Source organism: Hippichthys cyanospilos, chromosome 16, assembly GCF_059441005.1.
Source record: "Hippichthys cyanospilos isolate Australia breed blue-spotted pipefish chromosome 16, RoL_Hcya_1.0, whole genome shotgun sequence".
Lineage (NCBI taxonomy): Eukaryota > Metazoa > Chordata > Actinopteri > Syngnathiformes > Syngnathidae > Hippichthys > Hippichthys cyanospilos.
This window is the reverse complement of record NC_142384.1, coordinates 9,017,511-9,161,689: the sequence shown is the minus strand read 5'-3', so window position 1 is coordinate 9,161,689 and position 144,179 is coordinate 9,017,511. Positions and strand designations below refer to the sequence as shown.

The 144,179-nt window shown below is 38.9% G+C and overlaps 5 protein-coding genes and 1 long non-coding RNA gene across 6 annotated transcripts; 1 reads left to right on the top strand and 5 right to left on the bottom strand.

Moving 5' to 3' along the window:
- Positions 1-23,561: 23,561 nt before the first annotated feature.
- baiap3 (BAI1 associated protein 3) lies at positions 23,562-60,732 on the bottom strand. The gene is made up of 34 exons (XM_088437810.1): positions 60,566-60,732; positions 49,835-49,980; positions 42,446-42,533; positions 41,366-41,449; positions 41,176-41,283; positions 40,325-40,384; positions 40,152-40,218; positions 39,023-39,236; positions 38,893-38,937; positions 38,380-38,457; positions 37,385-37,490; positions 37,197-37,304; positions 37,039-37,131; positions 35,744-35,847; positions 35,552-35,669; positions 35,265-35,389; positions 33,749-33,839; positions 33,590-33,646; positions 33,400-33,497; positions 33,268-33,319; positions 32,639-32,790; positions 32,392-32,515; positions 31,830-31,970; positions 30,997-31,092; positions 30,523-30,738; positions 29,977-30,045; positions 29,804-29,883; positions 29,271-29,379; positions 29,115-29,180; positions 28,788-28,871; positions 27,590-27,710; positions 26,451-26,574; positions 25,151-25,356; positions 23,562-25,011 (listed from the first exon to the last, which is right to left on the bottom strand). The coding sequence occupies exons 2-34, from the start codon at positions 49,969-49,971 to the stop codon at positions 24,908-24,910; spliced, it is 3,525 nt and encodes a 1,174-aa protein (XP_088293936.1). The 5' UTR covers positions 49,972-49,980; positions 60,566-60,732; the 3' UTR covers positions 23,562-24,907.
- Positions 60,733-63,471: 2,739 nt separating this feature from the next.
- LOC148410446 (uncharacterized) lies at positions 63,472-91,651 on the bottom strand. The gene is made up of 4 exons (XR_015868223.1): positions 91,530-91,651; positions 90,051-90,127; positions 67,534-67,686; positions 63,472-64,673 (listed from the first exon to the last, which is right to left on the bottom strand). It is a non-coding gene; the product is annotated as an uncharacterized LOC148410446 (long non-coding RNA).
- usp31 (ubiquitin specific peptidase 31) lies at positions 63,703-77,637 on the top strand. The gene is made up of 16 exons (XM_088437559.1): positions 63,703-64,768; positions 65,283-65,405; positions 65,571-65,665; positions 65,741-65,833; positions 67,336-67,471; positions 67,555-67,702; positions 67,877-68,054; positions 68,167-68,278; positions 68,449-68,543; positions 68,920-68,997; positions 69,293-69,422; positions 69,901-70,020; positions 71,046-71,271; positions 71,348-71,506; positions 71,589-71,741; positions 72,884-77,637. The coding sequence occupies exons 1-16, from the start codon at positions 64,241-64,243 to the stop codon at positions 74,302-74,304; spliced, it is 3,795 nt and encodes a 1,264-aa protein (XP_088293685.1). The 5' UTR covers positions 63,703-64,240; the 3' UTR covers positions 74,305-77,637.
- Positions 91,652-96,767: 5,116 nt separating the features above from the next.
- On the bottom strand, positions 96,768-114,356 carry hs3st2 (heparan sulfate (glucosamine) 3-O-sulfotransferase 2). Its single transcript, XM_088437809.1, has 2 exons — positions 113,689-114,356; positions 96,768-98,401 (listed from the first exon to the last, which is right to left on the bottom strand). The coding sequence occupies exons 1-2, from the start codon at positions 114,156-114,158 to the stop codon at positions 97,783-97,785; spliced, it is 1,089 nt and encodes a 362-aa protein (XP_088293935.1). The 5' UTR covers positions 114,159-114,356; the 3' UTR covers positions 96,768-97,782.
- A 13,621-nt stretch (positions 114,357-127,977) lies between these two features.
- LOC148410444 (uncharacterized) lies at positions 127,978-139,900 on the bottom strand. The gene is made up of 14 exons (XM_088436863.1): positions 139,767-139,900; positions 138,514-138,596; positions 138,345-138,447; positions 137,073-137,194; positions 136,736-136,920; positions 136,392-136,468; positions 134,582-134,710; positions 133,261-133,343; positions 133,087-133,189; positions 130,242-130,430; positions 128,918-128,991; positions 128,559-128,661; positions 128,271-128,395; positions 127,978-128,166 (listed from the first exon to the last, which is right to left on the bottom strand). The coding sequence occupies exons 1-14, from the start codon at positions 139,888-139,890 to the stop codon at positions 127,978-127,980; spliced, it is 1,689 nt and encodes a 562-aa protein (XP_088292989.1). The 5' UTR covers positions 139,891-139,900.
- Positions 139,901-141,086: 1,186 nt separating this feature from the next.
- Positions 141,087-142,425, bottom strand: LOC148410443 (metalloproteinase inhibitor 3-like). The gene is made up of 5 exons (XM_088436965.1): positions 142,296-142,425; positions 142,110-142,192; positions 141,931-142,033; positions 141,574-141,695; positions 141,087-141,277 (listed from the first exon to the last, which is right to left on the bottom strand). The coding sequence occupies exons 1-5, from the start codon at positions 142,423-142,425 to the stop codon at positions 141,107-141,109; spliced, it is 609 nt and encodes a 202-aa protein (XP_088293091.1). The 3' UTR covers positions 141,087-141,106.
- Positions 142,426-144,179: the final 1,754 nt, after the last annotated feature.

The window sequence follows — 144,179 nt, the reverse complement described above, 5'->3', positions numbered from 1 at the left end:
TTTACAAATCAAAAAGCACGCTCCGTCTGCCCCAGATGCACGTCAGGTGTTTGCATAATTACTCGGGCACCAGATGGTCACCGACACGTAAAGCGAGTCTAATGACTTAGACTGACGTGTTTGTGGCCACAAAGCACTTGCGGTCAGTCTTGTCGGATTAGCACCTCAAAGTCATTTCCGGTAGAATGTTGCCAACAAGATCAGCAGCATGAATGTCGTCGTGACTTTTAATGACAAGGGTAGAGCAGATGCGGCAGTGTAAAAGACCACTGTGTTTGTGGACCGTATGTACCGCATGCGCATGGAAAGATTAGAGGTCTCCGTCCGATATGTCGAAATTTTACCATTCATTTCTTCAACTGGAAAACCAAAACATCGCCACACGGGCGATTTGGAAGTCATAAGCGCATCCTATGTATTCTATTTATCTATCTATTTATCTATCTATTTATCTATTTATCTATCTATGTATTTATCTATCTATGTATTTTGGTATTCAGATGAAAAAAAAATGGTGAAAAACAATTATAAACACAGAAGACCAAATAAAACATTTCCACTTAATAGTAAATGAGCTAATTTGACATATTTTTTTAATAATCAACTTTTTTTAACTTAAACTGTGAGGTTTTAAACAGCTCTCTTCCCATTTTTTTCCAGTCACAAGTGATATCAGACTTCATAAATCACATCTGTCTCAGCCTTGTATGTTTCATATTGATCAGTAGCAATGGCAACCTCGTTAGGATGTCATCATCAAAATGTGCAGTTTTTAGTTAGCGGCTGATTTAGCTAACCCTACTAAAAGCGTTCCGGGGCATACATGTCCATAGATTATTTGACAGGGTAAGATTTATTTTGAAGCGTGCCTGGCCTTCTCACAACATTTGACTGCGTGCTTTACTGTCATGCAGTGCATTCTGGAGTTACATTTTACGGAATGGTTTTGCTATGCAATAAGCTGCCGGATATCACGTGAACAAGCAGATGAACAAAAACAAGCTGTGTATACAGTAAAATGTTCGGCTTTGTCGGAAGGTTCCAAGAAAAAGGCTTTTCCATTAGGTAAAAATTGCGGTGAGCATCTGCACTGTTGATTGTGGTTTTTGTGGTCCAAATGTGAAATAAAAACTAGTTAGTGACATACAGTAAGCATGCTTTAACAATGCATACGTTTATGTCTTATCAACTTAACAACAAAAATTAATATTCCCCTTTCATCTGTCCCATTTCCATCACCCCCCCAAGCTCAATTAACCTTTATACTTCGACAGAGGATGCTATGACTAGTTGCACCAAATCTTTTGAGTCAAAAACCTTACCCTCAAATAAACAGAACAAGGCTACTTAAAAAAGCTGCAAGTGAATTCAAAATTAATTATTGATTGATAAAAGCTTCAAAATGGACTAAAACCAATTTCCTGGAGATTTCTCCTTGATCTCAGCCCTACTTTAACTTTACGACAAGTCATTTGCTCAAAATGTATGATAACAGCTATGAAACTTCACTGCTAGCTCAAAAAACATTTGGCTCTGAGAACTAGCCACATCATAGAGACTCATAATGCTCAAGAATCCCAAAGAAAAGTCAGTCAAATCCCAAGTTTTTCGTGGACGAGTCGAAGTTGAGTACTTAAACCTCTCACAAGTCCGAATACGAGTCGCGAATCTCCATCTCTGGTACACAGTACAGACATACCAGCAATTGTGTGAATGATCACCGTATCATCACTAAAAGACAATCAAACAGACAATCGGGCCTACTATCGTGAATAATAAACTAGTTTAATAAGTACATTTTTAAATCATTATGTGTGTAGCTTTTGCTTTTGGTATTAGAATAGAGTTTCAAAGTGGTATGCCTCAAAGGTCTTCTCTCTGCCCCATGCACTTTTCTTGCTTATATTGAATTGCAACATTGTCAAACCAAAAGTCAATAAATATGTACAGTATAGAAATAAATCACTTACTCCAATTCTTTGCAGAATATGAATGCTAGCCTGTTGTGTCTACCCAGAGATGCCTGCGTAGTTAAACTGAATTCCTGGAATAAGTGAACAGGACAAGATCAGCTGGTAGTGGGCAGTTAAAAAAATTAGATGCCACGTTTGCGAACAATATTTACACCCAAGAGAATATTTTTAGTGTAATCTGACAGGTGACGACGTCTTTTTACCCAAAGTAAAAGCTGCAGTCTTGGTCAGCTGTTTTCTTAGGTCAAAGCCGCCCAGGAGTCTGGGTCGGGGTCGGTTGGCAAATCCTCTTGTACATAATCCACTTATGAGGTTACTGCGTCGTTGGAAAAATACTGTATGGTATTTTCAGTAAAGTTGTGGTCACTGGTCAGTGTTTGCGGCCTTGTGGAATGCAGAGTGCGTACACAACAGCAGAAGCCTTATGAGCAATTACTGCGACCATCTCGAGCTTCTTGCAAAATCGTAAATTCTTTCCACGCTGGAGAGCTGAAAGTCTTTTTTTCAGATTTCCTCAAATATTTTCAATGGGAATTAGGTCAGGATGCATTGTTTCCATTTGTATGCGCCGCCGCTTGTGGGCTTTGAGTCACGGCGCTGGTCTTAAGAGCCAAAAACCTTGCCCCCCCTCCCTCCCCAAAATGTTGTTTGCTGAGCTGACACTGGGTAACGTTATTTTGCCTCCTGTGATTTCAGCAACCCTTTGATGCAGGAAAAGGCCTCCAGCGCCACAAAGCAGCTTCGCAGCATGGGAGCACCTCCATGTGTTACTCCTCAAAGACTGTTTGCTCGCCGCTACATAGCATTCGAAAGGTCATGCATGGATTTTTGTGTCCTTTGGGTTTCTTCAGAAGGTAGTTTCTCAAAGAACTTCCTGCCTGGTTTTGTTGTGGCTTTGTGCTGGTTGCAGCATATTCATTAATTTATCGTTAAAATGTCTTCACCAGACCTACCAATAAACCGGATAGAAGTGGGCATTATACCAAATTTTCGCTGGTCCGTCGTTCATTATTCCTCGGCGCCGTGGACCTTCTTCCATCATCGTCAATCAGCCATTTTTTTCCAGCCAAATTAAGCTGCGATTGTCAGTCGCTCCGCACATAATTTTATTTTACCGCAGTGTTTTTTCAAATTCAATTGTTGTCTTGTTCGTTGGCAAAAATGTTTCTCATCGTTCATCTATCGTTGGTGACCATCAGGGATTGGCTGATTGAATGCTTATGAGTTACGAATACGGAATGTCGGACCAACACTACCTTTCTGTTACTGCTTAATTGTTTTTTTTTTCAATGTTTTCGTCCCAAAATAGACATATATCGGTGATATGGAACGTTTGCCTCTGCCGCTGAGTGACAGCTATAATGATGGAAGAAAATATGTTGGTTACTGTTTAGTTAATCCGTTTTTTAATTTATTTATTTTGTCATCGTCAAAACAGGCTTCCGTCAGTGATGTAAGAAATTCAATGATGGATGAAAGACTTTCGGACACTTTTTTTGTTTGTTTGTTTTGCAGGAGAATGACAAAAACAATGATGGATGAAAACTGCTTTCCTGTCACTGCGTTCGTTTTGTTTTTTTTTTTTTTTTTAGGTTTTTTATCATTTGTCGCTTGTCAGTGAAGGACCAATAGAATGTCCACGTCGTCCATGTCGGATGAAAACTACCTAGTTTGTTATTTTTTTTTAATCTTTTAGCAAAAAGGGAATCTGTCAGTGACGAACTGATGGAACGTCCACTACTGCCGATGAGTGACAGTGTTGGACAAAAAAAACAGAAAAAAATTCTTTTCCGTCACACTTAGTTCATCTTTTTTTTTTTTCAAATGTTTCTCATCATTCATGGTTTGTCAGCAAACTTGGCATCCGTCAGCGACGGACAGCCGGAATGTCCACCTCTGTCAAGTGAGTGAAGAATACAATTATAAATTCCTTTATGTCACTGCTAAGTTAGTGGGAGGTTTCTCATCAATCGTCATCAAAACAAATGTCCATCAGTGACAGAATTCAAAGTGAGTGACAAAAACAACGAAGCATGAAAAACAGTTTTTCTGGCGGGCACCTGAAAAACCGCCAAGACTTTCCACCTCTGCCAGTGAATGATGACGACAATCCCGGACGAAAACTCCCGTTTTCACTGCTTACTTCGTCTTTTTTTTTAGATTTTCGTCATTCGTCGAAACGGGCTCCTATCAGCGTTGGACCCAAAGACTTCCCGTTTTCTGATAGGAGTAAGGTAACGCTATCAAGCGTCGACCTTCGCAAACTGCTGAAGCGGTGTGATTTTGAGGCCTAAGATCTCAAAGGCACTCGCGGGTTTGTTGTGATGAATGGGCTGGAACGGCGGGTGGCTGTCCATACACAGCTGTGTGCTGAGGCCTTTCATGATGCTCTGGCCTCTGCCCCCCCCCGCTTCGTCTTTGGCTCGAACCCCTCGGTCACCTTCCCCTCCCACTGACCTCACAGTTCTCAAAAAGCTGCGGACAGCAGGACGCGGGAACGTTTCTTTCGCCGCGTCGCGCCGGGCCTGGGGCGCAACTCCAGTCGAGAGTCGGGATGAAACGCACTTCGCACGCAACGTACGATTATATAACGTATCGAACCTGTCCGGTCTCGTTTTTTCTAACGGCAATGATTTTGATGGATCTCATGAGAGAGTTCATTTATAAACAATTTTGTGGTCTGTTAGTGTATATACTGTAACATGACATTGCACCATCAGACCTGTCTGGTCTAGTTTTTTGTTTTGTTTTTTTCTCGTCAGTTTGTATGTAGCCTTTCATTCTTAACCAACAGTGAATTTGATGGATCTAACCTAACGTTGCAGTTGGTGAAGAAAGCATAATTACATGCTGCTTCACCATATCAGACCTGTCTAGTCTTGTTATTTTTTGTCTTTCTGAAGTGACTTTTTGTACTAAGCTTTCATTCTTTATCAGCGATGAATGTGATGGACTGGATCAGATCTGCTCGCTTAGTCTTTTCACTTATCATTCGTTCTGTATCCCCAAATCATTTTTGATGGATCTTGCAACAATCTATTCTCATTTTCTTCTTTTTGAACATTACTACTGTGCGGCAATGAATTTTGATGGATATTTTATGTAAAGCGTGTCCCCATTCTGCAAATGAGACAACTAGTAGGGTTGTAATTAACGATTATTTTGGTAATCGGGCATTCTGTTCATTATTTTGATGACGAATCAGATTAAGAAAGTTTTAATTTCCTTTTGTTTACAGAAAAAAAAGAACATCGACAGTGCAGAAAATACAAAAAAATAAATTAAGATTCAGTTACTGGTTTGCTAAATTTACGAAAAATAGAACATTGTTCAATTAAATTAAGTCTCAAACTGGTTGACAAAAATGATTGCTGGTCAATTAATCGTTGCTATCAGCCTTAAACTGAACATGGACATCCGATCACTGAGAGATTTTGCCAACTCATTCCAAATAATTTAACAATAAAATTAGCTTACCATGTTTGAGAGAGTAGATTTTTGTTTATTTATTCTGTGCAAGCCTTTGTGTGGTCGTATATTTTTGGCGCGTTGTTTGTGGTTAGCGTATGACTGTTTTTTACGGGAAAACAACCCCCAGAGGACTGGTTAGGAATGTCTCAAGGTTTTATTTGTAAAATAAGCCTGGCAGCAGCCTGGTAGCACCACAGGCTTTATGAGAGTTGGAACGCGGCTTCATCCATCATCCACATTTGTCACATTTGTGGCCAAAGATGCGGAATTTTCTTGACGTTTTGGCTCCGTCGTCACTTTGCTTTTAAGCAAAACTGACACAACTTGTGGCTGATCACCTTCTGCTATGACCAAGTTAACAAAGAAGGTAGACAATTTGCTGTTCTTCTAAATCCGGATAGTTTAAATTTGTCTGAGGTTGACGCTCAACCAATGAGTTTTCGTGTACGATTTGACGCGAGAACAAAAAAATAACAATTAAGTGATCTTTGGCGCCAACTACTGTCTTAAAGTGTTACACACAAGTCATTCGAGAAATTTCTATTTGTTGGCCTATCTCAACCACAGCTAAAAAGCCTGGTTCAAAAATCGCGCCATAGGTTTAACATCCATCAGAAAAACGTGGATTATAATGAGTGTGGGTATGTCCAACCTGGTAACTGTGAACATATGTGTTGTAATTATTTACTATGCCAAGCTGCAACAGTTTAGAATTTGCAGCATGGTTGTGTTTTTAATATGATTATATAATTAGTGTGAAATTTCAACTCCCTAGTGTTTTTTTTTTCAATGCTTTCTCCTTTGATTTCACAAAGAAATAATCGAAAAGGTCCCGCATTGGTACCGTGTATACACGAGGGTTGTCCGAATGTATTTGAAAATGGATCCAAACCTATTTGAAGATACATTCAAACATAAACATGAATATGTAAGTACAGTGGGCCCCCGGTTTATGAACCCACTGTTTTACATGTTTTTCATCTTACGACGTGGACCGCGGCATTTTTTGTCCTCCTCTCACAAACCTTTCGTTTTACGAACCATCCAACATGCCGGTCAGTGTGTCCGCACAATTTTTTTCGCTTTGCTGCATCAACAAAAATAACTTTTCTCGCATCTCACAGAAATGCCGATATGCTATTGGTCGATAAAGGTCACAGTCACGGCCTCAGTCACGGAGATGCGGATATGCTATTTGCCGGAGTCACGTGAATCACAGAAATGCCGATATGCTATTGGCCGAACGCCCTCATCTAGCTTGATGGCACGAGCTCGTCGGTGTGTTGTGAAGACTTTGCAAACTTTCATCTGTTAGACATGGCTTCTAAAATTGCAAGTGGCGGTAAAGGAAGAAATAAGAGAATGATGAAAATAAAAACGAAGCAGTAGATAATAAATAAATACGAAGGAGGCACACGCATAGTTAACCTTGCTGGCCGTAGTATGGCCGTAACCGCTCGACAATCGGTACAATTCTCAAGAACAAGGAAGCTATTAAAGCAAGCAAGTCTTCTAAGGACAAGACTTTCCATGCCAGGGGACGGACCTCGGTCAATAACAAAATGGAGAGGCTTCTTCTATTATGGATTAAAGAGAAGGAAATCGCTGGTAATATGTTATCGTTTAAAAAAAAAAAAAAAATTCTGCGGGTTGGTCTCTGCTCCCCTCCGCCTCCACCCACCACCAGCTCAAGTCACGTCGCCCCAAAGGTAAATGTCATTTTTCCTTTGTATATGTTATTTAACTGTACAGTAGGTTATGTTACTCATTTTTAATATGTGTATAAAGTCGTGATGTTTTTACCTAAGGTTTTTGCACGCGTTGCACGCATTCACTAATTAACATAGGTTTGGATTGCCCGTCATACGAGCAATTCGAGTTGCGAGCGTAGCGCTGAACGGATTAAGTTCGTAACACGGGGGCCTACTGTATGTTCAAATGAGTACGCTAGTCACAAATGTTAACTCCACATTGGCAGCGCCACGCTTCCACCGGAAGCTAACGCTACGGTCGACGACCATGTATAAAATGCACGCCGTTCACCATTTCATAGCCGTCTCGTGTATTTCTTGACTTTGTTTTTCTACTTGGCTTTTCAATTGTGTACCGCCAGTAAATTTGACAGTTGGAAGAAAAGCGCAACCTTTCCAAACGCCTCATTGCACCTCACCCGCAGCACACCCACATTGGACAGAGTGTCTCTCCTTTTTTTACTGGCTGTTTGATGTTGCGGTGAGGCAGCCCTGTAAAAAAAGTGCTTGGCTGTCAGGGCAGCCTGCGCGTGTTTGTGTATGTACACGTCTGTGTATATGCCCTGCATTTCTATTGCAGCCTCCATATAAATGCTCTATCCTCTCAAACAAAAAAAGGAATTTGTTTAGTCTGGAAACAGAGGTGATCCGTAAAGGAAGAGAGCTGCCAACAAAGCACCTTCAGTCAGCTGATGTTTTCCAGCTCTACCATTTTATTTCTTTTTTTTTTTTTTTTTTAAAGTAAGCTCACGCGCTCGTTCAAGGACGGCCGGGTAGCGAACAAGCTCATTACTTTTTCATGACAGCCATCGTCTTTAATCAACGTCAGAGAGCTGTTTTCCACGGATATGCACTCTCTGCCCTATCCCAACTTGGAGCTTTATCTCGTTAAAAGTCTTCTTGCTTGCACTGTGTCAGATTAGCTATGCCTCTGCTGAACTTCCTCTACGTCTTCCAGGAACAAAAATAAAAAGTCAGCTATGCAAAACCCTCTGACACTAGCGCCTTTTTGAATGGATGTGAACGAGGAGGGAAAAACAATGACTATTTTCTGCACTGCTTGTTATGTGACGAAGCAAAACTGTTGATGGAAAAATGAAAGTTTTTGCAAGTTTCAGCGCACTCTACTGGATTCACTGGCAAGTCTACTGTTAAAATAAGGAGAATTGCACGTTTGCTAGTTGATTGCTACCGCCTAATAACAAAACCCTTTGACAAATATATTATACTGTTTGTGGTGGTGTTATAACCCTTTTAAGCAAAGGATATTTGAACACAACTGGTGCAGCAATGCATTTCGTAGAAAATAGAGGAATACTCACATGCATATATTCTTTATCCTCTATGAAGAAGGATAACTTTTACTTCTGATGAGTTGTGTCATCTATGTCTTCATGCAGTGCATTTCTGTACGGCACACCAAGGAGCAGCCTAATGACAAATAGGGTGTGTTTTTTGAATATTTTGTTGAGTAAAAAAATCATATTTTAGAGTGCTATTTTCCACTTTAAAATATACTTTATAAACATTTTATTAAAAGTGGGAACGGATTAATGCATTCCCATTCCTATGAATGACAAAATGTTTTGAGTGTTTTGAGTTAAGAGCATGGTCAGAGAACAAATTACACTTGTATCACAAGGCACCACAATATTCTATTATTTTTTTCTATTGATTTTTTTTTTTTGCATTTAACATGCATCTAAGACAAATGAAAAGAAAAAAAAAAGAACCCTTTGCACCCTTTGGATACATGGTACTGTATACTTATATTTTTTCAGTTCAATTAAAACATGTTATTCAATATCTTTTGGGCATGTCCTAATAGAACTTTTTCACTTGCACCAAAATACTTATATTGCAGCCCAGAGTTCTGTCCGATAAAAATAAATAAATAAATAAAAAAAAATCGATCCAATGCATTATCAGCAGGACTGATACATGTTTTTATTTATTCTTAGCATGAAATATGAGAAGAGACTTGATCAAGTGATACTATTCAACCAAAAATCACTAGTCAGGAAAAGAAGATATGAGAAAATATGCGTCATTTCATGAAAGCATCAAATTCCACCTCAAACATGAGAACGAACCGCTTCAATAAAATACAACACAAATAAACTGCTCTTCGAAAGAACCTGAATAAAGTCCGTTTAAAAAATAATCTGCGCAACTGTGCTACATTGTGCAGTGGTTCCAAATGTTGTGAGCAATGGATGTGTTCCTCAACAGAAAGGAAGCACGAGGAAGCCTTTGAACAAAAGAACAAAAAGCTCCCGGACTCCCTATGATGTGTGCGCTCAAAGTTTTTGCTGGGAAAGGTCTTCTGAGTGTGGACAATTGAATTGAAGAACCTGCGCTTGTTCAAGACAGCAGGAGGGGAAATGTTAACCCTTTTTACGGCCAATAAACAGGACATACATCTTGAGTCCAATGGATGATTGGTGACCTCTGGGCGTCGTTGGGTTTACAGCAAGGAAGGCTTCTTCTCTTTCTTCGGCTGACGTCAAGAGAAAAAAAAAAGCCAGGAGATGAAAGATGAAAAAGCACAGAACAGTCCTCAGGTGTCATGTCTTCAGATTGTTTTTTCCTTCCAGGAAACAGTCAAGCTCTGCCTTGTTTCATTCTGCTAAAAGCTCCTGACGTAAATGTGGAGTCTCATACAGAACATTTCAAAGGCCTCAAAATGAGGTGGCGTAATAGAGCCGGCTGAAAAAATAGTCATGGGAAAATGAAGCCTTATGAATCACCTGTTATAGATTTCTTTTTTTTTTTACTCTACTCGATCTGGGGTCCCCAACCACCGGTCCGTGATCCTCAGTACGCATCCATGAATCAACCGGTAATGGGTCGCACTCAAATTAATGAATTATTTCCGTTTCATATATGATCCGAGTCTGAAAGATATTTTATTTTGACCAACCTTTTATTTTCAAAACTGTCCAGATTCTCTTGGATTCCTTTCGGTCAATTGCGCGCCAAAATTTCACTCACAAAGAAGCAAGTCAAGAGACAGGAGACGAGCCTACAACTTCGAGCCTACAAGTCTTACTTGAAATTATGATTTCTCGAGGTAAGGACTTCAAGCGCTACTTCCCAGCCAGAACTTTGATACCAAACCAGGTGAATCTATATTATTAATGTTGTCAATAACTGACTAAAATTAAACTCAGATATGAGCCAAAAGGGATTTAGTTGAGCTCCATATGCTCTGCACATGTACTGCGATCAAAACTTTGCTTTTTATTTGTTGTGGCCGCGGTCCATGTTGTCGACGTGCCACCAGATCTGACTAAGAACCGCATTTTCTTGGAGATTTATCTTTCCACGCCCTTGCGGTGCACCCAACGCTTACCAGCGAGGCAAAATCCAGATGCCAAACCACAGAACAGGACCACATGTTTCACATATCGTGCAAGGTAACACGCCCGGTATGTTCAAGCCTGAATCAGGAATTTGCTAAGGACTGTATGTTACCTTTAGCTGAAGGCAGACAACCAATGACAAGTACTAAAAATGGGTTAGCTAGCTCCAATTAGTTACAGTTTAAATATGACAAATTATCCCGTGAACTGCATTCACATTATTATTGTTATGTGTGTGTGTGTGTGTGTGTGTGTGTGTGTGTATATATATATATATATATATATATATATATATATATATATATATATATATATATATATATATATATATATATATATATATATATATATATATATATATACATATATATATATATATATATATATATATATATATATATATATATATATATATATATATACACACACACACACATATACTCAGTATAATCAATAAAAGGAATATGGCAGCTATATTTAAGTCAGTCCCACATGTTTGAATTGCTCATTATATCGTTTCCACCTGGTCGTCTCTCCCTATAAACTTCCCTGCCCACCTGCACCCCCTCTGCATTCTCTCCTGCCCCCCCCCCCCCCCCCCCCCCCCACCACCTGTTTCCCGCCCGGTGACCTCGATTCAGGGTTTCCGTTCGATGTGGGATATGTTCAACATAGCACTTTCAACACAAGTTGGGATGATGCACAAACAAAAGAAGTGTTGTGCAATTTTCAGACTGGTGGAGTCAGCATGCACGCGGAGGTGTGCCTCCCACCCTGGCTTCACAGTGTGTGCCTTTCAGCCGCCCTTTTCGGGGCCCCTTTTTACCCTCCTGCTTTCTATTGTTCTTGTGCTCTCTTATCAGCTGCGCAGGCTCCAGCCTTCCTCGCCACAAACATCTTTCTGCCTTGCTCCCTGGAAATAAAAGCTTCAACAGCGCACAAGGGCCGAATGAAGATTTCATTTTCCGCCCATTTAGTTGACTTTGTGCCAGAATGTATGCATGTATTTTAGGGGTTGGAAAGTTATGAGTTTAAGCCAGGTTCACGCGTGTTACGAGGAATGGCGTGGTTTTACTGTGGCAAATAAATATAAAATAACAACAAAATAACTATGGCGCAGTGTGGTTTGACAATGCTACGTTAGCGTTTTTGTTGCTTTCGTTAGCTGTGGCCGAAGTTGCAGCTGGGTGCTTTGCATTTATGCGCTAGGCTAAACTAACTAATCAAAGTTGATGTTAAGTTGGTACTTTAAAGCGAAATTTACCATTCATCTAAAATGAAACCTCAAACATGCTCTTCCATTTAAAACAAAAAGTCTAAAGCAGCCGTTCTCAATTGGGGCTACTAATGAGTACCCCTAGGGCATTGTAAGGGCATTTCATAATTTTAACAGGATTTCTGGTATTATCAAATCTCATTGAGTTTTTTGAGAGCCGTAACATATGTAGTACAGTTATCCTTTCAAATTAGGAGCAAATGAATTGGAACATGAAGCAACTTTTATTACTACAATTAATTCTTTCAAAATGTTGGATGGCTTTATTTTAGTTTGAGATGAATGGACATTTTCATTAGTGATGTAATATATGTAATATATATTTACATGATCTATCTTCTGAATTTGCTGAGTAAAAACACCAGAAATACCACTACTAATGCTGTTCCAAAGTTAGGTCAAATAAACACTGGATTTCAATTGTTTTTTTTTCCATCCAAAAATGATTTGCAGTGGTTTAGGGGTACTTAGCTAAAAAATATTTTACAACTGGGAAATCACTGAAAAAAGGTCGAGAAGCACAATTCTAAATGACCCGTGCCCAAAATTGAACAGGAAGTCGTCTGTTTTGCTTGAAATAAACCCGAAGAAACGGATACAACAGTAATTACGCTTTCTAAAACCGTTTTATTTCTTTCCATTCCTTTTTTATGATGTTTTTATCCAGAATTGTTTTATTAAAACCACTTTGAGGTTCTGGAATGGATTCATGGCATTTCAATTAAATATCAACGGGGAGAATTGAGTTATGAGCTTGGTCACGGAGCAAAGTACTCTTTTAAGTCAAGGTACCCTTTAAATATGTCAACGTATTTCAACATATGATTTTTTTTTTTTTTTTTAAAAGACTGGATTTTCTCAAAAATCTCCCATGACCAAAGCTGAGTTGGAAAAGCAAAGCTTTAAGCATTTTTGTCCAAGAAAGACTGAATAAATGAAAAAGGGCTTCGCTTGGCCTTGGGGGGATCAGATAAGCGTTAAGTCCAGGGAGTGCGTATGAACTCCTTCAGAGGTGTTCTTGGGAAGCTTTTGTTTTCTCACCATATTTTTTTGGCCTCCATTCTGTATATTAGCCCCTCGCTGCCAGATTAATTACACGTAGCGCCGAGGGGATGAGAACCCGTAGCGCCAATCCTCCCCGTTCGATGTATATCATCACGAAACAAACAAAACAGACCACCCCTGTGACATAGGGGGCGCAACTGTGTTTACCTTTACGTAATCTTGCATTTTGATGTCAAGAGATTTGGCAGTGTGTGGCTCTGTAATAAAAGCAGGATGATTATCTCCACTGGGGCACATAGGAGGAAAAGCTGTCATTATATATACGCAACCCCCTGAAGGCAATGAATGCTATCTCCTCAAACAACTATGTGGTGCAATCAACTCTTTCAATTCCAAAGACATATTTTTACCTTTTTACGTCCAAAAATAAATAAATCCGATTATTTGACTTCAGTCTGAAGGCCCAGGTCGCATTAATCTGACTCGAACGTAACAAACAAGTGACAAATGTCACAAATGTGCACTCAAAAAGGTGCAAACATCTTGAAAAAAGTACGAAAAAAATAGTGGACCAGGCAAAAAAGTGTGAAAATATTCTTACGTCCAAACATAAATAAATCCGATAAATATCCGATCATTTGACTTCAGTCTGAACGTCCAGGTCGCATTAATCCGACTCGCAACGCAACAAAGAAGTGACAAATGTCAAAAATCTGCACTCAAAAAGGCGCAAGCATCTTGAAAAAAGAACTAAAAAAAATATGGAACCAGGCAAAAAAGTGTGAAAATACTCTGAGGGATATTTTCACACTTATAAAAGCATATTTTCAATTACAAAGTGTAATTTTTGTGTGTTTCTGCATGTCTTTCTCCTGTTGTTCGTTTCAAGCGAGCGAGGGAGACGTTGCTGTCACGGCACAAAATGCACTGGCCAAATACCGTCTCCTTCTCCCTCATTTTCAGTTTAATTGTAACAGGGTGAAAGTATTGTGGTTCAGGCCATTCGGCAATTCACTGTGGTCATTTCGTAAACATGAACATTAAGCACGTCGGCTTGTGTGTGATCTCACGGTGTGCATGCGGGACCGTTTTGGGCCATTTGGCATTCACACGCAGGTTCACACACATTCTTGTGATTGACTGTATATATGACATAGGTGTCAAACTCCAGTCCTTGAGGGCCGGTATCCTGCATGTTTTTGAACACTCTCTCTCAAACACACCTGATTCAAATAATTAGAATCGTGTTCAAGCTTCTTCAGAGCTTGCTGGTGAGTTAATCATTTGAATCAGGTGTGTTGGGGAAAGAAAGCCGAAAAACATGCAAGGCACCGGCCCTTGTGGACTGGAGTTGGACACCTATGGTATATAACATCAAAATATGTCTATTTGATTGAATACGTTCAAAAGAAGAGAAAGTACTTCTTCACGTAGTGGCTGAACACAATTCAATCAATCAATCAATCAATCAAATTTTATTTATATAGCCCTAAATCACCGAAGTCTCAAAGGGCTTCACAGAAGAAAAGAGGTCATGTGGAGACCTCTTTCAAGAAAAGAAGTCGTACAGAGACATCTTTTCAGTATAAGATACACAACAGCATCCCCTGTCAAAGCTCCCAGAAGGGGAAGGAAAAACTCAAAAACCCCAGTTTGGGGAAAATCAGAAACCTTCAGAAGGGACCACAGGTGGGAGGAGCCCCCTTCCAGGCCCTCAAATGGGAAATCTCCGCAAAAATCAGGAATTAAAACCAATAACAAACTGCGAACATCCCATTTTTGGCCATTTGAGGTGAGGCTACATTGAAATCTTGCTAAAGATACAGTACCTAACAAAAAAAAAAAAAATCACACAAGCACTCACACTTTACTCATAGAAGATTCATTTCCATTCACCAGAATAAAACCATCAAAAATACTTGATTATGCAGCTTGTTTACTGTTTTTGGCCTCCTCAAAGCAGGCGTGCTGTGATTCAACCGCAGGCTCTGAGATCCTTGCCAAGACGAATTTCACAAGTTTCAGATGTAAATATATCATCTGCATCTCCAGGCTGTGTTTTAGACGAGTGAAGGCAAAACACAGGCGTTTGATGAAATAACATGTGGCCTACTTAAACGCCAGTTGGCGCAAATGTTCGGTTGCCGATCTTCGCGTGCGTGGAACACGAGCCCGGCTTCAAAGTGAGGCTCGTTATTTTACGGGATGATGGGACGGATGAGTTTGAAGAAAGCGGCGGAAGTTATCATCCAATCATTGGACTGATTAATCGCAGCTTGAAGCAGTTGGGTTAAAATGGGAAGAGCGTCTTTGTTTCGTGACCGTGCTCGTAACTCTTGTAAAGACGCTCTTCGGCATATGAACATTCAATTTATGAACGTCTGCCGTATGTCGAGAATATTAGATTTGTCACTGACAACAATAAGAATTTTCAGCAAAGTCCATTTTTAGATTTCCACAGAAACAACCTCCTTAAGATCTCAACTTTCATTTCCCAGCAGACAAAAAGTTCAAATTGTAATCCAAGTACGACATGAAAATAAAAGATCAGAAGACCATTGAAAGATGAATGTGGCAAAACTTCAAATGCATTTTCACAAACTGGCAACATTTACATCGCTGTAACAACATCAATTTTCCAGCTACCGCCATGTATTATATATTATTTTAAAGGGAAATCCCGTATTTTCCGCACTATAAAGCGCACCTAAAACCCTAATTTAAAAAAAAATAAAAAAGCTGATGGTGCGCCTTATAATCAGATGCGCCTTATTTATGGATCAATATTGAGATTGGTATTCGTAGATGGGGAACGAACCGATAAAGTAAGCTTTACCTGTTTCTTTTGTGTGTTTACACTTGAACAAGGTTGTTCATATTGACATTGACTTATTATGCTATTGAGAGTTTAGAGTTATTATTGTTATTACTTTGTGTATTACTATATTGTGATTGAAAGAGGTTTAAAATATGTTATCTATTGAGGGTGCGCCTTATAATCCGGTGCGCCTTATACAGTATATGGAAAAAGTTTTAGAATATGTCATTAATTGAGGGTGCGCCTTATAATCCGGTGCGCCTTATAGTGCGGAAAGCACGGTAAGCTTAGAATTAGAATAGAAAAGCAAGAGGTTCCTCACTTCTTCAAAAGGTCTTCACTTGCCGGTTAAAAAAAAATAAAATAATATCACAACGGTCCTCACAATTATTACCGTACAAAAACACACCTTTGCTCCTCCGACTCCAATAATGCAGATGGATTTTCCCATGCCCTTGTCACATTATGAATGAAATACGGCGCCATTAACGTACACACGTCAGCAGTGGACGGAATCTGTCCACCTGATCCTGCTTCTAATTCATAAACCTGCGTTTACGCCACCTGCGTTGCGTTAACACCATCTGAGCCGCCAAATTGATCACCTTTTAGATAGGCTAAAATCTAGTCTGCTTTTGGAGAGCAAATAAGCAGTCACGTCAAGGGGCAAGTCCTGTCGCATTAACTGGAACGCCCAGTGAGACGTAGCCGGTCTACCAAATTCAAAAAAACGCGCTGAGAAACCCAGACCCTCCCCCGATTTGGACGCTGGTGGGTAGATGGTTCAACCTTTACGTTTCCTCAAATCCCAAAACGAAATCCTTGTAATTCACAATCCAGATGACTCAGTTTTGACAGAATCCCAACATGCGTCATACAGTATTTTTCAGGCTTCGCCCATGCGATCATCACTACGAGCGTCACGCGTTGTTGTTGCGCCGGAGGCCCCCAATGGGCGGACGCGGGACTGCCGGTGGATTCGCCGCTGCCAAAAAGCAAGCAGGCATCTGGATTGAGTTTGACTCCGCTGAGGCCAGGCCTTCGGCAGATGGCGTTAGCCAAACAAGCCACATAATGCTGATTAGAAGCAGAGGGGCGGAATCTCACACTTATACCAAGGCCGACTTTGCTCAGAGAAGTTCCACATTGTTGCGTAATCATTTTTTTTCCCCCATTATATCTTTTTTTTAAATGTTTGGCAAAAGGAAGTTCTGAAAATGCCTGGTACTATACGTAAAGTAATCCAAATTTGAAGTAAGTACTTCATCATTCCATCTCATTAGGTAATTGTACTACATTCATTACTTTAAGTAATTAAATTATAAAATAATTGATGACCTTAGGTATTAAAGTGCTCACGTACTTGATTACTTTAGGTACTAAAGTAATTCATGACTTAAGCTACCAAGCGATTGATTACTTTACATGATAAAAGATAAAAGACTAAAGTAATTGACTAATTAAGGCACTAAGTAATTGATTTCTTGAAATAATAAAGTTCTAAATTAATTGAGATCTAATTGACCACTTTAGTACTAAAGTAATTCATTACTTAAGGTAATAAAGTAACTGATTACATAAGGTACTTTAGTAATTGATTCCTTTAGATAGTAAAGTTCTAAATTAATTGAGATGTAATCGCATATTTTAGTACTAAAGTAATTGATTACTTAAGGTACTAAAGTAATTGATTACATGAGATATTAAAGTAAAAAGTAATTGATTACTTAAGGTCCTGACATAATTGATTATCTTAGATAATAAAGTATTAAAGTAATTGATTACTTCAGATACTGATGTTCTAAAATAATTAAGGACTTAATTTACTAAAATAACTGATTATTTTAGGTAAAGTACTAAAATAATCGCTGACTTAATGTACCGAAGGAACTGATTATTTAAGGTATTAAAGTAAATGACTATTTTAGATTATTGATTACTTAAGGTACTAAAGTAATTGATTATATTAGATATTACAGTACAAAAGTAAGTGATTACTTAAGATACTGAAGTAAGTGATTACTCTAGACAATAAACTATTAAAGTAATTACATTACTTAAGCTACGAAAGAGACTTGATTACTTAATGTAATACGTTATTGATTACTTTCATACTACAGCATATTTCTGAGGTGCTAAAATAATTGATTAGTTTTGGTACTAAAGTTCTATATTAATTAATTACTCTCAGTTACTAATGTAATCGATTGTTATGAGATTTAATTCAAGCTGTTTTCAGACACTCCTTTAGCTCAACACTTGAAAAATCTAGAAAAAAAAATACAAATGCTTGGGATTTAATGTCTTTAAAAAAAAAAAGAAAAAAAAAAGGAAAAATACATCTTTGGCATTGAATGAGTTAAACAATTCGCAGTGTAGTAAACAATACAGTATAACGTCTTCTCCACAGAGGCTCCCTTTATAGGCCTTTATACCCACTGTGAAAGATTCCTCGAACTCATTCCCAAGTCAGAAAAGTCAAAAGCCCCCCCCCCCCCCCCCCCCCCCCCCCCATACAGTATGTATGCACCACCCACCAGCGACCCGGCGCACTTTGGCTGAGACTTTGGGCCAGCATGTTCTCTCACATTCATTAAGCACGCATGAAGAGAAAGCACATTATGTTCTGTACAATGAACCACTTAACTGTCTCGTACTTAATGCACGGAATCAAAGGCGGGGGGCATGCGCGAGATACTCCGTGAAAAGTCTGGAAAGGCTCCAGCGCCAAGTTTGGCCCGGAAAGTCCGACATACAGTACTATACAGTCCAGAGTTGACTTTTTAATAGCTTTTAAACTCAAAGAAGAAGTAGCTGCCTACCCAGTTTGCACTATTTTTTTCAGACAGTAGTGAACTATGAAATGTATCAATTTTTATAATAAAACAAGTAATATAATATAATATAATATAATATAATATAATATAATATAATATAATATAATATAATATAATATAATATAATATAATATAATATAAATAACATTGTGCTGCTTCTTCTGAGGTGGAAACATAGACCACCTGGGGGCAGCATAAGCATGTAACTATACTGACCACGACGGCAATGTCCCATCTCAGTGCAGAGATACATAATATCTGTTTACATGTGCTGCTGCACCTTTGGTGTTCAAATATTTCTTGCTTACAGGATTATCAATTAGTCCATATGGAGTTTTCCAAAATGTGCCAGGATTAAATTAGCAGGCTTAGACAAAGTTTATGATTGAAATTATCCTCGCTGTACACTCTTAATACAGTTGGGTTAAAAATAACTCAATTACGGGTCAAAAAGGGCAGGTGCAATTTTTGGTCCATTTATTTGGTTGTTTTGTTTAAGACCTCAAAAATGGGTTGTTTAGTATCAAATAACACAGGAAGTTGGGTCAAATTGACCCAAATACTGTATTGGGTTGGTCCTTTTTGACCCATAAATGGATTATTTTTGACCAGGGAGCCATTACTTAAAAGGCTTTAGTACTGCAACATTAACGCTGTTTGTTAGTTTGTTTATAGAGATTCCCAAAATGTGGAAGCTTCAAACTAGCAACTTTATGCAAAGTTCAGCCATTGTCCTTTTTTTTTTATCCATAGCTGGGTTATTTTTGAACCCATCTGTCTTTAGAGTTTTTGTTTAGTTTGCCAGTAAATTTTAAAAGGGAGTACCGTGGATCTGGGATTGAAACTATGGTGGTCAATTTGCAGTAATGTAAAACATGGACTGACCTCAAAACGAACCCTGACAGCACAAATCCTCCCGGCGTCCATGACTACAGGTGTCTTTGTTTGGCTTCAAAAAAGGCGCCGGCGGGGACCACTCGGTAGCTCCTCCAACAAATGACCACTTGACCCTCTGAAGTTTGAGATGGGAAAATGACCGCTGTGGATTACTTCGGCCGCAATCATTCTGGGGGATCCATCAATTAGCTACAATGGGAGGAGAAGGCAATGACGGTGGTCCTTTTATTTCGCCACCGCTTCGACTTTGAAGGATTTTTGGCTGGGCCTTTCATTACCTTGGAAAAGGGCAATGCTGACAGAAAATAAACAACATGGCCGGGTCAAAATCTCACAGTTTTACTCAGTGGCTGTGTAGGCTTCGACGCCAAATGCCAATATGAAAATTGAACATGTAAAATAATACAGTAGTAGCACGATGGGCCGAGCTCCAGTTTTAAAATTGATGCATGGATATGGCCAAAAAAAATGTGTATTCAAAACAGCACATTTCAAGTAATGCAATCAGTAGCCTAAAAGCATAAATATTCATGTCATTTTGTACAATCTATCCCAACATAAAATAATAATTGCATTCTTTTCACGATTTTGAGTCTTTCAGGTCATTGTGAATCAAGGCAACTCCCCGTTTGTTGAATTTGTAGTGTTTCTGTTCTAATTTTCTGAAAACAAAAACGACTGGGGCAATCACCTTATCAGGCTAGCAAAAATGATCATTCATTCTGGTTTTTAATGTTTTTATGTATAATTTGAATAGAGTTAACTCACCAGTGGTATATCAAATCCCATTTAAAAAGTGAAATCAATTATTCACATCAAGCTAGCAGTGCTATGCTAGCGTTAGCGCTGATATTAGCTGTTTTTGGAGAGTGGTGTTGCTGTAATACAAAACAGTCTTCAGTTTTTTTCAAGATTGATTTCCTAGATCACAGCACTTGCTAGCTATAGCTGCTATATTTACTGTAACATCACTGCTAATTTCCATTAGCCTATTTATGACATTTCACATCATGTTAACAATTAGGCTAGCCTACTTCTCTATTAAACATTCAACAAGAAAAAGGCCTTCCTTCAGCGCGCCGCATGACTGAGCTTATCCTGGTGTGGCGTGATGACAGCGCACATTCCTGTCTTTTTGATCTTACATGAAAAGCCATTTTCAGGTTTTAAGCCCCCCTTATTTCACTTGAACTTCTTCTCGCTTGAGGAAACACACTGTACGCTTTAGCCAATTAGTTTGAGAATGTTCCAGGATCGGATGAATAGTCCATTCATCTGGCACATACTCGTTTGAATATCTGCTAGAATTGCCATGTTTGTTTGCAGAACCATTGTTGACATAAATTGTCATAAGACACACGTCAAGCTAGCAGTGCTATGCTAACGTTAGCTCTGATATTAGGTTGCTAGTTTGACTTTTTGTAGAGGAGTGTTGCCGTAATACAAAACGTGTTCATTCTTTAGTTTTTTTTAAGATGTATTGCCTAGATTTACAGCCACTTAATTAAGAGAAAACTCGTAAAACAGAAATGTTGCCAATTATGCGCTTATGCAGTAACGATGTATTTTTCATGACTACCGGTCACCACAGCACAAAAAGGTCAAGAGCAGTCAGAGAGTCGTGTGTCTATTTTCAACACAACTGATTGTTTGTCTAAGAACATGATAGCCTTTTCTATCTAATCAAGTAAAAACAAACAGGAGGCTGTTTTCATTTTAAGGACAATCAGAGCAGTGGCTAAAGGCGCCGCCGAGTCCTCTTGTTAGGCCGTACAGTGCGTACTGTGCACCCTTTCACTGTATTGATAAGAGTGGAGCGTCCTCGGGACGCTACAGGGACAAGCGGACGTGTTACAAGCTAGCGCTGGGAGGTTGGCGCGGGGCCATCATTCCAGTTTGCATTCCTCTGATGCACACAGTCCAATTTTGTCCGCTCACCCGGACACGCACGGGACACAAAGGATTTGCTCTGTCGGGGCTCCCGTTGAGGCCTCGTTGCAGGTGTTTGCACTGGTGGGCCCAAATATTTGGTGCACCTACACGTGAAGTCTTATATGTGAAAAGCATGAAGCAAATAAAATAATGCTCACTTTTGATTGATTATGCACTTTTATTTATTTATTTTATTTATTAAGATTATGGCTTGGGGCTAAGTTCGGCCCACAATGTCATTTTATGTGGCCTGCAAAGGTAAATCATGGCTTTATTTGCTATTTCCTGCAAATACTTTTTACTTTTAACAATAAATTAGTTGTTTGCAGGCTTGTTAAAAACTGTATATTTATGCAAGTTCATAGCCCTCAGAGGAAAACTATAACCACATGATGTGGCATGCGACAAAATGAGTTTGACACACACAATAGATGTTGTGTTAATTATAAAACGAAGATCAAATAAAAAAAAAAACATCACATACAATGCTTTTGTAAAAAATAAATAAAATCTAGTAGTGCTTGGTTTTGAGTATTGTAAATATACCATATGTCACTTAATGTTTTGCTTTCATCATTTAATTCTCACATATATGCTTCCAATAACTCAAGCCTTGCGAATTCAAAATTCAGTAGATAATTTCGATACTTACATTAACAATGTCATGAGTCAATACTTTTTACCGTATGTGCTTGCATTTTTGGGGTGGGATTAAATTGAGTTTACGAGGACATCTAGTGGTGAAAATCAGAAATACCCAAACAATGAGAATTGGTAATAGTGGAAGCGCTGATCGTTCATATACATACATATACATACATATACATACATATACATATATATATATATATATACATATATATATATATATATATACATATATATATATATATATATATATATATATATATATATATATATATATATATATATATATATACATATATATATATACATATATATACATATATATATATATATATATATATATATACATATATATATACATATATATATATATATATATATATATATATATATATATATATACATATACATATATATATATATATACACACACATATATATATATATATATATATATATATATATATATATATATATATATATATATATATATATACATATATATACATATATATATATATATAATTTTTTTTTTTTTTTTTAAAGTGCAGCAAGCTGCAAATGGCTCCCAGGTAGGACTTTGCTCATTGCTGGTCTCATGGATGCCAAGGTCCTCACAGAGCAACATGAAAGCTTCCTCAAAAATTCACATAGTGGCATCCAGGAGACGGCGGCGGCTCTCGCAAACACGCCGACCTGCCCTGAGGGTCCTTCTTTTGCATGTTGTCAAGTTTATGTGTGTGTCTCCCGTGGCTCTCGCTGTGACATTACAGCAAGCATTTGGAGAACATGGGTGGGGATGAGGTGTTATAATAAAGGTCAGTGGCTGGGGGGACAGATTTGCTGTCATAGTGCAAATTGATATTTAAATAGTGTAAAAAAAAAAAAAAAAAAAAAAACCTCAATATGTCTTCTTTAAATGATTTACTGCCATTGAACGGACAAGTTGTTGAAATGTAAACACCATTTATTTCAAGTCCATTGACAGTTCTCAAAGGTTTGGATCATCTAATAGACAGCAACACAGGCTTTTACACGTCCAAGGACAAATAATTAACTGCAACAATAACAAGGTGCTTAACTCACAAGACGCCTTCCACGCCAGCCGAACGCCACTTCACGTTATTTCTTGTACAAACAGCTTGAAAGAAAACAGTTCTTGTGTCGCGTTCAAACAAAGATGAACTAAAAGGTCCACCCTCCATCTCCATTATGACTCCTGAGGGTCGGGAAAAAAAAAAAATGATGGCATACACCACACGAGAAGCTACTGAAAGAATTTACAACACCATCAAAAATGCTGTCGGTGCCTTTTTTGTTTTACCTGCTACACTCGCTCCTCATCCTCATCGTTGCGCATCCTGTCAACTTGGAAGTGAGCCGTCCTTGTAAATGCTTTTAGAAATGCTGCCATGCTTTTCTTGGCTGTTTGTTTCTACTCGCGTAGAAACGGGATTAAAGTTGAGCAAGTGTGTTTCGAGTGCCTCTCAGATTGATGATTTGTTTGTGATCAAAGTTTGCACCTGCACCGATAAAAACACTGAATAGATTTTAGTAGGATGCTGTACAAAAAGTTATGCACCATCTGTCAGAATTTTTTTAAGATTAGCATTTATTTCTTATTAATTTGTACTATATGCATTTTATGCAATTCCATTTTGGTTTTTACTTATCCATGCCACGTTTACAGCAGCGTTGACCTAATAACGCTCCCACGCTCAGCCCTAACTTGAAGTCTGAAGCAGTCTAACAGCCTGTTAATACTCGGCCTTGTTCAGCCGCAAATAGAGACACTTTTGCCTTTAAAAACAAAGAGGCCCTCTGAGCTGGGACGTCCAGTCAAAGTGTTGGAATAAAATGGGAATTTTTTTTTTTTAAGTCGCACAACAATGTAGGAGTTGCACACTCTTTAAATTACAACGTTTTGTTTGAAACTAAAAACACTTTATAGTGATTTGGATTATAATTGGGCAGTGAATTATAAAATAATAATTACTTAGTAATGGCATAGAAAAAAACTTGCTATCATTTCAGTACATTGCTTTTGGTACAAAAATCCTACTAAATTCTTAATACATCCACAATATACATTTTTCTAATTTATTATATAATTTAACAAATCAGAGAATACGAATATCAAGATGTAAGATGTTGATGTGTTTAGTTCTTGAAATGGTTTCAAAATTATTTTTTTTTTCTTCTAAATACTGAACGGCAAAAATGTAATCGCGTCACTTGTAATTTTGTAGGAACTTGCACAAAATTGCAAATGGCCGACCGGCTACCTTTGAAAGGTTTTGAAGCAAAATGTATTTTTAAAGTGATTTGGATTATGGAAAAAAAAAAAAAAATCACATTTTTGAATAAAATCATAAATTCGCAGAACGGGCTAAACACTGGTTAGCTATTGACGTTCACGATAATATTTTTAATTTAAGTGTACCAATGAATATAACACCTACAAATAGGACTTCAAGTTGAAAAATGCTCCATGATTCTCCCCAAGTTTTGTACCCTGAGCTTCCTCCCACTTCCACCCTCCAAAACCACCCGAAAACACACGTGAGGTAAAGATTGGGACTTGGACTGAGTGCTACTTCCACAAAATATTTTGGAACTCTATCATATCAAATATACAACAAAGAGAACGCCCCACACCCCCCCCAAAAAAATAGTCACCTGTCGTTTTTCCTAAAATGGACTTGAACTGAGACTGCATCGGGGTTGCACAGTGACTCCCTCGGAATTCGTCCATTTGGTATAGATACGAAACAAACGATAACTTGGAATATTGTAAAAAAAGAAATAACCACGACGAGCAGAAAATTGTAAACATGGTACTGGTACAAGAGCACAGGTGGCGACACGTGGTCGGAGAACATCGATATGCGTTGGCCCAGGGTGTCTGTTTTGTGTGTGTGTGTGTGTGTTTTTCTACTCCTCCTCCATGGACTTCTCAATCTCCTTGAGCCTGCGGACAAACTCCTGAGCCTCTCTGTCACCAACCCGAGCCTCCAGCATTCGCATGATTGGCTTCTCTGCATGACGGGAAGAAAAAAGGGGAAGAAAACCAAAAAATCCCATCACGACATTTGACAGTAAGTTTATACAGTTGAAGATCACGAGTCAGAAAAAAAGTTTGGTTTGGATGAACGAAAAAGGTGTTTAGGCGAGTACCGCTGGGTTTGCTGCGAGACAGGTGGAGGATGAAGGGCTGCACGCTCTTGCCGGCCGCCGTGGCGTTGGGCCTCCCCGGCCAGCAGAAGTCGCTGAGCGGGGCCACGGCCTCGCCGGCAAAGTCGTTGGTGGACAGCCAGTCGTAGTCCATCACCGTGAAGGTCAAGCAGGCGAATCTGTGTCTGTACTGCTCGGGGCTCACGTGGCTGCGTGGCGTCGGTTAGGATTATTTAATCGTCAGCAATTTTTTATACGGAAGGACTCATGCCGGCTTGTATCAATACCAATTAGTCATTCCGTTGTTTGTTTCCATCGATATCCTTTTTAGCAGTTCTAATAACTATTTTATATTAAATATAGAGTAGTGATCATCTGCCTGTTTAGCAATCTAGCGAGCTATTCAGCTCTAAAGGCTGTGGGGTATTTTCATTTTTTAATTATGTTAAAGCTGCCTAACTTTCGAACTTACTATTTAACTAGCTAGGTCCCTGTTTAGGTTAACTACTGTATGTAGCTACCTAACTATTCAGTTACCAAATTAGCTTTCAATAGCAACCTTGAAATACTCTCTTTATGCATAACATTGCATCTATCATGCATCCATCCATCTTAAGATAGCTAGCATCTATCAAGCTATATAGCGATCTCTCGTCAATCCAACATCCCTCAATCTAGCCATCTGTCAAGCTAGCTCGCATATCTCCATCTGTCTATCCATCCATCCTTCTCAAGTTAGCTAGTCATCTATCAAGCTAGCTAGCATCACTCTCAATCCATCCACCCGCCTATCAGTACATCCAATCCATCCATCAATCCGTCAAACTAGCTAGCATGTCTCTCATCTATCCATCTATTTATCCATTATCCATCCATCCATCCATATGTCACCAAGCTAGCTAGCATCTACCAAGCCCGCTAGCAAGTCTCTCTCTCTCCATCCATCCATCTTGATAAGCAATAAAATAGCATGCACTGCAACAATAATTTGGATATTAAAACCTAGCAAAACCGAACTTGTTATTGATGCTTTTATAGCTAACAAAAGTGGATCTTAATAATGTGACAAGTGACTTCAATGCAGACTTTTTTTAAGTACTTTAAAAAATACTCCTCCCTAATTACTTTTTGTTTTAAACCCAACATAATCCCCTGACTGATGTAATGTTGCTAATAAAAGGTGGCGAGAAAGGTAGGCGACCTTTGCAAAGACGAAATGGAGTGGTGAAGCAATAACAGTCCTGAAGAACATAAGCCACCCTGGCATGACCTTTAAATGACACGAGCGGGAAAGAGCACTCACAAGTAGAAGAGCTCGTCGAACACGGGGTGCAGCGTCTTCAGCTTCACCTGCGTGCGCTGGCTCTTGGCTAGCGGGAAGAGGTGGTGGGGGCACAGCTCCACAATGACGAACGGGTCGCTCAGACCTGAAGGCCGGGAAAGACAGTCCATCAATACCGATAAATGTCTGTTTTGCCGACGGATCGCCGATGAAAACGTTTTATAATGAGTAGATTGGTAGATTTTGTCTATGATTGTAATAATCCCCTGAACCTGTCACCATCTCTGTTGCCTGATCCGATCTGTCATCATTTGTGTCATGCGCTGTTAAATGTTCTGAAGTTCAGATTTTTTTTTTAAAGTACCATATAGTTGGGAGCATGGAAGTATAAACGACTAAAAATGCAACAAGCATACATATAGGAACATGCACCCAGGAGTTATTTAGCTGAGTGCTAGAGCAGCTAAGAATGTGTCATTAAAGTATTGCACTGAGCAACACTTTCACCTCATTGAGATTGCAGAGCATGACTGGGTGGTGGATGTTTGTGCTGTGTTTCTAAGTCATTGTTCCATGAACTGAAATGCATACTGTACACAACCCTGCCCAACACATTCATCAAACAAGGCTAATCTAAAAAGCAATGTTTAGAATTAAGCATTGAAAGACTTGTGTTATTTTGCTTTATAAAAATGATTTGAATGAATAAATCGCTTGCACATAATTGAGCAAAGCATTTTTGGGGTGCCTTACTGCAAGCAAAGAGGTGACGTCATTCAAGTAATCAATGGGCACATCGCAATGTGACACTCACTCTGATTGGCTCTTAGCAGGGAGCTGAAGCTGTGCATGCTGTTGGCATGCATGCTAGGCATTGTGGTGTTTTTTTTTGTCTTGAGAGAGTTTATTTGGATGATAGAATGATTGAAGTGGAGACTGTAATGATTGGCTTCAGTTTTAAGATGCAGGAGTTTTATTGGGCAACATTAATTTGATGGATTTTGCCGACAGAAGTGATGACGGAAGTGCCGACTATATTTGCCTGACAGAGCGAGCTTGGGTAAGCTTCCAAAAAAGACAGGCTAATGATGACGGAAGGGAGCCCGTGTACCAACGGGACAGTAAATAACGGACCAGTACAAACAATATTTGGCTTTTACCGTTGGCATCCAGAGCCATGATGTCGGCGGCGTGCAGGATCTCCACGGTCAGCCTCTGCTCGGGAGCGTCGTAGTAACACTTGACGCTGATCCGACCGAAGCGTGTGTGTTTGAGGGTTTTCTGCAACGCACGCACACATACACACACACACACACACACAATATGATATGCGCTCCGGGGCCACTTATTTGTGAATATCCAATGAGATCCAATGCAAAAGATGTATCAAAGCTAGGAATGCATGATTATGGATGACTTGCAATTGCATCCCAGCGGATGCTCCCTGGATTTCCTTTTGCATGCATTTCAATATGCAAGTGAATAAGTGAAAACATCATTAGAATAGAGTTGTTCAGCTAGCATATTGGATCTCATTAGAGTACAACACAGTGAGCCGGTGTTAGAACAGCCGACAGGGTCAGTGTCAACATTTTTATGTTTTAAATTCATTTAGTTTTAATTCAATTTCAGAGCATGTTTGTTATTTTTAACTAGTTTTTATTTGATCTAAAAATGCCATGTTGGAGTTTTTTTAATTTTTTTTTTACTAGCTTCAGTTTTAATAGTATCATTGGCATTGGGCCAAAGCCTAGTAAGTCACATTCAAAGTGTATATTTTTTTCAAAATTTTTGAATACTGTTCTATAGTTAATACTATGCTAGAATAATTATTGACTAATCTAAAGTGTTTAAAAAAATGTGCTTGATGACTTTCAGGATGCAATTCTAATAGTTTAACAAACTTGGAAAACACACTTTTGAAGATTCTGCCATTGATCCATCCTTCCATTTTCTCTAGCCACTTATATCCTCTTGTTTTGAGGAAATTCACCCACTTTGTTATGAGAAGTTGTGCAATTTGCAATGTTTCTTTTGTAAAATAATCAAATGTTTATTTTGTCAAATTGAAAAACCTGGTGAACAAAAAGCGAACTTATGTTCGGCTTTTTTTGGCTGATTTTTTTTTTTTGTTTTGTTTCCGCAAACCTTTGCAATGGGGGTCTTAGGTAAATTTTCTTTCTGAAAAAAAGGCTTAAGAACCCCTGGAGTAGACCATGTATGGAATAAAACATTCAGCAAATTAAGCTCTTTCCAAGCTTTTTCTTCCATTTGACAGCAACATCACAGCCACAGTGGCATGCAACAAAAATAAGTGTGTCTGGCGTCCGAATCGATACCCGGCCAGGCGGAAAGTACCTGCAGGGAGATCTTTTCCAGGTAATATTGTTCGATCAGTTCAAAAGAGGAACACTTGTTCATCTTCAGCTCCTCTTCCAAAGCCTTAGGGCCGGGTGGACATGTTGGAAAGGAAGGACAAAGATGCTAAATGTCAGCTATTTACATCGACATGCAAAATTGCATCACTTCAACTTATCGTCAACGGAAATGTTTAAAGCATGTATTATAAATAAACTCATTAACCAGAGCAATGTGTATAAAATACCCCAGGTACCATACACATTAGACAACCATTAGCATAGCTTTCCCACAAGAGCAAAACAAAAAAAAAATGTCTGTGACAACCTTGTAGTCTCCACTCTTCATATCATCAATGGACAGACCATTTCCTTGAAGGAATTGCAATAAGGTCTACAAATGCACAAAAAAGTGGGAAATTAAGGGACACTTTTGCATAACACATTTTGTGGTAAGACATGTGTGAAAAGAAGCAGTGCTGACCTCTACAGTATACTGGAAGCGGTTGTAAAACTCCACCTGCACGCCTCTGTTCTCTGTGACTGAGTCTAGGATCATTCGTACCAGCAGCTCCCACAGGCTCTGCAGAACCCTGATACGTCCAAAACATTATATAATTCAGTCTTTAGAAGTTCTCCTATAATAGTACAAAAATGACACGATTTGTTGCTCTACGTTTGAAAACAAACAAAAACAAAGGGGAATATATTAGGCAGTGATGGTTTTCCTGCAATTCTTCATTCCTTGTATATTTTGAAGGATAAATGTCACTGGGCGTTTGTTAAGACACAGTAAAACTGTTTTAAATTGTGAAAAAATTTGCATAAAACGTCTCAAATATATCATTTAGACTTTGCATTATCACCGTGTGGCATTATGATTCTACGCTACCGCATTGGAGGAAAGCAATTAGGCAGAAAGCATAATTACAAATCATAATGGTTATGCTAATCACACATTGTGCCTGTTATAATAAAAATATTTAGAGGAAGGGGGAGGTAAGAGGCGGTAATTACCGGGTGAGGTTGTCCTTCACCAGTGTGTCCGTGAGGATCACCACGGTGTCCTGCAGGTACTTCATGAGGGGGGCCACGGCCTGGTCACGACAACGGGAGCACACACACATACTCACGCATGTCTGCTGTGCACATCCTATCATAAATTGCAACAAATGGATCTGAGAGATTACGTCATCGTTGTTGATGGAGTCGGGAGACAGGCTGATGTGCTGGATATAACGACGAAGCTCAGGCACCATCTACAGAAAATAAAAACGTGTCAGGCCAGTTGAGCATTCACTCTTTTACGACATAGCCACAATGTTGTAACAAGTGCAGAATGTGGTTTGGTATTTTTTTTTTACCTGACATAAAAGGGAACACCCATGAGAAAGACGTTCCTGGTGTGGGGCAGAAACCTCATACCTCCAAAATCATCACTTTTGACTCCAAAATGGCACATTTGTTCAACCATTGCATTGTGAAAGTCAGCAAGTGATTTTTTTAACACTTGAGAATAGTAACCAATTTGTAAAAATGACAGTCACATGTTTGGACTTACGAATAGTATATACCTATATAATGTCTTGGCATCACCCACTTGAAACATGGATTCATCAGACCACAGAACAAGGCCCAGAGAATATACGACTTTCGACTTGCATTGACCTTGTCTTTATACTGTAGACGGAAAATAGTTAACCATTTTCTATTCTGTTTGCAGTGTATAGCTGCACCTTGTCTGTAAGCAGCGTGATGAGGCGCTTAGCTTCTCTCTGCAGGTCTTGGTCCATGTTGAAGAGTTGACCATTGAGGGCCTTGAACACCTGCTCCTTGCCCTCGGCCCCGCACGACTCCTCCATGGCGCGCTCCACGCCCGGCCAATCCAAGTCCCGTGGCAGGTGGCCCAGGAAGACACGTACATGCTCCACGTCGTTGAGGGCAACGCACAGCTAAGCGGCAAGCGAGGAGGAGGAGCGCAGGAGGAAAAAAAGACAGAGAGATAGGGTGGAGGTGGAAAGAAGGCCGAAGGAAAAGAAGCAGGGCTACAAAGAGGGCAGGGTGCCGCTGTGAATGACCGATAGGCAACAACCGGCTTTTTTTTTAGTGTTCGCACAACGCCGCGCTCTCGTTGTCCTGCTGGGACGACGCACAAGGGGTCCTCGCCGCCATTTACCGCATACGTCAATGCGCCTAGCTACGGGCGTTACCTGAACTATGAAGCTCTTGTGGTCCCGGCCCAGCTGGCTCCTCTCAATCTTGCGTGTGAGTATCTCAGAGTAGTACACAGCCTCGCTGCAAAAGTTCTGAAACAAGCGGGGCTGCGATTAGTTAAAAGGTTGCAAAATTCAAAACTTTACATGTAAAAGGATAGACTTATTGGAACTCAAATGTACAGCCATACTAAACCACAAACTACATACATACTAAAAAATATGACTGCACAATGAATGCCAACAATGTTGGCAACAATTGTACATAAGCCTACAATAGTTTCAACAAACTATTGTAGGTCATGAGCCTTGCTATTAAAGGATTTACAAACTATTGATACTTATGATTGTAAAATGTATTAAATCTAAATGTATTAAAATAATCAAACAACTTGGTTTTGGTTTTTGTTAGTGATTCCATATCTATCCATACATTATCTAAAATAGATATTTATATTACCTATTTCATATACTATAGGTCCTAAATATGAGTTATTTAATACTTGATATTTATTTTATAGCTTTATTTATATATAAGAACTATTATATAGTTATTTATGATAACTATTTCATATACTATGTTTCCTATATTTGAGTTATTTAATCCTTGATATTTTCTTTTTTAATTTTTATTCATACAAAAAATAGCGATTGATCAATGACAATTAACCTTTTTCTTTATTTTAAATGTATTAGATCTAAAAACTAATTCCCTTAAAAAAAAAAACCAAACAAACAAAAACATGAACTTGCCTCTCTTGTGGATTCCTCCAACATTCTCCTTTTGAAAAGGTAATGGAGGTGCCCTTTGTGGAGCGCGCCATACTTACGTCGGTCAAGCGGGTGACGAAAATGAAGGCGCCCGCAGAGTCCGGCCAGGCCAGCTGGATCCAGATGTCCCGGACTTGCCGGAAACAGGACGTCACTTCTAGCGCCGAGGAGCTGTGCTTGGCCTGCTGTGCGGCTTCCATCTGAAACCAGCGTATATCGTCAACAAAAAACACTCTTTCATAATTACACAGAGTAAAAATGACGTTTCATTATTTTTAAGAAGAAAAAAGACCCGCTTTATTCAAAATTGTGACTGGCAGTGTGTAAAATTATTTAGATTTTTTTCTTTTAGCCTTTGACCCAATTCATCTCAAACACCGTATCTGAAGAAAAACAATGAGGATATTGCTTGGAGGTGAGGCAAGACCTCCTGATGTTTACAGAAGAATCAGACGAAAATTTCTTCCCGGAAGATCACTGAAAATGAAAATTCCGTCCGTTGCTTGGTCACAGAGACACAATCACTAAACGTGACCCCGGTGGAGTGGATGAGGCGGAGCTGTATCGCCATGGTTACCGCACTTGAGGACCGAGCGCCAAGTAAGGGGCAGGGCGTCTTACCTTGTCCGTCTCCACCGCTTTGCAAATCCTGTCACATGACCTGTCGTGAACAATCTGCAGGAACTTGTGAATCGACGACTTGAACCAATTGTGGAATCCGGTCAAGGCCAGCATCTTTGCATCCCTGCGGAGGCCGACGAGAAAGAACAACACCAACAAGCAATGTGAAGATGAGTCATCGAACGTGCATACAAAAGTATTGAGACACGGGCGTAATAAAAGTAAAAGAGTTGCAGCTAGGACAGACTTTAGTGGAAGAAACTCCCGGAATCCCTTGAGGCTCTTAAGGGACATGAAAAGCTCAAAGACGGTCTCGCCCATCGTCTGAGTCAGCTTGGAACTTTCTTGCTCCAAGGTTCCGCAAAGCCTCTCCATGGCCACATTGACATCATCGGCCACCTGAGAATAAATACATTAATTAATAAACCTCTTTAATAGTCTGTGTTAGATGTGAAACAGGTTCTTGAGTACCGTATTTTAGGCGCACCGGATTATAAGTCGCACCCTCAATTAATGACATATTTTAAAACTTTTTCAATCACAATATAGTAATACACAAAAATTAAGGCTTTTAGGTGCGCCATATAGTGCGGAAAATACAGTAATTTGAGTTGCCTGCTGGGAAAAATCATTAAATGGGTTGGTGTTGGTGTAAAGAGTTTTTTTTCCCAAAAAGAATATTAAAGGACAAAATATGCTAAAACAGTGTCATGTCCTGTTATTCCTTGCTAATATTTGTTGTCGTAAGCGTTAAAGGATAGGTGTCAAACTCCAGTCCTCGGGGGCCGGTATCCAACATGTTTTTGATGTTTCTCTCTCAAACACACCTGATTCAAATGCGCCTCCTTTAAAAGCGATGCAATTGTGGAAACCTACCAGCTTCTCCAGCAGCCTATAGGACACGCTAAAATAATCCACTTTGACCGCACTGCAAAAACAAAGAAACATCAGGAGGGGAACATGAACGTTCAATACATGTAAGCAAAAAAATTGCAACTTCGGACACACCTGTAGAAGAGTTTGTTGTAGATATTCTGAGCTCTCTGCATGTCTGCGCAGACTGCATCCACCACCACAACCAGTTTTTTCAGGTGCTCCTCCAGCGACTACATGGAAAACACACATAATATTTGTCCTTCTTGACATCTAATTATCGTACAAAATCACGCTGAGAAGTTGAACTCTCATGTGCACATACCCCATCCTCTGGCTTGTACTGCGCAATTAGACTCTCGTACCACTCAGAGGTTCCTTTCTGTTGAGGAGGCAAAGTCATTTCAAGTAGTTGGTCATTAAAATCAAACTCAAACTCATTAAAAGGACTCCAGAGCAAAGATCCCACTTTCACTGTAGTTACCTTCACGGCAGAAGTGATGTCCAAGTGCAGGTCGTTACGCAGGGGGCAAACGGTCTTAAAAGCCCGCATGTTCTGCATGTAGCCGATCCCCCTGGTGGTGGAGGAGGGCCACGGTTTTACAATGGCATTTATTGCATTATTACACTCGTGGAAGCATGCAAAAGATGCATGCACTTTCTCAGAAGCTGTGGATTTGGAACAGACTGGCGTACTTTTACCGCAAATTAATAATTATTATATATTAACCCATGTGCTGTAATTTGTCCAATTCTTTCATCCTTACATCACAGACATTTCACATTGTGGAAAAGGGTTATAAGAAGACACAAGGGAGCTGAAATTTCGCCCAAATGCCAAAGTTCAACATGGCAAAAGAACTTAGTTAGCACACAAGCAGGAGTGTGCCATCTCTTGGCTAAAATAAAGCAAGAATGATGTGGAAGAAAATACTTCAAAATCCTGCAATAATAACGCAGCTACTCAGTAGCTTTAACTCATCCGTATGGGTATTTTTTTTTTTTAATCTTTTTTACCCAATGCTGGATCGAAAACTTGTTTTGTTTCGAACTTCAAGGTTTGACGTCAGCTATACACTCTAAGAAGCGGTTGAATCAAAAATATCTGAATTTTGGCCAAAATTCAGAGCGACCCGTGACTTGGGTCAATCTGAATGGATGGATTGTCCATTTATTTATTAACTACCCTAAAAATAGGGTTATTTTGTTAAAAACAACCTAAAGTTGGGTAAAATTGACTCAAGTAGTGGGGCGGTCTAAATTTTGACTCAACAGCTTTAAGAATGTATAGTTTACGTCAAACCTTGAACTTCAAGATAAAAAACAAAAAGTTTTTGATCCAACATTGGGTATAAAATACCCATACAGATGAGCTAAGCTATCCAGGATTGTTACCTGGGTTATTAATGCAGTATTTTGACCATTTTTCTTCCACATTATTCTCACAGTATTTTACACACTCCTAGTCGTGTAATGAGTGGTCATGTCAAGTTGAACTTGAAAATATCATCGCCATCTAGGTGAAATTTCAGCTTCGGTCATCTTTTTAACCGTTTTGTTGTTTTTTTACACAACATCTTTGAGGATGTACCCGTTTTTACCTGTTTAACTATTTAACCTCAAAATGGATGGATAGTTATTTTCTCTAACCAACTCACTGGCAGCTGCAGCTTTTTATCAGGTTAGTTAGTTTTACCCAGACTAATTATTTTGGAGCAGCAGATTGAGTTGAATATTGGATTTAAACCAGCTGAAAAGTTAAAGCGGGTCATCATTTTTGGGTTCTGCACTGATGTTGAAGTAAATGGAATGTAGCATTCCTAGAAAATGTTGTTGGCGGCTGCATGGTTGGGCGGATAGGGGGCATGTTTCAATGCGGTCAAGCGGGCTGGTGGGTGGCAGTCTCTCTCAGTGAGAAAAGGTCAGACGTTTCCCGCCACGTCACGTGATTTGATGCGATGCGATGTAATGCGATGGCGGCGCAGCAGCAGGGACGTTACCTCAGCATGAGTTCGTAGCGCGTAATGGCGGCGGCGCTGGTGCAGGGGAAAACCTGCCGCATGTTCTTCATCAAGCATAGGCAGTGTTCTGTGTACAGCCTGAAGCTGTCAGACAGCTGCCTCTCCTGGACACAGGAAGCGCCCCTGAGTTATGCTGTGAGACATTTTTGGCTGAACCAAAAACCTGGATGAATGTCAGTGACGAGCTAATGAGGCGGACGTATCCCGATGATGACCCTTACCCCCTGCCACACGCCCCTTGAGGTGTCCCCAGGTGGAGAACCTACCAGGTCTCCTCTCACAGAGGGAGGGTCCCATTCTGCATCGATGGCCCTCAGGAGGCGCAGCAACAGGGAGTAGCACACCCGCTGGGTTCGATGGTGGCCGCTGTAGCACTGCCAGCGACTAAGCCGCGAAACGCAACCTTTTAGCATATTAGCTGCTATTTTGTTTTCACTCTCAGCACAATAGAAACTCACATAATGGCCTGTTGGAGACGGGTGAGGTCCGTCTGCACAGCGTGGTGAGTCAGCACGGTCCACGCCGGGGGGCTAACCTGCCCGTTCCAGTTATACGGCTCACGCTAGCAGAAAAAAAAAATAAGTCAGGGTCACGCTTCACATTACATTTAACAGGACAATTTATGGAGTGCCTGTACACAAGTCAAATGTGAACATCAACAATACATCATGTATGGGTAGGACGTTGGCAGATAGCAAGACTGCCGTACAAGCGGGGGTCATGGATTTGCTTCCGGCTTCGGTTTTCCTGTGTGGAGTTTGCATGTTGTCCCTGTGCCTGAGTGGGTTTTCTTTAGGTAATATGGTTTCCTCGCACATTCCCAGGGAGCAGGGTGTGCTCAAAATAATACTTTAATAAGAAGATGACAAGAAATAAACTAGATTGAACAACAGCATACAAAGTACAGTATAAAATAAATAAATAAATGAATGAAATAAATAATGACTTGACTATAGGCTCGGGAAAACTTAGGAATCGAACTCAAAAGGACAGCAAGGAACTGAAAGGAAACAGGGAATTAAATACACTCAAAACTGATAAGGCAAACAAGGAAAACCTGGGCATGACACAATAGGAGCAGGAAGCTGATTGGCAGACATAAGGGAAGCAGGTTAACAAGGAAAGGTGGATACAATCACACTAATGAGACACTGACAAAAACATGAAATTAAACACATGAACAGCAAACCCCGCAACTCAAAAAGACAACCAAAAAAGCCAGAAAAGAACAGAAAACCCCGACACCAACCTACATACAACAAACACCAACAGAACATAACACGTTGTGTCCTACGATTGGCTGATAACCAGTTGAGGGTGTACCCTTCTTGCTGCTTAAAGCTCGGATAGGTACCAGTAAGCCTGCTAGCCTTGTGAGGACAAGTGGTTAAGAAAATGTATGAATAACTCATGTAAATATGTTTCTCGAAATTGGTGTAGGGCAGGGATGCTCAATACCTTGATCATGTTTGACCGAGGATTGCAACGGTAGTATTTGTAGATGGCACTTATTCTGTGGAGTTTGCAAGTTCTCCCCGTGCCCATGTGGGTTTCCTCCCACAATCCAAAAAACATATGGCAGGCGTATTGGACACTCTAAATTGCCTTAGGCATGTTTGTGAGTGTGAGTGGTCGTTCGTCACAGCGTACCCTGTGATTGGTTGGCAACCAGTTCGGGTTGTAGCCCGCCTAGTGCCCGAAGACAGCTGGGATAGGCACCAGTAAGGTTGACAAAGAAAAGGAGAAAACTCACCTTGATGTGAGCGTGCTCATGCTCCACGATCTGACTCAGCAGTTTCTTGTGGATGGACACGTTGGATTCTTTCTTCGACAGCGTCGTATCCCTCTGCGTGCAAAAACGTAAGCGTGAAGAGTCTTCCTGGCAACCCCGCAGACGCTCGCTTGGCACACCTGGCTTGTGAACAGCTGCAGTATCAGGTGGCATTCTCCCTGCACCTTGGAGGCGCTTGAGCGAGGCTCCAGTTTGAACCAAGTGTCGAAGCCGCCGACGGGAATCTCCTACCGAGGCGGTAAATGTGAACCCGGTGAAAAGCCCTCCAAAGCAAATACATTTTTCTTCCTCAAACATCTTTTCTCACATTTAAAGAGATGTTGATGCAGCCCAAGAAGTCATCTGCATTCTCCTCGGAGCCGGATGATGACGATCCATTGGCACGCACCGATTTTGCGATCTGCTTAAAATATCTAACGCGGTAGAGTGATAATCAGTAAAGGTTCCCTGCATGATGGCCTACTGTATTAGTAGCAATCGTAGAGTTCGTTTGAACAGAATTCTCATTGCTGGAGGGGTTACAACACAGTACTAATACATATCATTATGCAGTAAAATTACAACCCTTAACATTAACCCTATCTTGTCTGTCTCCTTAAACTCAATTGGCCAAGGCAGATGGGCACCCCCCACTGTGTTTTATTTGTTTTGCTGCCAAAGTTAGTTTAAAGTGAAAAATCAACCAAGCCTGGAGAACTATACAAAGAAAAATACTAGGAGTGCATGTTACTCTAAAAAGACTACATGTGATGCGTTTTCACAAAAGCAGGTTTATGTCGCAGAGATTAGTTTGAGAACATTGACAAAAATACAAATTTTAGACAGATTTTGTCTATTTTGGGGCAAACTCCTGGTCTCGACTTCCATTTCCCTGGAGCCAAAAGGTTACAATTGTAATCAAAGTGTATGCAAATAAGGGATTAGTAGATGATGTGCACCATTGAAAGATGGCTGTTGCGCAACTTTAACACGTTTTTCTCAAAAGTAGGGATTTCAACTTTTCAAACTAATGTAACTACATCAATTCTTCAGATATCATTTAAAGGGAATCAATTGTGATAGAAGTAAATGTAATACAATTTCCAATTACCGAGATATAAGCCTGATTTTGTGAAAATGCATCACATACATGGTGACCATCTAAACGGAATTAAATTTACTCTTGAATTTTTTCTAATTATTTTAATCTCTTCCAAGCGTACATTTTACTTTAAAATTTTACTGTATTTGACCGGGACCAAATATAGTCTTTTGGGGGCAAAATGTAGTCTCCGAACTATACTGTGCATTACATTGTAATACCTTCCCATTCCTCTAAGTCCACTGACTTCATTGAGTTTTTTGCAGGCCTCGGCAACTGACACGTCATCATCGTGATCCCTAGTGAAAAAAAAAGTGCACAAAAGATTGCATTTTTTTTTTTTTTTGCTGTAACAAGAACAGGGATTAACACGTTCACTTCACCCTATGGGGTTTGAATATTTAGTGCCTGTGCAATTATAATATTTAACTTTCAATCAAATTGCTCACTAGCCAGTGATTTTCTTAAGGCAACATGTTGTACCTTTATCAGATTGTAGTGCATTTTACCTAATATTGTAGCTAATAGGAGATAAGAAAATTAGTTGATATTATCCCCTGTATTAAATACAAAAAATAAAAAAAAGCCACATTTTCAAGATGACTCATGCTTTTAACGTTAAGACACATTGTACTGTATGTAAGTGTACATCAAATGAACAGTCCATTATCACATTCTGAGGGGAAAAAGAATTTCATTAAAATGAATTAATTTCGTAAGCCCCCTAATCTTACCAAATGTCCAAATGTAACAAGTCACTGTGGACGTCATCCACTTCACTGCGGAGACAGAAACAGAAGAGCGCGCTCCTCTTGAATGTTTTAAGTGATATCATCACAAAAAGTCAAAAAATTTCCAACTTACAAAACGAAATGTTCGTCCCAGACCGGATTGAGGGTCTCAGGCTTGACCTCGGTCACCTGGATGCACCTGGCCGGCAGAGCCTCTTTGGTGCTGGAGCGTTTCTCCAGCTTGTCCTTTCTCTTCCTGAAGCTGAACTTCCTTTCCTTCTTCTCCTCGGGCTCTCGCGGGCTCTGGCCCTCCAGGATGCCCAACATGCAGTAGGGGTCGCTGTAACCTGAACCCAGAAATGATATCTGAGGAGGTTTGGCAAAAACTGCAGAAATATCCTGGTTTGCCATCGTGCTCCTGTTAACATTGATTTATTGTTCCCGTGTAGCAAACATTCATTACAACTCATGCAAACTGAGTGAATTCTTTCACAATCATTTAACCGCGCACATCTACGCAAATCAAAAGTTATTAATGAATAAAAAGTAAACAACTTGTCTATTTTGCGAAGTGCGCTTAACGCATTCAATCCCAAAGACGTGCTAAAACACATCTTTAAGGAGTTTAGACATTCAATCGCAGGTATTTATTTATCAGGTTTTAGAGTATAGGACAGTCACAAAATTGCTGGCATTGAAATTGGCATGTTGGCTGGCATGTTAATTAAGTCACTTGATTCCAAAAAATTATTTCAAGTGTTTGGCTAAAGGATAGTCTAACAATAGCTGATGCTAATATATTAAGTACTAAGTATAGTACTTTATTTATTACTTAATAATTGAATAATGTACTTGATTGAATAATTACTTAGAGTAATCAATTATTTTGTACTTAATTAAAACAATCACTGTGGCACTTTATTACTTCATTGCCTAAAGTAATCATTTACTTGAGTACTTAATTGCCTAAAATAATTGATAGTACTTATTTTTAGTTAGCACCAGCCAGTTTTAGACCTTCCTAAGTTTAACCAAACACTAGAAAAAAAATACAAAGTACCGTAATTCCCCAAATATAAGCTGCACCCTTAATTTTGGGGTCAAATTCTGGTATTTTCAACTTTACCATGTATACGACGGACCAACAATTCGGCCACAATGTAAAAACAGAATAAATCTCATCTTCCTAAACTCCTAAACTCTTCAGATTTTCTTGTGTTATGAACACAGACAAGAGTGTTTTAATACATAAAGTGTCTTACCGTTGGCATCCTTAGCCAGAAGATTCCTGGCTTTTAAGACAGAAACTCTCAAAGAAAAAGTGGCTCTCTGTAGAAAAATTGGAATAGATAGCTCAGCTGCAACACTTTTGTTATATGTTTTTTTTTTTTTCTAATCATTTGTGAGTTCCTTAATCAACACTGGCCAGACTCACCTTGGATTCCTGCACTTTCTGGAGTATGATGTCATGCTCCTCCTCACCCATATCAAACACCTTTTTCAAGTCGGAAATAAAAACAGAATGTTTTTCATGAGGTCCCGTCTGGCTGGCAGCTCCCGGGAACAGACTCCATACACTTCAGAATGAAAGCTGCTTACAAAAAAAGCCTATAAAAGCTGGCGTGACATGAAAACAGAAGTGATCTCACTACGTCTGCCTGTCTATCCATCCATCATCCATCTAGTTGTCTTCCTAGTCACTCATCATCCATCTAGTCTTCTATTTAGCTATTCCATCTAGCCATCTATCTATCAATTCTATAATATTTGATTAATCTGTCAAGTATCTTGTTGATATATAGAGATATTCTCTAAGCTAGCTCGCATCTATCTATCTATAGATATTCTCTATGTATCTGTTAGCTATTCATTTACCTACCATCCATTAATCTATCAATCCATCTTAAACTAGCCAGCATCTATCAAGCTAACTAGCATCCATCGATCTGTCTTAAACTAGCTAGGGTCAATCAAGCTAGTTAATATCCATCCATCCATTCAATCTAGCTAGCATTTATCAAGCTAGCGAGCATCTCTCCAACCATCCATCCATCCTTCTCAAGATACATTTATCTAGCTAGCTAGCATCTATCAAGCCAGCTAACATCTCTCATTCATCCATCCATCCATCTCTAAAGCTAGCTACCACTTATCTAGCTAACGAGCCGTCTATCAAGCTGCAGTAGCTAGTTATCTCGCTCTCCATCCATTCATCTATCCCTCTATCAATCTATGCATGTGGTTTTGTTGATACCCTGGGGAGGTAGGCAAGAAGCTCTTCGTTACCCTGAGCAGGTAGGCAAAAAGTTCTTCATCACTAGTCACATGTTCTGATGAGGGCACCCCCACTCGGTTGACGACTGTGTACACAACCTCCTCATAGAGCAAATCCAGCTGTATGGGAAAGAAAATGAACAGCGACATTTGTGTTTGCGTTCCTGATTGTAAGGTGAACTAATCAATGAAGCTAAGAAACCTCCGTCCTGCTTATTCGGTCCTGAATGAAGGCCTGGTCCACGTGCTCCTGTGGCGGCGGCACGGTGCAGGCTCCTCTTTGGCACTAACAGGAACAGTCAGAGGAAGGAAGGCCCTTATAAGGACATCATACGCTCTTCCTTTTACATGTTACAATACAAGCAACTATTGCCGTGAAGAAACTGCGCTCCAAGGCTCGCTAATCTGGTTATCCACTGCAGGCATGTTAATGTACTCAATAGAAATGTGCCTTTATTTTCACAAGGACACCTGTTGAATTACTGTAAGAGAGCTCGATGCTGTTCATTTTACAGACGATAAAACAGTCACGATCCAGATTGTGCAAAACATACTTTTTGGTTCGGAGGGCCGAACGTCAGGACCGTCAGGTGGATCACTTATGAAAGAAGGGCCACAACTAATGGTTATTTTAATATTCGATTCATTTGTCAATTACTTTGTAGGTTAATCAATGTAATGGATGCTTATGAATCATGATTTGAAAATAAATGATAATCAGTGTGTTTCATGACGGAAAAAAAGATTGTGGAAAAGTGAAAACTGAGGATTCAGACAATTTTAGGTCTCTAAATGATGAGTAGCTGTTCCAACTCCGCAGGAAGGACCTTGAACAGAAAAAGAGGTATAGAAAATGGATGCCTGCACTATGGAGTGAATGGGGATTTTTTTCCTGTGCTTAGTAACTGTATGCCAAAGAAGACATAAACTCTTTAAGCTACTACTGTACAGTGTACATCGTTGTTACACAACAAAAGGCGTTTGAAATTTCGCTTTTTGAATGAACTGCAGCAGTAGTGACGCCACGTTTGGGCGATGACAAACTCTTTGTCAACAAGCTAATAAATCATCACGGCGCTGTCAAGACTCGCAGGCGAAAGATAACCGCCGACAGCAGCTCATCACTGACCAACTTCCAAAACAAACGCTGGCCCCGTCTGTTCACAGACGTCAGCGCCGAGTGGGCGCAGGCTGCGGAGCTGCCCACTCGCTCCTTGCTTGCATGTGTGTGGTTGGTTAGCCTGCCAACAGATGGAAAGGTGCAAGTCGGGCAGGAGGTTACCTCAGTCTGGCCGGCCTGCTGCATGTTCTCCTGTTTTCGCAGAATGGTATTCATACGCTCAAAGAACTCCATGCTCTCCTCGGAGATCCTGCCAAGAAAAAAGTAAAAAAAAGAAATGAGAGAATTGATTTAATAAAAGCCGTACAGTATTTAGAATGATCCTACAGTCTGAAAACAGCTCGGTCAAACACAACCCAAATTCGGTCAAAAGAGGACCGGCTTTTGAAGTTATTCTAGCTACCCAAAAAGTTGGGTCCGTCCATTTTTGACTTACTGTGAATTTCAGACTATAATTTGCAAATTTTTTCTCACACTTTGAACCCTGAGTTGTATAGTTGGATGCGGCTTATCTGCACTAGTAAATGCATGCATGTTAGTGTTGTGTTGGTGCAGTATTCTAACGATCGGGGTGTGTCGGTGCTGAAGATATGTGGGTGCTGCTCTTATTTCCAAACGTGCAGGTGTATTCAATATGTTTCTAAATGTGCAGCCTTGTGTTGAAGACATAATGTTGCTCTAACCAGGCAGTTTAAAAAGATGAAAAGAAGAAAAAAATTATTTCTTTCTTTCTGTGTAAATTACTGTTGTTTCAACTTGTGTCTTATAGTCCGGTGCAGCCTTTACGAAAGTCAGTTTAGTTACATTTTTGTTGGAGCGTCTTATAATATGGTGCACATTATATCCAGAAAATACGGTAATTTGGTGAGGTTCTTTTAGGGGGTGTATTTTTCATTTTTCATTTTACACTTAAAACATTTAGGTAAAAAATAACCCAAATTGGGTCAAAAGGGGACCAACCCAAATTTTAAAGTTTGTCATTTAACCCAAAAAGCTGGGTCAATCCATTTTTTAACTGATTTGGGTTATTTTTGACCCAAATGTTCCAGAGTTCAATTTGTTTTTATAATATATTTTTATATATATTTATATATTTTTATATATATTTATAAGTCTATCGGGTCAAAACTCAACTTTTAAAGTTAGTCATTTAATCCGAAAAATTGGTTCAGTCCATTTAGGACCTTATTTGGATAATTTTTGGCACAACTGCTTTGGAGTGTCTTTTTTTTTTTTCACTAACTTTTTCTAAGTATAAAATCAGTTAACTAAAAACCCCCACATGAAGTCAAAAGGAGACCAACCCAACTTTGTATTTCACCCCAAATGTTAGTCCATTTTTGACCCAAATTGGGCTCTTTTTAATCCAACTGCTTTAGAGGGTATTTTTTTTTTTTTTACCTACAATTTTTACATTATAAAAACTAAATTGGGTCAGTCAATTTTTTTTGACCCAATCGGTTTTAGAATGTCATCTTTAACAGTAAAAAATGCTGGATTGTTTTCAGAGCCCACTTGCTGGGTAGCTGTAAATGTTGAGCAGATTGTATTTCTTTAACCCAACGTTGGGTTAATTTATTATGACCCAGCATAGTGAATTTGTTTGAAGATTGGATAGTGGCAGGCTGAACATTTTTTTTCCACAGGTCTTCATTGTTGATGTTTTCAACACCTCGGGTGTGTAGGATTCAACTCAGGCATCTGTCAAAAAAAAAAACGTTTGAAAAGTAGCTGTTTTCCCAGTACATCAGGTCTCCCGCTGTTTTGTGTTTAGCACTTCACAGGCATTGCCTGTGAAGTTCTAACAGCAAAACAACAGGCGCCTCTAATTGGGTTTTCCTTGATCTGTCCTGAAAACTAAGGTTTATTTATTTATTTATTTTTTAACCGATAGGCCGTGAGGTTTTGGCCTCTGGTCGATAGGCTGAAAGGGATCACAAACCCTGCCCAAAGAAAACTTCCCAAAAAGTTGGGTGGCTTGGAATCAGTCCTGAATTTGCTTAAATGATTCAACTCTGTTACATTCAGTCTAAAGAGTTTTAACTGTCTCATAAATATCCATTGGACTAATGAAGATGGAGAGGTCTTCCGAGTGCCATAATAGACTGAACTGGGACTGCTGATTTGCTCCATCATGGCTGCTCTCTGCTATCCGTTTTAATCAAATGAGCACAGCTGTGTGCAAAAATGCAAATCGTGTGTTCTTTTCCCGGCTTTATTTTTCCAGGTGTGAGAGAATTCCCGGATTCCCACCAGCCTGCTGTCGTCATGGCGATAGGCACTTGAGAGGGCAGGGGAGGCGGGAAACGGATAGCGGCCTCTAACACCTTGGGAAAACACTTTCCAAACATCTCTCGGTTTTCCCACCGCCCGTCGACCTGAATGGAAATCACCTCTGATGTGAGCGGCGGCCGAGCGGCGGGGATCAGCCTTTTTCTCCCCGAATCCCTCGCCGCCCACCCGTTTCCCATTCCTTGGCATATTACGCTGCGGTGGAGCCAATCTATGCGAGGCCCCCGTCACGCTCGCTTTTATTGGCGTCATCGCATCGCAGCGGGCGTGTGGCAGCCCATCCTCGCCGCCACCCATCGACTCTCGCCATGGCGGGGGGAGCAGATGGTAAACCCCTGAGGTATTGATGAAGACTAATGGTAGCCATGCTGGGAAAGCTGGTCGCGCTCCCAATGCTTGGGTTGAAAAAAAAAAAAAAAAAAAAGTGGATTTGTTGGTATAAAGCAGCTGAAATAATTGATTGCTCAAGCAGGTTACAGTTAAAATGCATGGAAATTGAAATACTCCCACAGGTGGAATTTGGTTCATTTGAGAGTAACTAGACTGAGTCTTAGAAAAGGATTGCTAGTGGTATTACATTTTTTGTGGGGTTTTGTGCTTGCGTAAACAATACAAATAAGCGCCACTCCATCGTCATCCTCGCGCTTTGAAAGGCTCAATTCCCTCCACATCCGTTCTTAATTGTCATCGGCATTGTAGTGAGCACAAATCTGTTCAGTCTTCTGTCAGTCTTACTGCCGGAGGGATTTGGCTAAACATTGTCGGATCTTTTGTTCCCAGCCATTGGAACACGACCCCCCCCCCCCCCCCCCCCCCTTAAATAATGCCTGATTTGACACAAGTAAATAAACACAACACACTCGACGATCAGTTCTTGCTCACGTCACCGGAAAAAGAAAATTGGCTTGATGTTGCTAGGAAACAGGTTCTTCTGTTGTTTTGACTCAAATATATTTTCCTGAATTCATTCCAATGCTTCAATTACATTTTTTTTTCCCCCCTTCCATCCTTCTGAGCGGGCGCGGACATGGGAAGCAAACATGAAGACGGCTTATTGAAAAATTGGAGGTGACAAGCGGCCGCTAGTTTTCAAACTTCAACATGATGTGGCAGCACGTATACAACAATTACTGGTGTACGCATCACAGTCAGCGACGAAAGACCATGTGATGCCTCCCAATCAAACACAATGTTTTTTTTTTTTTTAAAGAAATCTGATTGTCACACGCTTGTCATTTGCGTCGTATCAGCTCTGCAGCTTTTATCGCCGCTGGAGAATGTGCATGACAAGAACTAACAGCCTCCCCCCACCATTTTCTACACTTATGCGCTCTAATTACACAATTGATTAGGCAGGAAGGAGTCACTGATAAAGAAAGCTCACTCGGATATAGTGTAGACATATGAACAATGAGATTTACTCGGGCTTCATAAATACCACCGCATACCTGGTTCAGGTTCTAATATTTTTTTTTACATAAACAGCTTTGAATCACCAATGTGGAGATAATATTTTTGGTTGGTTAACTTGTGCAAAAAGACTTGCAAATACATTCAAATGAATTTTCAAATGCGTTTGAAAGTTTGGTTTTTTGGTGGGGGGCGGGGAGGGGGCGTGATTGTATTTTTTTCCCTCTATAACTGTTATCGTGAAGAAAATTCTTAATTAAAAAAAAGTTTGACCATATTTACAATGTATTATTTAAAAGTATTGATAAAATGGTTGCCAAATGCTAAAAAACATTTTTTCCCATAATGTCATGGATTATTGACTTGCGCATGCTCAAAAAAAATTGAATTTATGTAGATTAGTGCAGTAAAACCATTAATTAAAAAAAAACCCATCAATCTCAGTTTTCCATAAATAATCCACAATTACTCGCAATTTTCAACAACATTCTTTTTACAAAGCTTGTAACATGAACATCATTAAAATCTTCGATTTCCTAACAAACCATCAATAATAAATTTTATTTTAAGTTTCACAATTGTAATAGCTATCTCTGATTTGTTAATACAGTTCTTTTTGGGGAAAATGCAACTGTTGAAAAAAATCCTTTACATTTTTTCTTATAGTTTGGTCACAGAAATCATTTTCAAATCTTATCACTTACAGGTTTAGGTAAAATAAAAAAAAAAAAAAACATATCCACACACATATATATTGTACATCTCTCTCTCTCTCTCTCTCTCTCTCTCTCTCTCTCTCTCTCTCTCTCTCTCTCTCTCTCTCTCTCTCTCTCTCTCTCTCAGTGTTCATGATTTCTGTTCATATTTTTTCCAATGATGCCACTAGCTATGTGCATGCACAAGACAATACACTGGTATTGTGAAAAATGATTGTTTTCAGCGTTTATCTGACATTCAATCAATACATTCAAACATATCTGCAAACTCATTTGAAGATATTTAAAAATGTTACAAATGTTTACTCCACAGTTGCATTGCATAATTTGATTTAGTGCCCATTGGAGCAAAATTGTGGAAGCACGCAGTGGACATTTGCCAGTGCACAATACACCTAAAATAATGAGGAGTGACTGGCATTGAATTTGAAACTGCATTAGTGGGCCACTTCCTCCCCTCTATGGAGGTCAGCACTCCCAGTGTAGTGGCCCTTTGCGCGTTCTCTGATTATAGAAGCAGCGACACGGAGCTGGCAAACCTGCTAATGAGATCTCGGTAAAGCAGAAATGCAAAGTGTGAAGTCCGCCTCTGTTGACTGGAGACTGATTGTCACATCTCAATGCAATTAATGCGCACGCACACACACGCGCGCACAAAAAACAAAATTTGAAAAAGAGAAACGACGGATCGGTCCGGCCTCCATTGTCAATTAAAGCCTGTGTCCAGGTGTGTCGACAGCGGTTTGAACGGCTAACAAAGATCAACAGCGTGTCTCTAATGATGAGCCCTCAGCATACGTGCAAGGTGGGGGCTCAGTGGGGAGGCTTTAACGGCAGGGAGCCCGCATGGGAAATGAGGAATGACATGCACCGTAGTGACAGTTCAGACGACTATTTAAAGGACTGAGAAAAAAAACAAAAAAAAGAAAGGATCCTCTCGGAGCCGATTGGATTATGCATTTATTAAAATATCTCATCAGAATGATATGCGAGGAGATAAACAGGTTCCGCGCGCCACCCGAGGTCGTCCTGCGTGTTAAAAATAAACACTGCCGTCATTACAAGGGAAGTTCACGTCGAGGCAGCAAAGCCTGGGTTTAGGTTGCTATGGTAACCCCAGGTTCATACTATTAGTTGTTGTTTTTTTTTTTTTGCTGCAGATGAGGCTTCAAAACAAGACTGGGTTGGTGGCGGGGGAAAGGTGGGGGTTTGAGGGGGGATTTCACCTGTGACGCTTGATTTGTTGCTACGAGACAAGAGCATGGCAAACTTATGTCGAATCCAAACGGAAGACGAAGATAAACAAGAGCATTCGGCGACATGCTGTGGAAATTAAAAGACGAGAACCCATAAACAGTACACAGTCATTGTACTCTTGCGATAAGTTTTTTCAGATTTTGAAATTCACATTTGAATTTTTCCAGCACATTCACTATCATTGACGGCGATTCACGTCAAAGATCCATTTCCATTTTTATTCGGCTGGCCGAGCAAGTTAACTCATTTTGCTGGAAACAAATCAAAGATCAATTTTAACTGAGCTGCTATGTTTAGTGATGTTCAGATGTCAATCGCGTGAGCGGAAAAAGCGGCTCAAACACATGGTTTTCACCCGATTGGATTCTGGGGGGGGGGGCTGGTTCGGTTTAAAATATGTTCATCTTATATCAATATTTTTTCATTCATTTTTCCTTCAAAGTAAATAGATATTGCAAAAATAAAATACAGACAAAATACAGACGAAAAAATACGCACAACATGCAACATGGCGACAAAGTCGGACACAGTGAAAAGTAAAGGCAGTGTAATTTCAACATGCTGTAGTTTTGTTGAAAAAAACAAAAAAGATATTTGATTTTGGTACACTTGGGATAGATTTTTCCATCCTCAAATAAAGACGCTCCTCTAGTTACCTTTAGAGATATGAGCAGAGATGACTAAGTATTTAACGCATTTTCTGTGACTCCAATGTAGACGCTGTCATCGTAAACAAAGCTCCCGCCCAGTTTGTCTTTACCTCGCTAATAGTGTAGTGCAGGGGTGCTCAATAAAGCTCGGTTCTTTTGCAGTGATATTGCTACACGAGGAAATGACGCAGGCAGGACAGACACATTTACCTGGCAGCAACTAAAAGGGATGGGCCGGAAGTGCTTTTGGTTAAGCAGGAAATGTTTTGAGAGGCACATTTACTGCTTCAAAATAAACTAGTGCAAAAAGTGTATGACGTTTGGCCTTGGTATGCTTTTATTTTGAAGTTCTTTCCAGAAGGATGGTATAGTGACAATGGTCAACTTGATTATCTTTTCCTGCCAGAGCAGTTGATGAAAACGACATGTGTTCTTTTTCTGATTGGTTCTTTTTTTCCAGTTGATTTTTATTTCTAACAGCTTATGAAAAAAATCTAGCTAACAAACGCGTGCCCAGAATATAACTGGTTTGGATGTAGAGAAGTGTCTGTACATTACCATGCAATCAAAGCCGGTGTCTGCAAATCCTTATTTTTTCGGGTGCTAACAAACATATGATCGGAACAATTATGGTTATGTATAAAAGAGGCTGAGCGGTTTATGAGTTGAATTATTCCTCTTGAGGAATTCTGAGGACCGTATTTTCCGCACTATAAGGCACACCTAAAAGCCTTATTTTTTTTAAAAAGCTGATGGTGCGCCTTATAATCAGGTGCGCCTTATTTATGGATCAATACTGAGAATGGGATTCGTAGACGGGGAATAAAGTAAGCTTTACCTGTTTGTTTTGTGTGTTTACAGTTGAACAAGGTTGGTCATATTGACATTGAGTTATTATGCTATTGAGATTTTAGAGTTATTATTTGAGTTGTTATTACTTTGAGTATTACTATATTGTGATTGAAAAAGTTTTAAAATATATAATTAATTGAGGGTGTGCCTTATAATCCGGTGCGCATTATATATGGAAAAAGTTTTAAAATATGTCATTAATTGAGGGTGCAGAAAATACGGTAGATTCAAAATTAAATTGTACAGTTTTTTGACCCATGAGACAACTCATTGGTTTCTTCAGTGAGATATTCTATCTTGACCTTATCCAAAAAAAAAAAAAAAAAAAAAAAAGGAAAAAAAGTTGCGTTTTTGCGGATACACTCTTGACTCACCTTCGGGATAAGGGCTCCGGGCAGTGGGTGAGTGGGCTGCCGGGTGCAGCGGGGGGCGACTCTCTGCGGCTCCTCAAAGACTGGCTCCTTTGCACCTGGCGCAAGACGCTACTCTTCAGGTCCAGCAGCGTCGTCATGGCGCTATGCTATCAGCCCCCAAAATACAACAAGAGTGACAAGAGATTCAGAGTGTCTTGTGTCAGTTTTCTTTTCTTAAGTATCTAACTTTGCAATGATTCATTCTTGCATTGCGAGAATTCTGAGACTCCTTAAGAGGACACAAAGTGAGAAAATGAGAGATGATTTGAGGACTCCCACCTTTACCCACCATCACCTTACACGCACAATTGACGCATGTTAAAGCAACCCAAAATTGATAACATCCATTTTCCATACAAACTTGTGAAGAATTTGGAGGTGAGTTCTCACCAGCCATATTTATAAATGACCATTTTCACTCACACCTCATAACAATTCAGTCTTCAATAAACGTACCATGTTTTAGTTGGAATTTAGGAGCGTGTGAAAAGAACAAGAAAATGCCACGCAATAAGGGTACAACCAACATTCGAACCTAAAATCACAAAACTGTCGTGACAGGGTTAGAGTAAGTCTTGAATTTTTCATTCTAATTATGAAGAAATGCTCCACTATATATATATATATATATATATATATATATATATATATATATATATATATATATATATATATTTTTTTTTTTAAGTTTAACTTAAAAAGGTTCAATAACTATTATGTAATAAAGTAAGTAAAGTAAAGTAAATTTGAGTCATCAAAGGGGTTATTGCCTTTCCTTCTTCGGGATGCACGTACAGCAATTTCTAAATAAACACAATTAAAATTAAACAAAATAATTTATGCATTATACAGGACATTATAGCTATTTATATTTATAATAATAATAAAAAAAAGCCCCAACAAAATTTTACAAATTGTTCCAGTCAACATTCACAGGATTGCTCTAATGTTTTTCTTGTTTAGCATAAAAAAGTTCACTAATTTTTATTTAATAAAGTAATGTAAACTTGTCCTCAAAGTGGTTATTGATTTTCCTTCTCGACGCACGTACAGCAATCCCTAAATGAATGTAATAAAAATGAATGAAAAAATGAAACACGTAAAATTATGCATGACGAGGGACATTTTGGCTACAGTTAGTTTTATCAACGTAAAATGTAGTTTCGGTTAAGTAATTTATAAAAAGCGTTTGGGTTTTTTATTTGGATTTGCACACTTTTTTTTCCAGTTTTATCATGAGTTATTCTATTACTCTGCATACTCCACAAAGCTGGAGGCGCTGCAATTGAGTTCACACAACCAATGCAGCTGCACACAATTAATGCAAGAGCATGTCAGCACTCTGGGGACATTTGCTTCCAACACAAAGAGCCACGGGCAGCCACTGACTTGATGCCACCTTGGAATAGGGAAAATTTGGTTCACTTCAACTGCTTCGCCGCCAAACACGTCGGACGGCAAGGTGAGAAAAAGGCGCGAAAAGCCAGCTTCAATGGCCAGTGTGCCTCATTAGTCTTGTATCATCGTCATGGCAACCTCCAACTGCAGACGAACCCCTCCCCTCTTTGCCAGATCTCACATCAGGCCGTGGATGTCTGTCTGAGGTGTTGGCCAAGCGCTTGATTGACATTCATGCTCATTTAGGTTATTTCTGGGATAAATCATTTGGATGTTGAAATTAATTTCTCTAGGACACCTGGGGGAGCTATCGCTTTCATGGCACAGCTAGCGAGACTTCAAACAAAACAATACGAGTAACAAGGATGGATTTAACCATTTTTCCTTGATCAATTAGGAGCTTTGTCTCTAATGGTAACGTAATTTTTGTGTTTGATATTTTCATTTCTCTTGTGTTTTCCTCATTGCCATATTTCCAAATTGATTTTCCATCATCCGCGATTTTCTTGTAAAGCAAGTTGGCCCAAAACCATCGGCCATTTTGTTTTGTTTTTTTATTTACTTGTATACAAACAACTGGAGTGTCTGCCCACCGATCAAGTGTGAAAGTAAACAGCCCCAAAAACTGGCAGTACTGTCTCTAGTTGGTAATACAAACAAGAAAAAAAAAAAGCATAATCTATAATGGAGCAATAATAGAGCTAAAATTGTACAATCCATGACTAGCTTTAGTCCAACAAAGTCTTGTAATGTTATCTAAATATTAGAAATGTGACATTTATATAGGTTACATACAGTATAGTAGAATACTTGCAATATTTTTATAAAGTCACTTGTCACACCCTTCACTTTCATTTCCACCTCAAGGTTGTCGTTCAAGACTAACAGTGTTATGTAACCTTCATAACATGACAGCTCTCTGCAGAGAAGATTCAAATAAAGTCAGATGGATTTAATGAAGCCGAGCCGCGCAAGACGGCGAGCGCGGGGTGGGTTTTCCTTGCAATATGAACAAATGGTATTTCATAAATCGGCTCGGATTGGCCCAAGTAAAAACCTTTCCCCCCTATTTACTGTAAGTGATCATGTATAATCCCAGGGACTCTTGATGGGTTAAGTGAAGAATCTCATTTTAATAGCGTTTGATCTTTCATAGGTTTGAGCATCTGTAAACGCCTGCAAGGGAAATATCACATTTTGCAGCAGAGCAGATGAGTTACCGGAGGTATTTTGACTCATTTATGCTGGTCATCATTCATCCGTCATCGTCAGTCAGCTATTGTTTTTTTTAAAATCTGAATCAAAATAAAATTGTAAGTCTATTGGTTCATCGTTTTATTTTACTCGTGCTTCTTTCATCATTTTGCCACCACCATAGATGGGCATTTTACACATTTTTGCCGGTCCGTCATTTGTCATTCAGGGCATGGCAACGAGGCTAAAAAAAATCAACCCTTGATTTTCTAGTCACGATTTTAATCGACTTAACGACACCTCAGAAATAAAGCTTAAACAAAATTTCAGACAACAATAATGCATGATTTTATATTTATGTTAACATAAACTTGTCATTTATAACTTGTGTGAAAAAAAAAATCCTAACTTGCTTAAAGGGCACAATGAAGCCGTTAACAACTCCTATGTATACTATTTTAAACTATTTTAAACACCTATTTAGATTCTGCCACTTCTGCTAAACTTCAATTTCAGGATTCAGCACTTTTTCAAATTGGTGATTTTTAAATGATTAATTAGTCAAATCAATTTAATTTGCCTTTTTTTTTTGGTTGCTGTTTAAGGTATTTCGTCTTTTTCGATCATCAGCACAAATGGGCACCTGTCAATGACACACCGACAAATTGCCCACCTCTGTTTATTACTATTACCGTAATTAAATTTCAGACATGATTTGAGACCTGCATCTTATAGTCCAATGCTTATCAGGAGTATTTTTTTTTTTTTTTTACAAGTCACCATAGGGCAAATCACCGGTAAAGCAAATGTGTGTACAGTATCTGTTAAAGAACTAGTCTATGAACTATTAATGATGAACTGAGATCATGTGAATCAATTGCTGTGCTCCAAAAGACTTTTAAAAATATACAATTAAAAATGATGTATGAGTCGATTATGATCTTGTATAAAAATGTGTCAGGAGTAAATTTGATACATGAGCAGGAAGTTAAAAAGTTTAAAATAAAATAATAAAAAAAACAACTTCCATATTGCATCTTTCTGTGTAAATTCTGTTGTTACTATGTGCAGCTTACAGTCCGGTGTGGCTTAAAAAAAAAAAAAAAAAAATATATATATATATATATATATATATATATATATATATATATATATATATATATATATATATATATATTTGTTTTTTTTGGCCTTGTGGGGGGGGGGCAACAACAAAAGGGGACTTATTGAATCTCAATCACAATATTAAATGAGATTCCCCTGAAACGTGCGTGGAAATAGGCCTTCAGAATAAAAAAAAGGATAATAGGCATTGAACCAGAATTGCAGGAGAGGACCCGCAGCGAGAATCCACCCTACCCGCACGTCTGGCGAAGCCCTTTGTGTGAGGTTGCAAAACGAGAGAGGTGAGGGGGAGCCAGCTCACAAAGGACGGCTGACAAGATGCACAAGAGAGCCGCAGTGATTGATGGAGACGCCGTTCCACACAGTCAGCCCGACTCGGTCGAACACTCTTTTAAAAAGTTGACAGTTCACGTCTGTGAAAGCTTGGTGAGGCAGAGGGGCCTTGGGCGGGAGCACTTCAAGCAGAACAAAGGCGGCTGCTATTAGCCAACTGTAATGGAGGACAATTAAGAGAATGGGAGGCTGAGTGGACAGCGTTTTGAATTAATATCATTAAGCGGATCGCTTTGGTCTGAATCGGATTAAAAGGAAGTCAGTCACAGACTCAAAAGTCATAACATTAGCAGAGAGCCAGAGACAAATGCAATTTCAGTTTGCGGTGGCCGGAGGTGGGGGACTCGCACCGATTGAAGAGTCAAAATCCAGTCGAGATTTGACCCCAGTCAAAAGAGGCACGAGTCAAAATAAAGTCACGAGTTGACTCGACCCGGATTCAACCGTTTTTTTTTTTATATGCAACTTGCTTGGCTAAAAAAGATGGAAGACTTGTGAATCTATTTGTTATGAAGGATTTTGAGACATTAAAAGTGCTCGTTACATATTTTTCCAGACAATTCCACAAGGATGGCGGCCATTTGTCTTGATCTCATTAAATGTGCAGGTCTACCACAAACCTTGCACAGAAACTGTTAGTGCAAAAGTCAAATTCATCAGCCGACTGACCATCTTGGACCAAGTCTGATGTGAGGAAGCGTAAGCCGCATCTGTGGCCGCAGCCTCATCGATTCACGACGCTGACATCTGGCACCCTCGTGGGGCATTCACTCCATTAGCCTCAAGTGTCTTGTCTTCTCTGCCACATATCATCAGTGGGTCATTTCAAATGAATCCTGGTGAGAGAAAGTGTGGGAAATTTTCTCCGGTTCTGATAAAAGGTCCATTAGCGAAAATAACAAAAAAAACACAAAAAAGACCCAAGCTAAATATAAGTTGAGTGGTCAGAACTCATTTATGTCTTTCAACAGACAGCTGGTAAGAGTCCACAGTTTAATTCTGCATATCTTTCTGGGCAGGTGATGCTGTTTAGTTGAGCAACAGAGAGCTAATGGACAGCAATTTGTCAAGTATGTTTGAACGGTAAAATGCAAAATATGGCTTGTATGCATTAACTGGTTTTCAGTTAATTACCAGAGTGCTAAAATTTCTTTTTGATGTTTGTTTGCATCTTCCACAAACAATTCCAATTCCATCCTATTTGGGAGCTTAGCAAAAGCTCATTATGCTATTAGATCAGATACGTTGTAATGTCTATTTGGTATCTTAGTTTGGGTACACCCATAAAGACAATTTGTCTGTCTTTGCCCCTTTTATTGAACAAGCATGTCAAATTGAAGAATTTTCTTACAAAATTGTCCCATAGGTCAGCACAGCGGAAGACTAGTTAGCACGTCCGATTCACAGTTCAAGAGTCACTGGTTCAATGGTACATCCAGCCATCCAGTTTGGGGTTTGCGTGTTTTCCCCGTGCCTTGGTGGTCTTTCTCTGGGTACCACAGTTTATGTACATTGAACACCCAAAATTGCCCTCAGGTGTGTTTGTAAGTGTGAATGTTTGTTTGTCTTGGTGTACCCTACGATTGGTTGGCAACCAGTTCGAAGGTATAGCCCACCTAAGAGCCCAAAATGATCTTTTTTCTCTCTTTTCTCTCTTTCAGTGCGAAGGATGAGAATTCTTACCAAATGTTTTTTTTTTATGAATTTTTATGAAAGGGTAGCTGACACCCTTGACTTTATTTTAATATTAAACCAATTGAGTACTGTAGTAATAAACTGTGACCATTGGATGACAGTGTTGCTCGCGTTGGGAAAGAAAGCCATACATACTACATACGTATACCGTACATTACATACATGTAATTCAAATTAAAGAGTGGAAGTCAATCTTTCATATAATACCACCCTTGTTTACATTGACATCGCACGAAATATTCTGTTGGCCTTAAAAGATGAGTGAAAGTGCCCAAATCTGGCACTCTAAAGGTTGCTTTTTCCAATGATGCTTGGTACTGATTGAGTTAAAAAAAAAAAAAAATTAAGAGCAGAAATCTTCAGACAAAGCTGATGTCTCCTGAAGTCATTCGACAATGTGGAATGCGACATGAATGGATTTTTTATTTTTAACCCTCTTATTTTGTAGAAAATCACAGGTGATCAGAGAGAAATGATTTATGCAATGGAGAACTTTGTTTCTAGATCAATGGAGGGAGAGAATCTTGTTGTGTGTGTTGTGTATTGAGATACATTAATTTTTTCTGATAGTATTAGACTGGTGTATTTACGACATAAGTACAATGATTACGTATCATGAAATTCTGGCTTTTACGTTTGGTCCCCCTGTGGCCACCCCTACGAAATATTCTGAGGCGTCACTGCTTTTGCCTAAGCCAAATAAAATACAGTTTACACACACCAACAATTTCAACATCATTTCCAACCGTGAGCCCAGTTATTGAGTAACGCAGCATCCAAGTGCATGTCCATTTGCTGCCTCTCCAAGTGAAAAACGATTGGATGTTTTTAACGCTCCGCTGCGCGTACATCTTGATCGGCAGCTCACTTGACGGCATCTCCGAGAGACCTCCCGAAGCGCGGCGTCGAAAGTGAAAATGTTTTCTTCGCCGTGCTGAAGGTGGGGGTCACCCCTCCCCCCCTCCCTCCCGCGGGGAGCGGCTCATCATTTGCAGCGTGGCCCGTGCTGACGGGCAACAGCGCCAAGGGGCTGCCTCCCAGGTGAACACATTTCAATTACAGACGTGGACCTCTCCCAACAGGTTTTCGCTCTGTGGTGACAAACTGGGTCTCGATGGTAGCAATCAGGAAGTGGAGTTGGGGGGGGGGGGGTGTTTAAGCAGCTGCCAGACAAACGCAGTCAAGGCCAAGTAAATGCCTTTCTCCCTGACATGGGTGCCGACGGCATGCCAGGGAAACGCTCACCAGTGTACCCCCCGTGCGAGCCAATGAGCCCGGCAGCCAAAGGCGCCTCGCTGAGTGTCTCTATGGTAACAGTGGAGGGAAGGGAGCTGGTAAATACAGGTAAATGGAATTTCACAAAAGGCCGGCAGAGGAGCCTTGATGTCCTAATGGGCTTTCCTTAGAGCAGCTCAACGTAGACACAGTTGGACATGCGGCTGCCCTCTTGAGGGCTTGTAAGATGAAGGAGATACAAGGAGAAGACCAACTGAGGCAACTTCTTATGCCTGGCTGGTTTCAAACGGATGCTAAAAACCTCTGAAGGGGCCATCAATAGGGTTAGGGCTTACACCAGAAAAGTCTCGGTGGCAGACTTCTTCGCCTTAAAAGAAGTTGTTAGAGTTCGATCAAATTCCCCATTTTTTAGACTATAAGCCAATAACCTTTTTTCTCATGATTTGAGCCCTGCGTCTTATACTCTAGTGGCGCTTATCTGCAATATTTTTTTGCTGGCCAACATGAGACAATCCACTGGTAAAGCAAATGCGGGCATCTGTTCAAGGTGTCAATTTATGGAAGAACTATAAAATAGACCTAACAAGATGTGAATCAAGGGTATATGCTCAATAAGAGCTTTTGTAATATAGTATTAAAAATATAAAAATGACATACAAATTGAATAAGTTTGTGATGTGTAAATTTGATATATATGGGTGTATGTATGACTGTATTGATGAATTATGTACAATGTATTGATATGTTCACTAAAATAATCAATTAAACAAACGGAAACAGAAGAAGATGCTATGGAAGAATTGATTTTCAGTCTGAACTGCTATTTAACTGCAGTATTCTGTAGGTGTTATGATGAAAATATTCATCCATCCATTTTCTATAAATATGTTGGTGCTAAACATGCAGGCACGTTCAGTCTGTTGATGATGGGATGTTGCTGTAAGCAGGCAATTAAAAAAAATCATATACAGTCTTTCTGCATAAATATTTGGCATAACGACATTTCTACTTATTTATTTTTTGCTCAATTTTTGCTGCTGCGGCTTGTTTGCTGGTGCGGCTCATAGTCAGAAATTATTGGCTCTTCATTTTATTGACACACTGCAAATGTTGCCAAAATCTACTGAGAGTGGTAGCATCACATGCAGTCCCGTTATCCACCACAAGGACTACCAAAAGTGACATTATAATAGTAAAAAAAGCAGGCTAAATAATAAATACGACATGATTTCCCCATCCTCAAAATGGAATACTCAGCTGGCAAGCAATGATTTAAAATTCGAGGAGGAGGATATTTTGACACAAAGGAGGTAACAGAAGCCTCAATCAACGCTTCACCAACAGAGGGAGCTAACAAAATCAAACAGCCACACAATCCCTACTCACATGGAATTTGTGATGTCACAGCACCAGAAAATTTCAGCAAAACGCAGAGAACAGATTCAGGATTGTGTAAACTGCTGCGATTAGATAGTAATAATGACTTTTTAATGACACTTACGGTATTTAAAGGAATCTTAGAGATTTCAAAAAACACTTTTCAATCTTTGCTCTCTAGGCTTTAAGGGGCACAACTGTTTCCAAGCTTGACAACCATTGTGACTGTAAACCACCTCTGCCTCTTCTTAACCCTTTAGTGGGCACAGCGGACACTTTCAGACGATAGTCTAAACAGGCAAAAACGGCTTATATTAGGCACACGTTTTTCAATTTTTAAATCCTACACAGGATTTTGGAGAAATTTAGGGAAACGTGAGAATTTAAGCAATGGATGTTAGGGACGCTTTCGGACGTTTCGGCTGACTATCGGCCGAAAGCGGCCGCTGTGCCCAGTAAAAGGTTCAATGGACACTTTCAGACAATCGTTGGGCTAACCTTTTTTAAGGTTACCTAGCAGGATGACAAACCATCATATGAGTTCATCCTTGTGCCTCATGGGGTTTCTAAATCCGCAGAAGTTTAAAATTGGACCTGATGAATTCTCCTTCCATGCCAAGAGACAATGAACCATCCACTCAATTTAGAGAACTTGATGTGACAAGTAAATCAAAATGACAGCTCTGCATCATAAAATTCAGACACACAAAAGCTTGTGACTAGAGATAACGTGGTTATTCCGACAACTGTGATGATATTTCAAAAATGAGATATGTTAATCTGTTAACTATTTGGATTTTTTAAAATTTTCATCTGTTAAAAAAAATTGATTTTTTTTGCACACTTATGGAAGGAAATACATTAACAGGTTAAATTTATGACTAGTTTATTTGTTGGATTATCAGAATATTGGCTAAAATATTGAAAACAAAAGTGAAAACAGATGTTCGAAAATGTCTTATTTTCTTATAAGACAATGATGGTCAACTTTCATAGACGGAAAAAACACGCCGAGAATACATCACTCATACCACAACATCATTGTAAAACACTCAGGATAATCTTCGAGACAACTGACAATTGAGCCTTTGATCGGAATGGGCAGAAAATTTTCAATGCTTAGCCGATTTTCGGTATGCACATACCCCGCTTAAGATCTGAGAGCGAGGGAAAAAAAATAGAAATCCAGTCAGTCACTCTATTCCCAACAGCTCCTGGCGGCTGTTGTCAAAGCACCTGAAAGCAGATTTGGCTCGGCCATTGATCCGGCGCGGAAAATCCAGTGGAATTGAGAGCTTTTACACGCCGTGTCTGCACCTTCGCCGCGCAGGCAGACACCCTACCACTTTTGCCACAACAAGGCCTCACCTCGCCTCGCACACTCACCCCAAACACTTTAGAAAAAACTCTGCCTTTACAGTACAGGAATGAGAGACAAAGGCGCTCACCCATGCTGTAATTAAAGGCGTATGAGCAATATTGTTACGGTGCCTGAGTGCCAACGAGAACAAAACACTATCAACCACCATAAATAACACTGATGCACAATATGATAAAAAAGGTCGGCGGTGATTAATTCACAACTAATTGCTGTGTGGAGATGAGTCTAAAGCGGAGTCATGCAGCTTCTGAAGGAAAGAGGACAAAGTTACACATCGGTGGATATTTTTAGCTATGGAGATTTCAGACGTTTGCACATATGTTGCTCTGTATTGCAAAACGTTGCTTCCTCTAACTCTGAAGCTCTTTGTCAGCCTATCAGAAAATCAGACAATGGTCTGATCTGATTTTACCCTGTATATGTAATTATTGGCCTCACTTCTTTACAGTACAATTTGTCTGTGTGTGTGTGAGATATATATATATATATATATATATATATATATATATATATATATATATATATATATATATAGCTAGAGAGAGGGGAAAAATTAGCATCATGTTAATTTCATGGCAGCTTTTCCAAGAACGCCCCGTCGTAATTCGAATTAGACTTAACTTTTGGGGTAATTGCGGTAAGAAAAAACATTTGATAAAATGTGAAATATTCCTAATAATAATACATCCTAAACTTTAACTTGTCAAACATTAGCCATCACATTTCCACGACTTACACTCACCCTCCAAAACACACAAACGCGCACACGCTTAATAGATGAGTGTTAATTTTAATAGCGCAACAGGTGTCAATCGAGAAAAGCTTGCAAGTGACAGGAGTGTGGTTCAAAACAAAAGAAAAATGCACTAGAATACATTTTGACAAAAAAATGAAAACTAAAACAGTGTTTGTGGCGCTATTAATTAAACGACGAGACGTCCAGCAAGGCTTACCTGTGTGTCTCCTCTGGGCAGTTGTCCGCTCTCAAATGTTTTGTCGCCTCGGCTCAGAGTTGCTCTCCGCGGCACCAAGGCTCGGCTCGGGCGTGTGATCAACTTGCCACTGAAAATTTGGATGTTTTTCTTGTGACAGGCGACAGAGAAAAGCTCATTTTTAGACCTTCGAGAAGCTTTTCGAAGCTCACGTTTTACCCAGATGAGCGACCAAATATGGACATGGAAGTGCAATGGTGTGTTCAAGTCCCTATAACAGTGTGGGACATATAAGAACTCCAATCCATCCGAAAAATTAAGATTCGTGAAATCCATAGTAGCCTTGTTATTATGTCTTGACGACAAACATATATTGTAAAATACATTTAATACAAGTGTTGAAACGATTTTGTGTCTAAGCTGTTGTATTAGCTAGTGAACCAAAAATCAAAACGGAGCCACACTGTTTGCTGAATTAAAAGCCGAAATTACGCCATTCAAAACTAGCACGTGAACGCATCATTCGACTGTTGCTGAGGGATGGCTCAGAGGATTTTTCTACTCACAGATAACAGCAAGTGCAGGTCCTGCACATCACTCACAGTGACTTTCATGTACTTTAACTTTCTTCTGCCCTTAAACTAGTCAAAACTTCAATTCCATCACCAACTTAAGACATGAAAATACTTTTCTGTTAGAAGTCCAATTAGAACTAAAAAAAAAAGGAAGTCAGTTCTCTGTTCAGCCTTGAAGAGTCTGACGTTTGTCCTCTGTGAATCTGACTTGAAGTAATTATGATAGAACTGTCATGTTAACCTCTACACCCACATTCTGAACTTCATGCGCAATGGAAGATCAATTAACATTTAGCTAATAGCGATGAAATGTCACTTCCTGTGATGCTGACATTAAACTATTGTGTATATATATATATATATATATATATATATATATATATATATATATATATATATGCCAATCTGGAAAGCAGATGGCACCCACTCACAATCCAGTCCATATTTATCACCTTTTCACGTAAAAGAACTCACAAGCTTGTGCTAATGTGCTTTAAATAGACACGGGGACGTGATTACATGGCTGCAGGCAAGAGGTGCCGCTCTTCTTGCACAAAATATGATTTCTCACATGCTTCTTTTGTTGCAGACTCAAAAAACCGGAGTGATTTTATTCTAACTAGACACGCTTGCTAATAATACACCATACGTAGAACACAGAGATACTATGCACATTTGCTCATACAGTCTGACTGGTCTATAGGTTTGGGAATACAATATAAGGATGGTATATTTTAGAGATGGTATATTTTAGACTGCAAAAATTCATATTCGTTTTGTACCCCCCCTCAAGAATAAGAATCCGGTACGGTTCACTTTGTTGAAAGTAAACAATCATTTTACAATATAAATGAACTTGTCAGGACTGTAAATGCGGCATTTCAGTCAGATATTGATCTGTCAAAATTTGAGGTCAATCTCCTACTGTGAATTGAATTCAAAGGAACAAATTATCAACAACATAAAAGAGCTATACAAATGTATAGTATTTTTTTTAAGGTTCAAGCTGTATTGAGACCGATACAGTAGATTGTGTATCGATATACTTACATCTTGTCAATCAAAACCAAAGAGATGCAAACTAATGACTACAGTATATCTATATAACGAATTAAAAATGTAAAAAAAAATCTATCCTCCCAAAAAAAATTAATATCACTAACATCAGCATTGATGCACTGATTTCTGCATGTGAAGGTCAAAACAAAACAAGTGTTTAGCACGCATTCAAGAGGATAATAGTCCCCGTTTACAATTCCAAATTAATTCACCCTTCATCACCTCATTTAATGAAACCCAAAATCGAGTGTGTTGCCATTGGCTGCTTGTCTTGTTTAAGGACCTCCTCGACCGACCGTGCTGCACTTCCTCTACATGGCAAGGCCAGCCTGAGCTGTGATTGACAGGCGGCCCCATTGGGAAGAACCACCCCAGGACTCATTTGGTTAGAAAACAAAACGATTGACTTCTCTTTTTAATTTTGCCACATTTTGACATTATCCCAGGCAAACTAACATAAAGCACGCTGCCCCCCCCCCCCCCCCCCCCCCCCCCCCCCCATCTTGTTTCCATGGACACGTCATGAGAGAAGTTCCCCAGCTGGCTCCCTCTGCTTGAATACCAAGTGAAGAGGTTATTTATATGACCTGTTCTCATGTGCACACTCATTAATTGCTTGCAACTAATTATTTTATTTATCAGTCGCTATTTGATTGATTGCAACCGGATGAATGCTGCACCATCATGTGATCGTAAAATGACGCTGTGCCCTCTTTGCTATGGTGCAACTGTCCAATAATGTCGGTTCTACGGCACTTACCTTTACCTAGGTCAGAGCCTATCACAGGTGACTTTGGGCCAGCCAATCGCAGAGCATATTCAGACAACCAATGAAGCTATGAGGTGACCAGAGCCTCGGATGTAATACCTTTGCTATTTTAACCCAGAAACTTTGACCCTGCATAAAAAGGCGCTTAAAAGAAATACAAATACAGACGTACCATTTTGGAAATGCTATTTGCTCTGTGATTGGCTGACAACCAGTCAGCTGGGACGGGCTTCAGTCAACCTGTGTTCCTAGTGAGGGTAGGCCGTACAAAAAATGGATGGAGTATACAGTGCAGTAATTGCATATTTATTTGTTGAATTATTTCACCGAAAAAATGAATATTGCTAAATCACAGAAATACTCAGTATTTACAAAGTCAGAGAAGAAAAAAAACAATTATATAATTTCTCACAATAGGCTAGGCTACTGTGCTGAGGCTTGTTGGTAAACATGTGGGGTGGATGTGATTTTCGTTTTTGTTGACGAATAACCAGAAATAATGAAACACAAACGCTGCCTATCAGCAAAACTTTAGTCTTTGTAAAAGAGTTTTTTGGTTTTTTTATCTCAAACGATGTACCCAGTGGTTGATTTGTTTGCAACCTCATGCTTATTGCGCCACCCGCGGGCAGAAAAGAGAACGGAACACGAGTCACTTCAACTTTTCCGCTACTTTTGCTTTTCCCCGCCTGAAAGACAGGGGGCGGTCAATCAACATCCAACTCCTTACACTTGTCTGCCAAAATAAACAACGCGAAGAAGAAACAATGCATTCTCTGCTATTTGGCACCAGAGTACGAACGTGCCTTCAATTACACAAACAATGCTCAAATAACTGAGAATTTGACACGCTCTCTGCATGGAATGTCATCCCCCGCTCACCATGGGGGGCGTCCGCTGCAAGTTGGACCCGGATCTCTCGGCTGATCACGACCGGCGCCGTTTTTTCGGCCCGTGTTTGTTTAGCTAGCGTTAGCCACCTCGGCTAATACCAGAGCTACTCGACCGAAAAGCAACCCAGAGTTGGTTCGTCGCTATGCGGCAGTCGATCGCAAAGTGAGGCGACTCCTGTCGGAGCTCCCAGTCGTCACCCGGGAAGGATCATAACTCTAGCTGATCTAGTCGTACTCGGTATGTCGCTTTTAATGAACATGCGGGGCGAGAGACTGCAGTGACAATGTAATGACTGGCAAAGGGTTCGGCAGCTCGGCTCGGGGTAGTTTGAGCGATGGAGAGTCAGTGGACAGGGCGCCGCTGAAAATCTCCCTTGACTCGGGTTAAGGGGTAACAATCATGTCTTGTAAAGCGGCCACCAAGGACAAGAAGACGAGCTTCGGCAAGAAGCTGTTCAGGAGAGGCTCGGTGCGCTCCGTGGGCAGTTTTATGAGCAGAGTCCTAAGGACTCTGTCAGCTTTGTCACATTTTGGTTCTGAAGTGCAAACAGACGAAGACAAGGATGACGGAGGCTTCTCCGCGTTTCAGTCCGGACTTCGGGACGCACCCTTGGACGATCGGGACCTCGGGCAGTTCCTCTCCGGCGAGAGGATTCCTGGCGTGGCCGGGTTAAAGAACCACGGTAATACCTGCTTCATGAATGCGATTCTGCAGTGCCTCAGCAACACCGAGCTGTTTGCCGAGTACCTCGTGCTGGAGCACTACAGAGAAGGGGAGGCCAACGAGGAGGACAAACCAAAGACAAATGGTGTCCATCTGCAGAAGAAAGGTCCTATGGCCAAGGGAGAAGTGACAGAGCAATTGTCTGGACTCGTTCGGGCTTTATGGACTTTTGAGTACACCCCTCAGCACAGCAGAGACTTTAAGGTAAAGCTAAAGATTGTCACTTTTATTTCTATGCCTTTTCTAATCACAACAAACGTTCAAAAATCTTTCGATTTTGGATGAAATTTAAAGGAGACATTGTATTCTTTTTCAATTCAACAATTCAAAACAAGACTAAGACGTTAAAAATGTTGTAATAGTTCAAGTAACATGTCTTATTGTATACTTTACAACTCTTAGTTCTTGCCTTGCTGAAATTATCACATCAATGCTACTGTAGCACAAGTGCATATCGCCAAACACATCACCAACTGATGTCAACTTCATTGAGCCAAGAAGTAGTTTATGTGCTGCTTTCAGATGCTAACGCTAATATGTGCATCTGACAAAATTAAGTCCAGCTCTGCTTACCTTTATGCTATTTGTTAATTTACTAAATATCTGGTATAAACTGGACTAAAATCCAATCCTTTAGAGGTAGTCTCGCTCATTTTTTGCGGACGTTGAACAGTGCGAATCAGAACGTGATTAAACATAGCCCGAATGTCTGTTGCAGAATGCGGTGTCCAAGAACGCTACGCAGTTTAAAGGGAATGCTCAACACGACGCCCAAGAGTTCCTGCTGTGGCTGCTGGACCGGGTGCACGAGGACATCAACACTGGCAGGCCAACCGTGAGGGTGAGCTTTTGACATGGTGATATACTACATTTGGAATTATGTGATGTACAATAGCCAAAAATAAGATGTAAGAAAATGCCTGCGAGGCCTGTAAAAGCCGGCTCAACCTGCATTATTTATGACTTTGAGTTATGCCGTCGTAAAAACACGTTTGTGCTTGTTCAGCCACCTCTCGCTGAAGATGACCGAACCACGGAAGGGCCTTCTCCGCCCATCTCGGCTGGCTCGTTTGTACAGGAGCTCTTCCAGGCTCAGTACAGGTAAAATCCTGACATGTTCCTCACCATGTTTCTACAGTAGCTGTTGACTCATAATTTTTCTTCTTTTCTTTTAAGGTCTTCCCTCACTTGCCCCCATTGCCAAAAACAGAGCAATACGTTTGACCCCTTCCTGTGCATCTCCTTACCCATCCCACTGCCACACACACGGTGAGTGGACAAAGTGGGTTTCCACTATACAAATTCCTTAAATGCTTTATATGCAGTCTACTTGTTACATTTAATTAAATAATAAAGAGCACAAATGCAAACTACACCTCTGTGCTCTAATGAGCGTCGTTTTTACTTTTTCTATGCAAAAACTTTTTATGTCTACACTTTGGAATGTATAACATTTTAACTTTTATCTGTGGCTTTGCTGAAAGATTGTGGATCGATTGACAATGTGCTTAATTTAACAAGTTGCTTCATGTTCCAAATAACTCTTATTTTGAGAGGAACACACTTTTGTTATGCAATAAAAATGGCATTACATTCGATTTGATGATACGTGCAGAAACCTTGTTAAAATACCCCCATTTGAAAACCGCTGGTCTAGCAAATATGAAGAAAAAAAAACATTTTCACACATCTAAGTGTTGTGATAGAACCATCTCTCTTCTGTACTTTTTTTTTTTTTTAAATCTAAGATTATAATCTAATGTTAATGTTCTGCTATAGCAGTGCTTCTCAAATTATGGTGCGGCCCCCTCTGTGGAGGACGCAATTGACCCCAAAGGCTTTGTTTTTGTCATTTGAAGTGTAACAGCAATATATATATTTTTTTAAGTTTCAGGCACTTGGATGCACTTGGTTATTGTTTTTTTTGTTTTAGAATAAGATGTAACTCATATAAACGCTGTAAAAAGTAACATTTGTTGATAGTTGAATTATATTGTTTTTCTTATTTTGATAATGTTAAAAAGAATACAAATTTAGGTATACTTATACAATTTTTGTAGATAATCTTATTTATAGTCAGCACGTCGGGTGGGGGTGGGGGGGGGGGGGGGGGGGGTCTGTTTCCTGGGGGTTGCTTGGCAAAATATAATTGAGAAGCGCTTTACTTTAGTATCACATAAATCAGAGTCATCCAAACTATGGCACTGGGACCATTTGTGGCCCTCTGTCCATTTTTGAGTGGCCTACAGCATATCCTGAAAAAAAAGTTTGCAACTAGTACATTTTGTTAAAACTACTGTAAAACGTACAAAAAATACTGTACAACTACAACTGTAGTGACTTAGAAAAAAAATTATAAGCAAAATTGTTACCTCCACTGTCAAGGTACAAAATGTGAACATATCACATAAATGATTACAAAGTAACTACCTACAAATAATGGTGCACTTACGACAGACTGCTTTTGCTTTAGTTCTGATTGTAGCAAATGATTAATTTATCAAGCACACCGAAATCAATGTAAAATAAATTCAAAGTGGCCCTTGCAACCTTCCACATTTCTGAATGTATGTTTGGACACCTCTGACAAAGCACTGGTATGAATGTATTTAATACAGGTAATGTTTTAAAGTCAGAATTTTGGTATTTTGATAACACCGCTGCTGTATAAAGTACATTATAGTGAGTGATTCCAAACTTAGCCTTACTGTAATTATATCTTTAGTACTGCATGAGGTTAAGTGATGGACTAATGTGTGTTTCTTTGCCAGACCGCTATACGTCACTGTGGTGTACCAAGGCAAGTACTCCCACTGTTTGCGGATCGGGGTGGCAGTGCCCCTCAACAGCACCGTGTACCGCCTAAGAGATGCTGTGTCACGTGAGACCAAGATGCCAATGGACCAGGTGTTACTTCTGCTTCTCGATAGCTCAACTCAGCTGTAACTCATACACACATACACACTCACTTGCTTTTTTGTTTGTTTCAGTTCATCCTGACTGAAATGTACTACGACGGCTTCCATCGGTCTTTTTGCGATGACGACGACGACCTCGACATCATCCAAGAGAGCGACTCCATCTTTGCTTTCGAAACGCCGGAGAGTTTTAAACTGGAGAACCTACGCACAAAAAGAGGCAACTTCTTTGTACTACTTAGATTTCACGTAGATCAACATTGGATTCAAGTGACACACATTTGACTTTTTTATTCTTAGTTACACAATTGCAATATGTGTCACAACAGTGCTCAGATACAATCAGATACAGACTTGCAATGTAAAGTTAGGTAACTTTTTTTTTTTTGTACAGGCAGTCTTTTGGCCAACCTAAATCACAACAACTTGAAGTATGGCGTGGAAAACGGCCGCACGTCGTCTTTCATGCAGGGGGCCTTGACTCCTTTGGCGTCCCCAAATAAGAACCTGGCTCCGGAGAAAATGATCCTGCTGGTGTGCAACAGAGCGTGCACTGGCCACCAAGCAAAAAGGTACAACTAAAATGTTGTGACGCAACCCTGGCTTAATAATTGCATTTTGATGCTCCATTTCTGATGAAACATGTAAATGACTAAAATATGATGTGTGAATTCATTACTGTAGGTTTGGCTTGCCTTTTGTACTGTACATGGAGCGCACAGCCACCTGGGACACATTGCAGAAGGAGATTCTGGAGAAAATGAGGCACCTTTTGCGACCTGGGGTCTACATTCAGGTAGGATATATATTATATTATATATGTGTATATATATATATATATATGTGTATATATATATATATATATATGTGTATATATATATATATATATATATATATGTGTATATATATATATATATATATTATAGTATATAAAGTTTTATATAAAGTTTCGCAAACACCCAACAGGTGGGACCTTTCAGTCTCCGTGTGGTTGGCGTTGTTGGGATCACCTACCTCCTCCCTCAAGACGAGCGACCGCTTTGTCACCCCACGGTGGACAGGTCAGGTCTACTCTTCTCTAATTTAACATCAAGATAAACACTCTTATAATCAGTCACACCCGCAAGAAGCTCATTGTTTATCGTCTCACAGCAAGGTTTAGCGGCATGTCCTAGCATGTCTGTTAAAATGCCCGTATAACATGTTTTTTTTTTTTTTTTTTTCCTGGCCTACATAAAGCAAGCTGGAACACCACTCAAGCAAAAAGACACACAGTTAGAAGCTTAGTTAAATTTTTGTCCTTAGGGTAGCTGTCATTATAAAATCTGGTGAATTCATGCTCGTGTTAAGAGAAATAGCAGTTTTGATCGTTTAGCGGCAACTTTGCTTAAGTCACTTAACCTTCGCAAATTGTTTTTTTGTTTGTGGGGGTTTCAGAGCGTACAAATCCTGTGGACAGGGTGGACCGCCCCATGTGAAGATTGTCGTGGAGTGGGACAAAGAGACCAAAGATTAGTAAGTGGAGTCAATTTCAATTAAAATAACATTTAACACAGGAACGTCATATTTCTCAGAACTAATTTCATACAACCAGGCTTACAAATTACGGTCAAGGGGTTGAATATTTTGATTACTTTGTCGACATTTTAATATGTAATTCGCCAGCATAATGAAAGCCCATTTGTCATTGTCGAAAAGCTGCCTTGCAATAAAGCAAAAATAAATTGGCCTCTGCCTGATTTTGTCATGTATAAACTTAATTATCTGAACACAGGACACCACAAGTAAATGAACTTTATGTTAACCACAGTCTGTTTGGACACACGGAGGAGGAGTACATCCCTGACGCCGAGAGTGTGTATCTGCACAGACAACAGCACCACCAGCCGCAGGCATGCACACTGGCTCAGTGTTTCCAACTCTACACTAAAGAAGAACAGGTAAAACTGAAGGATAGGCACCATTAAACATTTGTTCACACTTGGATGAAGCAAAATCTGTTCATGATGGCACTGAGCTATACTTGTCGCAAGAATAAATTAGCTAATAATTGACCCAATCGTTCATTAAAAAGTTCCCAGAAGTCAATCACTATAAAGAAAAATGCTGTGTATCTCAGCCTGTTTTGCACAAAGCATGTCAGTAGGGATATTTTCTCCACGTTTATCTCACTGCTCAGTCCGACAGTAATAACAGTCTTAACTCTGTGGTTTTGCCGTGTATTTGACTCCTAATGTTACGTTAGAACTAACCTAGACACTGGAAACGAGGACCAACATAAACATTGCGGCTCCACTCGCCGCTGCTAGAAAAGAATGTAGCGGGGGTAGAAAGAGGAAAAAGCCAGAAGGTTTTTTTTTGTTTTTTTTTAAACCAGCTTGTCCTTGTAGCTGACTCTCTGGTTCTCGTGTGTTTTAGCTGGCCCCGGATGACGCCTGGCGCTGCCCCCATTGCAAACAGCTGCAACAGGGCCGCATCAAGCTCAGCCTATGGACGCTGCCAGATGTACTCATACTGCACCTCAAGAGGTTTAGACAGGTATTTTCAAGTTTGGGGACTATAAAGTGCAACTTTTAAACAATAAATGACTTATTTTGATCAACATTTTTGCATGAATTTTTAAAAATCAAATTTAGGATTGAAACAAATCTAGAGATTTGAGTGATGCGGTCAAAAAAAAAGTATGCTCAAAGCATTTTTTTTTTTCCTCAGACACCCGTTTATTCAGTTTTCAAAAAGTCAAGCTAAAGGCATCAACAGGTGTTGATGCTTTTCTTGGCAGTAGCACGTCACCAACATGGAAATATACTGAACATTCACAAATACTTTTATTTTGAAGTAGAGTCCCGCAGCATGCTGCTGCATAATTGCACTGACTTGACTCATCAATGTCAACAATACAACTTTGTACTAAAATCAAGTTCAATTTCCAAACATGGAAATTAAGAATACTTAAAAAACACTTATTGAATGCCTTCTTTTGACTGATTATTGGTGGGTCCAATGTTCACGTCCAGCTGCAGTGGGCAACACTAGATGCTAGCAGCGTTAGCAACTAGCAGCACTCAACAGACTCATATAGGCTGGTGAGAGTTGTTGGGATTATAGTACTTTTCTAAGGCAGGTTAATAAAAGGAATTGAAATCTGACATATTTGCCATTCTTACCAGTCACTTTTTAACAAACCATGCTTACTCAAATGTGCTATTTTGGCCAGCAAAATAGTTACTGTGGTTTTGATGTCACTTTCGTGAAGTAAATGGGGAGATATTGGCTAAAATCTAATGGTTTTTAATGGAACAAAATCTATTGCTAAACATTTTAAATTTAAGTAAAGAAAAGGTCTAAAAATTAAAAAAAAAAATTAAGTGAATTTAATTAATTGAATTTATTTGTCTTTTGTATTCATTATTGTGCTTTTAACACCCCAAAAATATATATTTTGTCTCTCAAACCGAATACCCAATGATGCCATGGAATTTTCAGTAGGATAAACAAATTCTAAAATATTCGATAGCTGCAGCCGCAATCAAATTCACACCCATTGATGCGTTTGGTCATAGGAGGGTGACCGCCGGGTGAAAATGCAAAACATGGTGCAATTCCCTCTCATGGGCATGGACATGGCACCTCATGTGGTGAAGAGAAGCCAGAGCAGCTGGAGCCTCCCCTCGCACTGGTCACCCTGGAGAAGACCCTACGGACTGGGGAGGAACCCCAACGACTTCCTGTATGACCTCTACGCCGTGTGCAACCATCACGGGAGCATGCACGGAGGCCACTATACGGGTAATGTTGACATCACAGCTAGTGTGTCATCTCCATGGCCGGTATTTTAAAAACGGCGATTCCTGTGTGCTCGCAGCCTACTGCAAGAACTCGGTTGATGGTCAGTGGTACTGCTTTGATGATAGCGAAGTCACGCCCGTGGCAGACGATGACGTGTGTCAACAGACTGCTTACATACTTTTCTACCAACGCAGGACCGCCATTCCCTCTTGGTCAGCCAACAGCTCTGTTGCAGGTCAATCTGCGGCTGATTAAATCCTTGTCAATGCTTCTTAGTACTTTGAAGTTCAAAAGTGACTCTTAAAAATTCATCTCAGGCTCTACCAGTTCTTCTTTGTGCGACCACTGGATCAACAGGCTTCCAGGGAGCAGACCAGCTAGTCTAGCGTCGGGCGCATCTTCTAGACGTACCTCACTGGCTTCGCTGGCGGAGTCGGTGGAGTTCACCGGAGAACGTAGCGAAGACGATGGTGAGGCCAAGCTCCATTTCTCTCCATTTAATCTCTCTTCACAAAGCCGCCAAGCATACAAAACTGTTTCATTTAAATGGGGATATATTTGTTAATGGCTTGTGTGCAAGTAGTAGGCTATCTCGAGTTCTGTCCACCAATCAAGTGTGCGTGTGGGGGGGGAGGGAGTGGGGTGGGTGGGCGCATGAACGTAAATGAATTCCAAAATGTAAGCAAAAAAAGAGATCTCTGCTTAAAATTGTGAAAACTAATATTGCCATAATACTTCTCCAATCGAGTGTTATTTTCTTAACATTTTGAAGTTCTCCTAGTCATTTCAAGTCTTTCTCAAGCTAATATCCAAACTATTAGTTTTCACTTCAATGAGTGTCAAGAAAAACTTTCCTTTTCTTTTTAACACATCATATTTCATGAAAGTCTTTTTTTTTACCATCGCTGTTAGAATCAAATGCAAGATAAACTCAACCGTTTCAACACTTTCTCCTCACATTGACTTCAAATTCTTCTCAATGTTTTTGTAAAGAGAAAAACAAGGAAAGTCAATGAAGGACAAGGCGAGGTGGTCCTCCACTCTGGCCGAACTCGCCTGCCGTGTGAAACAAACAGATGTGAGCCCAGCCTGCTGTTTGTGGCTCACATAATAAGGGGCTCACACTACAGAGTGCTGCCTCAGCAAATGTCCTCCTTGGGAGCATGTGGCTAGCACATACAATCTTATGTAGTTTACTATTCCCAGTGTTTGGCAATATGCTTCCTGCCTGTGTAGTGTTTGAAAGAGTTATATGAGCCGGAACATGAAGACAGTCAATTTAGTGCCATGCTCTAAGTGTTTATTATTGGCTCATTTATTTAAAGGAGGTAAAAGTATGTTTTGATTTTTTTTTTTTTTTTTTTTTTTACAGTTTATAACAGTTCCCAGGTGTTTGAATAACATGACAGAGACATAGTTTAATCAAAATACACCAATGTCAAGTGTGAATACTTTACACACCCTATTTTTTTACCTGCCCGTTATATTGCAGGTGAAAATGAACTTATACCCGATAAAAAGTGTGTTTTAGATTTGTTCCCTTAAAACTAAATTTAATTATGTGTTTTTCCTAATCAGAAAGTCACATTGTATGTCTTTCTGTGGTTTGAAGGTGGTTTCTCGGTCCGACCTTTTGTGAGGAGCATCCAGCGTCAGAGCCTGACCTCCAGGTCATCAATAGGCAGCCCGTTAGCTTTCAGCGACAGCGGCGTTAAACCATCATGGTCGCTCTCTGCCAAGCTGCAAATGCGCCCTAACTCGCCCTCACGCTTCTCCCTGGACTCGCGTTGCTCGCCGCCCCTTGAGAGAATCGGCGAGTCCTGCGACGATCGCGTGTCCACTTCCTGCTTTGGTAGCTACAGCCGGCACGAGCGCTATTTTGGCGGCAGGGCGCCGCAGTCTGCAGTAGAGAGTAACTACAGCGAGCAGGAAAACAACAAAAGATTCCTGGACATGATGTACTGCCGCGCCCCCACGCCAGTGGAGAAAACAACGGAAAACAATAATCAGATTACAGCAATAGACCAAAACATTCAAAGCACCGCCTCGAAAGATCAAAAGCGGAAGAGCGGCGCTGGCGGTTCTGTGTCCACGGCGGAAAGCGCCGGCGCCACCAAAACCACCAAAGCGGAGCCAGGAAAAACCTCCAAGAAGCGTCTTTGCTCAACTCACAAGCCCTCGCCTGCCGCGACGCCCGTCAGCACACCTGTCAAAGGGAAAAAGGCAACCGCCACTAAGGATAAAACTGACAAGAAAAGCACATCCACTCCCAGCGGGACACCTTCCAAGACCAAGGAGTCGGTCCCGCCCACAGCCTCCACGCCGCAACATCGCCTGTGCATGCGTTCCACGCCTCAGTCATCCGCGTCGCCTTCTCCCACCACCAAGACGAACCCCGTAACCCACGAGAAAAACCCAGAGGGCAGTCGCAAACGCCAAGTGGAAAGGAGCTACAGTCGGGATTCTGTGGTCAGCGCGCAGCGAGGAAGCGTGGTGGCGCGCTCTTCTGTCCCCAAGGCATCAGACAGCGGGCGGCTGGAGCGGAGGTCCGTCCGCAGCTCCAGCAGCAGCTCCTCCGTCACCAGCCTGCGCTCGCCCAGCGTGTCCACCAGGGACCTGCAGCGTGGCAGCAAGTCCGAGGAGAAAGGCCTGTCCTTCTTCAAGAGCGCCCTGCGACAACGCGAAAGCCGCCGGTCGGCCGACTTGGGCAAGAGCACGCTGCTCTTCAAAAAGGCCTCGGAGAGGACATGCAAGCAGAACGGACAGGTCAAGGAGGCCGGTGCCGAACCCACAAAAGCGGTGGACGCCGCCGCTTTGCCGCCGCCCGCAGAGGCTCCAAAATCCGAACCCATCAAGCCCGCGGGTTCAATCGGGCGTTCCCTGCTGCACGTTGGCAAGTCCAAATCTTCCGCCGCGGACGTGAGTCTCAAGTCTTCCGCTAACGGGAAGAAGCCCCTCGAACGGAAGACGTCTTCCCGGAAGCTGTCGTTGGGCACGCAGTCGCCCGCCCGTGCCACGCAGCGGCCGCAGTGACACAGCTAACGTACGTACTTCTCTCTCCTAATGCAGCTACTGTACATTCTTTGTGCCTACCTTCTACTCATAGCGATAAATATTTAAACATTCACGCACAATAAAAAAAACAAAAAAACATTTTGAAGAATTCAAATCACACCCAAGACTAGATTTACACTAAAGTTCCAATGTGCACAATTCCAGTTGAGAGTTCTCTGCATTTGTTATTTGCTAAAAAAAAAAATACAATAAAATAAAACTTACAAATTTGCTCAGGCCAAAGCAATAAAAATGTGGCAGAACTATGTAGAAGTTAAGTCAAGTCTGCACTGAGACAGTCCTCTTATGGAACTATGTCAAATTGAGCTGAGGAGCTTCATTTTGACAAAAGTAGTGTTTTGACATGTCTTGTAAATCTATAGGTAATTATAAATCTTTTGGGGTGAGGCATCGACTGTAAGTATTCAGATTTTCAGTATCAGTAGCAGGGCTTGGTCCCCCGGCTTTTTTCTGGGTTTATTTATTTTATTTACGCATATGTTTTAACAAACACTATCTACACACACTACTATATGCAATACTTATCAGATTTTGGCTACATTTGAAAATTTCTCGTTGATGCCGCATAGCCTAGTGGTGCCGATTATATACAGTATATTAAAACATGGAATTGTGGCACTTGAAACACGCAGTGTAAATCCAGACTTAGAGAACCACCAATTTGACTTTCTCATTAAAAAAAATATATATATAATAATTAAAAAGTAACAAATTAATTTGATCTAATACAAAAACAGCTGTGGAATTAATCTTTGAAAAAACATACAAAACAGTAGCCCAATTCACCCATGAATTTTCAGATATTGTACAAATAATTTTGTTGAAATTTTACGATAGAAACGTTTTTATATGAACATTTTTTTAAGATGAGTTTTGAATGACACCCTTTAAAATATACACGCACGCACACACACACACACATTATATTATATATATATATATATATATATATATATATATAAATTCGCAATTGATGCGTCTGTATAGAAAGTGCAGTATATAGTATGAGGTGTTTTTATGTCTTTTCAAAAAGGAAAACGATCTTAAGCGCCTTTTCAACACTAATAACGTAAACGGATACTAGTCTACTACTGTATGCATCACTGGGTAGGAATGTCGTCTTGTTCTGCACTTTGAGTAGATGACTAGTTTCCTCTCCTAGTAACTGACGTAGAGAGCTAACACTAGAAACTTTTAACGCCGTAATCTGTTTCGCGCGTATTCTCAGCATCATGTAGTTTCATGCCTTAGAATAAAAGGGTACTTTTATATCAAGGGACTTGACGCCACTCTCCACATGGTGCTGTCTAACTGATCGATTTAGAAGCAGAACTTGATGGAACCTAAATCGTCAGCGTCTATCCTATTCCGTGGTATCTCTTTCTGTCATTCATCCATGTCTGAAAATGCGTCTTGTTAACACACTTATCGTTACAAAAAAAAAGTAATGTCCACTTGACTCATTCAATTTTCTCTTGCCTAACTTTCGTTTAATAAAACAACTGATTATCGTGTAACAGCCCAACATGTACAAGCGTAAAGCAGGGTTCCCAAATACAATTTTTCTGTTTTAAAATGAACCCGCCCAAATGCCGTTCTTATCTTCGTTTTTGTAAGCGTGAACACTACCTGACAATCATGAATCCATTGTAGTAGCAAGGCTGACCTGAGAGGGGCAGCATTTTGCCACAGGGTATTTCAACAGCTGGAAAATCAATGATGCCACTGGTAATTGTGCATCAGGAAAGTTTTTTTTCAAAATTTGAAATTTACAGTGGAGTTGCAGTAGACCCTCTGGCACTGGTCTACTGTGAAAAATTTATGAGTGTACACGCTCAAACTTGGCCCGATTGTAACCCGAGAGCATATACAGCTTTGGGTTTAAGTGGACTGCTGGGAAAATCTTTAGACCTTCAACATATTTAAGCGAGTCCAAAAAACGTGTTTGTTTGTTTTTTTTTAAATACTAATTATAGAAAAAAAAAAGTTTCCATGCTAGTAGCCACCATTGACTTCCATGTTAACCTCAACACTGTGACATGTGTGCATATCATATCATGCATTCACATCAACTATTTACGTCACTTCCTCTTGCACACATGCACGCATCGCTCTTTGAAAATGGCAATAAATGTGTCTTCCGTCGTCTTCGAGTAGCAGCATCATGTCGCATTGGAGTAATAGTAATAATAGTTGCGTTTCGTGGGAATGTACAGAAGGGGCGCACGTACAGTAAATAAGCATGCTTGTCATGAACTATGCAAGTCTCTAGTGCTACAGCATGTCTACTAATATCACACCGCTTTATTTGCACACCTCATTCACAATCATTCTGTGTCATCCTCTGTTTACTTTGTGCTCTCGGGGTGCTCCGATATGCTTAGAATAAAAATAGGAAAAAAACAAGATTTACTGTTGTACACCAGCAGGGCGCAACACTACAGCTGTGATGTTTGTTTTTTAAAATAGTTCACCAACCCCCGAAAGAGCAAAGTGTGTTGTAATGCAAATAATAGTTCATTAGTAGTTTATGCAGCAAAATGCAATAACAGCGAGTAAATACGTTTCTAGTTTTGTACTATAGTATGACATTCGACTGTGAGGAAATGATGGAACTCGTCATATTTCACACACCAAATAATGACCTGCTGGTATTATATACATATATACATAAATTGAAAAACGTTTTTTTTTTAACTTGCAGTGCATATTATATATGGAAAGCCTTGGAAAAGTATCAAATATACTGAATGTTTTGAGAAGCCTTATTAGAGATAAAATAAGGAGCTGTAAAAGTAACTGAATGTCCTTTTGTTTCCATCAACTGGATTTTTTTTTCATTTTTTACATTCTTTGTTTTATTAATAAACTAATTTTTCATTAAGAACACTACAATGCTGAATGAAAGCACAGCCTGTCTGTAAGTTGTACTCAACTCTGTTAATAGACATGTACAATCCCGTTTTTAGCATGTTTTGTAATGTCATTTTTTTAGTACAGCCCTACAATCTGCAACAAATTCCCCTTCCCCTCATCTTTAATTTTTTCAAACCCTAGGGGAAAAAAAGAAATATCGGCAGATTTTATAAGGCTGTTTTTTGTTTATATTTTCTTATGTGTCAAGGGAAAATATTTTAAATATCACCCAAGTCTTCTGTATTAATTTATTTGTCTTTTTATTATCATGTATGCACTTTTTCTTTTTTTTATTATTTCTTCAAATGGACAATTGTGTACATACTGTATGTTGCTGGTTCACATATGTAAAAATAAAAGATGAAAATGACGTCACATATTTATTTCCTTGCATTCACACCAGAGGGTACTGTTTCCCTACACGTTGACAGCTAAATGAAGCCCACACTTCAATCGACTTAAACATTATTACTGAACTATTAATATACTTGTATTGCATTTCTGACAACATTTCTTTTCTTGCCTCCTACGGTTCTGCTTTGTGTGGAGATCGATGGTCATTGATGGTTGCAATGCAGGAAAAAGGAGCTGCTAAAGGTTATGCAAACGGAAGAAAAAGACGGATTCATCGATAAAAATAATCTTCAGTTGCTGCCCTAAACGTAACTGTTTTTACCGAATGTACTAGATTAAAATAAAATGATAAAAAAATAAAAAGTTTAAAATTTACTGTAACGGTATGCACAGTTTAAAAATGCAATCCTGTTATTTTTCTGCATTCAAAAATAAATGCCACAAATGGGCCTGTCGACTAATTATAAGCAGCTGGTCGTTGCCTGCTCTAATATGATTTATTTATAGTGGACTATTCACCCAGGATAAAAAGAGCTCGCACGTTTGTCACCCTTACGACGTGTCAACGGCGTAAGCGTAACAATTCATCATTCTGCCTTTATTTCCCGGTGAATCCTTAAAAAATAAAAGCGTTTGTGACAGGGGGCGCTCGTAAGTGCATAAATGTTTGCGTTATTACCTCCCGTTCTCCCGACGTTATGTAAAAAGAAGAATGAAAATTGGATGAGGGCTGTCAGAGCGTAAAGTGTTATTTATTGCGACGAAACAAGGACCTGGCTGGCTGTGCATGCTTTTACTGTGGTAACGTCTCTTAATGAGTGCCGTATACATACGCCGGCTCGTATTTACGTCAACACAAGCTCCATTTATCACAACTCTACTCTGCTGCAGCACTTAGGTAGATAGTATATGAAATATTCAACTAATTGGTGCTTCGCAATTTTTTACTTTATGTATTCAGCCAGCCATCCATCAATTACCTGTAAATACTCTAATTAAATAGTATTATACTGCAACAATATAGACTCAACAAAACTTTATTTACTTTGTTGTCCTGGAATTCAATAAAAACTATTATCTTGATGTTTTACTCTGTGAAATGATATGAAAATATTTTTTTTTCCCGATACTAGTACATGAGTCACTGATACCGATATCCCTTGTACTTTTGATGAGACAAAATTTCTATTCTAAAAACAATGAGATTGTTTTAAAGATCTACTGATTCAAATGGAGCATTTTTCTTACAATTCCAAGAAAATAATGACAATTTTCTGTTCTTTTAAATTGTCATTTCTAGTTTGCGTTTGTTAAAGTGCTGCAAGAGAGCTGACGTTACCAGTATCATCTGCCATTGAAAGTACTGATACCTTGAAATAAGGCCAGGTAAAGGTCTGATGAACGATATTGGTTTCAGTATCAGTATGCATCCACCCCTAACGAACAGTGCAAGACAAAGACAAGGAATTGTCCAATTTTCACACTGTCATTCATAATACCATATTTTTCGGACTATAAAACACCGGACACACGCAGTCACACCTAAGGACAATTCAGTATGTCCAATACACACGCCATGCATGTTTTTGGATTGTAGGAGGAAGCCGGAAAGCCTGGAGAGAACCCACACAGGCTCAGGGAGAACATGCAAACTCCACACAGGCGGCTGGAGCGAGGTAGATTTGACCTCTGGTCCCTTTAATTTTGAGGCGGACGTGCTATTCACTGCGCTACCAAGCCGCCAAATTTAAAATCAATACTTCAAAAGTGTCTTCTTCTCTCCCTCTGTTCACTGGGAGATTGCCCCTGGTGGTTAGTTTAAAAAACTGCAGATAGTACTAAGGATTCTAAGTTACAGGGATCAAAGCGTGATGGTATTATGGTCCAAAATTTACAGTACTTTATTGTTGTAGGCACTAAGTGACCCCCCCCCCCAAAAAAAAATGTCATTCCTTATACATTTGAAATATACAAATAAATAAAACATCAGCTGATTAATTAGTTATCAAAATGTTATCCTGCCTAACACTGGATACAGCTTAAAATGGGTCCTAATTATTACTAATTAATAAAATAAACTTGGGAAATGATGAATTCCCTTTGTTTTATTGCTTGATTGAATAATATATGTGTATAAGATCACATAAATGTACAAAATAACAACTTTATATCATTATAAAAAAAAAAAAATTACACTCAAGGGGACTGCTGTCTATATACATACATGAAAAGCCAAACTGTGCTTAAGCATGTGAAGCATGCCCCCTTTTACACACATGGGCACCGTTCCCATGACACCACGTGTCGTTAACTACTCATTTAATTCCATTTTTTTACCGGCAAATGACAGCGCTCGTCGCCACCTAATGGCCTTGTGTCATGCTCGCGGCTGACTGGGAAAAAAAAAAAAACCCTGAAAAAAATCCATCGTATCTGCTCAACTAATTAACAGGAAGGAGAGACCCCCGTCACATTCCCAGCATAACAACGAAGCCCGGCGGCATGAATTAGCAGTGAGAACCTCGCTCGAAGGGGCAAAACGACCACTTTAGAGGGCCAGTCGTCCATTTTAAAGAAACTTCTCAATGCCGGGAGAGAAAGCGACTAATGAGTCGTCTCCAGCTTGAAGAGTCCAACCCCTGCCAGCTTAGGTCAGGCCCGCTGGACCGGTCACTCCAACTATAGCGGGTAAAAACTATCTTGAGTTGTGTGAGGAGCGAGTCCCAACCGGGGTGCCAGGACACATTCATATGCAGTGAGAGATCATCAAGGATATCACAGAAGAATATCCAGTTTCACTTCAGTGCCATGGAAGAGAATTCTCTTCTTGTAAAGCACTTACGTTGTGGACCAATGACGCGAATTCTCGTCAAATACGTTTTGTTTGTTTTTTTTTTTTTTTGTTTTATAAAGGGGTAGCTGACACCCTTGACTAGTGTTTATTTTAATACAGTATTAAGCCAATTGAGTACTGTAGTGATAACTTCGATCATTAGATGGCAGTGTTGCTCATGTTGTGGAAGAAAGCCATACATATATGACCTACTTGTAATTCTAAGTAAGGAATGGAAATCAATCTTTCATATGATACCACCCATGTTTACACAGACATAGCACACAATATTTAGTCGGCCTTGAAAGATGAGTGAAAATGCTAAATATCGACTGGCACTCGGAGTTGTCTTTTCCGATGAGGGTTAGGGTTAATTTGTCCAAAATGTATTCTTTGCTCTTTGTTCATCTATTTATACCAGTGATACATAGTGACAATCAAGTGCTATACTTTGGGTTATTAATAAAATTATATTTAAAAAAAATTATATATATATATATATATATATATATATATATGTTAAATTAATTAAATTGTGAAAGCATTCATGACTCGTTTAATATATTTTAACAAAAATGTAATACTTTTGCTAATGAAGCAATGAAGCCAGCAAAGCGAATGCTGTTTTTGACTCAATAACTGGCATCAACCTTTTGGTGGGAAATTGGATTTTTTTCTTTTTTCCTGCAAACATTTGGATAAATGTTTGACTCCAAAAAGTTTGAGAACAGCTGCATTAGTTCACAGAAGATAGAATTAAGGTTAGCAAACACTCTGTGAATTAATCTATACTCTGACTGTTATTATTTTAATTATAAAAAGGGTGATTATGAAGAAAGAAACAAAAATAGGAGAATCAAGGTCAGTTGACAGTTTGAAAGTCTGTTGGCAGTAAGTGCCCGATTCACAGAGCATATCCATACATTCGAGACAGAGGCTCTCCATGCTTCGCTTTTTTAAGTACAATTAATATTATTAATAGAGGTTAAAATGACAGTACAACTACAATATGTATATACATAAGGTATATATACATATGTATACATATGGTTTTTTTTCTCGCGATTTTTCGGCGAGGATGCAGAATCTTCTGACCTAACGAGCGTTTTAAAAAGCTCATTTTAGCCTAGCTGTAAAAGAGAAGTAAAGAAGAAGAAGACCCCGAAGAAACGTTCCCGAGGGAAATGTCGGCTGTGACTCGAAGGCAAGCTGTTTAAGTCCACAGCTATAATTATGATGTAAGGAAACACGGCAATGAATAAAACATAGCATGGAGGGGCCTTGACTGTGTGAAGTTTGCAGAGGCCTTAAAAGTCTCTTTTCATGCATTTTTAATTAGCGGCTTAAAAAAAAAAAAAAAAAAAGGATGTAAAAGCAAAACAGAGTTCACGTGGCGTCCAATGCCAAAAGTAACCGGAATAAAATCAAAGAAGTACTTATATTTTATAATAAAGTCAGAATATTATGAGGAAAGAGATCTGTCATTTTGTAAATTTATTACAAGATGGTTAAAAACAAGATATTTTTTGTCAGAATTGTACAAGAAAAAAAGGAGTGAAGAAGAGTCTAATTTCATGAATACAGGTAGTTGTAAAACAGTTTTTCCTTGCCCACATGTTAGCGCATTATGGTAATTTAATTGCTCTTTTTTGTCAGTACTGTATAACAGATTGCATATACAATACATAAATAGCAATCTGCTACTAATTTTAACAGGTTCTTTCTCTATCCAAAATATCTTGACTAGATTTTAAAAACAAATTTATTTTACTTGAATGTGAAGGCAATTTGTAGCGAGGGAAGAGCAATGATGCTTCGGCGCCTCTTTTATTTTCATGTAAGCTCGTGTGTGTCCGTAATGAATCACAGTTAAGAGCAGGCTGTGGTGTAAGCTTGCACTTTATTAAACAGCCTCATTGCCAGCGCAAGAATATCATAAATTATCTCCATCTTTTTTTTCTTAAATCTTCCCTGTAGGAAGCACAGGAGAACAACAAGAATCAAGCAGAAACCAAAATGAAATAAAATATGAATGCGACGCTTTTACGCTTCTGTGTGTTAATTTTTTTGTGGCTAAAAGCAAAAATTCAATCATGTTTGAGGTTTAGACAACAATAAACATTTTATTCCATTTTATAAAGTCAGTTGAATCAGCTTGTTCCCAGCCTGACAACAAATTCAAGAACATACTGATGAATCCGATTAGTGCGTCAAATCTTCAACAAATTTGTTTTTGAACCGTGTTATAGTCAATTTTTTAATGGATAAAGTTCTAATGATAATAAAAGAACTTGTGATTTAATGTAAAACGATTAAATTCATGAAAACAGGCATAGTAATAAATAAATGTTATAATTTTTCAAGTATAAAGTCAATACAATGGGGGGAAAACATTATTTAATTAGCTAGCCAGCGGTTTAGTTTGTTAGCTACTTATCAAGACTAAGCCTTGTTTTCTTTTTCTGATAGATAATAGAATACCATGGAATACCTTCCTTAAAAATGAACAATAAATTAAATAATACAATGACAGAATGTCATGTATGTGCTGCCATTTATGGGTCGTGTGTTACTTTGCTATCTATATAGCAGGTTCATAAGCTAAGTCATTGCTAGCAGGACTACAAAATCACATTTTTAGATAATTCATCCTTTTTTGGAGAGGTTACGGCCCACGGTTAGTTAGGTCGACAGTTGTTAATAGGTTTGAGAACATGCAGAGATAATTTTGTTGTTGGCAGTTTGGCTAGCTTGTGTGTGAATTAGCTTTCGATCAGGCAGGCCTCGACATGAGTTAGTGGGTTTGTTAGCTATGTGGCTTGCAAGGATGACAGGGCAAAAGCACATTTAATTGAGCGTGAAGGCTGCATTTTTTTTTTCAATTATTATGCATGGGCCATTTGTTCAGTAGTTTAACACCATTTTTCCAACATTTGCGTTTTACACGGCTTGACCGCTCAGAACAAATTAGCATGTTTCACATTGTCGGGCGTGTGAAACCATTTGCTGCCACCAGCTGCCCGTCGCTGTTCACAACCGTGGTGCAAGCATGGAGGCAGTCCTTTATGCCACTATGCTTCACATATTACACACACAAAAAATGAAGCGTGTTTGTCACGGTTCTTGATTAAACAAGCTGACAGGTGGCACTCTCCGATGGTTGTGGATGGTCAAGACCAGCAAGGCCTTCACCGACTGCTTTACATTTCAGCATCTCCTGTATTGCCATCCCCAGGGAACACAATCATAAATATTTCAAGAAAAATATTAATTTTTAAAGGAACAAAGTTGGCACTTTTGGGAAATTTGTTGCAATAACACAAACAAAAAAGTTGGATTTTTTTCCCTCAAATAAAATCCCCATATCACCGTAGTCTTTAGGTTTCCAGAAATATGAAAGATGCCAAAGTAAGTGAGATGTAGCATCTTTGAGAACTTCCTGCGAGCGCATCATTTCCCGTCTCAACACACCGAACGGCTCTGTAATTAATCCCCATTTAGTCACAGGAGGCGGCTACGGGAAGGGGGGAACCGTAACTCAGCTGATGGATCTTCTGTCAGCTCGCACAGCCACCGTGTCGATTTAATAAAGAAGGAAAGAGTTGCGGCGGTCAACGTGGGCTTGTCACAGAGAGGCTTTACACATGATTTATAGTATTTTGGGAGATATTCAAAACCCTATGAATTTGGGAATACAAAGACACCATCCTCGCTCACACAGTGATTATAAAGGGCCCAAAATGGTCCACAGGACCACATAACCTATTGGTCCGGGTCACATTTGAAAAAATAACGGATCCGTGTCATTCACACTGCAATTAAAAAATGAAATACAGGAAAACAAAACAGACTTGGTTTCCACACTGCAAACAGTCCAATAAACCCGCTAATCAGCTGGATAACAATGAACTGATCATCCTGCCAGCTAACTACCTATTAACAAATAAAACTAACCAACCAACTAACTAATTAACTGTTTATGATACAACAAAATAACTAATAGACTAGCTAGACAGCTAAGTAGCTAGCCAACAAACTAACAAATAACCAAATTAGATTGTTCGCTAGCAGGCTAACTAAATTATAGACTACCTGATCAATAACAAACAGGTAATCATGGTGACATTCCTCCTTATTCCTTCTTGGAGTCATACTTATTTGTTAAAATGAATATTATATTCATTCTTTTGTTTGCGTGAGCTAATAAGCTGCTAATACTTGAACGACAAATCCAGAAGTGATTTTGTCAAACAAAATCCTAAACGAGGGTAATAGAAAATATGACTCAGGGGAGCCAAGCAGGCTAGTTCAAAGCGGTTAATGTTTAATTGCGGCTATTTATTTACACAAGTGTGTCAGGGAGAGCACAAAGGGCTAAAAGATTACCGTTAGCATGCTAATGAGCTCCCGAGCGCGAGGAGTGCAAATGAATGTTAATCAGGGCGTGACTATAAACGCTGTGAAATGACTTTAAACGATTTGCACATTTTAAATGTGGTTGCTGCAGCCCTACATAAATCTGGGGAAATTCAATAACTACAGGCTGCTTTTGGTATTCAGTACAATTTTAACCAGAAAAGGTCAAAAGAGCTAATGAAACAGCTTGCAAGAATCAGGCTTTAATTTGCATTAGTTAGCTTAAAATTCACAATCTACATAGTCTTAATTCAAATGTATGCAATATAAAACAAAACCCCAATTTTCTCACTTGCACACAGTAAGTAGTACCCCCCCCCCCTTGCAAAAAGCCCCATTTGTTAACCAAGTCAACTGAGCAAGTCCAAAGTCCTAAGGTTGGCGATTATAGTGTGACTCCAGTCAAGTCCTGTCACTCAAGATGTGTCATGTGACTGGACCCCCTGCCACCAGTCCAAGTCTTGACACTCAGCTTCCGTACATACAAAGATTAGCAGATTGTCAATCAAGCAAAGCTTATCATCTGTAGGAAAAAATGACAATGTCACTCTGCAGGCTATTGTGAACATCAAAAAGCTACTTCATGCTTTGTATTTAATTATTAATAAAACACGATGAAGATGATCCGCTTGGACACATCAGCTCAAAGGGATGAGCTGCTCTCTGCCAACTGCTCATGTCTTGTAATTAGACCGAAACTTTTGATGAAGCAAAAATCAATTAAAATATAAAGAGGGTCTGCTTTTATTAAAAACATGATAATAAAAAATAGTTATTAGTAAAGCTGGAACCACCCTGATGCCAGTTTTCCTCAGCAACATGTCATTTGATAATTCGCACACAGTGACTATGAAAAAAGATCATTATCACTAAAAATTTTATGAGTATACCCAAAATCTTATGCTTTTTTCACATTAACGAAATAAAACCTGCAATAAAAAAACAACTTTCAGCAAATGGTAGCTCTATTTGTTACAGGGTATATACTGCTTACAGATAAGACTTAAACTGAAAAAATGAACTTAAAGTGTGTCAAAGTGCCTGCAAAAAAATGTTAATCCTGATTTAAACTAGAAACATTTTTGACCAATCGAACTGTTTGATGCTGAAAATATTAAGTCAGTAGTAATAAATGTAAAAAGATCTGGAACATTAACACAGGCGCACCATATATTAAATATTTTAACGTGAAGAAAAAGATGTAAAACATAGTGCTAATTTTTTTCTAAATAACAATAATCATTAATTTGATTGAGAAAGTAATATTGACCGCAATTCCCGCACAGACTTTAACAATGAGAGTGCCATTGCACCACCTGGTGCCTTGGAAGTGCACAGCCAAAGAAAAGCTACCCCTGCTATTTGAGAAAGACAAGCTTAGAATGTTGTAGCACCACAACATTTTCATCACTGCATGTGGGCTCTATTCGGCATTTGTGTCCCTACCACATGAAACTCCAAAAAGTAAACTTGGCGAGGTCAGAGCTTGACCTAGGTCCTGATTTTTATTCGCTATGTAGAGTAATACACCAAATGCCATTGAGATGTGTCGAATAGGTGCCAATGGTGCAAAACCCTGAATCCGCTAAGATTATTGAAATCGTTTCGATCTCCGTCCTCAGAATCCACCGGATCGGCCTCATGTTCGTGCACTGCGGCGGTCACGCAACGTTTGAGGGAATCAGCAGTGTTTGAAAATGAACAGCTTTCAGCAGCAGCTCAAAAGCATAAGCGCCGTCGTTCCCCATCTCTGGAGACACGTTGATCTGCGGCGTTCAAAGAACATTCCGGCTTCGGGGAGCGCTCAGAAGCCTTTCAAACAACCTGCCCGACGTGTGCTTGTAATATCAATGCTGGGAAATAAAGTCACTTTTGGAGCGGACGATGCTCTTATCTAGCTCTTGTTTGCAGGTCAAAGACCTGGTCATGTCAGGGGTTAAACTGACCCATTTAAAAACTCGAAAAATTATCATAAATCTTGGTATATACACACATACACACACACACACACACACATATTATATATATATTATATATATATATACATATATATATATACACACACACACACACACACACACACACACACATACAGTACATATCAAATTTCATTCAATTTTCGCGTATATATATTTTTAGTATTATGTTTTTCAAACACTTTGAGCACAGCCATTGATTCACATCTTTTCAATTCTATTTCATAATTGTTTCATAAATTGACACCTTAGATACACATTTGTTTTACCGGTGGATTGCCCCCTAGTGACTAGAAAAAAAAAAAAATTGCAAATATGCCACACTGGACTATAAACCTCCGGGCTCAAATCATGAGAAAAAAAAATGTCACAGATGGTGGAACGATACAGCTGCCTGACTTTGGTGCAGGCAGCGTGGGTTCCGTTTCAAATGTGAAAGACCAACATTTGAGAGTATTTAATGGTTTTATAATTATTGAAGAAGCAGTGCAATCAATGAAAGGCGATGAGCATTGTAATGTAAATGACCGCCGGGGCCACACATAACATTAGTACAAAACGACTCACTGAAACCAATTAAAGTGCATTTTGCATGCACATGGAAAAAAAACTATTATCACAATCCCAATTATGTATGTGCTGTTCGGGTAATTATTGCTCATTATTGTGAGTGGCTGCTGCGGGCAAAGGGAGCGGTAAACTATAACACAGCTCATTAGGCGCAATGACAGCAAGGAGATTTACTGTTTACTAGCCTTTGCTCTTTGAGATGTCTCGCTACAATGTCTATTGTGTGGTAAATACCAGGGCACAATGCTCATTTTCAATATGTCATTTTTAAATGATTCTACTGTTCCTGGTGTAGGGCCATTTTGCATAATTCAGCCAGATCACCTTAACATCATCTCATCACGAGTAACCCAACCGATTACTGGATTTTAAAATCAACCAACAACTAATTAAACAAGTTGATTATTTTGGATACTTGATTAATCGTTGATTAACAGTTAACCATCCACACCCTCAGAATTTCACCTTCTCAATAGTAAATATTCTCAGATGTTTTTTTAATGTTTATTCCTTTATTAAAGCAGACCATCAGCATTGAATGGAGATGTTTACAAATGTCTGCTGTGACCAATAATCAAAATTTTAACTATACTTATGACAGTTTTTTGACCAAATTTAAAACAATGTCCCATGTTTGAATGCAGGGGTAGGAATTAAAACTTTTAATAATCTAATTCATTGTCTTCCTGAACAGCTCTTGTGTTAACAATGGCATAGCAAAAAATAACATTCATGATATACATAGTTTAGAAATATAATTATTGTATTTGGGGACTGCATGCAGTCAAAAAGTATTATTAAAATATTGCATCAACATGTGAGTAACATGCCTGCTTGAAAGCCTTCCAGGTTATTGGTGGAGCTTGCACCCTGGCGGCTAGTAAAAAAAAAAATGCAGCTATTCTGCGCTGGACTATAAACAGCAGGTTTCAAAGCATTAAAAAAAAAAAAATGAAAAAAATAGTGATTTATAGTCCTAAATTGATGGTATTTAATTATTGTTTTTTTTGACACATTATTTGTATTTTTTGAAGGGCGATAACACTGTCAAGAGCAAAGAGAATGCAAATTATTATTTTCTTAAGATGGATAATTGAAACTTTGTTTAGTTTGTTTGGAATAAAGGCCGGATTAACGTTATGTTTGTACCTCCCATAAAAGGTTATCTTACCAACATAACTCTGACTTGATACTTGAGACTCTTCAATATTTCACATTTTTTCCCCCCTTGATATTAATACAACAGAATCTAAATCAAACATCAAAACAAAGACCTTTTTGACCAAAGACAGCCTCCATAGTCAACGCTCTTTTCGGATGCCGCTCAGGTTTTTCCGTGCGAGTCTCTACGTGACCTTTGCCATGATGAACCACGCGGGGCTGAAATTCTGACATATCGTTCCGTCTCGGGAGCGTTGGTCGAAGATGCGGCACGGCGCAGGAACGCATGACAGAGTTTGGGGGGGTCTTGGGGGGGGGGATTGGAAAGGCCACTGTGGGTTTTCAGAACATTTAACAAGAACCGGTGTGTTGGCTGAGCCCCATGAATCATCTCCTTTCACCCCGATTGCGCACCTTTATTTTCTTTAATGTCTTCTTAGCTGGGAGGAAGAGTAACAGATTTTTTTTCTATCAACTTCTGGCTCGGATTTAATGTTTCTTGTCAGCGCTTAATGTGACAATGTTAAGGTCTGCTAGAGATTCACCTTTTTCCATCATGTTCACATTATTGTCAATATTCAAACCGCTGTATGCAAAATTCCAAAAGACTATTAAGATGTCTGCTACATTTGTATTGCAGAACCATTTCCCCCCATGGGAAATAACTATCTCTTCATGAGTTCCTGGTTCAAGACCATTTACCATATGAATGTTTAGCAAAACTTTTGTTTTTATACTTACAATTGTACTAGCGTACTGTTCCTTGGGAACAGTGAAAAAAAAAATCATGCACACCCACAAAGATTTTTATTGATAGCAATCCTTGAATTTTTTTGGCAAATAATAGAGATTAGGTTTCCCTCATTGTTGTGGTGTGAAAAATAACTATCCACAATGTAAGGGAAATACAAAACTAAAATAAAGTAAAACTACTAACCAGTTAATGACAACAGACTGTTACATGTTAAATGTGTTGAGAGGGAGTTTTTCCCAAGATGAATCAACATTGCATATTCTTAACTCTGCTTTTTTTCCAAGTATTTGACTAATGGAAGGTCTAAAAACAGCTGGTACGAAACTAATCACGTAATTAATTACTTTAGTACTTAAGTAAATGATTAATTCATTAATTAAGGTAATCGATTAGTTGAATCATCTATTACTTCATGTAATATTTATTTATTTATTACATCACGTAATTAAATACTTTTATTACTCAACGTAATCATTTGTTTACTCCAAAGTAATTTATTACTTTTGTACCTAAAGTAAACAATTACTTTAGTACGTAATTAAATAAACCCATTTTGTAAAACTCTCATTTAGCCAAAGTTGAAAAATAACAATTGTAAAAAATATAAATAAGCATCTTGGTTTGAATGTCTTGACTCTTAAAAAATAGTAAAAATATCTCTTTGGGATTCAATGAGGTAAAAATGGTGAAATAAATATAAATACAACGAAAAAAAAATACTCACCATGTGTTAGCAGTGATGGACGGTCAGCATTTTGGGAAGTGGCTTGTTGAAGGCAAATCAACTTTACAATTTGTTATCTGTTAAACAAATGTGAGAACATTTTAAAACCGCGACAACTTAAAAATACAACTACTCACCCTTTGATGAAAAAAAGCGTATACGTCTATTTGTGCTTGATAATTCAGTTTATATTTTAGTTGACTGTCCAGCACTTTTGTCAGTCCTTTGAGGTTGTTTTTTAAAATGTGCTTTATAAATAAACGTCGACTTGACATGACATGATGGACGGAAAGTTCAAAGTGAGTGTATAGAGTCCATTCTATCCAAAAAAGGCGCAGTAGTGAGCAAAGACTTGAAAAGAAGTTGAATTCCGAGTTCGATGCCACTGGCAAACTCCGTGTACCTACTATTATGTCGGGAACCACTCACCTTCGAAACTCATCGGCGAAAACCTTGAATTGACTTTATCAAAGCAAAGCGAATCCAGCAAGAAAACAAACTTCAGGCAGCTCTTCAAAAGCCCTCCAGAACTTTTCTCCAAGCGCAGCTTGATTTATCTTTCTTTCTCTGGAGTACTTTTAGCGATGAAAATGACGAGCTATAAAAGCCGAGCCGTTGGCCTGGCCCAATGAATTCTTTTCTTTCATCCCAATGAGTGGCAACAAATTCATACTTTGATTCATCCTTTTCAGTATTCACAGTACAATAGTGCTGATTGAAAACAAACATAAAGCTGGAAGCAGAAATGAACAGACCATGGTCTATTTGTCTTGTATATGTAGCAACTGTTTCAAAACAAACCAGGACACACTTGTAGCACATCCTTCCTGAGACCCAGCCTATTCATTTGCGTCCACTAGAATGGACATTTGTTTTTGGTCTATTTCTTTTGACTCATTCAAAGTGCTTAGTAGAGGACATACTGGCCTTTCCAATAATGTGTTTATATGCAATGAACTTCATCCTGAGACAAAATTGACACAGCAGTGGACACAAATGAATAGCGTGACTATCCTGAGGATACATTTTTGGCCAATAAGCTAGTAAACAGAACATATATGGCTCGTTCATGAAGAGACTGAACAGGAGTGTGAGACATACAGTATTTTTCATATTCATAAACATGTATATTTTTTTAGTATATTTTTTAAATCTCATTTCACTTTAAATTATGTGCACTCAATAAAAAACAAAATGATATTAGCAATATGATATTAGCGATATTATCCATAAATAAACCTGTGGACGAACAACATTTAAGCATTCAACAAGTGTCTTAATTGTTTGAATAAGCAGCTGAGATAACATACAAGGAGCTCCTTAAACATCGCACAGGGGAAGTAATATTGCAAAAGCAATTTGCTGTTCATATTATTTAAGTAATATGAACATTTTAACAGGCTTTTAAAAAAGCGGACGGGTGTCGCTAATCATGCTGAGGGAAAAGTTAGCTCACACCAGGACAAGCATTTTACTCACCCGTTGTCACGATGCAAGCTTCGAACAAACATGTTGCGTGGTAGTGGTAGAAAACTCCATCATTTAGAGATGGGTTGGTGAAGCCTTGTGAAACTTCATTGGTTTCAGCCATATTGGTTAGCGTCAACGCCTCAAATACTTATAAAATAACCTCACTAGTGACATCTAACGGTCACGTCGTGTCATAGCAGCTACAATTACCCACATGGTTCACTTCACGCTACGTTGGTCACGTGGGGGTCGTCAAACATGGTTGTTCAGGTGGGGTGTTTACACGCACTAATAAAAATATGTTTATAGGGCTTGATAAAGCCAAAATGTATGAAATGTAAAATTCATGAGCATTTAAAAAGTGTGTGTCCAAACGGGACCAACACAGTGTTTGAGTGTGTGTGTGTGTGTGTTTTATTTATTTTTTTTGCCACACAACGTGTCAAGTTAAGACGAAAATGTCAACCCAACTTTTTAAAAGAAATCAATATATAAATAAATTATATATATTGCATACTTTTTCTGCTTTTCAGTCACTTTTAGTATTACTGTATTAGGCATATTAACTTTTTTTTTATTTTTTTAGAAAGTAATGTCATGATTTTTTCTGGGCCTATATGTTCATGAAGCTATACACTCATATAAAAATGAAAAATTAAATATATTGTCGCGGACGTTGAAGCCCCCCAAAAGACTCTTGTTTTGTCAGAAGAAAAATAATTTAAAAAAAATCCTGAATGATTGAAGGCTGCGTTGGGATCCCTGAGTTGCTCCACCGCCAAAACTGCACTGTCTTTAAAATGTTATGAAATACTTTATTGTAATCATCCTTGACACCGCTGGAGCTCACTGGAAGTCCCAGCTATGTCAGCAGACATTAATAATCCGCTTACATTTCAAGCAAAGCGCTGCTCAGCTTGTCATGCGTTTCTCTCACATCCTTTTGTTGCTGTCGAGTCGTCTCTGCCGAGCGCATGACAGAACAGGACTTTTCTTTCTTGCTGTCTTTTCTTCTTTGGCTTGTTTTTTTGCTGCCGTTTGAAGTATGCCAAGTTGTCGGAAATGTAATGAGTTCAAACAAGGGGTGAGTTTGCTCTAATTCAGTAAGAACCATAGGAATCAGGGATAAGGCTCTCAGCATGTTTCATATGATATATAGCAGTTTTTTTTCCAACCTCCTTTGAGCCAAGGCACACTTTTTGCTTTGGAAAAAAATCTTGAGGCACAGCACCAGCTGAAATTTTTAAAATTTGACACTGTAGCCTATATTAACAAAAAAAAAAGGCATGCTATTCAACTGCAATCAAATAAACAATGTTTAACACCTCTTAAGCTCTTGTAGAATATTTATTACAATATTATGCTGCAACACACTACTCTCACAGCTGACAACGGCACATTATGTTTAAAATTTTTTTGATAATCTCCCATGGCACTCCTGATTATATCTCATGGAATACGATAGTCCCGACGTAGTGGTTGAAAAACACTGAAATAGCATTATCATTGCTGTTTTCATGGTTTAAAAAAGTGTCAGGGAGCAATCTGTACAATTTCTTGGCTACAGAACCTTTTTACCTCAGGAAAATATATATATTTTTTTTTAAAGTTATTTGTCAACAATTGGAACTAAGGCTAGCAAATAGAAGCAGCGATGGTAACACATGACATGAAGTTAGCAACATTTCCGCTCGCCAGGCATATTTATCATCTCTTTTAGATCTACAACTTTAACATTCTAAAAAATACATTTTAATGTTACAGTAAGACCCCATCACACAGGAGTCACGCTACTAATGAAGCAGCCGTGGCTAAAGCTAATGCTAGCTCAGTATTGCTATCATGGTTCATCGATTATTTATCATGGACATTCCAAGCATTGGATCTCATTTGTTTATATTTCATTGTGGCTTTCAAACATTAATAATTAGGGATGAGACGAGATTATGTACAACAAAATATCCCAACATTAAGACGCCATAAGATTTCTTGTCCCTGCAGGGGACTTGTTGGGCTAAAAGTGCAAGAAAATATGCAGCAGAATGATCCGCATGACAATAAAACACGACACCAAACTTCAAAATGAACAGTACTTTACCAAATAATGAATGCACACAAATGAGTCTGTTTAAAAACACTTGGAAGGATTTAAATCGCTTGAATCTAGTAAGATTCTCTAACTCTGTTATAGAGGAGTGTTGTTTGTATGCTGTAGTCCATTTACTGCCACCTATAGTACAGGAGAATATCATCTGACTGCGGGGGAAAGCTGCTCCGAGTATAAAGTGCTGCAAACCAAACTAGATTTTTGCTGCAGGCTTGTTTTGCAATGCAAATGTAGAAAAAAAACATTTGGGGAAGTAAGAAAGAGCGGAAGGCTTCAATTTGTGGATTTTTTTTTCACAGTGGGGTGTGTTTTAACACACGCAGGTTTCGTTGAAGATGAGCTTTACTGTATGTTTATATTTGCATGCTAAATTATTCATTTTCTTGCGGTGAAAACTGTGAACAAAAAAAAGTAAAATTTTGCCCAAATCTCATTTTTGCAGACTCAATTTCATGAGACATCTCATCCTGTGGGATTTGTGTCTCGTCCCATCCCGAGTAATAATATCACAAGGAAGTCGTAAAACATGAATATGCTAATTCTGAGGTCAACGCTGACAGACAGCGACACCGGCTGAATTGAGCCCATTTTCTCTGGAAGGAGAAGAAAAAGAAAAAATCATAATGGAAACGCTAAACCTGGGTGGGCGCCATGACAAGTTGGACTATCATCTCGCTGATCGCCTTTCCTTGGAGCCGCCATCTCACGGGCTCTGCATTTCTCATTGCTTTCACTTGGAATGTAGCGCACAGCTCTTACTTGTGCAGTTGCACGCAAATGCATGACAAACTGAGGCCCGCATTAATAAGCAAATGAACACGAGATAGGATATAAGAAGATTTCCTGGAAATTGTTGTGCCGAGCAGGTTTTTATCACTTGTCAAATGGAAAGTATCACATCACCCAAACTTTGTGAGTGTAATGTCATAAAGCCTCCAGCTTTCAGAGGTTGGCAGGGAGGGGGAAAAAAATATAATTAACCGAAGCGAGATAAAGTTGCCAAACGCGAGGCGTCTGCCGTTGACGGCTGGGCCAGATGCAGACGCCTAAACACGATTGACCTGTCAATCAAAATTTCAAAGGAGGAAAATCATAAACAGCAGTCCGAATGTGAGTTAAAGTTGATCACTTTTGACTTTGTGATTGATATGTTTAGTGGTAGTATGATTAAAATTCATAAAAACAAACAAGCCGGCCCATCATGTGTCAGATGCTTAAAATTAGTGGACACGAAACCCTGAGAGTCTGGCGAAAAAAATTAAATTTCTTCTTGCATTAAAGATGATCTCCAAGAGTGTAAAAATTAGATCAAAAGTAACAAGAACATGAATCGTTTTTGACTACGCGTCTGATCCATAGAGTTCCAAGCACGAGTCTCTAATTGTCTGCAAAAATTGCTTGCTTTTGTTGCAGGACTTCTTCTAAGGATGTGGACAAATTGAAAAGTGCAGGTGACAGGTATTGATCTGAACTTTGACATCAAATTCCTTATTCATCGTGTGTCAGACGCTTGAAATCAATCCTGTTCTTACACTGACATTGGACAATAAAGCCAGAGAGTGTGTGTGTGTGGGGGACAACATCTGGATTATTGCTTTGACAGTTGCCCAGAAGAGTCTGAAATGTATGGACTCTTTTTCACTACCGTGACCATCTGTCGTCAAATATCCAACATCAATAGATTTCGGAACCCTTTGACTGTTGAGATACCTCTAAGTTAAAAAAGTTGAAAAGTATATAGTTGAAAATATGTTGAAAACCGACAAAAAAGTATGTAATATACCAGGGGTGCTCGATGTGTCGCCAGCAGACAAAAATGAAAAAATGAACAGTTTGAACTTGATTTTGTTATGTCCTGTAGGGATTCTGTGGGTTGTTATCTGGGTTTTCTTTTCTTTTCTGTTTTGGGCTTTTGTTGTTGTTGTTGTTTTTTTTTTTTAATTGTCTTTCCGAGTTCATGTTTTGTTCCCCTTGTGTCAGTGTCTCATCAGTGTGATTGCGTCCACCTGTCCTCGTGAACCTGCTCCTATTGTGTCATGCCTAGGTGTTCCTTGTTTGGGTGTATTTCTTTTTTCCGTTCAGTCCTTATCAGGTCATTGTCGAAGCTAGTTTCTTTATCGAAGTGGAGGTGGTTTCTCGTCATCCTCCAGATTTCAATTACTGAGTTGTCCCAATTCCAGAGTCAAGTCTTTTGTACTCATTTTCTTTCTGTTTTTTAAGTTGTTGCTTTTTATACAGTTTTTGATCTGGTTTATTTTTTGTCATCTTCATATTAAGTTACAATTTCAAGCGCACCCCGCATTTTTTCATTTCGAAGCCTGCTCACTCTGGGAACCAAAGAACCAAGTTGGTTGGGCATTGACATGACTTCCAAGAGAAACTTCAAAATAAAAGCCTACCAAGTCCGTTATTGTCCAACGCTACTTGTGTCATAAGTACAGTTTATTTTGAAGGATTGGCAGGCATTGGCAAGGATTACAACATTTGGCTTTTACTAAGATACTGTGGCTTGATTGGCAGCACATTATCCCATATGTCGCGGAGGACATATCAAGTCACAGTAGTGACTGATGTGGGAGATTCATTGCTGGAAAGGTAGATCTTGGGGCAAAAAAGTGTGGGTACCCCTGTATTATACTGTATTAACTTTGACAGGAGCTACCTTGAGCAGGTCTTGTTTTTTTGCGTGTTTCTTCCATTGTTGCCATTTAGACCAATTTACTAAGCCACAAAGCTGTTTTTTATTGTGATTGAATGTCCATGTGGAGAGCTCCCCAACAAGAAAGCCACGGGTGCATTCCGAGCGCGTCGAAAAGCAATCGGAGCCTATGAATATTAAAGCGGCGCCATTCGCATGGGCGTGAGTCGCTAACACGATAGAGGCCTTGAAGAATTAATGCAGCTTGTCCGCTAATTTATTCATGTGATTTACAAGCGTTGAGGCAGCTACACTTGATTTGATTTTTTTTTTTTTAAGATAATCAGCACCCCAAGCCATTTTTTCACCAACACTTCCAGTTCAGTTCTACTTACTACGGTACTGAATGTTGTCAGTCAAAAGTGAGCATTCTCTGTCAACCAATGAATGAAATGCAGTGTATGTGGCTCCGCCCTTTTTTTTTTCCTAGTCTTTGGATTCGATCATTTTGTCAAGAATCTTTTTTAAATGTTTAAGGAATCTTCAGGGACAGTATTTGTATCGAAACATATCCAATGTGTTTGGTCTTAGTACTTTTATTTAAACACATCCAACTTGATCCTGTTTGTGTTTGACACCCTCAGTCCCAAAGCATAGTTTGTAAATGTTACTGTACATGAAGATTGATTTAAGCATGAGAACATATTCGTTTTCTCTCATTATTACACATACTTGCATGTATGTTTAGGCATATTTACAAGTATGTTCCAATGTATTTTCAAATACATTGGAACATAATTGTAGGCTAAATGCTAAAAACATAGCATTCGCTCCCATAATGCCACGGAGTGTTGAAGAGCATATCCCATAGTAGAGGTGGGAATCTGTGACTGTCTCACGATTCAGTTCCGATTTTTTGGTCTTTGATTCGATTTTTGATTCAAAATTATTTGATTCGATCAAATTAATAATGACTTCTGGTCCAATTCATAGCCGTGCAAAGGATCATCATACTGTGCTACTTTTGTCTACTTTGAAACACAGAACAAAAGGAGAAAAAAAAATAATAAGATGAAACATTTTGGGACATTTTGAATTCATTGTGAATCGTGGTAAATGAGAATCCTAGTTCTTATGCGAATCGATTTTGGCATACAGTAATATTATGGGGAACAATGCTATGTTTTTAGGATTTAGTTCAGAGCTATGTTCGAACGTATTTGCGAGTATGTTCCAATGGATTTAAATACGTTTGAATGTACTTGTGAATACTGTACAATTACATTGGCTCGTCAGCCATAAATGTTTATTCCATATTGGCAGCTCTACATTTCCGTAAATTAGCACTTTGAGGGCAATGCATTTGAAACTCTTCCCGCTTTGTCCGTGACACATTCCGGCTCTGGTTTGACTATCAGTTCTTTGGATGAGCTCATTTTATCAAGCAGATTTAATTAATCAAGCTTTAAGGGCTTTCAAGGCAAAGTATTGGTACTTGCCCAAGTAGAAGTTTCTGTTCAGTCCCACTTGAAATCCTGTCCAACCGTTTCAAAGAACTTGATGTTAAAGGGTTTATAAAACTCCTGCAGCTGCTCGATGACTTCCCGCTCGATCTGTACGTGAGTCCTCCCCTTGGACTTCCCCAAGCAGCGAGGCTGCCCGCTGCTCTCCGGCTTCTTCAGACACGGGAACCCCTTGGTCCTGTTGAAGTAGAAGTGCTTGTCCGAGATGATCCGCTTGAGTCCCAGGAAGTCCTGGATGCGCCCCATCTCGCCCGCCGGGTCTGTGATGAGCCGCTCGCCGCTAACAAAGTGCATCTGCGAGAGGCGGAAGTAGCGCAGCCAGTTCTCCAGGTGCAGAATGTACATGCCGATGCGGATGGCGTTCCATGAGGTGTCCACCACACCCAGAGTCCGGTTCTTAAAGGCCAGCTCCTCAAAGGTTGGGATGTCTGGCTTCTTAGATAGGGTCTGCGTGTAGTCCGAGATGGCCCGCGTGACAGGATTGCGCACAACCACGATCAGTTTGATCTGTTGGGACATGCTGGAGATGCGGCGGGGAGCTTCCCTCGTGACAAAGTAGCTGGGGGTCTTCTCCAGCGTGATCTGACTGTCCAGGGTTCGTGGCATGAGGCCCCTTGAGGGGAAAAAAACAGAGAAAAGCTGCTTACAGTCATGATATTGGGCACAGTATACACTGCATATCCAAGCCTTGGCATTTATGAATTTTGTTTTGAAAGCTTACAAAACGGAAAGAAAAAAAAAAAGGGAAAAATCGCACACTACAATAAATGGTCATACAGAAGAACTAGATCTATAGCCTTTTTGGCCTGATTTGTGATATGCACTGTATATCATATTTCCCATGTATAGCACGCATATTTTAAATTAAAAATACTCATTACATCAGTGGTGCATATTATACACGTGCACGACAATTGAACAAAATGTTCTTTTTTAAGTCATTACACCATTTATATCACCAGTTAGAAAACATGGAAAGGTGTTACATTTGACTTGTTTATTAATTGTAATATTTTGGTATATAAACACAGTCATAAACTGGGAGAAACACGGATGGTTGTCTATTTTTAGTAAAATGAACTCGAGCTGCGTCGCGAGGAAAAGGAAACGACTGCTTCAAGCGCATTCAACATTCCACGGTGAGGCGTTCACAATGCTCACAATGTGGGAAACCTGATACACACTTAAATAAATATCTTACGATATGAGCACAAGAAAATATGAAGGCTCTAGAAAGATTAGATTTATTCTGTTTTGCTATAGTTTTGACATTGTTGCCAAAGCGTCGGTGCGTCTTATACACGGTAATTTAGACAATACCAGAATTTGACCAGAAAATGAAGGGTGCACCCGATACATCGGTGTGCCTTATATTTGGGGTATTAAAATATCTTCTATTTTGTGTATCTGACCCTCGGAAGAATATACCATATCATGACGAATACTCGTAATGGCAACTGCGAACAACAACAGGTAGTAAACACTGTAAAAGTAATAGCTCCGCTTCACACACCGGAAAGTGTCAAATAATTGTTTTGCCGTTTCTCACGGCACCGCGCTTCAGCGTGCGGATGATTAAAGATGACATTTGTTCATTATGAGAGTGGGCAGGCTTCGATTAAAAGCTAACCTTTCAAACTCCAGTCACAGGTTACCTCTAAAGTCTCACCGCTATCGATCCGGTTTGCTTTATTCATCCCGAGTCGTCGGGGGCCCCGGAGCCTCGGGGGCCGGAGAGCAAACAATTAATCTTTCATGAGAATGCCGTCTTTTTCTCCGGCAAACGGAACCTTGAGCATTTTTCACAGGATTGGTGGTGATGATTGCAAGTGTGGTGTGGAAGGTGTCTGCTGCTAGCTGTCAAACTACATACAAAAGGGCTGACGGTGTGAAAGGTCACAGATGGCGCGTCTTTAAATAGTACAACACTGACAGGTTACTCGGAAACGCACTACTGTGTTGTACTGCACCGCTTGCATTCTTCTACGACATACTGTGGCCATGAGACAAATGAGGTCCATCCCAGGAATTGTGTTCAAATCGAAGAAGTTGGTAGTAAGACCTCTGCCAAGGCAAAATGATGTTAATGCTGTTTCCCTCGATTAATTAAAAAATAATTGGGGGGGGAAGTGATTTTTCAGTATTTTCAAAAAGATGTTTGGGGAATGGGATTAAGTCAAACCCGGTTTTGTGAAAAACTCATTGATCAGTGTTTAATATTGGGGTGTAATTTTTTATGACCAATTTTTTAACGTGTTTACCGTAATACCCCAAATATAAGACACACCAGTGTAAAAAAGATACGTCTTTAATTTTGGGGTCAAATTCTAGTATTTTCTGTTTGTATAAGATGCAACAACATTTTGTAAAAACTATAGCAAAACTGAAAAAATCTCATAATTCTAAACGCTTCATATTTTCCAGTGTTCATATCTATAAATTATATATTTGCTGCGTGTTACGTGTGTTCCAGATTTCCCACATTGTGAGCAGTCAGTGAATGCCTCGCCAGTGTAACTTTGAATGCGCTACAGCAGTTGTTTTTCCTTTTCCTCGGGACGCATTCATTTTACCTAAAACACCCGAAGTTGCACAGCATCCAAGTTTATGATTGTCTGTAGACCGCACTTTTACATGATCCCCACCATTTTAATAGCATTCCTGATGAACTGGAACGATGGTTCAGTCTGCTCGCTTCTTTTATCGTAAATAACACCGCGACAACCTCAACTAACACAAGCTGCTGTTAGCTGCAACAGGTACTTGCTGCTAACAGCCACCTGACATCCGCCTTCAAGATCATCCCGTTATGATAATAAGAAAACAAAATAAATGTGTGTGCATCAACACTCAGCTTATTTTGCTCACTATTTAACAGTCTCTCATTTTGTCCAAATCAAAATTCTTTCAAAATGGAATTACTTGCCATGCGATACGAGCCACAAACTGACTGAATGATTGACATACAACTATCCTCCAAACAAGATTTGCACTCCAGTAATACAAAGGAACAAAAACTCAAAGCCTACCAGAACTGCAGTGCTACTGCGAAGAAGAATCACATATTTTGTAAAAGCCCTACATCTTTATCTTCCTAATACACACACATACACACACATTAAGTTGGCGGTGAATTAAAGTTTAAGTCAAGATGCATTAGAAGGCTCGGCGGTGACATTTTAATGACTTGGAGAAAATGAACCCGAGTGAGGCGAGGACAATGCGTTCGATACTGTTAACACCGAGACTGCGCTGCTGCTCCAAAATGCTTGAACGCTGCTGTAATTGCATACTGTGTACTCACCTGCTTGACACTTTCAATTAGTGGTAAATTGTTAATGAGATATACAATTATACATCCAGCATTTTCAATAATTAACGCTGCCCAATGAGTGAGCCATTAGACAGGACGGTTGTTAATAGTGACATTATTATTTAATAATGCATTATCTAGTCATGATGCGCGTTGCATTTAATGAGCATTGGACAATCTGTTAGAAAAGACTTCATGTTTATCTTAAACCATACTGGACAGCTCATCAGGTGCACAATCTAATGACTACCTATAGGTTAATTCACTTCTTCTATTGGATTCTCAATAGACTGTGCAAGTGTACCTAATGTTGTGCCTTGTGAGTGTGACTTCACATTTTAGCGAGTCGCTCTCTTTGACCTTGACGGTTCTTGTTTACAAAAAAAACAAACTGACATTTTTGTCCTCGGAAAAAGTAAGGCTACATTAATCTCTCACTATTAGAATCTAAAGTCAGGGCAGCGTTTCATTTTAGGATACATCGTACAGGGTCTTAGATGGCGCTCACCGGAGCCAGAGTGGCGCCGAGTGGGTGGCGCATTGAAAACCAGCACGCATTCACTCCTACAGGAAATTTCTTGTCTCCGATTCACCTTACTTGAATGGTGTTTTGGGACTGTGGGAACAAAGACTAATCCTGTACATCTTTCGCTTCAAATGTGTTTTGAAATTTGACGGCTCACAACTATTACTTTCTTTTGCCAATTTATTATGTTTTAACTCAAGTTTTACCGCAAATTGGGAAGCTAGCTGTTAGCGGCCAAGCAGTAGCTAACATCCGCCACCACTATAAGCAATCAAGAACATTCTTGGCATTATCTTGAGAAGTTTACCATATTGCTTTGTAATCAAAGGAAGGGGAAATCATGTTTTTTTCCGAGGTGAATTTGAAATCTGACTGTTTATAGGAGCATTAAAGAATGTTGCAAGTTTCTTGCTAAACAATGACATCTTCTGGTCTTACATGGAAATGCAACTTTGATGGAGCACTTGTGCCTTGATAGCTATTCATTATGTGCAGCAGATGTATTTTATAAGTCACGTGTATTTCTGCTTTGGTTTTCCTTTCGAGTGAAAACGATGCCAACGGTGGGTCTGTTTTCAAACCGAGAGCTTTTCTGCCTTCTTCATTCGTCAATCGGTCACTCAAGTCATGTGCCGCATTTGAGGAAGGTAGGAAGTCAGGCATGTGTACTCGAATGCCTTTTTAAACTTTTAAGTCTGAGTTGTGAAAAAAAAACATCATTTTTAAGCCATCCATACATCAAAGGGCAAGCAAAGGGAAAGCATTGAAAGAAGGCACTAAGGAGTTGAAATTTCACCCAGATGGTGACAACATGGTAAAGTTTGACATGCATGACCATTTACACTTGGTTATCACACTCTGCCATCCCTTGGCTAAAATATTGTGAGAATGATGAAGAAGAAAATATCCAAAATAAATCATTGGTATAAGCTACTTTGGCTAGCACATTCTGAAGGTCTTGTGCAGATTAGATGGCAGCACATAGATGCTGAAATGTACTGAAATAAAAAAACACAGTGAAGCCAAGAAAAACGCTACAAATTGAAAAGAATATTCTTAACAAGTAAGCTAATACAGTTACATGGCACAAGCGTGAGGAAATTTAGACCAGCAAAGATGGCATTGCTCACCTTTGCCAATTTTTACCATCCGTGTTGTGTACCTAAGTAAAAGTCGCAACAAAAAGGAGCAAACACCAACTAGCGGGCTTGGAGAAGGCTCCTCGACAGGTACTTTGGGTCAAGAGCGGAACACGTATCGCCCGCTGCTCCCTCGCTTAATGAGCGCTCACTACTAAAGGCGACCTCTGAGAGCGCCCGGCGGCTGTGTCGCTCCACGATTTATCTTACTGCGGCAGCGCGCCAGGGAAGCGCGGGGTCTCGGGGTTCACGCCGGCTTCCCTTTGGGACACAGCTACATCGTTACGGTGGAAGACGACACCCATGTTTTTTTAATTCAAAGTAGCAAGAACTCCTTTTTACGTTGTGATACCCACACAGTGTGTATTTCCGCCGAGATAACAAGCGATTCACGCCACAACAACATGGTTGTATGCTTAATTAGTACACAAAAAATATGGACAAAACTATTATGAGCGCCTTTCGCGGCTGTGAGAAATGCGATTTGTGTGATGGTGGAGATTGCCTACATCTACAAATATGAAATCTTTTTATTTTACATTGAACACGCTCACATACTCACGTAAATTTAGCAAAATTTAGCAAAATTATATGATAGCTCTGCTAGTTTAATGCTAACAGCTATATTGAATCGAATACAGACGTTAGCTTTGCAAATGTATTTATTATTGTAAACTTTTGTTAGCTTTTGTAATTAATATTTATAGCTAAGACAGGTAGCTAGCTGAGCTATCTAGCTATCTTGGTGGCTAGTGCGCTAGTTAGCCAGCTAACTAGCTAGCCAGAAACTAATACTACATATGGTCATGAGGGCATTGCTAATTTTTTAGTCAGGGGCGTCAAACATAATCCAGCCTACAAGATGATTTTGTGATGCATTAAAAAACACAAATAAGACCATAATTAGTCAATAAAAAAACATTCTTAATTTTACGAGCAATGCTGGCATGAGCACTTTATTTACAGCTCCACACATCTGTTTTTAACGTGACATCCTGACCTTCAGGAACTTTCAACTTCTTCTGTCATGTATGCCATTAAATGGGAGCTTTACTTTTCTTTTTCATTTTCTTTGCACTTCACTGTATTCCTTGAAAAGAAGTTGTACAACCACATATTTCAATTGAGGTATTTTTATTTATTTTATTTACATTTATTTATTTCACAAAATATTTAATAATATTTATAAGTTGTAAATTAATGTAATTTTACTTTTTTTTTTTCAACATTATAGTTACAGTTGACCACAGCTGTTCACAAGAAACTGGGAGCATTCTAGCATGCATAGCAAAAATCTACATATAATTGACACTAATTGCTTTTGAATTATTTAACACGTTTGTACCAGGCCCTTTTGACAATAGATTTACCTCTAAGTGGCCCCTGAGCTATGATGAGTTTGACACCCCTGGTCTTAATTCAATCGCGACCCAAGACTATTGGCCAGCACTGTGCATTCATGTTGTTTGATGAGGTTTGTAAAGAGTAATAAAGAGGGGAAAAAAAACAGGCAGGATGTAGTCTATGGACCAGCACAAAGAGTAAAAGGTCATTTTTGACTCATCTCTTGGATGAACTCTGAATGGATGGTTGTCACTTCACTGGGCCTTGAACTTAAAAGTGCACAGAGTAGTCAGCTCACTTTATGTTTGTAGCGAGAGCACAGCTGAAGCGAATGAAGCGAGGAGAATTACAAAAGCAGACAGGAAACCAATCAAAAAGCTTTTTGGGGGAGTTCAGGTCAGAGCGCGACTGCTGCAAATGGTACCGTCAATGGATTGAGGAAAGATCACACACAAGATTCATGTTTTATTGTGAATCATCAAATGTGTGCTCACGAACAATAACAGAAACTAAAATGTTTGATTTACGGTTCCCCATCTGGGATCCATGACTCAAAATTGGGAACAATTAATGCGTGAAAATCTACGTTGCAAGTTGGTCATTGAAGATGAAGATAAAATGTCTACTTTGGAGGACCACCTGCGTCTTTATAATCATGAGTTATTAGACTTTTTTGTGGGTCTACTCGTGTAAGACACGCCAATCAATTTTCATGTTTCTAATTGAAAATATGGAGGGCAGAATCTTCAACGCGATATTGTGAAACTGTGAAAGTTGAGTCATCAAATTTTGTAACAAATTGGCAACAATCACTCAAAATCAATGGAAGACTTCCCATCTTTTATGAGTGACCATTTTCAGGCAGATTTACACATTTTCACGGATATTTGCATAATGGACATGCCTGCGAAATTTTACAATGCTAAATTAAAGTATCCTCAAGTGCTGAATTATTAATCGTCCTTGTGGATTGTATGTGTTTTACGGCAGGTTATTATGCTTTGCTGCCACACTCCGACCACACCCATACATCAGTAATTTAGCCATTTCAGGGCTTGGCAATATGGCCTAAAACTAACATCCCGATTTTTTTTCAAGCAGTCTTATAATGCTTTTTAATCAAAGTAATTAAACCCAACAAAAATGTAATTAAAGGTTTGGTTTTGAAAATGTTTCAAATTGTTTGCAAAATGTTCAAATAACAATAATGTATACTGGTTTAAGATGAGTTTTAACTTAATCTTAACATTCATAGCTTGTGCAAAAAATAGCAAATCAAATGCAAACATTAAATAGTTAACTATTATAAACTTTTGTGCAAAATCCTGATTTCACACTCAAATCAACATTTTTAAAGATGAATTAACCACATTAATTTGATTTATTGCCCAGCTCTATCTCTGTTTATAATGCATGTTTTTGTTTTTTTTTAATTCCAAAATGTCAAAGGAAAGTTGGCCGTTGGAAAAACCAACACACAACACATGTTTAGCCTTATTATTATTATCATCATCGCAAATGGTGATTTGGACCCTAATACTGATAAATGCTGGTTCAACTGGAAAGTGACTGATAATAGGACTGTCAACATTGGCAAATTGTCCCTAAAATGGTTTAGTGTTTAATCAAAATAGAAAGAACAGCCTTTGTCTCTTTAAGGACAACAACTATTTGTCTTTGTGAGTAATAATAAAGACGCCCATTAAACAATTTGTAGCCTGCAGCCTCCAAATCAAGGCTGTCCAGTCTCTCGAGATCTTCAACCAAAAAGTAAAATCTGGGGCAAGGTCTTCAGGGATGTCATTGGCTTTCTTTTTGTCCCGAATTCTTTCTTTAGTTCTGAGGCCGCCAAAAACTGCTGAAGACACAGGTGTCCACCGGGGAAGATACAGGTGTCACATTAGTATTTTAATTTACAGGCACTCCAAATATTCTATCCCCACTTAGGAGGGATGAATTAGGCTTCATTTGTCCCAAAATGCCCCGAGAAGCTGACACACCGTGAATGGAATAAAGCTAAGCTTCAACGCGGAGGGAAAATGTCCTCAACTTGACTGATTCTTATACAGTCTCAGTTGCTGCACCTCGTAAAAGGAAAAAAAAAAAAAAGACAAAAAAAAAAAGGCATCTTCCTCTTCTCCTTCTTTCGGATTTGACAGATAGAATGTTGAGAGCTGCTCCATTATTAAAGTATCCCTCTAAAATTAGAGCTGTAAAGACGTCCGGTCATGAATTAAATGCAAGACGTTCACAGTGTGAAGGATTCAGCTCAGATAAAAAGTGATACAAGCAAGTCCAAAGGAAAAGAAAACGTGTTCTGTAACACACTCAAAAAGCAGCATAACACATTTGACCTTGAAATGCTCATTTTCCAGCCGGAGGTCTTTACTTTGGACTAACAATTATTCATGGGTTGCAGTGCAGAGGGAAATGATTGACATTTGCTCTCCTTGAGCAATACGACAGTGAATGGAAGCCATTTTAGGGGCTGTCACATTAACAGCCGGCGCCAAAAAACAAATCTGCGAATGTCGTGACGATACTCTGATGGCTTGAACAGCATCAAATCAGCATCAAATCAGAACGGCATAACCACATCAGGATCATCACAATCACATTTGGTCAAGTATTAGTTTGAATTAATCTACATCCAAAACTTTCCTCAACAGTCTTCCAAACAATTTTTGGCACCTGATAACCCCAAGATGTATTGACATGATAAAATCAGCTTGACATCTGGAAATTTCCAAAATAACCCTAAAATGGTCCCTTCAATTCAACATTTTTTTAGAATGGCTTTGAGATGTATTTTTGAGGGTATACCTACAATAAATATGTCTACTCAATTTCATATTGATAATGAAAACTGTTTTTGAGGGCTGAATTCCCTAAAAGTCAGGAGAAATAACTTAATCTCAAAACAAAATGGCAGACTTCCTGTATCTTTAGTCCTTCCAAAAAAATCACATGTTGCGCAGTGAAACTGTACAGACAGAAATTACTAATTGAATTAAAAATGTTAGACTTCCTACGGCTTTGGAAACGTAGCTTTAGATACTTTTCTAAAGATCTTGTCATAATAAACATTCCTGCAAAATTTTATGCTAGCTGCTGGTCTGGTTTTTGACTAGCTTCCTTATATAGTGCCAAATGTAGAATAACAGGGGAAGACCTTTTGTAAATTTTCAAGTGAGCGGTCTATAAACTTTTTTGAGGGTCTACTTATAACAGTGAGGATGAGCGATTGAGAAAATGGATGGATGAATATTTATCATAGACGTGTCAACCAAATTTTGTGTGGCGAAGTGAAATTGTCTTTGGTGGCTGACTTAGCTAAAACATAGCAGAAATGATGAATTCAAATCAAAATGGCAGACTTCATGCGTGTTTTAAAGATATATCCTTTCGCTTTTTAAGTGTCTATTTATAATAGACTTGTCTACCATTTTGTGAAACTGTCTTTGGGGGTTGAATTTCCCTATAAGATAAATAATTAAAATCAGTAGCAGATTTGTGTCTTTTTTGGGAATGGCTTCTTGATCCTTTTTCATGAGTTTCATCATCATCAATATTCCAACCAAATTTCACGGGATTTGATTGTATAAAAAAAAAAAAAGAAGGAATACCTCGGAATAAAAAGGACTACTGAGCCAGGAATGATCACGTTTCCATAATTATCATTTCAATCCCAACCATCTCACGCCTTGAATTTCCTAAAGAGCATCAACTTTGGATGCAAAGGATCACCGCCGAATCGACTGCGCAGCCTTCAGCAACGAGGCGGTCAAGGGTATTTCGAAGGGGGCATCTTGCCTTGCTTCACTCATGCCTTGATGTGAGGACGCAGGGACACGGGAGGAAGAGTTCAGGCACGATTTGGTGGACGTCTCAGTTTACCAATGAGGGGGAAGAGGGGCTGTTTAAATTGCTGACTGCTTTGATGGCCTTATCTATTCGCTGCGGTGTGATATACGTGCATGAGCACATTCAAGCATACGTATGAACCATATATGATATGATACCGATTGTATCACACCGCAGTGATTGTGGGATGCCTCATTCACTGCCATTGACGGCTATGAACGTCAACGTCCATTTTTTACCAGGGCTGGTGTTGAATGAGATAACGGGTATACGGGAAGGAAATTTGATAAGGGTATGTAATTGTAATAAGAAGAATAGAGATGAAATTGTGTGAAAATGAAAATTTTGATGATAGCAAACAACAATATCCCCGTTATGTTATTCCCAAATATGTTGTTTATGTTTTTTAAGAGCCCAGACAGTCAATCCCAGGTACTGATTTTTACATTTTAATTTCAAGAGTTTGGCTAAAGGAGGGTCTAAAAATGGCTGGTACGAAATAGTCATAAAATAATCAATTACTTCTGGTAATGTAGTACAAAAGGAATCAAAGTAATCAAGTACTATAGTAATTGATTACCGAAGGTAATCAAGACCTAAAGTGAATACTTTAAGTACAAAAGTACACGCGTAGTAAATTACTGTGGTGTTAGTAATTGATTACATTAGGTACTTAACTCATTCAATCCCAAATATGTGATTTAACATTTTTATAAGTCCAAACATTTAGCCCCAGGTACTTATATTTATGTATTTTTTTATTTTCAAGTGTTAAGCTAAAGGAGCGTCTTAAAATAGCTGGTCCTAAAAGAGTTGAGCACTTAAATAATCTGTTATATGAACAACTAAAGTAATCAAATATTTTAGCACCTGAGTACATAATCTGTTACATTTTTGCTTGATTACCTAAATGAACGCTTTAGTACTTTTTACCCAAAGTAAGTCCCTTGACTTACTAAAGTACTAAAACAATTGCATACTTAAAGGGACAGTGTGCAAGATTAGACCATTTTTCATTAAAAAGGAATAAATAAAATGATTGTAAATTTCAAAAACCTGCAAAAAATGTGTTCTTAATGATCAAGAGTATGTTTTAAATATAATCATAGATCGAGTTATCATTAAATCATATTACATGGGGGGTGGGACTTCTCAGGAGGCGGCCATATTTGTTATTGCTTCGGACAATGGTAAATGCAGCGCCTGCAGCACCTCCTGCTGTCCGGAATGAAAAACACTCTTAGACACTTTCCCTTTATGTCTTTAATCTATTTATTGTCAGTCATCTTTCGACCTTTCTTTTTCTTTGACCGAACCCTTGTATCTTTTTTATTTATTTATTTATTTTAAGGTACATGGAATTTAATGTCTGAACTCTGATCAAATGTAAAAATGTCTTGGCATTGATGAGTTTAAAATTTTAGTTGTCAGCAGTTAAAGGTTTGACCAGCACGCCCCATTCAGTGGACTCTTGTCTGTTGTTCAGTAAAATCTGTTGAAGCCTGTTGCTTTATACCCGCAATGGCAAACTGCAAAAGCGTGTCTCCGTCACGCTTCTGCCTCCTCCACCTTAAAAAGATCAAACTACAACTCAGAGACTTTAAAGGGCATCTCTCTGTCAGCTCCATTGATTCTACTCGATTCAGATTCACTTCCTCTGGAAAAAAAAAAGCCTTCAAAGTTGTATGAGCCTGTACTGCGGCAACAAATACACACCGGATCTGCGTTAATTGGCTCGAGGAGTCTGCGAGCTCCGGCGAGGGACTCGTCAGAAAAAGCTTGACGAGGACAGAAAGTGAAATGATTCTCGTTTAAGTGAAGAGAAGTGCACATTACTCCGTGATTCTGCATTATTAACCAGAGCGCTGAGCAAAGGTGAAGTCGGTGTAATCAAAGACACGACACTCTCATTATATCGTAATTGGAGTGAATCACATCATATAAGTGGAGGGAATAATCATGAAATTTGAAACTATGGGACTGTATCATAAGTGAAGTGAATCTTATTGTATTTGGAGTGAATTGTGTCGAATCCTAATCGGTGTAAATCACTGGAGCGAATCGTGTTGTGATTAAATCGTGTCATAATTAAAGTGAACTTTATCGTATTTGCAGTGAATCTCGTCTTGTCATGAGTGAATCGTATCAAAATTGCAGGGGGCTAAATCTTAGAGTAAACCATATCATTGATTGATTGCAAGGAATCGTATCATGATTGATTTAATCGTAAGACAACCGAAGTGAACTGTAACACGATTGAAGGGAATCGTATCATTTTTTGGATGAATCATATCAATAGTGGGGTGACCTGCAACATAGTTGAAGGGAATCATTTTGTGAATGATGTAAATTGTGTCATCGAAATAAATCGTATCACTTTGTAATTGGAGTAACAGACACTGCATTAAAATGGCAATGGGTCAAATCGGAATTTTGATCATTGCATAGATGCAGTCAAATGTGTGACATTGTAATTGGAAAGAACCATATCATGATCGGACAATTTTTTCACATTGCACTTTAACCACATCATAATCGAAGTGAATCATATTGTATTTGGAGCGAATTGGGTGAAATTCCAATGGCGTCAATATTGTAATTGGACCAAACAGTGTTGTGAATGTAGCAAATCGTATCATAATTTAAGTGAACAATATCGTGTTTATAATGAGTCATATTTCTTATCATGAGTGAATCGTATCAAAATAGCAGTGAACCATATTGTGGGTTTAACCATATCATCGATTGGAAGGAATTGGTTGAAGGAAATCGTATCATTCTTAAAGTGAATCGTATAATTATAGGTGTGAACCATATCATTACTGGGGTGAACTATAATGTGATTACGACGTAATCTGTGGCATCAAATTAAATTGTATCACCCTGTAATTAGAGTAACACACACTGCATAAAATAGCAGTGAAGCAAATCGGAATTGGGACGAATCAATTTAAGCAGATAGAGTAGATAGTGATCCTGGTGAATCGGCTTCTATCGTAAGTGAGTGAATCGTATCAAACAATATCGTGACTGAATTCATCATGGAGTAAACCATATCACCGATTGCGATGAATCGTATCATGATTGGACTCAATCGTAATGCAACTGGAGTGCACAAGAATGTAATTGACTCATGTTGTTACTGATGTGAAATTTGTCATCAAATTCAATTTTATCACATTGTAATAGGAGTAATAGGTACTTCATAAAATGGCAATGAATCAAAAGGAAATTGAAGTGAATCAACTTAATTGAGTGGATTGTAACGTTGTTGGTGTCAATCGTATCAAACTGTAATTGGAGTGAACCAAATGAGTCGTTTCACATCCTTATCGAAGTACATCATGATTGCAGGGTTGCAGATCGAATCGATTGAATTGAATGCTTTGTATCGTAATTGCAGTGAATAGAATTTTGTCGTAAGTGGTATGAGCCACATCCTGATCAGAATTAATCTTATCACATTGTAACTTGAACCACATCATGACTGAAGTGAATCGGATCACAATTGGAGTGAATCGACTAAGAATGTCGTGTATAAAAATCATTGTTTCACATCATTAATGGTGTGAACCATACAAGGACCGGAGTGAATAGTTTTACCACGTCATGATTACAGTTAATTGTATATTGAATCATATTGTGATTCAAATAAATCATACCGCAATTGGAGTAAACCATATCAAAACTGGAGTGAACCACATTGTTATAGAAATGAGCTGTATCATAACTGGAGTGAATTCTAATGTGACTGTGATTTGTAATGCGCCAGTGCAACTGATCCTGAGGTCAAGAATTGAATTTTTAAAAATGCAGTTGAGAGAAAATCAATAAGTGACATTTTTGGTAATTGATTATGCGAGTCATTCATCAAACAGAGCGCCGTAAGGCTCTGAAATGAAAGTGTCAATTAAAGCGGATTTGTGTAAAGACGCCGCCGTCAAACCACAAAACCTCTACTTGCCAAACGATTCATTTCGAGTCTTGATGGCTGTCATGGAATCATTAATTTTTTTTTTTTTTGCATAAACATTCCCACTCCAGCCTTCAACACTTCACACGTTATGCTGCGTTTTCCAGAAGACTGGCTGGCGCGCACGCTTTCGAGCATCAGCCATAATAGAACATGACGCCGCGCAGAATGTTTGAGCGCCGTCGTTTGTAGTCTGCGTTAGTCCTTCGTTCCGACTTGTATACATGCTGGGCGAGTGACTACCAAAAAAAAAAAAAAACCATCAACAAAAACGCATATTGAATGCTGAGATGCTGTCATTAAGCCAAAGTCCCAAAGAAAAAGAGATGACAGTATAGAAAAACTATGAAAATGTCCCTAAACTCGTCTACTATATTTCACATTATTCAGCATGTTAGCATTAAGCTAGCTGTAGACTGGTTTTTACTTGAATATTTACTAGATTAAAACAAATACATGATTTGGCACCGGATTGTCCCCGCTCCCTTGCCTGCCCCACTTTGCATGCCCTCTGCTCTTAAGTGTCACTCCAATGTGTGTTTCTGATTTCCCAGTTTTCGCGAATGCAGCATTACACCTTAAAATGATAGTCGAACTTTTTAGCCATTTTCTGCCATAAAACGTGAATATTTTGTTAAGATTTGACAACTAAATTACTTTTCATGTGCAATTCATACTTTTTAAAACACATTTTCCACTTGCTGTTGACATCACCCACAACGAAGGCTTTGGTAACAACCAGCTCAACGTGTGAACATCACATGACCAAGAGGTGAGCTGTGATTGGCCAATAACTTAGCCGTCAACATGTGATTTAATTGATAATCGACAGAAAATGTCTAAATGTTTTTAAAAGTACTAATTTTACATTAGTAATAAATTATAAACAAAATAATTTCATACTGCTGAAAATTTCCAAGCTAAAACAACAGTTACACATATAGTCCATCTTCAGATGAGTTCAACAAGAAACAGCTCCGTGCTTAGAAATGTTAGACATTTGGTTTTTCAGTTTTATTGAACGCATCATTCGTGTTGTGGGAGTGGATAAAATGACACATTTCAAATGAACTCAACTGATACGAAACTGACTTGTCATTTTCATTAATTCAGCCTGAATAATCATGATCAGCATTCTCCTGCATATCCCCAATTTCTCAGTTTGATTGAAGTTGCTCTTGTACTGCAAAAAAGACGAATTTTGACTGATTTGACCTCGTACCGTTGGCATCACGTCAGATGTCAATGCATTAGCTTGTCAAAAAGAAATGGTAGTTTTACAATTTCCCACTTTTATCAAATGCAGCAGCAATTGCCAGGGCGTTGGTCCGAAAGTCCACAGTGGCGCACATAAGTAGCTGATGAAATTCTTTAATGCAACTTCATTCAAAATCACACTGCATAATTTAGTCTTGCCATCGTCTATTCCTTGCTATTGATGCCATTGACGACAATGAAAGTTGCATCCCAATTTAATGGCTGTGCTCTATTTCAGTGGTGTCGATTTCGCTCATTTCCATATTTATTGACGTTAGTGGGTGTATGATGTCAGACGCGACTCCGTTCCAATACATTGACTTCCCGAAAAGAAACAACGACTTCAAATGGCAATCATTTCCCAGGTTAAGCAAATGCAACATCAAGGTATGCCGACACGTTAATCTTGTATGCAAAGACGAGTTGGATAAAACGCGAAGCAAATGAAGGTCGAACGCTAAAAAGTTGGCTTTGCGTTGCCCACCTGTACCAGTCCAGCCCCCGGTCGTAGTTGCGGTCGAAAAAATGCGGCTCGGTTCCGAGCGCGCGCACATCTGGATGGATCCGAATGAACTCCAGCACCGCCCTGGTTCCTCCTTTCTTCACTCCCACTATCAAGACGCCCGGGAGTTTTTTATTGCCGTACCTTTGCGCCAAACTGGAGTTTCTCGCCCAGCGAGACAAAGGAGAGGGAGGAGGAGGAGATCCCACGGCACCGGGATGGGCCGCGGCTTCGGCGGCGGTTGCGGCGCGGACCCCCCGCAGCCGGGCACACTGTTCCGACTGGGTGAGAAGTTTCTTCCCGGCCGCGTTGGGGCTCGGCGGGCATCGGCTGCCCTCGTACGCCCGACCCGAGATGACGGTGGTGCGGCCGAAGATGATGGTGTAGCACAGGTAGGTGCACGATAGCGAGACGGTCAGCATGAAGGCGGACGAGAGGAACCGCTGTGCCATGGCTCCATGGGGGCTCAGGGTTCTGCATGGCGCTCCATTGGACCCGTCCTCCGACACCTCCTCTTCATCCTCCTCCTCCTCCTCGACTGTGCTGCGAACATGTGGTCCACTCGAGCGACTTGTTGAACCGGACTCTTCTTAAAAAGAATCCCAGTAAAACTGGACGCTAAAAGTCCGCAAAAGTCTATCTTCCTCCTCCATCTCGTGGACCCGGAGGTGGTTCTTCTGCTGATGATCAGCCACCTATGAATACTTCAAAAAGCCTCTGACGTCATCAGAGGCTCGGACGCTGAGAGTCAAGCGCGCATATTTTAGTGCAACGTGAGCATAAAAGTGCTTGACTGAAGCACTTTGCTTGCGATATTTGGCGGAAGGTTGCAAAAGTATTAAAACACTCTGGTTATTAAACACTGGGGTTGTATCATGCACGTGACTTGCGTTGTTTGATGAACCCTGCCCGGAGAAAGTTCCCCAAATTCAAAATGTTGCTATCACTATAAATTAGCTGGTTCATACACACGGGTCAATTTGACTTTTTTTTTTTTTTTGGGTCATGAGGACCATTGGTTAGGGCAAAATAAATAAATAAATACTTAATAAGTTGTAATTAATAAAGTCAGAGTAAAAAAAAAAAAAAAAATAGGGCTCCCTCCTCCAAGAAAAAAGCACTGGCTCAAATGTGCCCCTTCTTGGGTCAATTCGAAATTACAATTTTGGAATTTTATGCAAAACAAACACATACTAAACAATTAATGAAATGTTCAATTTGACATGTCATTTTTGGGGTTGTTTTGTGGGCAGGGAAAAAAAAATATGGGTTAAATCGATCACTGCTTGTTTGACATTTAAATTGTTGGAGGGTTTCGCGCACAATAAACAAATCCAACAGTTCACAGTTACTTGGGCTAGTATGACATTAATTTTTGATTGTTTTAGCAACATTCGGTTCCCTTTTGAACCATACGTTTTTTTGTTGTTTTTTTTTAAACCAACTGTTTAAATTTGTTTTTTTGGTTATTGTTGTTATCGAAACTTCATTCGGCTAAACAGTATAATTAGAGTTTACTTCTAAACGGATCAAAATATTGACCCTAAAAAACTCAATATTCTCTTAGTCCGTTTTAGCCATTTCACCTAGTTTGGGTACTTTTAAGAATGTATATGCATAGTTTAAAACAAACATTACAGCACTGTACTTCACTTGGGGAAGACAAAAAAAAAAATCCATCCAAGTTCAATTAAAATCTAGTCGACAGTAAAAAAAAAAAAAAAAAAAAAAAAAAAAAAAAAAAATTCAAACAAACTGTCCCAAAATGAAATCATTCAATGCCATGAACACATTTTCATGTTTTTAAAAGTCTGGACATTAAATTCCAGATGCTTAGGTATTAAATCGATACACAAGGACATTCATTTCCAGATACTTAAGTATTGAATAGATACTTGGGTATTTGCGATTGAAAGTCCGAACTCTTAAAAAAAAAAACAAAAAACAGGGAAATCCGCCCCTGGTATTGAATGAGTTAATTGCCAATGTTTTGTACTTCAAAGTTAAGTACAACTGAGCTGTGCTTCACAAATGTTCTGAACTAATTTAGTGATTTAGTCTAGACCTTTTATTTCTCCATGGGAACACATTGACTATTTCACTGTATGTAATGTACTTCAAAGTTAAATACAACTGAGCTGTGCTTCAAAAATGTACTGATTTAGTCTAAAAAAAAATTTTCTCCATGGGTACACGTTGACTATTCGCTCAACATCTGCTGAGATTTTTCATCGACGCCTGAAAATATTTGCCGTTAGGACGCACGTTTCATCATTTCCGAGCGTGTTCGTCAGAGTTGGTCAAGCTTAAAGTAAAACAAGTCATCTCGATAATAGAGCTGCACAAAACAATTAACAGCCGGGGGACTTGCCGAAGCTGAAGAGCAATTATGTGCATATTGATGAGCCGGAGAAACACTTTCAGCCCGTCTTCACACTTCCTGCCATTTCTCTTGGCATTCAAACGCATGCTAGCCTCTTTGTTCTGCTCTTATGCAAATCACTAAACGCCGGAGCGTACGTCCACTATACCCAAATCCGCCTTGTCGTGCTTGCGTGTGCACCATTTTTCGTTGCCACCTAATCGCTGTTAAACCCACGGCTGCTTCCAGAGAATACAGTCCCTGGGTGATTCACAACAAATCAGTCTTCTTTAAATTCAAATCAACCGCCGAGCATCAGCAACCTTGCCGGGCCCCTTGTGGAAACCAAACACCTTCAAGGATATCTCCAAACTTTCTTGCTATTGCGGAGATTATAGGATCTCATTTGGCCCGCGACACGGAGAGCTGACAGCGTTATTCTGCACGCTCGGCAAAAAAAAAAAAATCCAGTGACATTATGCAACTAAATTATGTTGCACCCGAGGCTGCACTCCTGTACGGTTTCTTTTACGCAGCTGACAGATGATGAGGCTCCAAAATGCCAGTTTACAGTCAAAACGTGTCAACAGAGACAAGTGTGCTGTCAGCAGAATCACACCTAGTGTTCATCTTCACTCTCCTAAATCTTCCATCTTAAATATCCAGCCCCAAAGAATAAAAGGCTATGGCTACCTACATACCGGTATGGTATATATAAAAAAAAAAAAAAAAAAATATATATATATATATATATATATATATATATATATATATATATATATATATATATATATATTTATTTATTTTTCCCCCTCATAGGGTGGTAGTGAATGTTTGATTTAAAGCATTAAGCTGCTTTCCTTTTGTTGGCCAATCAAATCCCTGTTCTAATTGTGTCTTGTCCAGGTTTACTTGGACATAGCAACACCAATTATAGTCATGATGTCATTAGAAAGACTTTTTTTTTAAGACATTCTATCTCAGGTACTCATTTCATTTCACCAAAGGAGGGTTTGATACTAAATATGAAAAAAAGTAATTCATCACTCGAGATAATTGATTACAAAAATAATTGATGACATCAGTAAAGACTAAAGTATTTGATTACTGTAGGTAATTAAGACATATTTTGTTATGTAATGAGGAATTACAGTAATTACCTAAAGTATGATTACTTTAACTCAGTTACTTTAGATAATTAATCACTAAAGTAAAAAAAAAAAAAAAGTTAGTACTTAATTATCAATAGTGATTGATTATTTTAGTGCTTAATCATTTAAGACTGAGTATAAAATAAATCAATTACTTTCGTACTTAATTACCTAAAGCGATGAATTACAGTAATGACCTGAGGTAATCCATTACTTTAGTGCTTGATTACTTAATGTAATAAATACGCTAAAGAAGTCAATTACCTTTGTACCTAATTCATTTAATATCAGTCATTTCTTTATTTAACCAGACACTTAAAAAAAAAAAGTATAAGTACAGTAACTGAGATTGAATGTCTGGACTCCTAAAAAACGTTTTAAAAAAGGCTTTGGGATTGAATGAGTTAATTGTATTGGCTGTACATGTTGGCAATATTGACAGCCGCCTGGAGGAAAAAAAAAACGTCTGTCTAATGACATCCTGACTATAATTGGTGTTGTTATGGGGAATTTGAATTCTGCACAGATGCTGACAAGGAAAACGTTGAATCAGTCACTTCTCATGTCTTATTTCTTTCATCTCCTGATATTGTAAGTGTATACATTTTAATTCAGTGCTTTTTAATACTGTGACAGGAACAGTAGATTTCTTTCAAATTACGAGCAAATCAATTGGAACATGAAGGAAGGTATTTCTAGATTGTGTTATAGTGATTTCTTTGCGAATTTTTTTCTACCTTTAACTTGTTAGATTTTATCAGCTCGTTTGAAACACCAGAAATCAAACAGTTACATTATGTTTCTTTTACAGTTGTTGCACAAAAGACGTCTAGCGATACCATTAAAAATGGTGTTCCAAAGACAAGGACGGTAGAAATGTGCCAATGAAGAGTTTTGATGTCCACAAATTGACCCTGAAACAAAGGATTTCCTCGCGGGAGAAATGTCTTTCAAACAAGAGTTCCTTCAAAGGGAAATTGCGGTTAAAAAGTGTTCCCGTAATGGCTAATAAGTCATTTATCTTGGACATCTTTTTTCTTAAATGCAGTATTGTGGACATTTATTACACTCCACTGACTCTAAAATTGCCTGATAGAGAAAGCCAATTCATCGAGTCCTGACAGAGTTATTTCTCCGTTGCGAAATGCGATGCAGTAGCTGAGGACATTATTTAATAAAGACACTTTTTTCCTATCCATCTTAAGCCTTGTGAAGAAAACATTGGATGATTTAATACGTTCATCTGCGTTTCTTCAGTCTAAACCTGTTTCCTCACGGGGCTTAAACGAAACACGGGACGGGTCGTCTCCAAACGACCAAATGATTTCATTAATGGCAGATTGCGGCCGTCTGACATTTACGTGACGAGAGAAGTCGCAAAGGGAGGCGCTCGGCAAGTGAACGGCGGCGTGACGGCTCGCTGGAGTAAATTAACTTTGAGCTTAGTCCTGCAGAGAACACCGCAATGGCGCTTTCCTGTAATCACGCAGCTCGCGGGATTAATTTGAAATTAAGCTTTTGTATAAGCCGCTGCTGCTGCTGCTTTGTTGCATGCGTAATCATGTCTGGATCCATTGTGTGGTTATTTCCTTGTTTTAAAAGACGCAAAAAGTGGTAGGTGCCAGGAAGAGTTACTTTGTTACTCTATTTAAAACACTTGTGCAGAATTGTGATCTTTTTTTTAATCTCTTCTGCAGTGTTGGGATCATTTTTGGGACATTTTCTTCCACATCTTCCACACTCCCGGTAGTGTGATAACTAAGTGGTCGCACCATGTTTATTTCTGATATGTTGTCACCATCTGGATGAAATTTCAGCTCCCTGGCATCTTCTTTCAATATTTTCCTTTTGGGGTGAAATTGGTTTGATTTAAAGCGTTAAACTGCTTTCCTTGTGTTGGCCAATCAAATCCCTGTTCTAATTGTGCCTTGTCCAGGTTTTCTTGTTGTCTCGTCAGTTTTGAGTGTATTTAGTTTCCCGTTTCCTTTCAGTTCTTGTGGGGTCCGGTGTCAATGTTGCGTCAATTGTAGCTGTCCCTTCGAGCTTGTTTGTTGTTTGGTCATTTTTATATTAAATTATTATTTTGTCTGAGTACAATCTGCCTCCTGCATTTTGGGTCCACAATCTTCCACCACCTCACCTTGGTTGCTGAGTCATGACAGTTTCTTGGGGAAGCAAAGAACACATAGCATCCATCACATATCAATTTTACTACTAAGAACTTCAAAATATTACTTCAGGTTCCTGTAGCCAAACTCTTGCAAATAAATAAATAGGTACCCGCAGTTGAATGTCTGGATTGTTAGAAAAAGAATAACGTAAAACTACGTCTGTGGGATGGAATGAAAGAGAATGTTCACTTTTTGTTTGTTTGTAAACTGACATTGTAAAAGGGGTTTATTTTATTGGTTGCTGGTCAGGTCCAAAACATGCCAGAAAATAGTCAAAAACAGATTCTTTCAAATGTGTTTTTTTTTATTCAACGCTATTAACCAATCTGCTTTTTCCAGAGAAGAACCTGAGAATATGTCCAGTCGAGAGACGAGTAATCGATCGACTCATTCGATAACTGATTGTCGATTAATAGATTCAACCACCGTCTTATTTCTCAAAATGTTTTCGTGAATAATTTGCTGTCCGCTTTGACGCCGATGTTAGCTAGTTTACAACATAGCCTCTCCCGAACCGCTAGTTCACCCTGCTACGTTTCAGGTTCCAATAAAAGGAAAAACATACAACATTAGCACACCATTATTAGTTCCCGCTACTTTCTTCATCTTCTTCTTGTGTACGCAACAAGTACAAAAAGTCAAGCCCCCCTCAAAGGCCACCGAAACAGCAGGCGACCTCGCTACCTCACTGTTAGCTAATTGCCGCTGACATTTAGCCCTAGCTGTTTAAATCAAAAGCGCTTCTTTTGCATCGCTTACTTTTGTCTTCTCGCAATAGGGGGGACATGGCGGGCAAATACCATCGCTCGACGCCGTTCGCTGAGCATCTCAATGTCTAGACCCCCCTGAAAAAAGCGCTGCAATTATCCCGCTGTTTGCCTTGACAGCACTTTTCAAATAGTCCCTACCGAGTGAAGGTTAAGGCCCCGCCCCCCATCCCAAATCTCCAGGTGAAAGGAGTTCTTTGCTCCAACCGCTCTGGATTTTTTAAGCAGCTGTCAAGCTCATTAGCAAGCCCTCAGAATGACACGAGCTTATCAGGTTATTGATCGCATGCTCGCATTGGCTGTGGCGCAGAGTAGATTCAAGAAATCAACTTTATCGTTGCTAGTGTTTACGTTGATTAGCTTCGCGCTAACTTTCAGAATGTATCATATACATGGAGCTGGCCTTAGCGCTTTAGTAAGCCAACGTGATTAGCTGCTCCTTACAGAGGAAAAAGAATATATGCGCGTGAATATTTTCAAATTTTTTGATTGGTTATAGGCCAATATGAGGGGACAACTTGGCAAAAACTCAAATTTTACAAGGGAGCGAGAAAAAGATGAAAACAAAATAAGCGATGTCAAAGACAGTGAAGCAGTCGTGTCTGTTCATTTTTCCTGCTATTTCCCATGAAAAGTGTGAAATACAGAATACAATTCAATATTTAGCTGCAAAAGTTTGTTTTGCGTCTCAATAGACTTCCAAGCACTACGGAGTTGAAGGTTCTTAAGGGAAAAAACTAAATGAGGTTTCAGCATCAGGTTTTTGGCACGATGTTTATGTTTGACAACAACAAAAAAAGCACCAAAAAAAACGAACATTTCTCCAACTTTTATTTTCAAATACGAGCTGTTTAAATGGTTATATCTAGTGAGGGGAAAACGAAGCCTCATGGATTGAAGCAAAATGGAATTAAGCCTCACTAATGAATTTCATAGAATATCCATTGCACTAGCTTTTATTTTTAATATCAAGAACACTACCTAGAAGGGTTAAAAAAATAAAAATCACGAACCTTTGATTTCCCATCACCAGTTATACTACCTCAATATCGATGCTATTTGCTAGCCCATCAATGACATTTCCCATTCTGTGTTAGCATTGATCTAGTAGACTCTCAGGCATTACGTGGTTACTTATGAATATATAGGAGCATTTTATTAGTATTTCTCTTTTGATCTTACTACAGCGACGGCACAAGTTTTAAAAAGTTTGCATGCTGAGCAGCGAAGAGCACAGGGACATATTTAGAAACATTCGTAATGAAGGTTCCTGAATAATTAACTCGCTAAGTATGCTGTTCAGATGGTGTGTGATGATGATGATGATGACGACGGTGATGATGGGAATCTGCACAGTGAGCTGGTTTCCACTCAAGGTTAATTACTGGGGAATGTATCCCTTTCTTTACCAGATTATTTTACAAAGAGCACTTGATAAATGCAAATTCTGCGGGCGAATTTATTATTAAAGCGTGCGAGGGAATTATTAAAATATTTTTTTAGGGTGTTTTGAATTTTTCCCGCATTCATAATTTACATTTAAATCCTTCCTAGTGACACAATATATTCTCATCTCATTTACTGTCACCCACACCGCCTTAATCCCGCAGGAATCGACCGTCAATGGATGTTCTTATCTGGGATATGATAGGAGGGATTTCTTGCCAGTGGCCATGGCAACACACAATCTGGAACTTTTTTTTTTTAAGATTAGTATCTCATCCTTTAGTTTTATTCTGACAAGATGATCGTTCAATTTGCTGTGTTTTGACACTTCCTGCGCACGAGTCAGGTTTGGGACCTTCCATGGTTCATCTCAATGCCCTCGCCAAAGGTACATTTCTACTCATTTGATTTTCTTACTGCAAGCTAAACATTCTTATTATACAGAAGTATCAAGTACAAGTGTTTTTAAATGCTGAAGACTGAAATGGAAATCAGTTCTCAGATCAAGGTCTGATATGCTAAAATGATTGAAAATGTGTAATTGAGTGGCCTAGTGATGAAGATTTTCTTTTTCTTATGGCAGTGCTGCTCAATTATATTTTGCCAAGCCCCTCCCCCCCGAAAGAGAAAACCAGCGCCACTATTTGAGAAGCACTGACTTATGGGTAGGCATGTGGTTTAACCCTTGTGCAGTATTTTGTCCAATTCCTTGAATTTTGCATGAAAGGAATTTTACAAAGGGAAAGAAATGAAAAAAGACTCTAGGGAGCTGAAATTTCACCTAGTTGGTGACATGTCAAATTTCAATATGGGATGATCACTTTGTTATCATATTACCAGAAGTGTGTCATTTCTTGGCTAGAATACAGTGAGAATTTTGAAGAAAATGACCCAAAAAGGGTCAAAATAACATTTTCTACTATCTTCTAACGTCATTGGAATTGGTACTGTAAAACGAATGTTACACAACACATCTTCTGGAGTTGCTGAAAAGAATACGTCTAGAGATATCACTACAAATGTTGTTCTAAAGTTGAATAAATCTCAGGTTTTAAGTCCCTTTTTGCATCTGAAAATGCTTTGATTAAGGGGTACTTGGCTGAAAAAACGGGCACACGGTAAACATCGCCAGATCTTAAAGGATTTCTTTGTTTTGTTTTGTTTTGTTTAAATAGTCTGGATTGCCAATATGTTTTGGAGATTTTGGGGTCACAATGTGAATCACCTTTTATCTTAAGAAAAAAGCCAATTAGATTCCTGTCAAGCGCTTAGGTTGTTTACGATGCCCCCAGCCAACATGGAGGAAGAACCACGGTGGAAGCTAAGTGGGAGCACGCTGCAGCAGGCACAGGTTAACCTGAGGATTCCTACCAGCACAGCTTTTGGGATTCATGCTGATTAAAATTTGCATAAGTGTGTCTGCCGGAGGAGGCGGGTAAATCTCACCTGGCAGCGCAGGGTGGCACATCTGTCTGTGTGGCTACAGAAAATAAAAACATTCAAACCTCATCTACGTGTGACTTTTCTTATATCCGTCACATTTGTATGCTGCTTTATCATACAGTGACCCATTTTTTCATAAGTTTATCGTAGTAGAATATATAGTAGAATAAGAACTCTTTTTTTTTTTAAGTTTCAGGCACTTTAATGCATTTTTTTTCTGTTTTAGACTAAGCTGTAACCTTGTAAAAACGGATACAGGTTTAGGCATACTTCTACAATTTTTATTAGTCAGCGCGTCGAGTGGGGGGGGCACGAGAAGTTTTCTCTTTCCTTGGGGGGCTTGGCAAAATATAAGCACTGCACTACACATACGTTACTAAACCTATTTAGCCATTTAAGCAGTAAAATGTAATTATTTTGTTCATAATTCAAGAATTACTTTTCATGTCCCATTAATCTTCAAATCACAGCTCAGCTTTTTAACGTCACATGACCAAACCAGAAGACATTTGTTGTTCTTCTGGGTCCCTCAAATGTGATATCTACTTTTCTGTTTTTTTTTTTAACCATTTATGCTGTATATTGATCCCTTTTGGATCATTTTTTTCCAAATCATTCTTGCGGTATTTTAGTCAATGGATGGCACTCTCCCGGTAGTGTGATAACTAAGTGGTCGAGTCATGTTGAACTTTGACATGTTGTTACTGTCTGGGTAAAATTTCAGCTCCCTAGCATCTTCTTTCAATGCTTTCCCTTTTATGTGATTCTTTTTTTTAATGTAAAGATCAAAGGGATGCACAAAATACTGCACAAGGGTTAAATTGATTGATTCATTGATTGTACATGAAATAATTGATCAAATTCTAGCAAAAACATTAACTTTTCATCGCTGAAAATGGCTACATTTGTCAGGAAATCCACAAGACAAAACATGATAAAATAGTACGGAATACATAGCACAGATACGACTCAAATGCAAAATGCGTAATGTCCACACTAAGGCAAATACAGTCTATTGATGGCTGAATTCATTCAGCTAGCAAAGCGCAACTTCCTGCCGCCGTGTCGAACGAAAGACGGCGTTTGAAGCCACTTGAAAGACGACGACTCGCCACGCTTCCTCAGCCGTGACCGAGTGCAGCGCTAATGAGGAATGCCGCTACTTTTCCTTTTCATTTGCTCCAAAAAAAAAAAACCCACAGGCATATGCTAATTGCTAATGTTTGCGGCACACTTGAAAAGCGCAGTATTTTAAATGAAGAGCGGAGCGTTTCTTTTTTGATTAACTTGACAAATGTCGAAGTCAAAAGTATTAATATGTATCGTCATCACATGCAATGCCTCCTGCTACTTTTCACATTCGTGACTGCACACATACTGTATGCAGCATACCATGTATAGTATTTTGTTTAAAAAGTACTCATGCAATATTGTCACTCCATGCAAATGAATTTCAACCCAAGACCGGCTGCAAAAACAGATCAAAGCAATGACGGGTTTTTATACCCAGCAATCCCGAAAAGACTATTCAATTTTTTTGTTTTGTTTGTCATAAAAACAAACGCTTTCAAATAGGTGGCAAAACCAGGTTCCATTTTTACAAGTATGCCAATTTGAGTGCTAGTATCTGCAAAATGTAGCTTATAAAAGTAACGTGTAATCAGTTATTTTTAGAGCAAGTAATCAGCAAAGTTAACTCACTAACGTTCAAAACCAGGTACTTGTCTTTCTTTTATGTTTGATTGAATGAAGCACTCAGAACAGCCAGTGTAAAATTCAATTACCTGAGTACTTAACTGAAGTACAGTAATTACTTTAGGTACTGATGGTAAATTAATAATCTATTCCTTTCATCAAAAATACTAAAATAGTTTATGTATGTTTTAATCTGATTTTCGTAGTTCAGTACTTCAAGGAAATAACTACAAACCTTAAAGTAATTCATTACTGGAGAACTTTAGTACCCAAAATAATAAACTTTGCATTCATTCCTAATTAATTATGCTAGAGATTCATTGCTTAAAGTAAATGATTACAAACGAAAAAAAAAATCAACTTCAAAACTAAAATAACAGATTTAGGAAGTCACAGTTGATTAGTTAAGTTACGAAAATTAATTTAAATCTAATCAATTACTTTAGGACTTGAAAAAAATTGACCAATGATCCAATATCTGTAATTGATGACTTCAGCTCTTTAGCACATAAGTCATTAACTTGGCACTGAAATTAATAGATTTTAATGCCTTAACTACCTAAGGACTTTAATACTCAAAGTAAATGAGTACTTTAGTACTTTAGCATCAAAGGAAATCAGTTTTGTATTTGATTCAAATAGCACCACCCATATTTAAATTGTTCTTTACAAAATCTGCAATATACTGTATGTATATATATACAGTATATATAAACGGTGATTGACAACAACCAGTAATTTTTGTAAAGTATTTTCATGCTAAAGTAATTCTTAATTACATTCAGTATTCTAATAATTGAGAGCTTACCTCATGTAATCAGTTACTTTGGTACCTTGTTACCTAAAATAATTCTTACGAAAGTACTTAATGTATTTAATACCACCTATGCTCATAATACCTCCTTTAGCCAAACCCTTGTTAAAAAAAAATAATAAATTTTATATATATATATATATATATATATATATCAATAAGTACCTGAATATCTGAATTGATTTTTTAAAAAGTAACAATGTCTGTGTTTGAACAGGTTGTTACTTTTTCAAGCAAGAAATCTAGAAAGTAATCAAGTTACTTTTCCAAGGTAGGTGTTGCAACACTTGGCCAGTGTACACTTGGGGATGTTATTTTTAGAAACTGTGTTGAAAATGACTTACATCCATGTTGTAATGCTAATGGTCAAACACATTTGTCACCTTTGGAGTCTCCTGAAAAGTAATCATTTTGGAGGTACAAGTATTCTGCACGATATGCAGCAGGAAAGTAGTGTAGTGTGCTTTTCATTTAAAGTTATCATGATAATTTGAGATATGAATAGTTTTACTTTTTCCCCATATTTACACCTGCATAGCGGTAAAATGACAATGGATGACAACCACTTTTCCATTGGGTATTCCTGTCTTCATTTTTTTTTTTTGCTATACAGCTGAATCATGAGAAAAGTCAAATGTGCAGCCACTTGTGCACCAGTGTGCGTGCGTTGGAGACAAATGGGCATCCAAATGCTCCCGAGCCCGGCCGAACCATCACGATGATAGCATGTAATGCCCAGCGCACATTGTCCAGTCTCTCGAGACGTTTCGGCAGAGCGGCGGAGGAAAGAATCTCATTGCGCCGACGGATTGCAGAGAGGCTCCAGCGGGCCTATAAATCATTGTTTAATCAGAGCCCTCGCCCAGAGAGAGCTTCCACACGTAGAGTTCGCATTAGCGCCGCCGTCGATGGCCCCGCCGCCAAGCTCATCGCTCCCAACTCCCACCTTTATGTTGCCATTTTTTTTTTTTTTTTTAAACTTCCTTAGCACACCCGCATGAGATGCAAACTCATGAGGTCTCAGTCCAGCAAGCAAAGGAATGACTTGGCGCTCACTTTGCCTTGTTGCAAAAGGTATTTTGAACTTAGTTTTTGCTATTGTTTTTTGCTGGTTTTGTTTTAATCGCTAGCATTGGTGCTGGCCTGTATCATATCAATAACAGAGATACTTCACATTTATTTAGGAATATCATGAACACATTTTCCAGCCTACCATGTTTTAGCTACAATTATTTTTTTATTTCCAGTATTGTTTAATCCTTGCCGAGCAGTTTTTTTAATTGTTTTTTTTTTTTTTCTGAAAGTTAATCATGCTTTAAATCAACTCCATGTCTGTCTCCCATATTCCTTGCACCCCCAACCCCCCCTCCCAAACAAGCTGTATAACTTCAAATATATGACTAGATTTACCGCAATTCCTCAAATATAGGACACAATTTTATGAACAGGGTCTGAGTCTGGATTGACGGGTGCTTCAGTCTGCCCTTTTTTTTTTTTTTTTTTTTTTTTAAATAGTGCTGCAACAATCTCCGCTAACACAAGCTGCAACAGGCACTGGCTGCGAATAGCGAAAGGACAGCAGTCCTCTAGCTTGTCCCATTACAATAATTATTGGAATACAGTTGATTTAGAAAATATATATTATATATACTGTATATGCATGTCTGTTAGTCAAAACCATTTGTGGCTGACAGATCAATCTTCTGTCTAAAATTACTGTTTATAGCATGCACCCAGACTTTTGGCTTTCATTTTTGGGGAAGAAAGGGGAGTCTTATTTGGGGAATTCTGGTAGGTCTCAAAAAAAAGGCAGTAATGAGCTGTTAATCTGATGACAATTGTCATACTATTTATAGTTTTACAGTTTGCCTACTGCTGACAAAGTCTGGTGAAGGCTCAGAAAACCAATCATAGCTCTGCTTGTGATCACATGACCATTAGGTGAACTGATTGGTTGTTCCTGAAGTTTTGAGCATGGGTGATATTGTCAGTTGACAGTGGAAACTAATGTTGATTAAAAAAAATATATATATTCCTCAAAATTATCTGTTTAAGGGAAATTTTGACTGACCATGCTTCTGGTAGGAACTTCAAAACAAAAAAAACAAAACAAAAAAACCACAACCACTGGTTTACTCTCGAATGCCTGGCAGTATGTCAAGTGTTCATTTAAAGCAGTTGAACCTGTTCAGGTTTTGGAAGGTGATTGCGATAAATGCTGCCTTTTATATAATTAGCATCACCTGTTCACAGAAAGATCATGCTAAGATAAATTACTGCCAGTAAATACTAAATCCTTTGTCAAGAGTGGAATATTTCAAAACATACCTGACAATCAAAAATATCTTGACAGTGATTTGTTCACGTTTGCAGTGTGCGTACACACTACAGAAGAAAGTCACAAAAACTTTTTTTTTTTTTTTTAGCTTTTTAATCCTTGAACCTTGAGTGTATTAATTCCCCTGTACCACGCACAATAGCCGTAGCTTCTCTTGAGACAAGCAAAGTTTCGAGTCTGCTCACTCTCAGCCAAATTCCCCTGCAGGAGATCCACCCACAAGCACTCCGCCGGGCTGTAAAGCGCGCATGGAATGACGGTACAGAGAGTGATCTGCCATCAAAAGATACTAAAAATTAGATCAACATTCACCTTAAGAGCTTTTATGATTAAGTTGACAAATGTGAGAAATAAAAATTCCCCCTTGGCGTTTTTACCTTGCAGTGGTCACAGCCCTTGGCGTAGTACCCCAACAATCGCTTTTGTGCGCGGCTCAAGACCGCCCACGGCTCATGCGAGTCACACAAGGTGATGTACAGAGAGCCGTTGGGCTGCAGGTTGGCTGCAACGGCAGAGGGAAATGAAAACTGATTTTGCAGTTCAAGAATTCGATTATTTCAGAGTCCCAATATCACTTGCATTTCATAATGTTCTAATAAATATCTAAAAACAGTGTGACCGCAGAACAGATTTTTTTTTTTTTTTTTTTAAAGTGAGCTTTTTACCCATGAGAAGATATATGGTGCCTTCAGTCAGAGTGACTCCACACGCTCCAGAGTTAGAAGCAGTGTAGACAGCATCAAAATTCTTTTTAGGGCCTTTGTAAACCTGAGGGTGGGGGGGTAAATTTATTGAATTGACACATTGATAAATATTCGCAATAGGACAAGAATTAGATGCTACAAGAGCCTTGTTCTGTCATATTTTAAAAGTAGACAACTTTTGAAAACCTGGAAAAAAATGTTAAGCATTATATCCCATTACAAATTTTGTAAATAGTCTCCTTGTGGACACGATCTCCTGAGACAGTCTCACGGGATTTGAGTCTCGTCCCACCCTTAATAATCACTAAAAAGTATTTTACCTTGGTTGGTTTGATGTCATATTTAATGAGTTTGTAGCTCCCTTCCGTCCTTCCAACAACCTTTGCCTTGATGACTGGAAAGAAGTTTTAGAAAGTTTATGTTTTAGCAAAGGTTGCAAGATTGAGGCATGCAAAACCATTGACTTAAAATGTACAAATGTAAAAAAAACAACTGTTTCATTGGTGTGAATTTAAAGTGATTAAAAGACAGCATTTACTGACTCTAATCAAAAAGTACGCTGAAAGTTAACCCATTAATATTCCAAAGGAAATGAGCTTGTATTTAAGTCAACTTCTTACGCTATGCGCGAGAAAAAAAATCTTGTCTAGCAACTACGCAGAAAATTGTACTGAACTGGCATCATACAATTTAATAATTAAAAACCTACTTTTCTTACTTACCCAAAGCAAAGGATGAGCTTTAGAAGGTGTCCAAACTTCATTTGAGAGTCACAAAAAAATTGAAGGATGCAAGGGCTTCTTTTGATGTGAATTTATCAAACACATTAAAAACTAAAATAAACAAATTGCATGTGCATACTTTCCATAATTCCTTTTAAGTGATTCATAACAGCTTCACATTTATGGGTGGCCTCGCCCCTGCATTCCACTAGACTAGATCCAGTGTTTTGATGAAAAAATGTGCTATTAACTGAATTGTAAACATTGTTTCTTTGCATAGCTATAAATAAAAGCCCCTCGTTTATGGGTTGTAAATTGAATTGCGGCCCACAAACTGCCCCCTTGCCATGGTTTGGTCAATTATGGTTTTGAAAATCTAAATTGAGCTGCATTATTTAAGTTTAATGGCCTGATTAAAGGCCCACCAACAGACACGCATTCAAATTCAGGTCATGGTCAGTCAGGACATGAGGTGCTTTCAAATGCATTTGGTCATTTCAAACTCATGCAGAATGTATTTTTGTATAAATCAGGATTTAGATTCATCCAATTAACTGCACACGGTCGAATTTACTTGGAAACAGTCAAAAATGGGAAGTACCTGCACTATTTTCGCTTGCTTAAAGATCTGATCCAAAAAAAAATGAAGTCGAGTGAAATTGCGATTCTTAAACTTGAGTTAAAATTCCTTGGAGCATTTAATCATTTTTTGCCAGACATCTTACAACAAGTAAGACCAGAAACTCACCCTGAATGCACGGTGTTAATTGAAAACACCCACTTCTCTAATTAACCAGAGCAAACTGTCAGCTTCAGAAAATCAAGTTAGCACTTTGATTAAAACCCTTGGCCCATGGAGAATCATTTTGCTACCATGTTTCCTCTGGTTGAACTAGATATCGACTTAAAATTAACAACTTACCAACATCCGCATGGCAATACACCTGCTGTGGATGTCTGGCTACACAGCTGCAGGCTTGCGCTCCCTGCTGCAGCCACCACAAGCACAGAAGTCCCAGGGAGAGCATGAAACTTCTCACCTGCCAAACCATCGTTGATCGTTGGCCCTGCTTGAATACGGGTTCAAATGAGGGCTTTTTATAGCTGCCATCTTCACACCACCGTCAATTCATTAAGTGACGTCATTTGCACTTACCAACGATTGCCACCTGTCTATCTATCTGTCTCTACCTTTTTATATTCTTTCGAGTCATTGTCTCTGTATTTTTCTTTGATTCGTTCTACAAATATTTGCTTGTTGTTCAGAGTCGCTGCTCATACATTTCGTACTTTGTATTGACGTGATTACTTTTTTTAATCGAGCACTTCCGGTGGCTGTGCCGACAGGGATTAAAAATGGCAGCTGAATCCATCTATCTATATATCCAACTATCCATCCATCCATCTAGCCATCTTTCTCATTTGTATTTCATTTTTTGGACCACAGAGCAAGTACGTACTGTATTTGACAGTCATTTGGAACAGTATTTTAGCAGCCTCTAGTGGCCAGCTGCCTCTACTGCAGCCCCCATCACTGAAGTTTTGTTGATCCCATAAAAGAGCCCAGTAAAAAAAAAAAAAAAAGAAAGAAAGAACACTAGAATAACTCAAAAAAAAATCTTCAATGTGAAAAATGTGAATGATAAGCAGGGAGGAGGGAAAGACAGAAAGAAAACTTAAGAATTGCGGCTTCTGTAGTGATGAGGTTTCATTTTGTACTGTTTTGGTTGTTTGTTTTTTCACAAGTCTGGAAGCATGGGCTCAATTTTTAGTGTGATGTGCGGGCTTTCTATTGTGTTACATGACAAAATCACATAATAAACAGAATTAAATATGCACAGTCCATGTAGTCCATATAAAAAAAAGATCAAATACAAACATTCATCCATCAGTTTATGGACTGTGTCTGTAGATTTAAGTGCATTTCGGGCACTTTTGAATGTTCTGTTGACGTAGGGGTATTTAGGTAGCCTCTAGGGAGTAATGTAGTACATTATGGTATACGTATTTAGTTTATTTGTGTGTGTGTGTGTGTGTGTGTGGGGGGGGGGGGGGGGGGGTATGATTAGGATATTTAAAAGTCTTCAGATAACTTTAAGGTGGCATTCCACAAGACTATTAAGGTAGAAGCAAGTATTTGAATGCACCCATGATGGTTTATATCATATTGCACATGAAAACTGGGGCCTGTTTTTTAGATGGAATTTGTGTAAAACGTTTGAGAACCACAGGTGAACTGGCCTAATTTTTTTCCGCTACCACAGCGTCATCTGGGGGCCTAAATTGATTAAAGTGATTTGAAACTTCATGGTCCCGTTTGCAATGAAAATTTAATTTTATTCAGGCAAAGGTACAATTGAATCAATACAAGTACTTAATTTGATAGGCAAAGAAAAAAAAAATATACCAAAAATATGTCAACCCGAAATACCTGTCAGGCAAATTAGCTTAAATTAGTCATTGGTTTTGCATGGATTAGCTATGCCATCAAAGAGGAAAATATTTCTATAAGAAGTGCTTTGGAAGTCAGAAAGTGCTCAGTTGTCACCATGAGGGAAAAAAAAAAAAACACTATTGTTTACAAGCAGCCTTTGGTGTTCTTGAAAAAGTAATTGGGCGGGTCCTTCCCCTTTTCCAGTCACACAGGTTTTTGGTTTTCCTGATACAAGCGTAGTTTCTGGCCAAGTCGTCTGCGGGGCTTAACCAAAAGCACTCATCTGGACTTCTGGTCTCGCATGGACTGAAGAAACAGGGTATGATCTGCAAGCAGCCATGAACAATCAATGAACACACAAGAGGCTTGGATGATAACTGCGATGACTGATTAACAGCATCTATTAGGTGAATTGGAAACTCCAGAACCTGTAAAAAGCAAACCCGTCAATCTTGAATTCAACCTACCATACAATCACATCCCAAACCGTAGCGCTGCAACAGTTTTTTTTGCATGCCGCTCAAAGTATTCCATCTTGGAAAGTAGTCGCAAAGGAAGATGATCAGCGAGCCATCGGACTGCAGTCTGGCTGTAATCATAGAGGCAATAAACGAGGAAATGAAGACAGGCAAAACTTTAAAAAATATATATTAAAAAAAGGGTTTTGTTTGTATGTTTTTTCTCCATTATATAACCAAGCAGTCTGATATTGTGTGCAAAAATTAGACCATATTTGTGTACAACAGCAGTTCTTAAATGGGGCTTCATTGTTTTGTTTTTTTAATGCCACAGTACATGTTTCTTTTCGAAATAAGAGTAAATGAACTCAAACATGACGGTCATGGCTAAATTGAATCATGGTCACTCAAAGGCAAACATACTGTATACCTTTATTTTGTTTAGTTTTGAAGAGATTATCATTTGTAACACAATTTTCCATCAGAGGAGCCAGAAATTTTGCGTTTGTATTTGCTGAAAAAAACGACACCTAGAAATACCACTACAAATGTAATTCTAAAACTCAGAAGGTCAACAACGGCTGGCAAAGCATTAGTTTGACTTTTATTTTCCTTCGTCCCAAAATGTTTTGCTCTGGTTCAAGGGTACCTGGCTGGAAAAAAAAAAAATCACAATGGGTTTATTTTTGGAAAAAGGCTGACAAAACAAAAATTTGACCAAAATTTGACAAGGTTCAGATATTACTTAAAATATTTATGGTCATTTTTACAAACATTGTCCATAACTTGACCCTAAAACAATAAATAAATTTATTAATAATAAATGTAATAATAATGAATACATTTAACTTTTTTGTCTGTTTGTTTTTTTTTACCCATGAGTAGATGCTCTGCACCAACGGTCAGAGTCGCAAGACATGATGCACCATTGGGTGGAGAGAAGATGGCATCAAATGTCATTTGAGGGCCCTTGAACATCTGGAAAACAAGTTGGATTCATTTCTTATTTACATAAGGCACATTCTTGACTATATATATATGTTTTTTACCTGAATCTGTGTGATGTCATATCTCGTGAGTGTAAAGGGATCTTGCTCGCCGGGCGTCACTCCAATAACCTTTGCTCTGATGACTACAAGAGAGAAATTTGTCAAGATTCATTGAAAATCATTACTATAAATTGATATAAATCAAAAATTGGTCCGCCATGATGTTTTTTAAGAGATTACTTGCCACATAACCACAACAATAAAAGAATAAATATGAACATATTTATTTGTAATTAATACATCTTTATTTCGTAACAGGATTCCACTTCAGCGTTCGCGTGTGCATCAAGACCAAATCAAAGCGGTTTTTCCTAATCAACTGCAGTGCTTGTTTCAGCCACTAGAGGTCACTAGCTTTAACAGATACGTCCCTATAGGACGCCACTTTCCAAATATTGGCCCTAACGGCCACAAATGGTCCACAAAAGCTTCATTTGATTATCACAAACAAATTACATACATTATACTTAAGACTGAAGCCCGATAAGCTATTGAAAGTGTCTGTTTGCCCTTCAGTTCGCGTTTAATTCTGCCATTTTTTCTGCTTTACAAATCGCAAGAGTCGTACTCATACGAATGGTGAAAACCGTATACGTTTTTTTTTTATGAATGTGGGATGGTACCCACACACAAGGAATTAAAAAAACTAGAAAACGAAATTAACTAAAATGAATAAAAATCGATCATAATAATATATAATTGGGTGTCAAGCAAAAAGTAAGCATTCATAAACCTTTTGCAGTATTGTGTCCATTTTTCTGGACAAATTCTTCCACATTCTACTCACAATTTGAGCCAAATGGATGGCAATTTAAGGGAAGTGTGATAACTAGGATGGTGGTGACATTTCAAACTTTGACATGGTGTCATCATAGGGTGAAATTTCAACTTCCTAGTGTCTTCTTTCTATGCTTTCCTTGTCAAATGTATTTGATATAAAGATAAAAGGACTGTCCAAAATACTGCATAAGGGTTTAACAATGCTAATTAAAATGTTTTTTCAGATGTGCAATTAACACTGAATGTCTTTTTAATAGGGCGGCAACCACAAAGCCAACAGATCTTTTGCAGAATAATTAACAATGATGGACTCTTTAATTGGGCGTAAACGAAAATTTGAGCATTGAGTCATTAGAAAAATGTCCTCCGGCCACTCCTCAATATGCGCGTCATACAAAAAAAAAGACAAGTTAGTTGTCATTGATGGAAAATAATCACAATAACATGTTATCATATGATCAGAGCAAAGTCCAACGACGTACACGCCCCAGTATATTCTGCGTAGCATCGGAACCTTAATGTGAAGTTTCCTTCAACTTACCGACGTCCGATTCGCAAAACACCTGCTGCGGATGCCTGGGGAAGCAGCTGCAGCCGTGTACTCCTTCCTGCAGCCGCCACAGGCACAGCATCACCACAGACAGCACGAAACTCTTCATTGACCTTCTAGCTAAAATGTAAAAACCCAAATAGACGAGAGACGGAGAATTTTAGACGGAGATTGACCGACGCTTCCAAGTGTCTGTCATGGAATGACCAGGGAGTTCCAGCAAAGATGTACAATAGTGGCTTCAATTAGGGGAGGAGCTTAGAAGGGAGCAGGTGGGTGTGGTTGCATGAAACCAACAGCTTCAGCCACTGGAGATTCTTTTGCAAAAATCATGTGTCTGTTTCTTAACTTGGAGGTTTAACGTTTTTACCCCACGATTATACCCCATGTGAACGTTTGGAAATATCACTCCAAGGGGCACAGAAGATTTTTGAAGTAGAAGGGAAAAAAAAGTGCAATGTCATGTCATTTATGAAACTTTTATGTGGTTTATGGAATGATTTGTATTCTATTATATTCATTCAAAAATATATTATTTCTTGTTCATACATAATATACTCCAATCGGAGCACTGATCCCAATTTCAACATGTACCAGTTATACAATGAGAGTTAAAGCAGTCTCGCCTCTCTTCTATTCCAGTGATTTTTCAAATCTGATATGCAAGTTTTCTCTTGTGGTACTTGACAAAATCACAGAATTCAATCTGAAATTTGTCCATGATAAAATACAAACATGTTTTCATAACATTTATCAACTATGTAAATAGATGTATATTTAGGGCACTTTTGAATGTTTTATATACGTTGGAGTATTTAGGTAGCTTGTAGGATGTAATTTAGTACATTTGAGGATTCTGATTTGAGTCAATATTTGATGCTTGTGCAGTATTGAGCATTTTTGTTTCATTTTCTTCCACATCATTTGCAGCATCTTAGTGCACACTTGGTAGTGTGATAACAAAGTGATCATGCCATGTTGGACTGACCTGTCACCACCTGGGTGAAATTTCAGCTCCCTGGTGTCCCTTTCAATGCATTCCCTTTGTGAAATGCCTTTGTAAAGATCTAAGGATTGCACTATAAAGTACATTAATTAGTACGACTAAGCACCGTATTTTCCGCACTATAAGGCACACCTAAAAGCCTTAATTTTTCTAAAAAGCTGATGGTGCGCCTTATAATCAGGTGCGCCTTATATATGGATCAATTTTGAGATTGGGATTTGTAGATGTGGTGAAGTGATAAAGTAACCTTTACCCGTTTCTTTTGTGTGTTTACAGTTGAACAAGGTTGGTCATATTGACATTGAGTTATTATCCTATTGAGAGTTCAGATTTATTATTGTTATTACTTTGAGTATTACTATATTGTGATTGAAAACGTTTTAAAATATGTCATTAACTTAGGGTGCGCCTTATAGTGCAGAAAATACGGTACTTGTATTTTAAGGTGTGTCCTTGTGGAAGCAACTCAAAAATATATGTTTTTAAGTGAAATGTTTGTAAAATGTTTGAGAACCACTGGCGTAGCTGCCTGAATCTCAGGATTAAGTTTTCCAAATGCTTTGATCCAGCTTCCGACAACAACAGAATCCAATAGATTTGTGTTTGTTTTTTTAGGCCACTTTTCTACATCAATTTAACACCCCAACCCCCCCAATTTTAAAATGTTTGCAGTGCAACTTCTTGCTAACAGCCCGAAGAAAGAAACACACTATGTTGACATACAGATTTTTATTTTAAAGTAGACTTGAGCCTGGTATTTGAGGGACCAGACAGCTGGCTTGGATCAGGAATAACAGTCCTTGCTCCTCTTGATGCAAGCAGAGTTCTGGGTCTGGTCGCCATTGCTCAGTTTCCCCTCCAAGAAGTCCTTCCTCAAGGAGATGCAGGACTTGATTTGTGGGTGACCCAGGACACGTTTTTAAAAACTTGAAGGCTAAATTGTTAGCACTTGTACATGTGCTAAATCTAGCATAAGGGGTTACTACAGAGCAATATTAACAAATCACTATAAATAGTTAGCTTACATTAGTTGTTGGCTTTGCATGGATTAGCTATGCCATCAAAGAGGAAAATATTTCTCTAAGAACTGCTTTGGAAGTCAGAAAGTGCTCAATTGTCACCATGAGACAATGTTTTACGGCCACGGGCAGCCCTTGGTGTACTTGAAATAGAAATTGGGCGGGGCCTTCCCTTTTTCCCAGTCGCACTGGTTGTTGGTATTCCTGATGCAAGCGTAGTTTCTGGCCAAGTCGTCTGAGGGGCTTAACCAAAAGCATTCATCGGGACTTCTGGTCTCGCATGGGATGAAGAAACAGGGTATGACCTGCAAGCGGCCATGCAGAATCAGTTAACACACAACAGGCATGGATGACATCTGTCATGGTAACCCATTACTGATTAACAGCATCTACTAGGTGAATTGGAAAGTCCAAAATCATATAAAAAGCAAACCTGTCAAGCTTAAATTTGACCTACCATGCAATCACAGCCCGAACCATAGCTTTGAAGCAGATTTTTTTGCATGGTGCTCAAAGTATCCCATCTTGGAAAGTAGTCACAAAGAATGATGTTCAGCGAGCCATCGGGCAGCAGTCTGGCTGTAATCATAGAGGCCATAAACGAGGAAATGAAGAGACAGGCAAAACTTTAAAAAAACAAATACAAACTGAAGTGTTGTGTAAGATTGCGCAAGCGCCTTCAGCTTAGGTTTGCACAAAAATACACTCCCATGCATTCCAAGATTTTTAAATACTGTAAACGCCACTTAAATTGATTACTTAATTTTCTTTAGAACATTGCTTCTCAAATGGGTGTCGCTTGTAAGATTTTTATTAAGGTTCTGCAAGCATCAGCAAATATAATTTTGTAATTTTTAATGCCATGACAGGAACACTACATTTTCTTGTGTCTTAGCCTAGCACCCAAATAAATGAATAAATAAATAAATACCTGGGATATAACATCTAGACTCAAGAAATGTATGAAAAAACATGTCTTTAGGATTCATAATTGGAAGATGAAAGCTATATATTGCAATTTTTTATGTAAAAAAAAAAAGTCAGAGTTTTTTTTGTTTTTCTTCCATTTCTAGCTGTATGAATCAAAAAGCTGTCTAAAATTGTTGCAAACATTAGAACATATTTATGTAGAACAGCAGTTCTTAAATTGAGGGTTAATTTTTTTAATACCATGGTATGAACACTACATGTTTCTTTTCAAATTAAGAGCAAATGAACTCAAACATAAAGAAAGTTATGACTAAATTAAACCATAGTTACGCAAAGGCAAACGTATGCCTTCATTTTTTTTTTTTTTTTTTTTAGTTTTGAAGAAATTATCATTTGTGACATCATTTTCTAGCTGATGAACCAGAAAGCTTGAGCCGATATTTGGTGGAAAAAAATACGCCTAAAAATACCACTATGTATGTAATTCCAAAATTGAAAATTTCAAAAATGGCTGGCAAAGCACTATTTTGACTTTTTTTTCTTCCTCCCATAATGTTTTGTTCTGGTTCAAGGATACCGAGCTGAAATTCACAATATCATTGGATACAGGCTGACAAAACAAACACTGAACAAAATTTGCTCTTATAAGCATATTTTTTTGACACTAAGAATTATTTTTAATTTCTTCTCATGTGGTGAAATTATTTATGCATGTGCATGACAAAGTTACCTAAAATATTGATGGTGCTATTTAAACACTTTTTCCATAGTTTGAATTAATCCAACAATTCTTTTTTACCCATGAGTAGATGTTCTGCACCAATGGTCAGAGGGGCAAAACATAGTCCACCATTGGGTGGAGAGAAGATGGCATCAAATGTCATTTGAGGGCCCTTGAACATCTGGAAAACAAACAAGTTGGATTCATGTATTTGCATAAGGCACATTATCGACAAAAAGTATTTTACCTGAATCTGTATGATGTCATATCTAGCGGGTGTAAAGGTATTTTGCTCGCCAGGCGTCACTCCAATAACCTTCGCCCTGATAACTGAAAGAGATAGATTAATTGAAAATCAGTCATATAAATTATATATTGGTCCTTCGACCACAACAATAAATAGTAAACAATGAATATAAAAACATTCATCTGTAATTTCTTTATTTCGTAATTGAATCCCACTTTAGCGTTCCTATGCGCATGAAGACCAATTCAACTGCAGTGCTTGTTTCTGCCAGCAGAGTTCGCTGTTACAGAAGTTTCCTAAAATGGCTTCCCAAAAATCGGCCACAAATGGCTCACAAAAGCTTCATTTGACCATTACTAAAAATGTACATATGTTATCCTTAATACTGAACCTGACGAGGTATTGAAAGCTTCAGTTCACGTTCAATCGGCCCTTTTTTCTGCTGAGAGTTGTACTCACACGAATGGTGAAAACGCATCCATCATTTTGACAGCTATTTTACTGGGAGACGGGTGGGAATCAAGAATAAGCAATGAAGAAATTAAGAAATCTACAAAACCAAACTAAAAAAAAACTAATAAATAAGGATTCATAATAATATATAAGCAATGTCAAGCAAAACATAAGCACTCCAAAACCTTGAGCAGTATGGTGTCCATTTTTTGGACAAATTCTTCCACATTCTCCTCACAATCTGAGCCAAACGGATGGCACTTTAATGGAAGTGTGATAACGAGGTTGGGCGCGACATTTCAAACATAGACATGGTGTCATCAATTGGGTGAAATTTCAGCTCCGAGTGTCTTATTTCGATGCTTTTCCTGTAGAATGCATTAAAATAAAGATAAAATGATCGGCCTAGCTAGCTACTGCATGAGAGTTTAACGATGCTAATTAAAATGTTTTTTTTATAAGATACTTAACACTGAATGTCTTTTTAATTGGGCGGCAACCTCAAAGCCAGCCAACAGAAGTAATGATTATAAAAAGTCTTTTGTAGATGTGTAATTAACAATGATGGCCTCTTCAATTGGGCGTCAACAGAAATGTGAGCATTGAGTCATTAGAAAACTAATCTACGGCCTCTCCTCAATGTGTGCTGCATACAAAAAAAAAGACTAGTTGTCTTTGGTGGACAAATACTGTAATCACAATAACATTTTATAAAATGATCAGTGCAAAGTTCAACAATGTAGACTGCCAAATATATTCTGCATGGACTAACCCTTAATGTGAAGTTTCGTTCAACTTACCGACGTCCGATTCGCAAAACACTTGCTGCGGGTGCCTGGGGACGCAGCTGCAGGCGTGTACTCCTTCCTGCAGCCGCCACAGGCACAGCAGCACCACAGACAGCACAAATCTCTTCATTGACATTCAAGCAAAAACCAAAATAATTTGAGATGTCAGGAAATCAGCGAACGCTTCAAAGTGTCTGTTATGGAATGACTAGGGAGTTCCAGTAAAGATGAACAATAGTGGCTTCAATTAGGGGAGGAGCTTAGAAGGGAGCAGGTGGGTGTGGATGCATGAAACCAACAGCTTCACCCACTGGAGATTTGTTTGAGTCTATCCAAGCAAAACTTTTTTTTTTTATTGTTTGAGAAGCAAATTAAAAACTACTGCAGATTTTTTTAATCAGTTCAAAGTCCAAGCCACAGAACAAAATAAGGCAGAAAGTTAATCAAATTCTATTAAAACTAAACCCTTATTTGTTTATCATGCAGAATTATTAGCACTGCCCATCAAAAGCTTTGAGAAACACGATAGATCAATTTGTAGTTTTTGCAATGAGAGAAATGCTAAGTCTCTCGCATAGTCATTTAACCCTTTTAAACTTATGGCATATATTGTTTATAAGTGTAGTATACTCAGAAAATTAGTTTTAAAAAAATTCCCCACTTCCAAAGATTAGGTTACAGGCACTGGGATTTGTCCAATCAGTGTAATAGTATAAAACATGAGAGAAATTACCAAGTAGCTACAATGAATACTCAGAGTAATCTATAGCAACACACATATGTAGCATATATTTCCACAGTACTAGATCATGAATCCACAAGAACTCAACCGGCACTGACTTGTGTAAGGAAAAGTTGCTAAATGCCATGAAAATCTGTAAACATTGTAAATGGACTTTTCTACCTTGGGTACTCAAAGCGCTTTACGCTAACTAGTCAATTACCTACTGATGACGCAGCATCAGGAGCAACTGGGGGTTTGGTGTCTTGCTGAAGGACACTTTGACATGGTCTTGACGGTCGGGGGAAATCAAACCCACAGCCTCTCAGCTCAGAGACCACCACTCTACCACGGAGGAGCCATGCCGTCCCAAAGATAGGCGGTGTATGTAAGGAACCGCTGGGATGCCATTTCATCTCATTGCTACAATTCCCATATCTACTGTAATTTTATGAAAAGCTGTAGGACGCATTGTCCCAAAGGGAGTGAAAGGGTTAAGGGCAAACTAGTAATCCAAGTTCACATCAGCCATTTGTTTTATGACCAATAATCTCGTTTGTACAGAAGAGCCAAAATCTGCATTGATTGCTTTATTCAGTTTCAAAATCATGGCCTTCAAAAATCAGCCTAGTTATCCTTTCTTGGCCCAGCGTTTGCCCCAATGACATCCGCCATCAATGCTTTGAACGCAGGCGTAATTTTTTGCCTGCTTGCCACTGTGCATCTTGTTGGGAAGGAAGTCTGTCCACAAGCACTCCGTCACTTTGGTCATGCAGCAAGGTAAGGAGAAGCAAGACTTTATCTGAGGGTGAAGGCAGAGGAAATTCTCAATTACGACAGACTTAAATGCATTAAAGCAACGGTACTCAAATGAATCAGATTAGTGTTTCTGCAGTCAACACCTCAAATGTAATGCTGTGACGTGAATGTGCTTAAAGATACAGTACCAAAGTAACATGGAGCAAATTCTTGGCAAATTAGAGACTTCTGAAAAACTTTGTACGCCCCTTTGCTAGGTTTAATGCAGATGTGCAGCTAGAAATGAGAACTCTTCAGAATACACTGACATACCCCCCAATCGTCACTAAGAGTTCCTACCGTGCAGCCGCAGCCCTCTCCATAGTGATACAGCAGTCTCTTTTGCGTGACTGTCAAGACGTCCCATGGCCGATTGAAGTCACACACGGAAATATACAGCAAGCCATTCAACTGCCGTCTACCTGTATCAGTTGAAGACCAAAGAGAAAAAAAATCCGTCAGCATAGAATTTAGTGCCGTCTAGCGGTGAAGTCAGGATTTGCAGTGGGCCAGTGTGCAGATCATCGGTTAGTTCCCGGAGTTTGACAGGTCAGGCCTCAGTGGATGGATGTGTACCACCCAAAAAATGTATAGCACCCCTATGGAGTGCTATCAATTTGAGTTTCCACAGGGGAGACGATCATTTGAATTTTATACCCATGAGTAGATATTCAGTGCCCTTGGTCAGCGTGACTCCACATGCAGCAGAGCTGGGGCCAGTGGAGATGGCGTCAAAAAGTATATCAGCTCCCTTGAATTTCTGGGAAGGAGAAAAAATAAGGATGAACTTTGCAATAGTCTTTTTTTCTATGTTGCATTCAATGAAATAAGCTCACCTTTACCAACTTGATTTTATACTTTGTGAATGTATCAGGTTTGTGCGAGCCTGGAATCACTCCAACAACCTTGGCCCTTATGACTAGAAGAAGTTTTGAAAAGATGAAGGCCAGTGACACTCACACACAATAAAAGTGCAAAAGGAATTAGATGGAAGTTCAAAAACAATGATTAAAATGGCTCACCAACAACATCTTTTTGACAATAAATCTGCTGCGGATGCACCGGTAAACAGGTGCAGGCTTGTGTTCCTTCTTCCTGGAGTCCCAATAAACACAGCAGCAACAAAGACAGCAAAAAGCTCAACCAACTCATCGTTGATCACTCAGGATAATAAATTCAAAAGCGAGCCAACAGTGACTGTGTTTGAGCGGCTGCTTCACAGCTTGAGTGAAAATTCGCGAGAGCCTTTTTAAGTCTGCAGATCTGCTCACAAGTGAGAGCAACTGGATATAGTGATTGTTTGCACCTGGTTTTCACCATTAAACCCAATTAATCTCATGTTAAGTGCAAGTGCATGTGTGCGAGGGGACTGGCCAATGGAGGGCAGTAGAGTGCCGTCCCATTGCTTATTAAGAGGACATTAAAAATGTGGAAAGTTTAAAAACCCTGTCATGTTTTTGATTTATTTGAAAAACAAAATGAAGATGCGTGCTGATATCATGTCTAAGGAATAAAAGAAAAACTGTATTGAACTGTTATATCTCGCCTATTTGGCCTGTATATGATTTAATGGTGTTATTTTATGGAACAATTGTGAAATGGAACTGAAAAGGCATAAATCCCTCACTGTACTCACTGTGTTAAAAACAAAAAAGATTAAACATATTATATAGTGTCCCCAAAACATAAAGATCAGTTAGAAACATAAATATGACGATCTGTGCACATACAAAATGTTTTGTTGTTGTTGTTGTTTTTGTTGTTGTTGTTGTTTTAATTTAGATGTATTTTCTATTTTCGTATATCTATGCATGGATATTAGAGAATGGTTTATAAGTCATGTTCATAAGAAAATTATTCACAAAAGTATTATAATGTGCAAATTTTGGGATATGTTTTTGCAAACGAATAACCTACCAGAGTATTAATATGATGAATAACACATGGAAATCTAAAGATAGGGCTTGAGAAGTTTTTTTGTACTTCTATACTCCTTTTGAACATTTAAATTATATGGAATTTTATCCATTCATGATCATTTATTTTTTCAATCTTGCAATTTGTTTCTATGTTCATTAAATGAACCACAACAAAATCTTTTTTTTTTCCTCTGAAAATCCCTCCGAAGTGTTACGTCCCCACTTGCTAGCTAACACACGCAGGGCTAGCTTGGCTAGCTTGCTCTAAAGCTGCTAGCAGATGTGGCTTCCGATTTTTTCTTTCCCAAGGATAAAAGCAGGCGATACATGGGGGCACAGAGACAATATATTACAAATACAGTACACATTTAGAATAGTAAGTAAAACCTGGGAGTATTTTTGTGGTTTCTTGCATACCTTTCTCATGACACTTAGTCAGGAGAAGACAACAATAAAGCGTGTAACATAGTATATTCATGTAATTTTCAAGGCGGGGTTTACTGTAAATGTCTTTTCATGATAAACAGTGGAAAATTTCTCCAAAGGGCTTGATGTCAAAGAAGGTAAGGATCCGCATTAGCGGTGGGTTTGATGAAGGATGAGGGCAGTTCTCGTGAGTCACGCACTCTTCCTTAGAGATTATGTTCTCACCACGCACTTCATGCCGTAGGAACATGCCTGGGCGGGTGGGCTAAGAGCCGCATGTCAAGAAGCCAAAAATGACGCTACCGATTTCTCATGGGTCAGGGTCGCTGATTCATGCACCTTGCGCTGATATTGCTTCATGGGATTGACTTGTTGATTTGTGAATAATATCTGACTGTATTCCAATCACTGTGCCCTCATAAGTCCTGGCGTGACTTGTTTATTGTAATTGGAATCAGTCAACTTCCTGGGTACTGTAAAAGATATTTCTTGGGTTAGCTCAGTGTTTCTCAACTATATTTTGCCAGGCCCCCCCGAGAAAAGAGAAAACTTTTTGCCCCC

Coding starts and splice junctions, on each gene's coding strand:
- baiap3 (XM_088437810.1), bottom strand. CDS start 49,971: ATGACGACGCTGCTGGACCTGAAGAGTAGCGTCTTGCGCCAGGTGCAA. Junction 33,498..33,589: donor AGTACAAGCCAGAGGATGGG/GTATGTGCACAT, acceptor TTTTCCATGTAG/TCGCTGGAGGAGCACCTGAA. Junction 26,575..27,589: donor CATGGCTCTGGATGCCAACG/GTAAAAGCCAAA, acceptor CCCGGCCTTCAG/GTCTGAGCGACCCGTTCGTC.
- usp31 (XM_088437559.1), top strand. CDS start 64,241: ATGTCTTGTAAAGCGGCCACCAAGGACAAGAAGACGAGCTTCGGCAAG. Junction 65,666..65,740: donor CTCTTCCAGGCTCAGTACAG/GTAAAATCCTGA, acceptor TTTTCTTTTAAG/GTCTTCCCTCACTTGCCCCC. Junction 71,272..71,347: donor GCACGGAGGCCACTATACGG/GTAATGTTGACA, acceptor GTGTGCTCGCAG/CCTACTGCAAGAACTCGGTT.
- hs3st2 (XM_088437809.1), bottom strand. CDS start 114,158: ATGGCACAGCGGTTCCTCTCGTCCGCCTTCATGCTGACCGTCTCGCTA. Junction 98,402..113,688: donor CGGGGGCTGGACTGGTACAG/GTGGGCAACGCA, acceptor TTTCCCCTCAAG/GGGCCTCATGCCACGAACCC.
- LOC148410444 (XM_088436863.1), bottom strand. CDS start 139,890: ATGTCAATGAAGAGATTTGTGCTGTCTGTGGTGCTGCTGTGCCTGTGG. Junction 138,597..139,766: donor GTTTTGCGAATCGGACGTCG/GTAAGTTGAACG, acceptor TATCTCTTTCAG/TTATCAGGGCGAAGGTTATT. Junction 137,195..138,344: donor TGCAGAACATCTACTCATGG/GTAAAAAAGAAT, acceptor CTATGATTACAG/CCAGACTGCTGCCCGATGGC.
- LOC148410443 (XM_088436965.1), bottom strand. CDS start 142,425: ATGAGTTGGTTGAGCTTTTTGCTGTCTTTGTTGCTGCTGTGTTTATTG. Junction 142,193..142,295: donor TTGTCAAAAAGATGTTGTTG/GTGAGCCATTTT, acceptor AACTTCTTCTAG/TCATAAGGGCCAAGGTTGTT. Junction 141,696..141,930: donor CACTGAATATCTACTCATGG/GTATAAAATTCA, acceptor CAACTGATACAG/GTAGACGGCAGTTGAATGGC.